A 144,179-nucleotide genomic window follows, 5' to 3' on the forward strand; every position below is an offset into this window, starting at 1 on the left:
GTAGCATAATGCAGCAAAGTTATGTTGAAAAACTTCAAATACTTGGCAAAAAGGATTCAACCGGAAATCTTAAGACAAAAGGTACACCAGCTATTCTAAATGTTGCTAGTGTTGCTCCAGCTATTCCCAAGTTATCCAGTAGACTAACACAATTAATGCTTAACAGAATAAGAGACAATGAACAGAAAATTTACATTTTTTTCTCAAGTTTCTACAACATTTTGTTCAGCATTAGAAATTAGATACAGAAAACCATTTTTTTATTAAAAATAAATTTTTTTTATTCAAACACAAGTTAGTTATATCTGAATAATACCAATTCTACTAAATCTCAAATTAGAATTGAATTGACCATTAATATGATTAAATCCATGTACTGTACATATATTGTCAATCTCAGTAAGCAGTTTAAATCAACTCAATCAAGTCACTGCAATGTTAAAAAGGGAGCTCCAGCTCTTGAAGAATGCTGTTTACATAGCACAATGCAAAAAGTCCTCATCTTTGAGGACCACAAGTCAAAATAAATTGAGACAAAGAGGCTTTACATTTCAGAATTTATTTTCTGTAGTTCTTAACAGCCCACCCAGAGTTTCAATAGTTGTGTTTAAAAAGAGAACAGTTGCATAATTTACAAAGTAAAACACATACAGCCTGTACACATACATTAATCATTCATGCGCATTGTACATGAATCATTCTATACGACACCAACCCCAGGAAAAATATCCTGCACGTTAATCATGTTAAGTATTTACAGTGCAGTTAGTCATATTCTTCCAAAGAACATTTCACTAGGCAGAAACATAGGAAAACAATTTTTAAGAAGAATAGTTAGCATGGCAAAAAATCTGTGCAAATATGCAATAATCTTCTCTGGAAATCTGATTAAAACAAACCTGCAGGGGGTACCAAACTGGAAGTTTCCATAGTATCTTTGCTTTTTAAAAAGAAGATGCACAGGTGTTGGGTTTCACAGGAAGAAGTTTAAATGTTTTAAAAAAGCTGTACAGGCTGGTGCGGAAAACTAATCACTGCTCAGAAATTCTTGACGCTGACCTTTCTCAGCTTTGGGATACTCGATTGCTAAATAAGTGCTGTGGTACAAACAGCACTGAAATGCTCCTCTGCAAGAGAACCCATGTTGGGCGAGGTTGGAATTCTGAAATTTATTTATTTTTAAAACGTACAGAGGAGGCCCTTTAAGATATGGAATACACAACCGAAAACTGAATCTATACGAAGAACATGGAAAAGCAGCATAAAAGGCGAGTAGATAACTTCTTAAGAGAGCCAACACATGCACGATGGGCAACAGATTCTAGGATCTTAATGGCTTTCAGCTCTTGTGGGTCAATCCTGAAGAGCAAACAAGAGTGCTTTAGGCCAGCAACGAACTACTCAAGCTCAGAAAGCAAACAAGTTTGAAAATACCAGTCAACATGGCGATTTTCACAATACATTCAATCATTCTACTGTTGCCAGTGATTTTTCATATTAATAAAAAATATACATTTCACAAATTATTCATACACTGGAAAATTTTAAGTGACCACTGATTTTGAATTTCCACTGTTTCCTTCTCTCAAACTTGGCATTGAATTAAGTCACAACTCTTACCTTCTCTGTCTAGAACTGAGTTTCTCATAGGCATCAAACAACAATCAAGCTCTTACTAATGAAGACCAAAAATACTGAAGGACTACATCTTTGTGTATGAAACAAATGTATTTTGCTTTATGCCTTACGATTCACACAGGACTGTCAGCAAGAATTGTAAGTTTGCCAGTGACAAGCGCACAATCCCATTGTTCACATATACTAACACTAGAATCCACATGTTCGTGCATTTCCCACAGTCTGAACATTATTCCAGTTGGGGGTCACTTGTACCATAATTAAGTTTGCAGCATTTTCTGCAATAAAAGCTCGTGAGGTTTTTGCCTGTCAATGGAGCAAATATACTATAAAAAATTGTCTTTTTCTTAGGAAGTCCCACAGAATTAAGGATGACTGGTATTCATTCCTGTTCTGTGGGTTCTGTGGTTGCCAGGGCAATATGGGAGCTGCAGACTCTGCCACAGATGGGGCAATAGGTGGGTGGTTTGACAGTGGGTGCACTCCTCCCACTGCTTATGCTAGGCTTCTGTGTGCTCCAGACAAATGGACCCGAGGTTCTTGATTCCACCTCTATGAACCTTCTCCTTTCTGAGTGGTTGTGGGCTGCGGATTCCCACAAGTCTCTGGATGTTACACTTTTTCCGAGAAGAATACTTTTGCTCTATTCACCCAGTAATCTCTTGCCACGATAGAGCTTGGGATAGAGTGCCTGCTTTGGGAATCTGGTGTCAGACATGTGAACAACATGGCCTGCTCAACAGAGCACATTGAACGCAATTAGGGCCTCAGTGTTAGGGATGTTGGTCTGAGAGAGGATGCTGGCATTGGCTCCCTTGTCCTGCCAATGGACTTGGAGGATTTTGCAGAGGTCGTTGGTGGTATCTCTCCACCCACGTTCCTGCAGCACCCATGGAGAGACTTGTGGCTTCTCTACCACAAAACACAAGAGCTAAGACTGACCAGGGGATCCAGGAGCTAGTTCACCACAAACACAAGTTGTTCTTGGATTGGAAACTCCACCATGGCTCAGGGAAAAAGAAACAGCTCTACAGGCACCTGAAAGCAGAGGGCGAACAGAAAACCCACGACTGAAAGCACAGAGGTGAGTGGAAACCCACTGATAAACATGAAGTGCGCAGGGTTTTCAGTGATATCAAGGCCATCGATAGCCCAAACACTCAAGGACAGAGAGGCAGTCAGCACCTGCTGGAAGGAACACTTCAAAGAACTCCTCAACTGTGACTTTGCCTTTAACGTGAATACCTTGACTCCATCCCATAGCAACCTATCCAGTCCAGCCTGACTGTCACCCAGGTCAACAAGAAATCCAAAAGACCATATCCCAACGGAGAATCAATAAGGCCCTGGAAAGAGATGGCATCCCTGCTGAAGTTTTAAAATATGGAGCATAGGAACTTTAATCAAATTCACAACCTCATCTCCAACACCTGGGAAGAGGAGAACATGCTACTGGACCTCAGGTATGGCATGACCACCTTCAAGAATGCAACATATCCTACTGTGGTAACCACAGAGATCTCCCCATTGTCTGGAACTGGGTCCTCCTCAAACAGTGCCTCCTCCCAGTGACCAAAGAGCTGCATCCTGAATTGCAGTATGGATTTTGTCTACCTTGAGGCATCAGGGACACAACCTTCACCTCAAGATAACTCCAAGAGGAATGCAGGGAGCAGCATCTACTGTGGCTTTCTTTGGTGTCACAAAGAATGTCCCATCATTTTCAAGTTAGAAACCATGAAGAAATAATTTTCAAAATCTAGTCTTGGCAAAAAACAAACACCAGCCAATATACTCTTGCAAAGTACAGGGAATAATTTTTCATTTGTTTTATTTTCAATTCAAAGTTATTAACTTAATTAAAAATATTGCCTGATTCATACTAACTCTTTAAAAAAAAACATTTAAAAATCAAACAAATGCCAGTATATTGGATTTCAAAGTCAGCGCAAAGGCTTCCAAACACTTTGTGACAGCAGGTTATGAAACCATCCCTGAATAAAATGAAATTTAATTTTTTTTTTAAATGTCATTTTTACAAGTTGCTTTGAAATCACATCCGTTCTTCCCCTCACCTGCACGCACAATAACAGTAATTCCCTACATTTCTGCTAAACAATACTAATTTTGGTATTTGAAGACTGAATGTGTCCAGATTTGAACTTGCCGAAGTCAACTCTGGGGATAGCAGGCTCTTCTTGGCAACACCAATCTTAAAACAGCTGGATCATCAACTCTCTTGACTTGCCAATTCCAATCCATTTAACTGTAAACACAATGAGTATTGTTGAATTTCAGAACACATCAGCTCTGCTCAAGTAACATTGCGACTTGGAGGCAATCTTAAATATCAAAAAGATTGGATAATTTATGGCATCCATTCCAATCTCAGGATACCTTACATATCTTTAGAATTAAGTGATCTCTGAAGCTTTGTAACTACACTGACACATGTAACCAATATAACTCATAAGAAACTATTCTCCCCATACTGCAATGTTTTTCTGGAGAAATGGCTCGGTTTGATAGTGTTCCTGTTTTCTCCACTCTTTATATCAACTTATTTTGTCAATATTCCACTGGATATTTATTAGTAAAACAGTGTCAACCATTGAGTTGGAAGTAAAACAGTTTACTGTGGAGCAGACAGTCAAATTTCTTAGAATAAACTGAATTAGCAGTGCTGTTTGGGGCATTGATATTGACGATGAATTCTTCTTTCAGAAGAGTCACAAATCTTTTTTCTCCACCTGAGCAATGGCCTTGATTTAATGCTTAAAAGGTGGCACTTCCAGTAGTGAAGCATTCTTGGTACTAGACAGCTGAGATTACATGCTCAGATGTCTGCAGAGGTTTAAATCCTGACCCCCAAGGTCAGTGTGCAATCACCAAAATAAGGCTGAGATCATGCAGTGAAAAGGCCAGTTTACTAACAAGGTGTTGGCTGTGGAGCCAAGGGAAAGGAGAGCAGCAAATTCAAAACGGCATAAACTGGTGTGATCAAGTAGACACACACCACCAGCTCCCAGTGAATAAAATGCATGCAAGCCTGTAGAAAGCAATGAATAAAAAAAAGGCTGCAAGCCTAAAATATTCAATGTTTCCAAGGGCAAGGGGAGGCACTAGGATAATTTTGACTTTCTAAAAGTGGAAAGATGTAAGAAAACCAATCTAAAAGATGGGCCATTCAGTAATAAGAACAAGAAGAGTGGCTAAAGGTATTGCTTGTTTAAAGTGACTGATTTTGCTACAAGTTTAGTAAATTACTTTCCAAGTTGACAGATATCAAAATAGTGACAGGCTTGTTTATCGTTGACAGGATAACATTAACCCTGGACATCGTTAACACACTTGGTGCAGATTCTGCTTAGGTAAGGAAAGATCACTTGATGAACTCATTGTTTCTGATTCAAGTTCTGTAGGTGTATAAATACATTAACAAATAAAGGAATGAAGATTGCTTTCATTGTATTTCAATGCACAAAGGAGGAAGAGGAAGGAAGCAGAATGAAAACAGTGATCAAAGTCCTTGCAAAGAGCACATGGAAAACGTACATTTGGAAAATATGATCCTGCTGTAATGTCAGTAAGATCTAAAGAGAACGGAGCAAATAACTGCAGATTTTGGAAATTCTAAACAAAAATAGAAAATGCTGGAAACACTCAGTTCAGGAAGTATCTGTGGGGAGAGTAAAAGAGTCAACTTTTCAGGCTGAAATCAGAACTGGAAAAGTGAGAAAAGCAGCATATTTTAAGCTGTGATAAGAGGGAAGATTGGATAGTACAGAAAGAATGTTTGTGATAGGACACAGATCAAAGTTGTCAAGGTCAGAATTACTTTTAATTACTTTAAAAATCAGCAGAGAGACAAAACAGAAAAAAAATCAAAACATCTGTAGAAAAAAAAAGGGGGTTAACTGAAAGTATAGGATAAGATATCTTCATTAGTCACACACACATCAAAACACAGTGAAATGCATCTTTAGCGTAGAGTGTTCTGGGGGCAGGCCACAAGTTTCGCCACACTTCTGGCGCCAACATAGATTACATTCACTATAAAGTATTACATCAAATATAAAGTCCCTGCTGTAGCAATGTGCTTGGTCAGGTAAGGTGCTGTCCTCAAGCTTACTTTGGACCTTGTTAGATCAATACAAGAGCCCAAGAAGTCTGAATGAGAGTGGAACAGAGAATTAAAGTGACAGGAGACTGGAAACCGAGGGTTGCCCTTGCAGATTGAACAAAGGTATTATACAAAGCTTCATCCAACTGGCATTTGGTTTTTCCAGTGCAGATGACTAAATTGGAAGAAGCGCATCTCCTGAGGTTTCATGGGTAAGTGGTGTTATAGAGGGGGGATGGTGCAGGGAGATGGAAGCTTGAACTACGGAGTCATGGAGAGAATGGTCCCTCTGGATTTCTGAAAGCCGTGGAATGTGTTTGGCAATGGAATCATGTTGAAGGTTGTGAAAATTATGGAGGATGATCTATTGAAGGTAGCGGCTGGTAAGGTGGAAGGCAATAATAAGGGGAACCCTATGCTAATTGTGGTTGGGAAGAATGGGGTGAGAGAAGTGCAAGAAATAAAGCATAGATGGTTTGGAGCAATGTCAATTATAGTAGAGGGAAGTCATGTTAAAGGAAGACATCTGAAAGATGTTGGTGTGGAAATTCTTATTATCAGAGCAGATATAATAGAGACCATAGAATCAAAGAGCACGGAAACAGGCCATTTAGTCCAACTCATCCATGACATCTGCAGGCACCCTTCTGTATTAACCCCATCGCCCAGCACTTGGTCTGTAACCCCCTGTGCCCGAGTGATTCATGTGTTCATCCAGACACTTCTTAAATGCTGTCAGTGTCCTAGTATCAACCACTCTCTCAGACAGAACATTCCAGGTAGCTGCCACTCTCTGGGTGAAGGTGGTCCCCCTGATATCTCCTCTGAATCTCTTTCCCCTTGTCCTCAAGTTTTATCTCCACATAATATTGGGAATTTTTTCTACAGTTTACCCTTTCTACACCTTCCATCATTTTATATACACGTACCTCAATCATGTCCCCTCTAAACTTCCTCCACTCCAGAAAGAACAGACCTAGCCTCTCCAGTCTCTCCTCATAACTGACCTGCTCCATCCCAGGCAACATTCTGGTGAATCTTCTCTGCACCCTCTTTAGCACTATTTCCCACACAGTGACCAGAACTGTATGCAGTACTCCAGCTGAGGTCTGACCAATGTTTTATAAAAGTTGGAGCCTACCCTACCTGAGTTTTCAATGCCTGGATTAATGATGGCCAGTATCCCATATACCTTCAGAACCACATTATCAAGCTGCATTGCCAGCTTCGAGGATCTATGGACTTGTGCTCCAAGGTCTCTCAGTACACCCCAAGACCCTACCATTCATGATATACGTCTTAGCCCCATTAGTACCAAAATGCATCACCTCACATTTGACTGGATTAAATTCCATCTGTCATTCTTCAGCCCATTTCACTAACGTATCAGTATCTCTCTGCAGCCAAGACTACCTTCCACGCTATTAACTCTGCCAACCTTTGTGTCATCTGCAAACTTACTGATCGTCTTCCACATCCTAGCCATTTCTGTATATTGGAAACAGCAGGAGTCCAAGCACTGATCTTTGTGGAACACCACTAGTCTCAGGCATCCAATCGCAAGAACAACCCTTGGCAAACTGGATCCCATGGGACCAAACCTTGGAACCAGTGTTTCACACAGGACCTTGTCAAAGGCTTTACTAAAGTCCATGTAAATCACATCTAATGCTCTGCCCTCGTATAAAAATACACTTTGTTATCTCTTCAAAGAATTCAAGCAAATGCATCAGACAGGAATGTACAATGTAGAAACTGGGAGAATGGAATGGATTCCTTGGAGGAAGTAGAGTTGGAGGAGACTTAGTCAAAATAGTTTTGGAAGTCATAGATTTATAATGGATACTGCTTGGTAAACTGTCCCCAAGATGTCAAGAAAGGGAAGAGTCAGATATGGACCATGTGAAAGTGAGAGCAGGGTGGAAATTAGCAATTAAGATAACGAAGTATGAGTTCTGCCAGAGTGCAGGAAGCAGGACCAACATAGTCATGAAGTAATGAAAAAGAATTGAGTTAAAGGCTTGAGTGGGTCTAAAACAATGTATTCAATGAAGAGACAAGAATAGCTTGGATCCATGCAAATTCCCTTAACTCTGTGAGTTAGAAAAAGTGAGCATTGAAGGAGAAGTTGTTCAATGTAAGAATGAATTCAGCAGTGAAGGAGGCTGGTGGTGGAGAATGAGTTCTATTCAAGGCCCTCAGACCAACCTGGCATGGTATGGAGGTGTAGAGGGAATGAGTCTAGTGGGACCTGGAAACTGTCTTTGTGGTGGAGAGAATCAGAGATGCCACAGATGTTAGTGGGAAGGGACTGGATAAAGGGAGAAAGATAAATTCTAAGAAAAGGTTGAAACAACGGGTGTGTCTGGACAGTTCTGCATGAGGATCTTGGGGAGCAGATAAAAGTGGCAGAGCGGGGCTGGAGGATCATGAGGCTGGAGGCTGTGGTGGGAAGATCTGAAGAAATGAGGTCAGGACTGCTTGGGAGACAATGGCCTGATATCCATGTGGTGGGGTCATGATCCAGTGCTATGCATGAGGAATTTGTCTGAGAGCTGACATTCAGTTTCTGCAAGGTAGTTTGCCAAACCACACCAGCACTGCTCTTGTCAGCAGGTTTGATCACATTGGGGTTGGTCCTCACTGAACTGAATGCTGCAAGTTCGGCGAGGGGTATGTTAGAGTAGGAATGTGTTGTTACAGTAGGGCAGTGGAAATATTGTGATAGTCACGTCAGCAGTTAGCGATGAGCAAGTATCGAGAGTGTGTTAGGCTGTAAGGAGGGGTCCAGTTGAATCAGGTATTTTGGAAATGGACGAAAGGGTCCAGAGTCTTACGTGAGTCTCTTGGCTTAAAAACTGGGTATGCATTTAGGCTAGTGGAAGAATAATTCAACAACGTGCTGGGCTCAGAATTCATTAAGATCAGGCTGCAGGGAATAAAGCTGAGGCATCTGTTGATGGTCAATGCCCCATTTGATGACTCCTTATCATGAAAGGTCATTGACCCAAAATGCCACCGTTGCTCCATTCCCAGATGCCGTCCAAGCTGCTGAGCATTCATTCCAGTGTGCCCTGCTCTTATACCAGATCTGGTCAGTTCTGACACAAACTGGAGAGGATGGTTATTTAAAATTGTTGAATTCAATATTGAGCCCCAAGAAGATGTAGCTTGCCCAGATGGAAAATGAGATATTGCTCCTTGATCTTACGTGGGGCTTCATTGAACAGACCTGAAATAATGTGATTGGTTGTTGGGTGCAAGTCCAACAAAACTGTCAAGATTTCCAACTGAAGAATTTCAGAGCACTCCTTAAATCTAGTATGAATTTTAATACTCCCCAAGATCCTCTTCAAGTTCACTTTCCTTCGATCCTATCCCTTCTCCCAATCTCACCCCTTGCCACGTTTTCAGTATGCCTTCTGATCTTCTCCTCTCTGTTATCAACCAATCAGTCCTCAGCAGAGGCCTCGGCTTCATCCCCCTTTGTGGCTTTCCTGTCTTCTATTGGAGTTACAGTGGGAGACTGGGACAACTCCTCCGGCTGTACCTCCTAATGCATGAATTCAAATTTCAGTCCCACAGTACTTCAGGTGAAGGCATTATAATGAAGTAAAGCAATGATTAAGTACTTCAATGCACATCTAACTATTTTGTATAAAAAGTACTGAAATCGAATTCTTGAATGAAACACCTCAATGCATAACATTTTTCAATGATGAGAGGTGTTAACCTCTGGCAATGGCAGCACTTACCAGGCACCCCAAGATGTCCCTCAATAAATCGGACATAGCTCTTGGCATTTGCAGGCAGATCTTCAAACGTCCTGGCTTTTGCTATACTGGTGTTCCAGCCGGGCAGAGAGACATACTGAACTTCCACCTTGTTCAAGACCTCTTGGTTAGCTGGGAGATAATTGTCACACTTATTGTTAAGGGAAAACATGCTTTGCAATATATAAATTTTATATGAAAGTATATATATTTTAACTTTAAAAAGTTGGACACTTAAAACTTTCTAAAACATTCCTGGAAAAGTTGTACAAGTCATCATAACAACAAATGTCTCATGCCTCTGTGTAAACAATAGCAAGATAACATCATTAAGATCCATCTGCAACAATATATATCGTCTCATTTTTCTTCTTTTCCCCCTACCATTGAATATACACCTTTCACAAAGAAAGTGGAATGAAAGTTTCAGAAGTCCAGTTCTGCAACATTGAGAGACAAACAGTAAAACAACTTGGCACTGCAGCTTCCTTCACTCCATCTGAGCAGCCTATTACTGGCTTAGCACCTTCTGCAGATGGCAAACTGGAGGAATGACAATGCATGTCCAAGTTAGAATAACGTGTGATTTGGAGGGGAACATGCTGTTAGTGGTGTTTTTGTGTGCTTGGAGAGCCCATCCTCCTTGATGATTAGACCTGCAGATTTGGGGACGTATTAAGAGTAGTTTTGGTGAATAACTGTATTGCATTTTGTTCCTAGGCACTCACAGCAGCCTCTGTGTATTGGTGGTGGAGTGAGTGAGAAGTTAGGCTGGTGGATGGGGTTCCAATCAAGTAGGCTGCCTCATGGTGTCAAGCTTCTTGTTGGCACCACACTCATCCAGGCCAGAGGAAAGATATTCCATGTTCCTGACCTATACCTTGCAGATGGTGCAAAGACTTTAGGTTGTCAGGAGGAAAGCCTCTGACCCACTCTTGTAGCCACAGTATTTATGTAGCTGGCCCACTTGAATTTCTAGTCAATGGTGACCCCAGGATATTAATGGCAGTTAATGTAATTCAATTGAATGTTAAGAGTAGGTGATTAAACTCACTCTTGGAGATGGTCATTGCTTCGCACTTTTGTAGCGTGAATGTCACTTGCCACCTATCAGCTCATGCCCAAACATAGTCTATAGTTTGTTGTAGGCAGACATGGCTGCTTCACTTACTGAGGAGTTGTGAATGGACTAGAGCATTGTGTAATCTTCAGCAAACACAACCAATATTTATGATGAATGGAAGGTCAAAATTGTACACAGGTGCCCTGGAAGAACGCCAAAGCTGATGTCCCGAGGCTAAGATAACCTACTCCCAACAACTATCTTCCTGCGTGTGTCCCCTTTGATACCCATTGAGTTCAGTTTTATCAGGGCTCCTTAATGTCATAATATCAGGGCAGCATTTAACCATTTAAGGGCAGTTTCTCTCATTTCATCTCTGGGATTCAGTTTTTGGTCCACGTTTGGACCAAGACTATGATGAGGGAGGAGCCAAGTGGCCCTGACAAAAATAAATGGGCAAATGGTGAGCAAGTTATTGGAGAAGTGCCACACAGTAGTTCCGAGAGACCAATCAGAAAGGTTCTTAAAGACCTTTCTGCCTCACAACTTTTGGAAAAGAACTAGATCTTTTGCAACCAGAGTGTTTTATTAAACACAGAAGCAGGCTTTAAACCATGTATCTGTGTCATGACCAAGACCACGCATTTCCAACAGTACTTGTCTCTGCCCCTGACTCCGCTCACCTGCAGCTTCATGCCACAACTATCTACTGTCTCCAGGTTTGACTACTCCAGCGCAACCCTGGACAGTCTCCCTTATTCTTCAATAGATCTGGGCACTAGGGTTTTGGATGACGTCAAGTCTTCCAGGATATTCAACTTGATGTGTGGGTTGGCATCATTTTTGTTTGATGATGTCCCTAGAATTTTTTTTTACTACACCAAAGGTGCAGTATAGGTAACAAGCTGCTGTTGTTCATAGACGGTTAAGGAAAAGAGCAGGAGAAACAGTGGTTAAGGAGGGAATTTCAAGCAGGGGAGTTGGGTTGATTGAATCATTTTTTTTTCCCAAAGAGACGGCAAAAAGATGATGGACCAAATAGATGTTTCTATACTGCATCATTCCACAAGGCCTTAGAGTCATAAATCATACAGCACAGAAAAAGGCCCTTCACACCACTCCCCTTCACCATATCCACATATTAATCCCATTTACCATCACTGGGTCCATAGGTTTCCATGCCTCGGTGATTCAAGTGCTCTTCTAGATACGTCTTAATCATCATGAGAGTACCTGCTTCCACCACCCCCTCAGGCAGTGTGTTCTAGATTCCAACCACCCTCCAACCCATTACTCTAAACTTACGTCCTCTAGTTTTAGACATCTCTGCTGTGGAGAAAAGTTTCCCACTATCTACCCTAGCCTTGTAGAGTTCTTCCCTTTTACACTTGCACTTAGTGTTTTGGGTTTACTCAGAACACCAAAATATTTAACCATTATAACTAAAGACAATTATATTTTAAATCATGCAATAATTATATTTACTTACCTGGAAAGTGGGGTATTACTTTTTCATCAACCTTATAAGCCACTCCAACTTTAATCTCTGTGAATACATCCAGGATGTCCAGTTTGGTAAGTGCTAAGCTACACAAAAAGGAAATCAGAAAACAGTTAAATTTTACTTAGGCAAATTAATTCTTATTTAAATAGGTCAGCAGGCTTACTTTCACCATGTCAAAATCTGTTTGAAAAAGCAATGCTTCAAAATAATTACTTATGTCAATTCTAAAATTATTACAATTTTGATCTTTAAACTCAGTCAACAGGAAGAAAAAAATCCAATGAAATTACTTACGCAGTAAACCCATTTATCATGTGAGCATACTTCAGCAAAACGAGATCTAGCCAGCCACACCTCCTCTTTCTGCCTGTGGTGACACCCACTTCTGACCCGCGTGACTGCAGCAATTCACCAATATCCTATAATATGATAGATTTATAGATGGAGCACGTTAGTGACAATTCCAACGCACAGCATTTGATAAAATGCATTTCTGACACTGGATTAATTCCATATTGCCCTTAAACTGAGCATAAGAAAATAAAGAGGTCAATGCTATAAGGGAGACCTAACATTGTGTAAAATTCATGGAGGGTATGTAAAATACCAAACAAAGCACCAACTGTTTCAAAAAAAAAGGGTCCCCCACTTAATAAAGAAATGAGGCAAAATTTTCTGAGCTTTCATCAAAGGGCCTTGGAAGCAGTGTCTTTTGATATTTTTCAGGCAGAAGTAAATAAATCCTTGATACACAAGGGGGTGGAAGGTTACCAGGGGTAGATAGGAACGTGGAGTTGAGTTACATTCAGTCATGACCTTATTAAATGGTGGAGCAGGTTCGAGGAGCCAAGTGCACTTTCCCTGTTCCTGGTTCTTTTGTATGCATGTCTGTGTGTATGTAGCGTATCCTTAGGAATATAGTATAGGTATGGAGAAAGGTAACTGTACAACGGTCTTAGTCTTGATGAGGTTTCCTCTAACGATTTAGATTCTATGTGTGTGGGACCATATGCCGTTATTCTGCTGAAGAAAGATCTAATTTCTGTAATCACTGTCTCAATCACAATGCAGTGGATGGTTGTAAGTATGTAGTGTGCAGGTATACAGGTATTCTCCATTCTTTGTGTTAAATGTCATTTCCAGAATTAGCATGTAACTGACGTGGATTAATTCATGGTCACACTTTAAGAGTAATTAAAAAAAAGATATTGATTCCTAGTTTGAACAAAGCAACTTTTGGCATGAAACAAGATCTTGATGCCATTAGTTATAATCACCAAATTGACTGGTCCACCTAACCAGCAGATGGCCCAGGAACATACTAAGTCGAGGTAGCAGGAAAGATTCTAAGCTCTTTTCCTGGTATCACTGGGTTGGCAGGAAGAGGACATGAGCTGCCTTTTTCACAAGTGCTATGTTGGCACACGTTTACATTCCACCAACCTAAGAGTGTACAAAAATGTAGTTGTTGGAGAATGACCAAGGTTCTGACAAGCAGTCTGCCAAGAATGGTGACGCACTGTGAATATCCTCTGTCCTCAGTGGAAGGAAAATAATATTAAGACTATGGAGAGACAGCATGGGGTGGAGGAGAGGGGAGTCATCAGTCACTGGTTGTCATGCAAGTCAAAAAAACTTTAACAAGTTACAAACAAGCCATCTGATTTCCATGATAAAGGAATCAGAACAAAAAATGATTCATGTACATCAAACACAAACTGGTTTGGGAAGAAGAAAGTGATGAGTTTTGGCAGGCCACACGATCTGCCTGAAGACTTACATTGTTTTGTTCTGTAGGGAAAGCACCAATGCCAACCCTTGTTGTGTAGGCTTTCACCACTCCATACACTTCCCCAACATTCTGAGGAGGGATTCCCAGCCCTGTGCACACACCACCCACTGTGCAGTTTGATGAAGTCACAAAAGGGTAAGTACCTTTGGCAGGAAGGAAAATGTTGAAATAGTGCAATTATATACAGTACACTAAAATAAAGGCTACACATGCCGCAAGTGTAAACATTATGAATTTTCACATGCATGAGGATATGTGATTGCTTTCACTAAACAAAATCAAACACATATCATAGGTAATGCTGTGGGTGTGAAAAACATGGTATCATATGCAAGTTCATTCTTTCTGGTTTATGGAATTTTCCAATCACAGATTGTTCCCTTGTCATTCACTAAGAGGAACTTTCTCCATGGTACCTACTTAGCAGATAGCCCTTGGAAGCAATCTTTCTGGCATAGATTTGTCCTTCTAAATAGACCAAAGTTAATAAGGCGGAAGGCAATAACTTTCAATTCACGAACTTGCTGCCAGCATTAAGCTTTGCTGTTGGTTAAATAGCTTCCTCATCTCAAATCATGCCCCCATCCCTCTCCCCCTCGCCAATAGTCTCAGGTCTCTGGCCACCGGAGCTCTCCATTTTCTGAATCAGCTATTGCGTGGTAGGTGATTGAGATTTAGGGACAGATTCTCGGCTTCATACCAACTCAGAACTGCATTGAGCTGCCCAAGCCCCCTTCAATTTGGCCCCAAACAACCCACAGATAAAGCCATCTTTCATTGGTTTATGTTAGCTTTGAACATAAGTCCCAGTGGTTGAAGGCCAAGGATACCTTTCTTAAGATGCATTTGTGCCCCTGCCCCCTCTGCTTGTTGGATTAGTGCCTGCCAATCACAAAGCTGAAACACAGAAGTGCCAAGTGTGATATCACGCCAATGAAAAGACCCATGCCAGGAATGGTTAACCACGCACAGAAATGCTGGTGCGAAGCAATTTCCAGAGTGGCAGGTTTCATTAGCTCTTAACTACAAGAGGAATGGTTTAATTATAAGGCAGACAAAGTTGGCCCAGAACCAAATTAAGATAACTTACAGTGCTCTAGAGGCACTCCTGAATTCAGAAATGATATTTATAAGACTCTGCATTCTGTCATGGAACCAGTTTATATCAAGGTCATTCCACCAGGAGGAAAGGATTGAAAGAAGAGGAAAACATTTAATAAATCATCCTTAACCACAAGATGATAACGTAAACATATGTAAATTATTATTTACCACTACACTCACACTACAAAATTTTCTTAGAGCTTTTAAACAAAATTTCTCAAAAAATGTGTCCTGTGACAAGGCTGTTATGTAATCCATGCTATTGCGCAGGGAGTGGAAGGTCAACAAAGATAGCTATATTGGTTTGGCAATGATGCAGATATATATCACACGATGACCAGACGGGAAGTGAAATTTCATATCACAGAACATAGAGCTCTTTTATCAGGAAATGTACTTGACAAAATTTAATTGGAACTTACCAAAATCGATATCCAGCAAGGCTGCATTTGCTCCTTCAACCAAAATCTTCTTTTCTGGACCATGTAAGGCTTCGTACATGAAATAGACACCATCCCTTACCATAGGTTTGAGTCTCTCTACGTAGCCCTGCAGTTAAAAAATCAAACTTCAGTAAGTGCCTCAAAAATGAATGATTACTGGTATTCAACACTTCCAATAGGCTCTTTGTGCCTTATTGAGAAAGTACAATACTTCACATTTTTGTGTTTGTTCTACCTTATGCTCTTCACATGCAACTCTGGGCTCCAAGCTATTTCAGCTTCTGACTGTTGTAAGTGATGTGATTGATGCCTCTTCTGCTCAGTGGCAGAACCCAATGAACAATCCATCATCTCTACACTTGCCTCACATTAGTTCTCCCTGCCACAGTATTACTGCCTTACCCTACTGAGGACACCCTTCCCATCTATTAACTGGGAACAAACTAATTTTTCTCCAAGCATCAACAAGGGTGTAAAGTGGCAAAGGGATGGTAGAGGCTTTAAAGGATTCAAAGTTGGTTTACCAGATTGGATCAGGTGACAAAGATTCACTAACATGCCCATGAATGTTGTGGTAACCCTGTGCCCAACTTCATCTCACCAGGGGTGCGCAGTCCTCCACTCCACCTCTCCAGAGATGGGTCAACAATTCCACTATCACTTCTCATCAGGGATGCAATAAACACCACATCTTTCTCCAGAGTCCTGCCAACCACAAACCTCACCCCCACCACAAATCTCTTACCAGGGTACACAGATTAAATGGCAGTAGGAGGACTGTGAAAGGAAGAGCTCCAACAGAATGAATGCTATTTTCTTGTTGAATACTTTCTATACAGGCTAAGTTTATCTTTCAAAGCCTCAACCCAGAGATAGGTCCAAAATGGACAATGGTGTCACAATTCCTTTTCTAACCAGCTGCACAAGACAATGAAAGCAACATTCCATTCAAATTTCTGCAGCCAAACTGGATTCCATCAAGTCAGAAACTTAGATGGGAAATAAAAACAACAAATACTGTAAATACTTAAGAGGTCAGGGTTGATCTCTGTTTAGGGAAGCAGAGTTAAAGTTTCAGGTTGATAACCTTAAAACATAACTGGAACACATTGGAGAGCTGTTATCAGTAAGAATGAGGAAAGAACAAAAAGGGCAATCTGTGATAGAAGAGATTAAATAAAAAATAGTATGACGATGCAAGACAAAAGGGATTGAAAATAGTAGCAATAATCCTGAAATTCCTGTGGCAACGAACCTGTACTCATTATTTCCCTACTTGCTAGATCTGTACTTACACAATGGAGATCTTCAAGCAGTAACTTAGCCCACGATGCTGATTCTAACCTAAACAAAACTTAACACGTGGCAAGGCATGAAGAAGTCCTGCCACAGAAGAGCTTTCGCAGCAACTAAGCATACCCACAGCCCCAGAGCTGAAATGACTATCCAAACTATTACAATTGAAGGTTTGAATGTGTGACATTCACAAATGTTCAAGGACTTGCAAAAATTGTTAAAAATTAACCACACTATTAAAAATTAAAACACAAGAAAATACAAGAACAAATAAATACATTTAAGTAAACTAAATTAAGTCAAAACATGTACATTGCCTGAAACTAGCCTGTTTCCATCACTGCTGCTCCTCTCCAGTGAACCTAGCACTGGCTTATGGGCAAATTACCCGGCATTAATTACTGGGAAACTGCAGGAAGTTGCCGCTCCAGGGTCAGAGCACAGTCAGGAAATCGCCAGCATCAGCTGCGAGGTTTGGATTTGTATTGGTTTATTATCGTCACTTGTACCAAGGTACAGTGAAAAACTTGCCTTGCATACCATTCGTACAGATCAATTCATCACACAGTGCATTGAGATAGTACAGGGTAAAAACAATAACAGAATACAGAGTAAATTGTCACAGCTATAGACAATAAAGTGCAAGGTCATAACAAGATAGATTGAGAGTCCATCTCATCACATAAGGGAACAGTTCAATAGTCTTATAACAGTGGGATAGAAGCTGTCCTTGACCCTGTTGGTACGTGCCCTCAGGCTCCTGTATCTTCTGCCTAGTGGTAGAGGAGAGAGAATGACCTGGGTGAGTGGGGTCTTTGATTATGCTTGTTGCTTCACCAAGGCAGTGAGAGGTATAGACAAGAGTCCATGGGGGGGGGTGGTTGGTGGGAAGGCTGGTTTCCTTGATGTGCTGGGCTGTGTCCATAACTCTCTGCAGTTTCTTGCAGTCCTAGGCAGAGCAGTTGCCGTACCAAGCCATGATGCATCCAGATAGGATGCTTTCTATGGTGCATCAATAGAAGCTGGTGAGTGTCAAAGGGGACATGCCAAATTTCTTTAGCCTCCTGAGAAAGTAGAGGTGCTGGTGAGCTTTCTTGGCCATGGCATCTATGTGGTTGAACCAGGACAGGCTATTGGTAATGTTCACTCCTAGAAACTTGAAGCTCTCAACCCTCTCGACCTCAGCACTATTGATGTAGACAGGTACATGAACACTGCCCCCTTTCCTGAAGTCAATGACCAGCTCTTTTGTTTTGTTGACATTGAAAGGTTGTTGTTATAACACCATGTCACTAAGCTCTCTATCTCCTTCCTGTACCCTGACTCATCGTTATTTGAGATACGGCCTACTGCAAACTTGTAGATGGAGTTAGAGCAGAATCTGGCCACGCAGTTATGAGTATATAGGGAGTAGAGGGCTGAGAACGCAGCCTTGTGGGGCACAAGTGTTGAGAATAAACATGCTGGAGGTGTTGCTGCCTATCCTCACTGATTGCGATCTGTTAGTCAGAAAGTCAAGGATTCAGTTGCAGAGGGAGGTGTTGAGTCCCAGGTCTCGGAGTTTGGTGACAAGTTTACTTGGACTTATAGCATTGAAGGCAGAGCTGCAATCAATAAACAATAGTCTAATGTAAGTGTCTTTACTGTCTAGATGCTCCAGAGACAAGTGTAGGACCAGGGAGATGGCGTCTACTGTAGACCTGTTTCGTAGGCAAATTACAGTGGGTCGAGGTTTTCCAGGAGGCTGGAGTTAATGCGTGCCATGACCAGCCTCTCAAAGCACTTCATGATGGTGGATGTCAGAGCCACTGGTCTGTAGTCATTGAGGCATGTTACCTTGTTTTTCTTAGTTATGGGATGATAGTGGTCTTCTTAAAACAGGTGGGAACCTCAGATTGAAGCAGGGAGAGGTTAAATATGTCTGCAAATACCCCTGCCAGCTGATCAGCACAAAATCTGAGCACATGGCCAGGGACACCATCCGGGCCAGATGCTTTCCTCAGGTTCACTCTCCGGAAGACTGATCTTACATCCTCGACAGTGACCATGGGTTCAGTTGCATTGGAGGCTGTCAGGGTGGGTGGTGACAATCCACTCCCCTTCTGTTCAAATTGCACATAGAATGAGTTAAGCTTGTCAGGAAGGGATGCACTGTTGTTGACTATGCTGCCCGACTTCATTTTGTAGCCCATTGTCGCATGTAAGGCCTGCCACAACTGACGGCTGGTCTGGTGCTCCATTTTGAACCAGTATTGTCTCTTGGCATTCTTGATAGCTTTCTGGAGGTCGAAGCTCTATTTCTTGTAAAGGTCAAGGTCACCTGATTGGAATGCAGCAGTCCTCGACTTCAGTAAGGAGTGGATTTCCCGTTCATCCATGGTTTCTGGTCTGGAAACACCCATGTTGTCCTCTTTGGTACACAGTCCTCAACACACTTGCTGATAAAGGACGTGATGGTGGTGACATACTTATCAAGGCTGGCAGCTGAGTCTTTGAACATGGACTAGTCCACACTGACTCAAAGCAGTTGCTTAGAAGCTCATCTATTTCCCCAGACCAGCGCTGCACAACTCTCTGTACTGGATCCTCCCGTTTCAGTTTCTGTTTGTATGCAGGGAGGAGGAGCACAGCCTGGTGTCAAATTTACCAAAGTGAGGGCGAGGGGTGGCTCGGAAGGCATCGTTGATCGTTGTATAGCAATGGTCAAGGGTGATAAGGCCCCTGGTGGGACAGGAGACGTGCTGGTAGTACTTTGGTAACACACTCTTGAGGTTGGCCTGGTTGAAGTCACCTGCATGACTTCCCCACTCGCTAACACTTGAGCAGGAGTTCCAAGTTTCCTGGTAGTTCTGAAGACAAATGCGGACATTTCCGTAAGTTACTGCCAGCACTTCTCAAGAACATCATGCCAGACAAACAAGGAAACAGTGGGTGAAATTTGTTGAACTCAACGTTGAATCCAAAGGATTGCAAAGTGCCAAGTCAAAAGATAAGGCGCAGTTCCTCAAACTTGTGTTGAGCTTCAATGGAAACAAGGACAGAATGGGATTGCAGCAGAGAATTAAAGCATTAAGCAACCTGAAGCTTGGAGCCACATTTGCGGAGTGAACAGAGGAATGCTGTAAAACAGTCACCCCATCTGCGATTGTTGCCCAGGTATGAATTTCATACACAGTTTGAAGGTGAATACCCAAGGTCCAAAACCAGTGTCTTCAACTTAAGTAAGGGCAATTACAGTGGTATGAAGGTGGAGATGTTTAGAGTGGACTGGCTAAATAAGTTAAGAGAAGAGTCAGTAGATGAGCAGCTGTAGATATTTAAATGGTTAGTTCATGACGTTCAGCAGAAATTTATCCCAATTAGAAAGAGTGATTCCATTGCAAGAGAAACCTTCTGTGGTTGACAAAGGAGGTCAAAGATAACATTAAATCGAAAAGTAGGGCGTACAAAGTAGCAAAGGCTAATGGTAAACCAGAGTACTGGGAATTTTACAGGAACCAGCAGTGAAGGACTAAAAAGCTCCCAAGAGAGGAGAAAATTAATTTTGAGATGAAACTTGCAATGTAATATCAAACCAAACAGTAAAAGTTTCTTTGGGTACAGAAAAAAAAGAGCATCAGTAAGGTTTAGTCAAGAGGAAGGAGGAAACATATTTAAGGTTTAGGAAGCAAAGATCAGATAGGGTTCTTGAGAGTTATAGGGTAGCCAGGAAGGAACTTAGGAGAGCTAGAAGGGGACATGAGAAGGCCTCAGCAAGGAGGGTTAAGGAAAACCCTAAGGCGCCCTACATGTATGTTAGGAACAAGAGGATGACTAGGGTGAGGATAGCACTGCTCAGGGATAAGGGGGGGAAAATGATTCTGGAGGCGAAGGAGGTAGGGGAGGTCCTGAACGAATATTTTGCTTCACCAGTGAGAGGGATTTAGACGAATGTGAAGTTGGAGCATATCGAAGTTAAGAAAGAAGCAGTGTTGGAGCTACTAAAAAGGATTAGGATAGATAACACCTTAGGGTCAGAGAGGATATTCCCCAGGTTACTATGGGAAGCGCGGGAAGAGATTGCTGGAGCGTTAATGATGATCTTTGAATCCTCCCTGGCTATAGAAGTGGTACCGGAGGACTGAATGATGGCAAACGTTGTTCCATTGTTCAAGAAAGGTAAAAGGGATAATCCTGGGAGTTATAGACCAGCGAGTCTTACATCAATGGTGGGCAAACTATTGGAGAGGATTCTTCGGGACAGGATTTAATGAGCATCTAGAGAAACATAGTCTTATTAGGGATAGTCAACATGGCTTTTTGAAGGGCAGGCCATGCCTCACGAGCCTAATAGAGTTTTTTGAGGCAGTGACAAGAATTAGTGCAGTTGATATATATGGATTTTAGCAAGGCGTTTAACAAGGTTCCCCATGGTAGGCGCATCCAGAAAGTCATGAGGTATGAGATTCATGGAAAAGTGGTTGTGTGAATTTGAAATTGGCTTGCCCACAGAAGGCAGAGGATGGTTGTAGAAGGGGAGTATTCGACCTGAAGGTCAGTGACTAGTGGTGTTCCGCAGAGATCTGTTCTGGGACCCCTGCTCCTTGTGATTTTTATGAATGACTTGGATGAAGAAGTGGAAAGGTGGGATAAGTTTGCAAATGACACAAAGGTTGGTGGTGTAGTAGATAGTGCAGAAGGTTGTTGTAGGTTGCAACTGGATAAAGACAGGATGCAGAGCTGGGTGGAGAAGTGGCAGATGGAGTTCAATCCAGACAAGTGTGAAGTGATACACTTTGGAAGATTGAACTTGAAGGCAGAGTACATGGTTAATGTCAGGATTCTTAGCAGTGTGGAGGAGTAGAGGGATCTTGGAGTCCAAACACATAGATCCCTCAAAGTTGCCGCACCATAAGAAGGCTGGTCTCCATTAGCCGGGGGATTGTTCTGGTCACCACATTATAGGAACGACATGGAAGCTTTGGATAGGGTGCAGAGGAGATTTACAAGGATGCTGCCTGGATTGGAGAACATGTCTTATGAGGAGAAGTTGAGTGAGTTGGAGCTTTTCTCCTTGGAGTGACGGAGGATGAGAGGTGACTTGATAAAGATGTATCAGATTATGACAGGCATAGACAGCCAGCATCTTTTCCCCAGGGCGGTAATGGCCAATACTAGAGGTCACCAGTTTAAGGTGCATGGAGGAAAAGTTCAGGGGAGATGTCAGAGGTAGGTTTTTTTGTTTACACAGAAAGTGGTGGGTGCCTGGAATGCACTGCTGGGGGTGGTGGTAGTGCTGATACAATAGGATCATTTAAGAGACTATTAGATAGGCACATGGATGAAAGAAAAATAGAGAGTTATGGGAGGTGAAGTAGACAGGGAGATAGACTGAATGTGGATAAGGTTTATATAGGTCGGCACAACATTTTGGGCAGAAGGGCCCGTACTGTGTTGTACTGTTCTATGTTCTATAAGAGTGGGACCTCTAGAGAATGAGGCTGGGGAATTAATATCAGGAAACAAGTAATTGGCAGATATGTTAAACTAATTTTTTGCATCAGTCTTCACCGTGGTAAACACTGCAAATTTCCTGATGATAACAGATGCGCTAGTTTCAAATCGTACAGAAGAACGAGTAAAAATTCCAATCAGGAAGGACATATTTACAGGACTAATAGCAGACAAGTCGCTAAGACCAAGGATTTTAAAGGAAGTAGTGACAGATAGTGGACTCATTGGTTGAAGTTTATCAAAACTACTGAATTCTAAGTGGGTAAAAGTGGACTGAAAGTAAATGCAACATCCTAATTCAAGAGAGAAGTGATATTATATGGGTGTATAAAATCATGAGGGCCATAGATAGGGGGAATGCACTCAATTCCCCAACCCCTGGGAAAAAGACTAAGAACAAGAGGACATAGGTTTAGGGGAGAGATTTAATAGGAAACCGAGGGGCAACATATTCACCCAGAGGGTGGTCCATATATAGAATGGACTGCCAGAAGTAGTGGTTGAGGCATGTACATTAACACCGTTTCAAAGACACTTGGACTGGTACATGGATGGGAAAGGTTTAGAGGAATATGGGCCAAGCAACGGAAAATGGGACTAGCTTAGATGGAAATCTTGGTTGGCATAGACCAGTTGGGCTGAGAGGCCTGTTTCTGTGCAGCAAGCAGTTAAGGTGGCAGTGGAGCTGCAGTTTAGAGATTGGTAAACTTTGTCATAATTGTACAGGATGTTGATGAGACCACACCCGGATTACTGCACACAGTTTTGGTCTCAGTAGGAACTTGTGGAACAGTAGAAAACAGCATGAAGACAATCCTCACAATTAAATGGAAAAAAGTGATAAGGAAACAAAATATATTGCACATATCTCAGGAGGAGGCTGGTAGAGCTGGGATCTATGCAAATTGCCAACACAAAAACCATTTTTGTTTTTAGAGAATGCAAGTAGATCATAGGAATAGTAGAACAAGTTCAGGCAGGTGGAAAAGACTGGCTTGGCTCTGTTCAAAGAGGCAGAAGAGGCCCCATGACGACCCTGGTGGAGAAGGACTCGAGGACATCAAACCTTCTTACCTCCGATTAATTTGGAAAAACAATGTCACATTCACAGAGTTGACTTCAGCTTCAAAGGGTGCAGTATAGGTAGCTACATCCTGAACATTCTTTGTTTGGAAACTATGTCATTATACATTAGATGTGAAACTTAGAAAGAAGTCTGCAACAAAACAATAGATACTCGTGGAATAAAAGTTCATTGTTCAAAGCGTGCAACCATTTGATCAGAAATCAATACCTCTGATTCATGTTGTTTTTGATAAAACTTATGCAATGATACAATTACATGGAGACACAAGAGACTGCAGATGCTGGAATCTGGAGCAAAAAACAAAGTGCTGGAGGAACTCAATGGGTCGATCAGCATCTGTGGGGGGGAGGGGTAGAGGAATTGTCAATGTCTCAGGTCGAGACCCTGCATCAGGACTGAGTATGAAAATAACAAGTATAAATAGGAGAGGGGGAGAAGTGAGGCAGGGGCCAGTAGGTGATCGGTGGACCAAGGAGGGGTGAAATTGGGAGACAGATGGAAACATAAAGGCAGGTGGAGCCAGATTTTTGGGGGTGGGGGGGGGGCGAATGAAGGTGGAAACAACTGTTGGAGAGCAAGAAGCAGGAACACAAAGGCTACCAGTGCTGGATTCTGATGAGTAAGGAAGGTGATAATGGGAACCAGTAGGGGAGAGATGAAAGGCAGATGGAACCAAATGGGGGAGGAGATCTGGTGGGCGAAACATGTGGGTGGTAGGTGGATTGAACCAGGTGGGGGTGGGGGGGGGGGGGGTTCCACTTAGCCAATGAAAAGACAGGCTTAGCTAGGGTCCATGCCAGTGCCCATAGCTACATGTTTGATTTGTAGGAAGTGAGGAGTCAAAAGAGAAGTTGTTCAGGGTAAGAAATATGTTCTGCCAGGCAGATGAGAGTGTTGGTGGAGGGGAACTGGTTGGATCTTTGTTGCAGAAAGAAGCGGAGTGCTTTAAGGCTTTTCTGATGGGGGATGGAGACTGGACATCCATAGTGAAGATGAGGTGGTGGGGGCCAAGGAATTGGAAATTGCCAAAATGGTGGAGGGTATGTGATGTGTCCCAGATGTAGGTGGGAAAGGACTGGGCAAGGGGAGACAGGAGAGAGACAAGATGCCAGTAAGGCAAGAGCAGGGAGAAACGATGGGCCCACCAATACAGACTTGTTTGTGGATCCTGAGCAAGAGATAGAAACAGGGAGCGTGGAGCTGGGGCACTATCAGGTTGGAGGCTGTGGAGGGGAGATCTCCTGACGTGATGAGATCTGTGACAGTCTGGGAGGTAATGGGCTGGTGTTTGTCGGTGGGGTCATGGTCCAGGGGTAGGTATGAAGAAGTATCCAAGAAATACCACCTGGCTTCTGCAAGGTAGAGGGCAGACTGCCAGACAACAATGGCACCACCCTTGTCTGTGGGTTCGATGACTTGGTTGGGATTGGTGCAAAGTGTGTGGAGTGCATGCACTATAATAAGACCTGTGCAAGTTTTGAAGATAATCTATTTATCCCCATTGTCATGCTTGCTGGATTGCAGACAAGCTTTAACACAGAAATTAGAATTAAGCCTCATTACAAAATATTTATCTTGCAAATCATAAGTCCAAACATTATCCAATAGCTGAGGGAAACTGTTCTCACCAAGTACAGCTCCATGTCAGTTTGAGCCTCCTGTCATAAACAATCATATGTAATACACTATTTAATGTATTTATTTTAACAGTCCCACTAATCAACCCAGGAGCAGTCATTCACATTGTTGCCCAACAGCCTTTTGAACGAGGACCTGTCATAGAGTGTGGGGAAGAAAGCAACTTACAGGATTTTCTCAGCTGCACTAAAATTTTAGATGAGATTTACGATGTCCTTTTTCATTTCTCCTAAAATCTTTTTTGGATTTTGATCAACAGTAAGCCATTGGTCTTGAATTTTGCCAGTGACAACCATATAAACACACATAAACAATATAAAATAAAGCCAAGTTCCCATCAGCTTACCTTGAGCTTCTCTAGTTCCCCATCTATATCAACATCCAGAGTAGGGTACATTGACATGTGCTGATTTGCCAACACTTTAAACCTGAGGAAAATACATATATTTTTAAAAAAATGCTTAGTCATACAATCCAATGAATTAAACACACAGAAGCCTGTGGATGAAACAGGTCCACAATAGAATTGGTTTAAAGACATGCCTGCTTTTTAACAGAGATGAGCATGACCTGCAAGTGACTCCATTTTGTGACTAGAAAAAGGCCTCATTGCTGGACTGCACATATTTAATCCTTCAAATATTTGATGGGATGGAAAAAGAGACTCTACAGTTGTTCAGAGCATGATTTAAGTAACTCAGAATTTCTGGGAAACCTTTAAATTAAATACATCAAGGAAAACCAAAATTAGGAACTCTTAGGAAGACAATATGGATCATCATCTGATGATTTCCCAAGACTTTGCACTAAAGTCAATAGAAAATAAAAGAACATCTTGGTAGTAAAAAGAATTTCCATATTAGGGTATCATAAAGAGGCAATGGTATTGCATTTTAAGAAACAGCATCAGTAAAGCTGGTATGCAACACAAAAATATCCACAGCAGGGTCGTGTAGTTAGGGCACATTGGTAGAGGATCCAGGTTTATGGATGGATAGTGTAAGCCAATTTTTCTGTGTGCTTGAATGACAGAGTTGAAAATGACTTGGAGCTCAGCCTCCTAATGTGTGCGGACACTATAATAAGCATCGTCTATATGCTGCAGCTCAATGACTGAGTGACCCCGGTTCTGGAGTGAACCTGTCGAGGGAGGCGTTTCCCAGTTATCCTGCAATTATTACAAAACCTCTCTGTTCTACCTGAAATTTCCAAAGGTTTTTGATTTGAGCCTTCCTCTCAAGATTTGGTCCCATTGCACAGAGTCTGCAAGTGTGCGTATGATGCAGTTCTTGGAATGACTAATTGGTTATTAAACTCAGTCAAACTGTGAAACGCTCAACCAGCTAAATATTGTAAACAGCAAATTTTGATACACATGCTGAAAATTATTAAAAATGCCATTTGTACAATTTTGCAAATCAGTAGTTTTCCCAATTTTCACTTTCTGATACCAGATATTAAGCTATTGCTACATCTAAACATTATGCTGCTATTAATAAACCATTAACTTTCAATACATCCAGTTTAAGTACTGATGGTTATAGATACAATGTGCTGTACCAATTGGGTAAAAAGGGCAAAACAAAGCTTGAGTACCTGAAGTAAAAGATTGGCCAATTTAACAAATTTAAACCTCCACACAAAGGATAGCTTCCATTCGCAAGGGGAAAAGATTTCACGTAGCAAAGTACCACAGATAGTTTGCATTCAGAGTTCCCCAGAGATGCACACTGTGAAGCACTCATTCTAAGCAGTAGGTTACTCAGTGCAATCTGGCAGGAAACCCAAGAAAATGCTAGAAAACAGCAATAAGCACAGAAACACAGGTTTCACAAAGTTACTTCGTGAAACCTGGTATAAATCCTCTGTAATAGAACATAGAACAATTACAGCACAATTCAGGCCCTTCGGCCCACAAAGCTGTGCCGAACATGTCCCTACCCTAGAAATTACTAGGCTTACCCATAGCCCTCTATTTTACTCAGCTCCATACACCAATCTAACAGTTTCTCGAAAAACCCTATTGTATCAGCCTCTACCACCATTTCCGGCAGCCCATTCCACGCTCTCACCACTCTCTGAGTAAGAAACTTACCCCTGACATCTCCTCTATACCTACTCCCCAGCACCTTAAACCTATGTCCTCTTGTGGCCACCAATTCAGCCCCGGGGGAAAAGCCTCTATCTACCCTATCAATACCTCTCATCATCTTATACACCTCTATCGGGTCCCCCCTCATCCTCCGTCTCTCCAAGAAGAAAAGGCAGATTTTCCTCAACCTGCTTTCATAAGGCATGCTCCGCATCCCAGGCAGCATCCTTGTAAATCTCCTCTGCACCCTTTCTATGGCTTCCACATCTTTCCTGTAGTGAGGCGACCAGAACTGAGCACAGTACTCCAAGTGGGGTCTGACCAGGGACCTATATAGCTGCAACAATACCTCACGGCTCCTAAATTCAATTCCCCGATTGATGAAGGGCAATACACCATATGCCTTCTTAACCAGAGTCAACCTGCACCACCGCTTTGAGCGTCCTATGGACTCGGACCCCAAGATCCCTCTGATCCTCCACACTGCCAAGAGTCCTACCAGTAAGACTATATTCTGCCAACATATCTGACCAACTAAAATGAACCACTTCACACTTATCTGGGTTGAACTGCATCTGCCACTTAAGTCATTAAATGGTGATGCTCCCAGTTTGATCACTGGTCTCTGCTAGGGCCTCTAAAGATAGATAAAATCAGTTCTGCATTCCATCATGGTTCACCCATCTGAGTCTTTCTTGTTTCCTATTTTCTTTGTAAATGAGTCTCTGTTATTCTTTCTGAAACTCTGCAGATGGATCTGTTACGCCAGACATTGATTACCCTGTTCATATCTATTCCACATAGTGATCAAAACCTTTGAGATAGTGGTCCTGAATTTCCCTCACCTGCTTTAATCAGTGACTCCTTTTCTTATAACTTAATTATATACTGCAGACTTAAATGTATCTAATTGCATATCCCCATTATCATCTCTCAGTTTTTACTTTTCAAGTAGAAAAATCAAGCACGTTTAGTATTTGTTCACAATTCAATTTCAGATGTTGGCAACCAGCTGAATCTCTCTGATATGCTTGAACGTCTCCTGGGTATCATAAATGACTGGATCTGGATATCAATGACAGTGAGATTTGCCCAGATTCTTTTTGAAAATTGGCATATTGTTAACTCATTCATTATCAACACCTCTCCAATCTCCCATTCAATAAATATCCAGCTTTTCTTTGATTTTTTTTCCCCCTCAGACCTGATGACATTAATTCTACTGCTGATTAGGAAAAGCATGTTCTTGGTAAATTGGTTTATTATTGTCACATGGACCAAGGTACAGTGAAAAGCTTGTCTTGCATACCATTCATACAGATCAATTCATTACAACAGTGCATTGAGGTAGTACAAGGTAAAATAACAGAATGCAGAATAAAGTGTTACAGTTATAGAGAAAGTGCAGTGCAGGCAAACAATAAGGCACAAGATCATAACAAGGTAGATTGTGAAGTCAAAAGTCCACCTTATCGTACTAGGAGATCGTTCAATAGTCTTATAACAGTGGGATAGAAACTGTCCCTGAGCCAGGTGGTACATGTTCTTATTCCCTCATTTGTGAATAATAGTTGAGACTACCCATATTTCTTTTCCCAAATTCCACTAACTCCTAGCTGTGAGAAGCTAGCATTCTAGCTAGCATAGTAAGGGCAGGGGCAGAGGCAGGGTTAGCCTCATTTGCAATGCACCCAAACTGCGAAAAGCGGTTTTGGTACTACCTAGAATCATTCGTGAGCCTCAGTTGCACATGTGATCTGATAGGTGCCTGCCAGGCATAAATGGGATTGGATCCCAGAATTTGTCACTACCTTTAGGAAAGGTGATGATTTAAAACAAAGCCGGAAACATCAAAGGGCTGATGGCTAGAAAAGGCATTTAATTAAATATGAAAGTAACCAGGTGAATCAGAAAGTATACAGTTTAGTAATGCAATAGAACATACCAAGGTGGAGATTTTGTTGATTATGCTATAAACAATGTTCACACTTCAGATGATAAAAATGAACAAAAAAAATTGATTAACGTATAAATATAAATCAAGAAATTCAGAGATTATTGAAACTCCAGTACTGCTGATCCACAGAGGAAAAAAAGGTGCAGTGTTCCTGCAGAAGACAGTAGATTGAGAGATTGAGTGGAGGAAGGGGGAAGATATCTGTAATATCCACAATATTTCATGTGTTTTCATTTACGTCATTTATATTTACGCAAGCACACATGAACAGTTAGGCAAAAAAAGGTAGAACAGCAGAAGTTATGAGGTAAAAGGACTAGGAACTCAATGTTTCAAAATTAATTCAAGAGACAAAGCTTAACAGGATAAAATTACTTTACTCAGAAGAATAATAATTTAGATGTAGTCCAAATTCACAGGGATGTTGCTGGGACTGGAGGGATTATAAGGAGAGACTGGATAGGCTGCGATTGTTTCCCCTGGAGCAAAGGAGGCTGAGGAGTGACTTTATAGAGAACCTTATAAAATTATGAGGGGCATAAATATGATCGATTGTCACAGTCTTTTTCCCAAGGTAGGGGAGTCTGAAACTAGAGGGCATAGGTTTAAGGTGAGAGGGAAAGTTTTAAAGGGAACATGAGAGGCAATTCCGCTCCCCCCCCCTCCCACACACACACAGTATATGGGTATATGGAATGAGCGGATACAATTACAATGTTTAAAAGATATTTGGACAGGCACATGGATAGGAAAGATTTAGAGGGATGTGAGCCAAATGCAGGCAAATGGGACTTGCTCAGGAAGACACCCGGGTCAGCATGAACTAAATGGGCTGACTGGCCTGTTTCTGTGCTTTATAACATTCTGACTGGATGAATGGGTCTATTTACATCCAACTTTCTTGCAAAGATGACTTCAGTTACAAAAATCAAAACAGATATGCCAGAAACATCCAGCAAGTCAGACTACAACTGTGAAGCAAAATGGAAGGTTGAGGTTTTCAGAGCCATGATCTCTCATCCAAATGCCATGTGTCAACTCTGCCCTTCCCACAGATTCTACCAGGCCTGCTGAATAACTGCATTGTGTTCAGCATTTACAGAGGAAGAAGAGGAGATCATGTAGAAATCCAAAGAAAAGTTATTGAATCAGACAGGTTATTGCCAAAATTAATACTTGCAAAGTAAGATGAATGAAGAAAATAATAAAGGGTGGTCCACAGTCAGTTTCCATCCCGACGTTTTAAGAGGAAGCAGTTGAAATAGGTTAACTTGCAGGTTGAGTTTGTAGTGAGGAAGGCAAATGCAATGTTAGCATATATTTCAAGAGGACTAGAATATGAAAGCAAGGATGTAATGCTGAGGCTTTATAAGGCACTGGTCAGACCACATTTGGAGTTATGTGAGCAGTTTTGGGCCCCATATCTAAGAAGGATGTGCTGGCATTGGAGAGGGTCCAGAGCAAGTTTACAAGAATGATTCCGGGAATGAAAGGGTTAACACACAAGGAGCATTTGATGGCTCTGGGACTGTACTTGCTGGAATTTAGAAGGATTGGGGGGATCTCATTGAAACCTACCAAATATTGAAAGGCCTGGATAGAGTGGATGTGGAGAGGATGTTTCCAGTAGTGGGAGAGTCTAGGACCAGAGGGCACAGCCTCAAAATAGAAGGATGTCCCTTTAGAACAGATGAGGAGGAATTTCTTTAGCCAGAGGGTGGGGAATCTGTGAAATTCATCGCCGCAGATGGCCGTGGAGGCCAAGTCATTGGGTATATTTAAAGCAGAGGTTGACAGGTTCTTGATTAGTAAGGGCATCAAAGGTTATGGGGAGAAGGAAGGAGAATGGGGTTAAGAGGGAAAAATAAATCAGCCATGATCGAATGGCAGAGCAAACTCGAAGAGCCAAATGGCCTAATACTGCTCCTATATCTTATGGTCTTAACACTGTAGAGCCCCAAATCATTCTCCTCCGAATTCCTGATACAGGAACTATTCTTCTCGATTGTAAAGTTGCACACATTGGTTTGCTTCTGAAGAAAGGCGAATGGGGGAAATCAATGAATTCCAGACTCGTTAGCTTAATAGCTGACGTCAGGACATTCATGAAGTCTTTGACTGAACACCTTGACATTTTCAAACTGCAGAAGGGGCCAAAGTGAATTTATGAAGGGCAGTCGTCCCTGGTGAATTTGATGAGGTGGCTAAACTGGACCAGATGTTAGTGTACTTTAATGAACTTCCAGAAGACAATTAATAGTGTCTTATAAAAACCATTATCTGAAAATTTTAATTCGAATTGCAAGCTTATTTAATTAACGGACTGGGAAATTGGCTGTGTGATAGAAGATAAGAGCAGTGATAATTTGCAGGTACTCTGTTATCAGTATGTGATAAGGTGGCTTTCTATCAATGAGTAAATATAGGCAGTATTATTAGCAGTGTGGATGAAGTACTATATTAATAATTAAGTGAATGGGCAAACTGTGATAAATGGATTTTAATAAAGACAAATACAGGGTCTTCCAATTTGGAATAAAAGAAGAAAACAGAGCACTTTCAAAACAGGTGAAAAAAACAGTAGTTGTTAGGTGTAAAGAGACTTAGGAGCCCTTGTATGTAGATCATTAAAATGTCATGGACACCTCAAGAAAATAATCCAGGTAGTTTATGGAATGCTGGTCTTTATAGATAAGATACCTTTATTAGTCACATGTAGATTGAAACACACAGTGAAATGCATCTTTGTGTAGAGTGTTCTGGGGGCAGCCCGCAAGTGTCACTATGCTTCCAGTGCCAACACAGCATGCCCACAACTTCCTAACCTGTACGTCTTTGGAATGTGGGAGGAAACCGGAGCACCTGGAGAAACCCACACAGACACAGGAAGAAGGTACAAACTCCTTACAGACAGTGGCCGGAATCGAACCCAGGTCGCTGGCGCTGTAATAGCATTACGCTAACTGCTACACTACCATGCCTGTCAGGAGTGCAAGGAGGAAGAAAATAGGCTACAAACCTGGTGTACACTGAGCAGTTCCAGGTTACCACAGCTTAGTAAAGCTATATTGTGGTTTTAGAAAGCATAACTTGCTAGGATGAATTATGAATTACAGAAACATGGGTGGCATTCCCTAGAATTTAGATTAAATTTTACTCAAATTCTTAAAATTAAAAAATGATAAGGTGGATAAAGAAAAATAATTTCCATTGGTTGGGGAGTCCAGGTCTAAAACTCAAGAGCCTTGCCTTACTGGAAGGAAGTTGAGAAACTATTCTATCTGAAGAAGGTGAGAGAAAATTGAAATGTTTCAAACAATAATTGATACCAGGTTAACAATAAATTGAAAATCTGAGACTGATTGATTTGAGTAGGTAAATTTGCTTCCTGAAGGTTTCATTTTGTTCAATATATTCACTGATATCTTCTGTCAAATATTGAAATAGCATCTGTATCACACAACAATAAACACATAACAGGGAACATTAGTAGAGCTGGTCAACAAGAAACCAAAAAATTAATTTGTACTTGCAAAACAACATATTAAATGCCTCAGTGCCTGCAGTCAATTAGTTTCAGACTGCTAAGAGTTACAGGGAAAAGTATTTCATACCAAAATATTCTCAACACTAGAGATGAATAACTAATGATCAATGATTTTCAAGTATTAATAGGCAGTGCAGCAGTGTAGATACTACAGCTGCAGCCTGACATTTCTGGCGACCAGAGTTCAATCCTGACCTTTGGTGCTGTCTGTGTGGATTTTGCATGTTCTCCCTGTGACTGCTTGGATTTCCTCTGGATGCTCTGGTTTCCACCCACCTCCCAAAATGTATGTTGGTCAGATAATGTTCACCGTAAATTGCCCCTCTTGTGTAGGTGAGTGGTCGAATCTAGGGGGTAGGAAATGTAGGGAGAATAAAATAAAAGGGATTATGTGTAAATGGGTACTTAATGCACTCAGATGGCTGCAGGGCCCATAACTGTATCACTAGGACTACAGCATTGTAACAAAATATTGATGCCGACAAACTGAAATAAAACTTCTGATGAAAGTCATTGACCCGAAATGTAAATTTTCTCCACATCTGCTGCCTAACCTACTGAGATTTACAGGATTTGGGTGTTGATTCTGGATTTCCAGCATCTGCAGTTTTGAGCTTCTGTACAGTATTGAAGCATGTGATGTCCAATGAATTGCACTTCAGAGTATCAACTTACTCCATTAATTGTATTTTTAAATTTATTTCTCCAAATTGAATTTAATTCAAAATCTTAGATTTTTCAGTGTTTAGATAACTTAAGATTCATAGGGGAAAAAAGCATGGTGCTCAAGCAATTTTAAAATCATTATTAATTATCATCATTGTCAATAATAAATTATTATGGATTGGAAAGGTTTAGAGGGATATGGGCCAAACGCAGGCAAATGGGACCAGCTTAGAAGGGCATCTAGGTCAGCATGGAGTTGGGCCAAAGGACCTGTTTCTATCCTATGACTATCACATTGTGGTGAATTGGTACACAATATCATTCTAGCAGAAAGCCACTGGAATTGACTGAACCTTTCGATCTTACACCCAAGCATAAAAATAAACTGCTGGAGGAACTCAGCAGGTCAAGCAGCATCTGTGGAGGCAAAGGGATAGTTGACGTTTCAGGTCAATGACAGCTTTCATCACTGTGCTGATGATTACGGGTGAACTGATTAGGCAGTAATCAGCCAAACTGGATTTGCCTTGGTTAATTACCAAGGCAATTTTCCATATTGTTAGGTAGATGCAAGTGTTGCAACTGTACTGAATAGCTTGGTCAGAGAAGCGATCCGTTCTGAAGTTCAACTCTTCAGTACTAGTGCTGAGATGTTGTCTAGTCCCAAGTCTTAGCTCTCAGCTGTTTCTTGGTATCACGTGGAGCAATCAAATCAAATTGGCCGGAGACTGGCTGCTGTGATGATGGAAGCCAAGATAGATCATCTGTTTGGCACTTCCACATGAGCATGGTTATGGTTCAGTCCTTTTTTGAAAAAAACAAAATGCACTTATGCTGGGCCCTGGCATCACTGAGAATGGGGATGTCCTTGGAGTCTCCTCCCATTAGTTGCAATTATTCACTAAATATGTTGTGTGTCTTGCAATTAATTTTTAAGTCAAAGGTTTTAGGAAAACTTCTCATTCTCTTTATTTGGACAAAAGCACTACTTGGCATTCAGGTATGATCTTTTCAAAGTCTGTATGGTTTAAGTATTCTGCGAAATGATCCATAATTGTTCAAGTTGTTTTTGCAGATTTGCTAATTGATTCCTCACCCCGGTTTCAGTTGCTCCAGTGGGCTAAACTCTCACTGAAATCCACCATGTCCTGGTTCATCCATTCAATTTGGCCACATGCCGAGATCAAGTCTCATTAATAGTGGTCAATTTTACCGCAACATCACAAACAGGAAGAAACAAGCCCTGGACAATCTGTATTTGTCAATTTCTCTCAGTGGTCACCTCCTCCCAATTGTTTTGTTGAAAATTAGCTGAACAATTTTCTTTGAATTCCATAAGGCTGTAAATTTGCAAAAAGGCTAAACTGCAAACAGTTATCAACACCTACAACTCTGCTGCTTAATGCATTAAGCACATGTAGCCAATTAGGAATCCAGATGTGGCTACTTGCATTTCTGATTAGTAACAGACACTGCCACTAACAATGTGACCTTAATGCTCATCTGCACACATTATGGTAAATAGCAAGATGAAAAGCATAGGAGGCAAGTGGTTTTATGTATTGAATGCTATTCATGCTATCATTTAAAATATTATACATCATGGATGAAAATGCCAGGCTTTCACAACCAGGAAAACAGCAGCCATGTAAAGCACAAAGCTCTCACTGAGGGTGGCTTGAGCAATCAGAAAACTAGTGGAGAGAAAGTCCAAGCAGCAACTGAAGGAAGGGACAAGCTTAAATACCTTTCAGAAAAGTCATCAAAGTCAGTCAGGAGGTCACATATCCTGAGCCCACTCCGAGCTGCTTTTGAAGAATACACTGGACCAATTCCCTTCTTTGTGGTGCCCAAGCTGTAAAGTAAAAAAGAAATAAGTTCTATTTTGTTTGATTAATCAAGCAATATACCTAGTTAGGAAGTTTCGCAAATAATACTTATTCCTCTATGTAACTCTGTCACCATCACAACACATAATAGTATGGTTGAAATTAAAACAGGACCTGATGCTATGATATGATTTTATAATGGTTTAAAACTATGACTGTCAACAGTGAGAAACAGACTAGTTTTCCAACATCATAAACTACTTGTGATTAGTGGTCCTTATTAATAAGCTGCCTAGTGTTGGAACTAACGTCAATCATTATAGTCAACAACAAGGGGTTCAGCAGTATATTGGTTAAGTAAGCTGGAAAAGAATAGTTATGCTACTGATCTAAAGATGCAAGTTTAAATCCCACTACCTCTGCTGGGAAATTTAATTCAAGTAATTAGATAAATCTGAATAAATCTGATGGAAACTGCCTCTCATTTGGCTGCACAGCTCGCCCAGGTCTGGAGATTTCTCTATGGTAACAAGCTCAGCTGAGCAGTGCATCAACACATGGAGCAGGTGTTGCCAGTCCCCAGCAATGGCCTGCACTCACCGTGCTGGCTAGAGTGCAACCCTGAGCCCCACATCTCAGCATCTCACTGGACCTGGCCTGCTCAGCAGCAGCCTCTTCATACCAAACTGTGAGTGGTTCATTGCTGTGACAGCATCAGCAGAGGGCAAAGGTTCACGCCAAGTTCCTGGCACAGCAGCATTGACTCTCTCGATATACAACCCTTTAATAACCCCTTTTAGCCCCTATTCCATTAGCACTTTTATTCCTGGGAGTGCATCCTGAGTGCTAAAGGCAGCATCGGTAGGGCATTAGAGAGAATTATGACTAGACACCTGGAAATCATAATGTAATATTAGGCAGATTCAAACTTGTTTTATAAAAGGAAAAGGATGTATGAAAACTTATGTAACAGTGAAGGTAAGGGGATACCAGTGGATGGGGTGGATCTGGATTTTCTGAGGGCACTTAAAGGCACTGAAAAGGATGTTGTGTAAATACTGTTGTAGATGACATATGGGTAGGAAGAGAAGTTTGGTTAAAGAACAAAGCAAGAGGGTTAAATAAATCTTTTTCAGGACAGAAGGCTTTATTACTGGGTTCCAGGGGTATACGTACAGAGCCCTGTTCCAAAAACAATCATATGTGTACTGCACCTTCATTCAATGAAAGATTACAATAAAAACTAAATACCCTGTCTTTTCTTCTCACATATTAAGTAAACACAACAAGGTAGAGAAATCAAGAAAATGCAGAAAGGTTTAAAATCAGTCAATCGATCAGCTATTTCAAATTAATAAACAGAACACTGGCTGGGAAGATTTATCTCGTTGTAATTATATTCCTCCCTTTCTGAGTTATATAAAAACAAAGCAGAACTTGATAGCTGAAAATGGAAATCATTCCAATAATTACAATTATTATGCCACAGTAGATCAGCTAATCTAATAATCATATAGTCAAAACCCTGTTTTTTATGCAATTGACAAACAAATGAAAAACAATTTTTAAAATTAAAAATATTTTCCTAATTACCCACAGAATTTACAGTGAAAACCAAGAACTTTCTTTTCCTGTAATTTGCTCTGCACTTAACACAGATTTTTAGATCAGCTAACGTTCACTATGGTTTAAGCTTTTGCAGTTTAAAAAAATGAAATCAGCCAGGGTTAGAATAAATGCTTGATGTATGACATAAACAGTTAAAAGATCACTAACAGTACAGTATTCCTGCTACCAAATGGCTCCTAACACTTCTTGGTGTTACCAAGAACCCGTCCAAGCTCCAAGAAGATGAACTGCATCCTTCAGTGGTGCAACATTCTGTATACCCAAACATAATCAAAGACTTTCCCTACAATTTATTAAATTCCATTTTAGAAACTATTGTATAAAATTTACATGGACAAAAAACAGAAGCCTTACTTTTTTCCAGCTTGTTGTTGCCTCTGTTGTTCTTGAGCACCATCAGCAGCTTGGTGGAAATCAAATACTAAAAACAAAGGGATAAATAATTGATAATGCTGCACTAATTTGGTTAATTGAAGTAGCACATAAATTATTCGAGGTCTTACTGTGATAACTATCAGCAGCCTGACAAATCAGAATCAAAGTAGTTCTTGCAAATGCTTAACAAGTGGGAGATAAAGAAAAGTCAATTTTCTAGTCAATTGTGGAAGTTGGCATACTGTCACCATTCACACCATATTATGTGCAAGGAAATAGAACTTAACTGTCCATCAATGTTATCAGTATATATTTGTCATAGCATGCTTGTGTCATACTCATCAAAACATCAAGCTATCTTTGGCACTTCCAACCATGTAATTCACTTCAATCAATCTGTCTCTTGCAATTTGCTAGAGATTACTTCAATCAACTTCTCTGAGTGATTTTCCAGCCTGGTGAACTAATTTTAATAAGATTCACAACAACTACAATCTGGCTACATAGCAGGATAGATCTAACTATTCAGAGTGATAGAGTTATGCAGCACAGAAACAGGCTCTTCGGCCCAACTAGTCCACGCTGACCGAGGTGTCATCCTGAGCTAGTCCGATTTGCCTACATTTGGCCCATATCCCTCTAAACTTTCCTATCCATGTACCTGTGCAAATGTCTTTTAAGCACTGTAATTGTACTACCACTTCCTTTGCCAGCTTCACCACCCTGTGTGGAAAAACTTGCCTCTCAGGTCCCCCATAAATTTTCCCCCTCTCACCTTAGTTTTCGACTCCCTACCCTCGGATAAAGACTGTAACAATCTATTTTATCTGTGTCCCAATCCATCTTATCTATTTGTTAAAAGAGTAGGATGAATTAACTGAAACATGATATTCATTTAACAGGGACAGAAGTAAAAGCCCTGCAACAGCAACTGATAAACTTTATAAGAATAAAAAAAAACATTCTAATTCTAATATAAAGTACAATGGACATTGGCCTCTTAGTAATTCTATCAATTTATTACAGTTGTTTGGTCTGGGCCAGTTAGGACCTAGGCCAAAACTATTTTCACCATCAGGAGGAACCTATGCACCTCTCCCACTCACCACTTGGGTCAACCATGATAAATCAAGGGAAAAAAATCAATATTGACTAAAAGGAAAATTTCCTAGCACAGTTAAAAAAGGAACTAGTTAAACTAACATCCGATCAATATGTGCATACAATAACCAACAGAGCTTTATTTAAATAGAGTTCAATGTAACAAAGGTAAACAGAAAAATAAAGCTATTTTATTAATTCAGTTGCTAAAGTAACAATTTAGTAGTGATTTGCCTTACCAATATGAGCTCTGTCTGAAATGATCAATCTGTTCTCCCAACCTTCAAGACCTGAAGATGAACATAAAATTATACTACTTCTAAATATAGCACAAAGGATTAATTGCTAATGTCTACAAACACAATGATGATTTTGGATGCAGGAGAAATATTGGTCAGGATGTGGAGTGCTCTCTGCTGTTCCCTGAGATGGTGTTGACAGAAGTTGACAAGGCTACTTAAAAAAAAGCATATGGGATCCTGGATATGGCTAGTACATGCAAAGAGTATACAAGTATGGAAATTATAAAACACTGTTAAGCCTCAAGCTGAAGTATGGCATTAAGTTCTGAAAACTGCACTTTAGGAAGACTATAGGGAGTAGATTTACCAGAATGGTGCTAAAAACAAGGGATCATGTGGATAGACTGGAGAATCGGGAGTAAGAAGCCTAGGAGCAGAGTTGATATGTTCAAAACCACAAATAGTGCAGTATGGAGTACAGCAGTACAATAGGGAAGGCTGCTGCCGCATAGTTCCAGCAACTGGCATTCAATTCTAACCTCTAGTGCTGCCTGTGAGTAGTTTTTGACTGCATGGGGTACTCCTGTCCCGCCCCCCCCCCCCCCCCCCCCCCCAACTTCCCACAAGATGTACTGGTAGGTTAACTGGCTAGTGTAAATTACTCCTCGTGTAGGTGGGTGGTAGGAGAACTGAGGGAGTTAATAGACACGCGAGGGAGAATATGTTAGAGGGGAAATAATTAGGGGAAGGGGGTTGATGGGATTTCTTAAAAGCTGGCACAAACTTGAAAGACTGAATGGCATATTATGTTGAAAGGAAATATATACGAAATGTTTCAGGTAGAGACAAAAGGAGAAAATTCTATCAAATCACTTTATAGCTCGGTTACAAAATCAGCCTGAAATCCACTGTACTAACCTTTTCCTTTCTTCGCATTTTTTGCAGCTTCTTCAAATAGACCTGGTAGATGAACAACTACTCCATTACCTAAAGGACATAAACAGTTAGCCAGTAAAAAAAAGTGCACTTCTTAGAAATAAATTACATACTTGTTATCCATTCACAAAATTGAATGCAGACAAAAGGTTGTAGTTGTTGGGAGATCAATCATCTGAGCCCTCAGACATTACTGCAGCCCAGCCATCTTCAGCTGCTTCATCAAATGACCTTCCTTCCATCAGTCAGACAGAACCGAGGATGCTTCATTGATGATTGCATAGTGTCCAAGTCCAATCAAAACTTCTGAACAAATGAAGTACATGCCTACATACAGCAAAATCTATTCATTGTTCTGGCATGGATGATTGGTGACATAACACTCATGCTGCCGAGGTAGCCAGCAATGATCACCTCCGACAAGAGACAGTCGAACCACTAATCCTTGACATTCAATGGCATGACCATCATCAAGACCCCAACATCAACATCCTGGTGGGGGGGGGGGGGATGTAGTGGTCGCCACTGAACAGAAACTCAATTGGATCATCCAACGTGGCTGCAAAAGCAAGACTAAGACTGGGTGTCCTGCAGTGAGCAGCTCACCTCTTGATACCCCAAAACCTTCTCACCATCAACATCAACAAGGCACACAAATCAGAAGTGTGATGAAATACACTGGGTGCATGCTGCACCAACAAACCCAAGCTGCTCAACACTATCCAGGACTTGACTGGCACCCTATCAACACCCTAAACATTAATCCCCTCTACCACCAATGCACTAGGGCTGCAGTATGTACTAAAATTCAACTATCAGCCTAGGCTACTCTGACAGCACTTCCAAAACCCAGGACTTTATGACTCTGTAAAACTTTGGTTAGGCTACAGCTGGGGCACTGTGTGCAGTTCTGGTCGCCACACTATAGGAAGGGCACGAGTGCACCAAGAAAGATGCAGTGGAGATTTACTTGGACGTTGCCTGGGATGGAATGTTTCAGTCATGAAGAGAGACTGTACAGGCTGGGATTGTTTCTCTTGGAACAGAGGAGGCCGAGGAGGGAGCTGATAGAGGTAATCAAAATCATGGGGCATAGACAGGGTGGATAGTGAGAAACATTTCCCCAGAACAGAGACAACTAAAACCAGAGGGATAGCTTTAAAGGTGAGGCGTATCCAAGGAAACATTTTATCCCACCCAGAGGATGTTTGCAATCTGCTTGCAACCAAGCAGGTGGTCGAGGCAGGTACTCTCACAACATTTAAAAAGTACCTGGACAGGCACTTGAATCACTAAGGCATAGAAGGCTACTGATCCAGTACTGGTAAATGAGATTAGTGTAGATGAGTAATTCATGGTTAGCATGGACCTGGTGGGCTGAAGGAGGTGTTTCTGTGCTGTATGACTCTAGAACTTGGGCTTCAGGTACATAGGAACACCACCAACTCCACGTCCCCTCCAAGCTGCACACCATCCTAATTTGTAAGTATACTGCCAGTCCTTTTCATCAATGGATCTAAATCTTGGAACTCCCTCCCCAACAGTACTGGGGGAAGCAGCTACATCACAATGAGCAATAAATACTGACCTTGCCAGCAACTCCCAAATCATAATAATATTAAAAAAATAAAATGAAAAGAAAGAAAATGAGCTCTGTGTAAATTAACATTGTTGAATCAAAACACGTATTCAACTACCTGTCTCTAGTTATTGATTAGCTTTTCCTTGAGAAACACTTCTATTAGTTCTGGATAAGTTCCCACAGAGGACAAAGCTCATCTTGTCAAGGGGGATTGGCCTGTGGCAATCACGTAGAGAGTGCAGTGTCCAGATATATTGGTGTAAATTATTGCCTTCTCAATTTGACTAAGTAGGCAGCAATAAACAAAAAAAAATTGCTTATTTACTTTTCCATAACTTTGCGCATCAGACCTGGAACATAGGAGATTGAGGGGTGACCTTATAGAAGTTTATAAATTTGAGGGGCATAGATAGGGTGGTCTTTTGCCTAAAGGGCACAGGTTTATGGTGAGAGGGGGAAAATTTAAAGGAGATCTGATGGACAATTTTTTTCCAGAGGGTGGTAGTTATATGGAACAAGCTGCCTGAGGAAGTGGTAGCGGCAGGTACAATTACAATGTTTAAAAGGCATTGGGACAAAAAGGCATGGACAAGTTGGGCCAAATAGCCTGTTTCTGTACTATACAACTCTATGACTACCTAAAAATACTTACATTACTGCAAGAAAGAAAAGTAATTGAGGCTCAAGGGTGAATTCTCAAGCAGTACTTGATGGCTTGAACTAGAACATTTCTCTTTTTAAACTGAGCTCATCTCACCTGTACATCCGGTACCACCTTTTAAATATTTTATTATTCCAGTCATTAAATAAACACTTTGCATTAAGAAACAATACAAGCAGCTCATTCACACAAATATTACAGGAGACAAATAAAGGACATGCAGTCAGGAGCATTAAACTCTATTAAATCAAAAATGCATACTCAAGGTAATGATGGCCACGAAATGTCATACTATCATAATCTCCAGTTGGAACTTACTGCAATAACCTTTATAAACACATTCTCCACAGTCAATTGTAGAATAAAAGTTTTTCTTTAAGATAGGAAGACTACACACCTGCAGAAGCTCCAGGCTGCTCACACAATATTCAAATAACTAAAGCATTATCAGCTTAATGAGGCTTACAATCTAAATCTTTTATACACATGGGATGTATAAAGGCCATTATTCAACTTGGATTTCAACAGAAAGCAATATTGTGCAGGTTTGTGAAAAAAAAGTATTTAATGACAACTTTGCAGTTTGTTTTAAAAACAGGAATCCTTCTGTATAGACCTTTCAGAAAGGGAGAGCAGACAACATAATACTGCTGCATACTGATTTCCCCACTGATTTTGGTATTGATGGCAACAATTTCAGATGATAAATTAAAGATCATTGCACACATACATTACCCCGTGTGCCACATGTATTTTCAAAGTGCTGGATAAAAGATCTGCTTTGACAGCCTGAGAGCTATTTATTAGGATTAATGAAATATTTGTACAATCTAATTACTAAACATCGACTACCACAGTTTGAAAACAGCAGCATACATGCAACCGTCTTGCTGTTGGCTGCAGTTAGAAATCAAATTGTCTGACCCCATAGTACGATACAGCACAGAAGATCAATGGGTTGTCATGCCTTTGATGGCTCTTAGAAAGAGAATTTCATTTAGATTTGCGATGTTCCAGTAACAACCTATTACTCTTCCTTCTTACAAACTCACTTCTACTCGATGAGAATGTGGGAAGCTGGAAATCCATAAATGTCAGTTTGTATGGCTCACTCTCCCAAATCCAGTTCTAAAGCCTCCATTCCACCTTGTCCAAATGCCTCACTTCAGCAGAAATGTAAAACTTTCAGTGCACTACTAATTCTGACAGCAAGTACTTAAATTACAGCCCTGATATTACGTCATATTACTCTTAAAAACATCTACAGAATAATTTTAAACTTGGACTGAAAGAACAAATCCAAAATTTCCTCCATAGCAATTCTGTACTCCCCAAGTAGATTCAATTTAAAAAAGTGATTGTGTTGTCTCTGCATGATACAGGATACAAACGAGAGAAAGGAAACGACTGTGCTGTACTGTTCTGTGTGTTCTAACTGAATAGTAATTACATAGAACATAACAGCACAGTACAGGCCCTTTGGCCCACAATGTTGTGCTGACATTTTATCCTACTCTAAGATCTATCTAACCCTTCCCTCCCACATAGCCCCCCATTTCTCTATCATTCACGTGTCTATCTAAGAGTCTCTTAAATGTCCCTTATGTATCTGCCCCCACAACTTCTGCCGGCAGTGCGTTCCACGTACCCACCACTCTCTGTGTAAAGAACTTACCCCTGACATCCCCCTTATACCTTCCTCCAATCACCTTAAAATTATGTCCCCTCATGTTAGCCATTGTCACCCTGGGAAAAAGTCTCTGACTGTCCACTCGATCTATGCCTCTTATCACCTTGTACACCTCTATCAAGTCACCTCTCATCCCCCTCCTCTCCAAAGAGAAAAGTCTTAGCTTGCTCAACCCATCCTCATAAGACATGATCTTCAATCTAGGCAACATCCTGGTAAATCTCCTCTGCACCCTCTCTAAAGCTTCCACATCCTTTCTATAATGAGGCGACCAGAACTGAACACAATACTCCAAACGTGGTCTGACCAGAGTTCTATAGAGCTGCAACATCACCTCGCAGCTCTTGAACTCAATACCCTGACTAATGAAGGCCAACACACCATACATCTTCTTAACAACCCTATCGTCCTGTGCGGCAACCTTGAGGGATCTATGGACGTAGACCCCAAGATCCCTCTGTTCCTCCATTAACCTTGTATTCTGCCTTCAAGTTTGATCTCCCAAAGTGTATCACTTCACACTTATCCAGGTTGAACTCCATCTGCCACTTCTCAGCCCAGCTCCACACTCTATCAATATCCTATTGTAATCTACAGCAACCTTCTACACTATTCACAATACCACCAACCTTTGTATCATCAGCAAACTTACTAACCCACCCTTCCACATCCTCATCCAAGTCATTTATAAAAATCACAAAGAGCAGGGGTCCCAGAACAGATCCCTGCAGAACACCACTGGTCACCGACCTCCAGTCAGAATACGCTCCATCTACCACAACCCTCTGTCTTCTATGGGCAAGCCAATTCTGAATCCATACAGCCAAGTTTCCCTGGATCCCATGCCTCCTGACTTTCTGAATAAGCCTTCCATGAGGAACCTTATCAAACGCCTTACTAAAATCCATGTACATCACATCCACTCCTCTACCTTCATCGATGTTGTCACATCCTCAAAGAATTCAGTCAGGGTTGTGAGGCATGACCTGCCCCTCACAAAGCTATGGGGACTGTCCCTAGTCAGCCTATGCTTCTCCAAGTGCCCATAAATCTTGTCTCCAAAAATCTTTTCCAGTAATTTGCCCACCACTGAAGTAAGACTCACTGGTCTGTAATTCCCAGGGTTATCCCTACTTCCCTTCTTAAACAAAGGAACAACATTTGCCACCTTCCAATCATCTGGCACTACTCCTGTGGCCAGTGAGGAAGCAATTCTGTTACTGTTACTAGTTCTGCTGAGTATATCCAACATTTTGTGTTTTTATGACTGTGTGCAGTTTCTGGTGGATGACCAGAGAGCAGAAGGGAAATTATCTAAGGTTCAAAAAAGGTCTCAACTACCTGCCAAAAAGCTAGTGTCCACAAACTACTGAGCAACAGCTACAAACTACCGAGTGGAACATGTAACCAATAGAGGCCTTAAATTCCTTTTAGTCAAGGGAAATTCTGCTACAGGTCACAGAAAAACTTCAGATTTTCCCCTGATGATACATAAAAGTCCATCTCTTCAGCAGTGCCTAATAAAGAAACTCCCAAAACAAAACGGAAAATGATGAGCAATTTGGGTTTGGTTCACTATAGTCTCATATACTGCAAGCAAAACAAAAATGAAAACTTACCAATGAATGCAATGACATTGGGATTGATGATTCCACTGGGTAAAAGATGGAAGTCATATTCAACAGAATCCACTACCACAGTGTGGCCAGCATTGTTTCCTCCCTGTGTGTGACAAAAAGCCTTATATGAAACAAGAATATTTATATATTCCACCCACCTTTTCTTTCTTGCAACCTTCTTGACTTGGCAGCTTGGGTGAGAAGGCCAAGTTTGAAGATATGATGTGGGTTTCTTTCTCCTCAGTATTAGAAAGCTCACCACACACAACAGTACAAACAGTTGGACTAGCAAAATGACAGAATAAACAAATGGGAGATCTCCAGTGTGAGCAATTAAAGGATTCAAACTATTGAGATTTCCTTCATTGTAGGAAAGGGAAGTGTGTAGCTGGCCATCCAGAGCAGCTAGGTTATGGTCTGTGCTCAGTCAGTTGGTTGTATTATATATGTCTTCAACATATTGAAGTCTTCACAGCAGTATCATTTGCATTAGGAGATACAAAGACTAATGATTGAAAAACGTTTCAAGAAGTTGATTTTCAAAAGGAACATAATGAGAGGTTTTAGAGTACAAATGCAGGGGTGGGGGGGGCTGCTGTATGAACTTAGGATAGCGTGACAGGAAGCATGAATGTTTAGTAAAGAAAACTTGTTGCAAGGCACCACTACATTTAGTTTCATCAATGTGTCAGCAGGAAGGGAAGAAAGTCACCCTACCCCCAACTTTCAGCAACAACTTACTGGAATGAGAAGGCGTTGGATGAGGGATAGCCCAGATGGAACTTGGCTTTGTTACATCTCTAATCAACTCGCTTGCTGATGCAAGTTATTTATGTTCTCAGTGAAAATTGGCCTGGTCTCGCCAAAATCTTCCCTAGTTATTCCTAATGAGTACCAACAGGAAAAATAGGACCCAAAATTTGTTGGGAATAGTTAATTAAGAACTCTGACTCTGGCTACTGGCTTACCAGTTGAAAAGTAAATGAGATAATACTAAACATTTTCAGCATAGAGTAATATTAATTATTTCTTTAAAATGATCTATCACCCTTTGCTCTTCTGTGTACAACCCTTGACAATGTTAACCACATTATCTTCTCCAAGGCTTTTCCACTGCCATTCTACTGAGCAGGGCTGCGTACCTCTAGCCCCATTCTTATCCCTCAATCATAGCCCAATAGACACCTGTGATTAATTCTATTTCCACTCCTGCACCATTACTACTTGTGTTCCCCCAAGAAGGTATCCTCACCTTTTCTTATTTCTTGTTACTTCTTGGAGCAATATATAAAAACAAAAATTCTGTGTACACAGACCTCTCAGTTCTACCTCACCCCAATCACCTCTTGACCCTTCCACAGTTTCTAAAACGTCAGATTATTCCAATATCGAACAAGCAAAAATTCTGTCCAAATGAACACAGGGAAGACCGAAGCCATCACCACTGTTCTCTATCGCCAACTATGTGCCCTGGACACAAACTCTATCCCTTCCCCTAGCAAATCAAAGAATTATCACAACTTTGATGCCTTATTTGGTCCAGAGTTTCAGACCCACATATCCAAACCATCATATTTCAAACTCTAACATTATTTGACTCAGTTCATATGCTGCTGAAACTGGCCAGCCACCCTCAGTCTTCCCTACATAAACGTTTTGCTGACCTTGACCCAACCTGCATGGCTCAGTTCAACTGTTCCTTACATTGGTTCCCAGTTTAACAATGCCTTGATCTTAAGAATCTTATCATAGTCTCACCCCTCCCTGGCTTGTTAACAATGCTTGCCTCCAAATGTGGTATGTGTGGATTGGTTTGTAGCTTGTATATATTAGCTGTAGATAGGGTTGCTAGTGTCCTACTGCAAAATTATATGCATCATGTTTCAATTCACTTGAGCAATTTGCCACACCTAATAAATCTTTCCTTGACGCTCCTGGTCTGAATAACATCATACTCAACGAGAGGAGGAGTACAAGGGCAAAAAAACAAACTGCTGGGGAACTCAAGGAGTCACGCAGCATCTGCGGGAGAAAAAGAATTGTTGATGTTTCAGGTAAGACCCTGCATCAGGACTGAGAGTGGAGAGGGAAGATATAGCCAGTATAAAGAGGAACAGAGGAGGGGTGAGATGGGGGCCCATCAGGTGGACTGAGGAAGCGTGGAGCTGGGGTACTGAGGAAGGTGCGTGATAGGTGAAAGCAGACATATGATAGGTTTATTATCATTGACATATGTCGTGAAATTTGTTTTGCAGCAGTAGCACAGTGCAAGACAAAGACATAAACATTACTGTAAGTACATAAGAATTACTATAAGTCATAAAAATTAGCACAAGGAAAAGAATAGGGCAGATAGAGTCAGATGTGGGGGTGAAGGTGGAGACAGCTGCTGGGGGGGTGATAAGAGGGAACACAAAGGCTACTAGTGCTGGAATCTGATAAGTAAGGAAGGTGACAATGGGAACCATTAGGGGGAGAGGTGAAGGACAAGTCGAACCAGATGGGGGCAGTTGATCTGGTTGGCGAAGTACAGGGGCAGTAGGTGGATGGAGCCAGGAGGGGGGAGGGGGTGAAAATGGGTGATTGGGGAGGCTGGAGTGGGGATATGGGAAAGGGAACAATAATAGGACTGGAGACAGATCGGAAGGGGAGAGAGAGGGGGGAAAACACAGGAAGCAAGGGTTATCTGAAATTGGAAAATTGAACATAGGAGTTCATTGTACAACAGGTAGGAGTACATAAACCCCCCCCCCCCCCCAATACACTATAGGCCCTCCCCGGGTTATGAACGCTCGACTTACAGACACCAGTTCATACAAACAAGCCACAACAATTGAGGACTGGGTTGAGTGGAGCAGAACTGGTAATGCTGACAGACTCACTCGCTGAGTCAGTGAGGCTGATGGCCACTCTTCCCATGCCTGCCTACTCTCCCATCACAGCTGTGTCTGTGATCCTCTCCCACACACTGTTTTTTGTTCATTTCCAACTTACAAAAAATTAAAGTTACAAACAGCTCTCAGGAACAGAACTGCTTATACACTGACGGTAAGCAAGGATGGTAATCTGTTCAGAGTTTGCATTGTGTCAGTGGGATGGTGAGTCCATGACTTAAAGAAAACATGGCAAAACAGAAGGAAGGATAAATCTCTCAATACTGAAGGGGCAGCACATGTTAAATGGGGCTCAAGATGAGATGGCAGAAATGCACAGACAAGTACAACAGAAAAATTGGTAAATACAATGGAAACAATTGGCATTTAACAGTGTCAAAAGGGACTGGATGTATTCTTCAAAGCCAAGTTACAGGTGAAATTGCCAAATGACAAAATGCAGTGATCCTTGATCAAAAGAAAGCTTACCATTCATGGAAATGGTCTTGTACACTTATGTGACTCCAGTTAACTTCTTAAACAAATCGTGCACTTAATGTCCCATTTGACAAGGTGGTCAAAAAAATTAAAGACAGACTTCAACCTTGAAGTATTCCAAAGCTACAAATTGGGTGCATGAAATTGGATGCCACAGGAGACCCAGTTAAATGTTGTAATTTTGGAACAGGAAAGAGCACGAAGGGGTAGGGTGGATTAGCTGATAATATGGTGGGTAAGATTGACACTGCAATGGAAATAGCACTGGATTACTTGGAAGAGTTTTGGTCAGTTCAAAATCAATTCAACAGCAATATGCTATGTTACAGGGGTAACAGTGACAGTGTTAACTGTGCCTCCTTCACTCAGATCTCATCACAAAAGCCAAAAGTAGTTTCAGCGGGAATCCAACAAGTTACATATCTGCAAGGAGGAGAAGTCTCTATAACTAGTTGACCTGTATATGTTTATCTGCTAACCCACACACTAATCTGTCGATCAACACTCAGTACAGGAGTGTCCAAATTACAACATCTTGCTGGGTCTCTTCTGGCATCTAATTTCATGCACCAAATTTGTAGCTTTGAAATACTTCAAACAGTGCTGGGTTGAAGTGTGTCTTAATTTTTTGACCACATTGTCAAAAGGAATGTCACGATTGGAGAAGACAAAAGAGCCCACTGTCGAGTGAAATCACATAACCTTGCTTGGTTTGTCCAATCGAAACAGTCTGGTGCTAAAATTGCAACAAAACGCAATGCCTTCTATATTTTCAGAAGCACGCAGAATATTGCAAACAATGACAGCTGCAATCCATCTATGTCTCACAGGGAAGGAAACAATTATGCAGAGAAAGCTTAGCGAGATGACTGGAATACAACGGAAGTAAATGAAGGTGTGGAAGAATGAAAGCCAAGCAGTATTTATACCAGATGTTGACAGAAGACTGCAGTGAATTTCAAACTATTTAGAAACATGGTTATGATGTATATTGGTACTGCAGCACATTGTTCAGTGATAGGGCAAGGCACCCATAGACACAATTTTAGCAAGCCCTGCAGACCTGGAACAATGCCTTACCGTGCACGTACTCAGGAAAAGGAGCGGGAATGTTTGGAAAGATGTGGTGTGTAATTGCTCAACATGACAGGGAGACGTGTCTACAATTATTGCAGACTGCACCCAGAAAATGGATCAAAGTTCTTGGAGGCAAGTATACTCTGTTTAAGCACCACCCCAGTGTGATGATGACAAGGGGCAACCAGACAGGTTTTCTCTTCACTTGCTCCAGCACAGTGAAATAGGGATAAACACCACCAAAAAATGCATCACAGAATGAGTTGGGTGCCTGGATAGTTCAAAAGAGGACACTATGAAATTCTCAACGAGTGCAGCTTCAGAAAAGCAGAATAAATTGAAACAATGAGAAGTGCTGCAAAGGCAGACAAATCTGACACATTATAAGATTATAAGAGAAAGGAGCAAGCCATCTGGTCCTTTGAGAATGCTCTGCTATTCATCAAGATCATGGCTGATTTTCTACCTCAGCACTATTTGCTTCCATTATCCCTATATCCCTTGATTCCTTTTAATATTCAAGAAAACTATTGATCTCAGTTTTGAGTAAACTCAACCAGTGACCATCTGCAGCCCTTCAGGGTAAAGAATTCTAAAGATTCACCAGTCCCTTAACTGAAGAAATTTCTCCTCGGCTTAGTCCTAAACAGCCTACATTTTATTCTGTGATCCAAGAATCAAGATGCAGATCTAACTGTACCATGCACAGATAAGTTCCTAAGTGTAACTAGATGTACAAGTTCATGCCTTGTGTCAATTTAGTGTGCACGTTTTTAATGTAAATGTGTTTCTCTATTTGCACAGTGTAGGAGGAGTGTGATATATGTACATTGGCTTGTCACTCATGTGCAAATGTTACTTTCGGGTGAGTGGGTTTAGGAACAGGTCATTAACTATTGCAATATTGCATGTACAATGCTTCAGTTCAGTAGAAGGTCAACTCCCACAACAAATGGAACTTTCACAATCAAACTGAATATGTGATGCTCACTGTACAAGGTGAATCCAATATATTAAATATAGTAAATTCAAAATTACTCCAACCACGTCATGCCTCTGGCTGCCAAGGTGCTGAACTCTGGATTTTCTTCCCCAATCCACCGTTCCTCTTTTCTCCATTGGCATTCCTTAAAACCTACCTTTTTCACCAAACTTTTAAGCTCATTATGTTTCCATTGGTCTATATTTATTATTACATAATAGCTAGTGATTTCAGTTCATCAAGTCTATGCTGGCTCATAGAGCAATCTATTTACCCCACTAATTTCTTAAGGAGCATCTAGACAAGCACTTGAATTGCCACAAGGCATGGAAGGCTATAGACCAAATGTGGGTAAATGGGATAAGTACAATGGTTGGGAAGGACACAGTGAAAGGCTTGTTTCTGTGCTCTATGATTGATTCGCATCAATTCCACCCCACCCAAGTTGCTATCACACACCTGCACAGTAAGGGCAATTTACCAATACTAATTAACGAAACAACCCATACATCTTTGGGGGAAAACACGCACAGTCACAGGGAGAACATGCAAACTCCACACGGACAGCACTGGAGGTCAGGTTTGAATCCAGGTCTCTACATCAGTGAGGCAGCAGCTCTACCAGCTGCCCTAATGTGCCACTCTAAAACTTAACCTCAGAACAAATTCAAGAAGGGAAAGGGTAGGGGATGGATAGGCAGGAGGGATTAAATTTAAAAAGTGGTATGATGATGCAAGACAAAAGCAGCAATAGCCTTGAAGTTCCTGGGAGGGGCGATGACTTTCAAAAATTTAAAAATAAGCCACAGTATTAAAACTTAAAACAAAAAAAATATATTTAAGCAAACTAAATTATTTCAAAATATGTATACAGGCAACCCGTGTTATGGCTGTTCAGCTAACAGAAATTCGCCGTCACAGAATTCACAAATCACTACCCAGGAATTTGAGATGGGGAATAAAAAGTAAATAAATGGACACAAAATTTATTTTCTTTCAACTTGCATTTGCAGATGATGATGCTTCACGTTACAGAAAAAACATCGCAAAATGGACCGTTTTCTAACAATGGAAACTCTCCGTAAGGTGGGGGTTGCCTGTATTACCTGAAACTGGCCTTGTTTCCTTCACTGCTGCTTCTCTCCAGTGAACCTAGCACTGGCTTATGGGCAAATTACCCATCACTGGGAAACTGCAGGAAGCTGCCGCTTCAGGGTCCAGGGTCAGAGCACAGTCAGGAAATTGCCAGCATCAGCTATGAGGAAGTTAATGACTTCCCCCACTTGCTAACACTTGAGCAGGAGTTCCAAGCTTCCTGGTGGTTATGAAGATAACTGCCAGCACTACTCAAGAACATCTGAGCCATTATCATTCCAGACAAAAAAGGGGGACAGTGGGAATGACCTGAAATCGTTGAACTCAGTGTTGTGTCCAGAAGATTGTAAAGTGACAGGTGAAAAGATAAGATGCAAGTTTATATTGAGCTTCAATGGAATACCATAGGAGCCAAGGACAGAGTAGGAGTGTGGCAGAGAATTTCAGTGTCAAGCTTGGGGCTACACTTTTGATGAGTGAAATGAGAAATTCTGCAAAACAGTCATCTAATCTGTGATTGTTCATCCCTTTTTAGCGGAGCCTGTACAATGAGCTGTAAACATTGTCAACTTAAACTGCTTAACCTGTTCAGGGCCTGGCTGATGAGAATGTGTCGTAAGGAGGATTGTTAGTGGGTGGTGGGGGGGTGTGGGTGGAGTTCTGGGGGTGAATAAAGAGTCAGTCAGGGTGTTGTGGAGAGAACAGTCCAATCAGAATGCTTTTTCTTTCTTTTTCAATCTTGTTATTAGTTTCCAAATTAATACAGATTAATATATAACATCGATGATTGTACATGTAATACAAAGAAATCAAGAGAACAATCATGGCATAAATAATCATAAAGAATAAAAAAAATCTTTAGATCTCACGATCTCTTAGTAGATGAATATAATATGAAAGGAAGGAAAGAAAAAGATTTGTGTATATAAAGAAAAAATCCCCAAATCAATAAAAATTGTAAATAATATAACAAACCAAACTAAAAAGAAAATTTCAAAAGAAAGAAAAACTGGACTGAAATTTCTCAGTAGAAACAGTGCAATATTATGTCTTCAACTCCGTTCCTCTAAATTGAAAAATTATTGGAAAGGGATCTATATCATATGAAAATATTGAATAAATGGACTCAAATATCTTCAAATTTAAGCGAAGGATCAACAGTACCACTCCTAATATTTTCCAAGTTTAAACATGATATAGTTGAGAGAACCATTGAAAATAGTAGGGGGTATTGGATCCTTCCATTTAAGCAAATGGATCGTTGGCTATTAATGAGGCAGAAGCAATCATACGGTAAGCGGAAACAAATAAATGGCCAGACTCTACCTTGGTAATCCAAAAATTGCAGTGATAGGGTGAGGTTGTAAATCAATATTCAATACAGTTGAGATAATGTTAAAAATCTTTCCAATATTTTTCCAAAGAGGACAGGACCAAAACATGTGTCAGAGAAGCCACATTCAATTTACATCTGTCACATATAGGATGTATATGGTGATGAAAATGGGCTAGCTTATCTTTTGACACAGCATGCTGAAATGAGAGGCAAAGATTTGTTTGGCAGTGACATCTCTCAGTCCTTTGTCTAGAAGGAAACATTAGAACCAAAGTTCCAGAGATGGAAGAAGTGGACTGAAAGGAACTGTTTTAACGTCACATAGGAAAAGGGTGGTATGACTGGATATCATACCACCCTTCTCTTTGGGGAGGAGGAGGATGAGAGAAGACATGGTAAAGGTGTACAAAATATTAAGAGGAATAGATAGAGTGGACAGCCAGCATTTCTTTCCCAGGGCACCAATGCTCAATACAAGAGGGCATGGCTTTAAAGTAATGGGTGGGAAGTTCAAGGGAGATATCAGAGGAAGGTTTTTTTTTAACCCAGAGAGTGGTTGGGACATGGAATGCACTGCCTGGGGTGGTGGTGGAGGCAGGTACACTGGTCAAATTCAAGAGATTACTAGATAAGCATATGGAGGAATTTAAAATAGAGGGATATGTGGGAGGAAGGGGTTAGATAGTCTTAGGCGAGGTTTAAAGGTCAGCACAACATTGTGGGCCGAAGGGCCTGTATTGTGCTGTACTGTTCTATCTTCTATTGTGGATGTTGCTCCATAAGTCAAAGAGCATGAAAACAAACCCTTCAGTCCACCAAGTTGGCATCAGCCATCAAGTACCAATTTACAGCAATTCCACATTGATCCCATTTCATTCTCCCCATCAACTCTCCCCAGATTCTACCACTCAACCTACATACTAGGGGCAACTTGCAGTGGCCAATTAACCTGCAGACCACATGTCTTTGGGACGTGGGAGGAAACAAGAGCACACAGGGAAAACCTGCTAATTTGCAGGGAGAATGAGCAAACTCCACACAGACAACTCCAGAAGCCAGAACTGAACCTGAGTCACGGGAACTGTGATGCAGCAACTTTACAAGCTGTACTAGTGGACCATCCATCTTCTCGTTTAGCTCAGTATCATTTTTTTTTAATTTGAATTACACTCCTGGAAAGAACCTTACAGCATTTTTACTTACATTAACAATGCAACACAAATTGAAACTGAAATTGTTGTTAAGGCTATCAAAGACTGAAATCCTACTGATGTGCCATTTAATCCCAGTGCAGTCCGGTTTCTCGTACTTTTCCATGGTTCTAGTAAACATTATGGTGAGTTAGAGAAGTTTCATGCTACATGCAGTTGATGGGTGAGAACACACATTTTAAATACTGTCCTTCAAACCTCTCACGCCTGCAGAAAATATTTGAACTATGACTATTTTGATCTGCAGGGATAGGATCAATTTGAGATGACAAATTCAGCGCATTACATTTGACGTGCATGGGGCATAGCATTAGCCGTTTAAAGGCTCTCTTCTCTCACTATGCACGGCTGGTCACACCATAGATTGTAGAACAACTAGGCTGCAAGTCAGAACTCTTTGGCACTGAACCGTACAGTATAAATACAGTATGGATACTGATGAAAACAAACCTGCTACATATTAAAACTAATTTAGTAATGCCCAACAATGAAGAGTAAGAAATTCCACTGCTCAACACTTTTCCACATCAAAACTGAACGGCTATGTATTAATTCAACAACCAACGCCTATGCACACTGTCAGTAATCACAATATCCTACACCCCGCCTTGTTTTTCTCCAGTTACGTGAATGGATCGAGATGAGATATTTTCAGCCCTCAGCAGAGTACATGACACAGCACTTCATTAAACAAAAACAGCACAAGACACCTTTTGATCCTGTTCCATGTGTAAGTCATGACGCACATAAATTTGCAGCTGATCATATGGAGGGAAAAGGATTTTAAAATCATACCATGAATGTTTTCAGCATTTATGTCAGTAAATCACTGTCAGTAATCACAATATCCTACACCCCGCCTTGTTTTTCTCCAGTTACGTGAATGGATCGAGATGAGATATTTTCAGCCCTCAGCAGAGTACATGACACAGCACTTCATTAACAAAAAACAGCACAAGACACCTTTTGATCCTGTTCCATGTGTAAGTCATGACGCACATAAATTTGCAGCTGATCGTATGGAGGGAAAAGGATTTTAAAATCATACCATGAATGTTTTCAGCATTTATGGAAATATGACAGACATTGCATCACAAAACTAAACTGCACGTATCGGTATGGCTTGAGTGTCATCTAGTACAAGCCAAGCTCAGCCACCTATCAACAACTAAGCATAAAGATAAGCCTGAACTTTATTAAGCAGGACCAGGAAGATCATCTGGGGGTTGGGGAAGGGGAGAGAAGGGTTGGTGGGGGGGCCCCCATTGTGCATTTCTTTTCTTAAATAAAATGTTACCTCATGGAATTAGCACAACCCAAGGGAATGGATTGCTATTCAGAGCCCAGGAATCCACTGCTGTTACTGGGATTTTATACGGGTTTAATGGGCTGCATGTGAAATTTTTGTACTATGTCCACTTAAATTGCAAAATCCTCAGAAGCATATGTGGATTAGAGATTCTATCCTTCCAAATCTGGGGGCCTGGCTGGGATAATGATCAATTTTTAAAAAAAATTTTATTTACAGCATAGTAACAGGCCCTTTCAGCCTAACGAGTCTGCACCGCCCATTTTAAACCAAATTAACCTACCGTACGTCTTGGAATGTGGGAGGAAACCAGAGCACCCGGAGGAACCCACGCAGACACGGGAGAACGTACAAACTCCTTACAGACAGTGATGGGAATCGAACCCCGATCGCTGGCGCTGTAATAGCGTCACGCTAACCACTATGATACCGTGCCGCCCCTAACACTCTGCCCTCAATCAAAAACCACACAAAAAATTATCTTTTGCCTCGTATTTATTAACTGTTTTGAGTTTGCAGAATGAAAACTGGCTGCCATGTGTGTCTGCTTATCATAGCCAGAGCTAGGAAGGAAAATCCCTGAGTTGCAAGCCATTTATAAATGCAATTTTTGCCTTACTGTCAGTTATGGGTATGAGTTATAAAAGAAAAGCAAAATTGGTGGATTAAAATTATTCCAGAATGTTACATTAATAACAGTGGCTATTCACATTTATTCTGCAGAGGTTTGTTGCCAGTATTATGTTCAGTAATAACCTTTTTTGTTTTATTCATTCCAAGGACATGGTTAGCCCTGATGAGGACAGCAATTAATGCTTATCCCTAACTGCCCTTCATAATGCAGCATTGAGCCATATTCTTCAGCCGTATTCTGACATCACTTCCACAAAATTTCTGCAGTCACAAGATGGAAACAGAACTCAGAACAGCCAAGACATTCTGTCTACATAGAGAGAAACTATATTTGAGAAATGTGAAGCTGGAATCTTGAAAAAGCATAGCAAACAAGACTGTGAATGGACAAAGGAAGGGATAAAACATTTGCTTAAGTTTCTTTGTAGGGAGGGCCCAAATGATAATCTAAAACACATCTGAGAGCCTCTCGCATGAATGGGAAGTCCTTACTGTTGTCATTTCAACCCTTCATCGAGTCCAAATGTCAGCACCAACTTCTTTTAATTTCCCAGTAGATATTTCGGGAAAATGTGGAGAATGAGCTTGTTCCAGGTTCGGCAACTCCATACATTTGAATGGAGACAATGGTTCTGCCTGGAAGATGACGAGATCAGAGGGCTTTGAGCCCTTACTACTTTGGTGTTTCTTCCAAGTGTGTTCGACATGGAATTTACATAGGCTAAATGTAGGAAAATTCTTCAAGAATGTCAAATGGAATTCAAATGCAGCATAGCTGTGGTGGATTTTAGTCACTTGCTTTAGATAATGGCCTGAAGTTTCTTGCCAAAGTAACAATACTTGTTGCTGACCTCCATCAGTAATCTTAATGTTGTGCAGTGCATCTTTTCCAAAATTGTTTGCTGTCAGCTGCAAGTTCAAAAGGAACTCTTCTTCCAGCAACTGCATATGAATCTAACTGCCTGAACAGCCAAATACATGGCCGAATTCTTTCAGACAGCACATTGAGAATTGAAATGAAACTGTTTTTGGACTATATTTTAAGGGCAGCAAATAAAGATGAGAACATACAAGATTGAAGTGGAGACTGAAATATTAAACAATCCTTAAAAAAATTAAACATATTTTGAAATAAGATTTGAAGGAATTAAATCTACATACAAGATGCTAGATTTTGAGAGCTTGAAAGGCTGTTAAACAGTAATTCTCTCTCATTCTAGTTTGCTGTTAAAATTTCACTTGCAACTAAGCAATAAACCCAAGGTATTTTACAGCAAGATTAGATCATAAACATGTGATATTCCTGAAGAAGGCTGCAAAATCCTAGACTTGTCAAGAGCAGGGGATCACTGATAACAAACTGGTTTTTGATGTTTACTTCATACACCCAGGTAGCTGATGCAATGGTGCAATGATGTTGAACAATGCCAGATTCACTATCATTACCACTGCAAATTATGAAGCAGTGAAATAATCAATCAGTAAAACCAACTGAATAACACTTACCAGTTGCAAACTGAAGTATATATGTAAGCAGGTTTAGAAGGGTTTGACAATGGTTATCATTACCCAGCATTGAAAACTTAGCAGACAATATTCCTATCAGCAAAATATTGTCTGGTAAGAGCAAACCCCAGATTAGAGCCTATGGTGGCTCAACCTTGCACATGGAATGCTTTTACCAGCATTTCTGGACCAGAAACCAAAGACAGCAAATTTTTTTCAGCCTTGCTTACATCCTTGGAAGGCAAGGAGTGAGGCCAATTTAAGCACCAATGATCCCCCAGGAACTTCAAGGAACTGTTAAAATCTATGCACTATATAAAAAAAATACATTCTATGTTGAGAGGCTCAGAATTGGACGACGGCACTAGTATTAAAGCTGACGGACTAATATTAAAGCAGACAATTATATTATTTTGGAATACGTGTGCAAAAGCATTTCTTTTACCCTTTTAAGAAGATAATCCTTAGCACAATAAAACAGGGGAACAGTTTTCTGAATATACTGGTCAATGCCATTCCAACATACGTAAGTACTTCTAGTCTTCTAATCAACAATGAATAACCAAAAATGGAAGTTTAATGCGATTCTATAGCTTCAGGTCCACTTGCACTATAACTAGGAGATGGCCATGCTTCCATCCAAGCCATGATATCTCTGAAAAAAAATCTCAATGGGGGTCAGTGTAGCTGTACCAAAGCATGTACCAATTTGAAGTCAGCAACAAGATTGGGGTCAAAGCATAGTTCAATGTGATCCCTGTGTGTGAGCTTGGTGTGTTGAAGCAACTAAAACCTGTAACTTATACAGTGCGTAAAAGTCAACTTAACCAATGGCATGTCTTTTCAACTATAAATCACAGGATCCAATCATGCACATGCTGCAGATCCACTCATATTCTGTTGCTAAGTTTAGCCATCTATTAATGCCTCTCCTTTTTTGCAAACTTGTTGGTATGAAATCTACAGGAAATTTCATAACATATTTACACTGAAAGTATTCAGGCCCACAAATGTCATTTGCTTCTGCAGTTAATCTGAAATATTTGAGATAATTAAACACTTTGTTTGTGAGGGAACAACAACAAAAATAGAAGTGTAATAATAACTTTCACAGAGTAGAAACCTCACAAACATGCATTGTTGAAAATCCAACAATATTTTAAAAATGTGTAAAATTGGCAAATATGGAACACATCAAGGGTCTCAGACCTAAAATGTTAACTTTGTTTCTCTTTCATGGATGTTGTCTGACCTGCTGAATGCTTTCTGCATTTTGTTTTTTCTTCCAATTTTCCTATATCTGCAGTTCTTTTAAAATTTTAATTTAAATATGGAATTTTATGGTCCTTCCTATATAGTACAATTAATTGGTATCCCACCATAATTCTACAGGACAGATGGTACCATCCCTGCTAGTATCCCCTCCAGTAGAGAAGTTAAGAGCTTCTATGCAACTGCTTTGAATCATTGGACTAGTCCATGTTCAAAGACTCAGCTGCCAGCCTTGATGAGTACGTCACCACCCTCACGGACTTTTATCAGTAAGTGTGTTGATGACTGTATACCAAATAGGCATTCCCAAACCGGAAACCATGGATGAACCAGAAGATTCACTCCTTACTGAAGTCGAGGACTGCTGCATTCCAATCAGGTGACCCTGACCTTTACAAGAAATCGAGATACGATCTCCAAAAAGCTATCAGAAATGCCAAGAGACAATACCGGTCAAAATGGAGTCCCAGACCAGCCGTCAGTTGTGGCAGGGCTTACAGGCTACAAAACAAAGTTGGGCAGCATAGTCAACAACAGCGTATCCCTTCCTGATGAGCTTAACGCATTCTATGCGAGTTTTGAACAGAAGGGGAGTGGATTGTCACTAACCACCCCCAACAGCCTTCAATGCACCTGAACCCGTGGTCACCGTCGAGGATGCAAGATCAGTCTTCCAGAGTGGACCAGAAGAAAGCATCTGGCCCGGATGGTGTCCCTGGCTGTGTGCTCAGATATTGTGCTGATCAGCTGGCAGGGGTATTTGCAGACATATTTAACCTCCCCCTGCTTCAATCTGAGGTTCCCACCTGTTTTAAGACCACTATCATCCCGGTACTTAAAAAAACAAGGTAACATGCCTTAATGACTACCGACCGGTGGCTCTGACATCCACCATCATGAAGTGCTTCGAGAGGCTGGTCATGGCACACATTAACTCCAGCCTCCCAGACAATCTTGACCCACTGCAATTCACCTATTGCCAAAACAGGTCTACAGTGGATGCCATCTCCCTGCCCTACACTCAGCTCTAGAGCGTCTGGACAGTAAAGACACCAACGTTAGACTATTATTTATTGACTACAGGTCCGCCTTCAATACTATAATTCCAAGCAAACATTGCCGAACTCCAAGAACTGGGACTCAACACCTCCTTCTGCAACTGGATCCTTGACTTTCTGACCAACAGACCGCAATCAGTGAGGATAGGCAGCAACACCTCCATCACAATCATTCTCAACAGTGGTGCCCCACAAGGTTGCGTCCTCAGCCCTCTACTCTACTCCCTATATACTCATGACTGTGTGACCAGATACTGCTCCAACTCCATCTACAAGTTTGCAGATGATACCATCATAGTAGGCCTAATCTCAAATAACTATTAGTTGGAGTACAGGAAGGAGATAGAGAGCTTAGTGACATGGTGTCATGACAACAATCTTTCCCTCATTGTCAACAAAACAAAAGAGCTGGTCATTGACTTCATGAAAGGGGGCAGTGTACATGCACCTGTCTACATCAATGGTGCTGAGGTCAAAAAGGTTGAGAGCTTTAAGTTCCTGGGAGTGAACATCACCAATAGCCTGTCCTGGTTCAACCACATAGATGCCATGGCCAAGAAAGCTCACCAGCACCTCTACTTCCTCAGGAGCATAAAGAAATTTGGCACGTCCCCTTTGACTCTCACCAACTTTTATCGATGCACCATAGAAAGCATCCTGTCTGGATGCATCACAGCTTGATATGGCAACCGCTCTGCCCAGGACCGCAAGAAACTGCAGAGTTATGGACACAGCCCAGCACATCACGGAAACCAGCCTCCCCTCCTTGGACTCCATATCTCTCGTTGCCTTAGTGAAGCAGCCAGCATAGTCAAAGACCCCACCCACCCGGGTCATTCTCTTCTCTCCTCTCCCATCAGGCAGAAGATACAGGAGCCTGAGGGCACATACCACCAGGCTCAAGGACAGCTTCTATCCCACTGTTATAAGACTATTGAACTATTCCCTTATACGATGAGATGGACTCTTGACCTCACAATCTACTTTGTAATGGCCTTGCACCTTATTGTCCACCTACCTGCAATGCACTTCCCTGCAGCTGTGACATTTTACTCTGTATTCTGTTATTGCTTTTACCCTGTACTACCTCAATGCACTGTGTAATGAGTTGATCTGTATGAATGGCATGCAAGACAAGTTTTTCACTGTACCTCGATACAAGTGACAATAATAAAACAATACCAATTAAATTAAGGTATTTAAAATTAAGGGTCTTAATAAGGTAGATACTAAGAAACTATTTCCTCTCATGGAGGAACAATTGATATTGGTGAAAATCAAAAGCAAACCACAGATGTTGCAAATCTTAAGTAAAACAGAAAATGTTGGAAGCACTCAACAGATCAGACAGCATCTGTGGAAAGAGCTCATGTTTTAGGTGGAAGGCCCCTTGTCAGAACCGGGAAAGAGAGAAAACAAGCTAGTTTTTTGGGACACATGACCCATTTCCATGTTGTTGAATTTGTGGAACTTGCTACATATTACCAGGTAGCACTAAGTGGATGGATACAAAGGATAGTAAAAGGCACACTGCTCCAAGGCGGCTGTCTCAAGACACTATCGTACGAGTTATACACACATTTGTGCACACCACTGCTGGAACTAATGTTTTGACCAAATTAGAATCAGAAAAGGGCAGCCCCTCTCAAGTAGTCATTGGCCAAGTCTAAATAGTTGACTAAGATGTAGAACATTCACAGGAGGATTTGGCAGTATTCATATTATTGAAATAGGAATAGATCTGACAACATGAAAGCTTTACTATTCAATATAGTCATGGATGGCTGTGAACCTTAAGTCGGAAATCTGTTGTGCCTCAAGTCCTTTTAGTGTCTAAACATATATTGACCTCAGTTCCAAATTTACCGAAAGACTAAGCATCAATAGCCTGAATCAGGAATATCTGAATAGGCTTGAGTAAAGTTGATAATCATATTTGTATCTGTATTGAAAGTTGATGACTTTCAACAGATGACTGTTCTGATGAAAGGTCATTAGCCTGAAAACTTGAATTTGTTTTTCTCTCCTCAGAGATTACCTCATTGTTTCCAACTTTTTCTGTTTTTCTTACTATAATACAGGCCATCATCTGGTCCATTAGATCCATGCTGGCTTCCAACAAAGCAACTGCACCAGTTCTTTTTCCTGAAACTTGTTCTCACTCACATACCCATTAATTCCCCTACACATTAACTAATGCCCATTTCTATCATGGGCATTTACAATGGTAGAAAACACACGGCACACAATATGGGTCAACGTCCTTGACATACATATCCACTTTAGAACCTTCCCTTTCCCACCAGTCCCGAAATGTGTTGGAGCCTTCCAAATGGTGATCACCCTTCTTGGAATTCATGTCTGAATCCTGCACCTAAGATTTCCATTACTGCCACAGTATCAAAACAATCCCGATCAAACCCACTAACGATATCTCACAACTGATCATGACACAGATCCTCCAGTCTTTCTTGCCCATCGAGCTCCTTGCATCATTTAACGGATGACTATATCATCTTTCCCCAACACCTCTCCACTGCCATCAACTAGATGGAACTACATTCCCCAGGTTTGATTCTTACTTGTCCAGTCATTGCCACAGAATCACCAGTCTCTTCCTGCACCTGCACTGTTAATTTCAGGTCTCCCCAAGACCCCTTCCTATTATCCTATTTGCTGAATCTTGGCAACCTAATGCACGTGTCCTCAGTGACCACATGTGCATTAAAAACCATCCCCTGCTCCCCCAGCATCAATGTTATCAGGCTATTTGACTGACGCCCAGGACTTGGTGATTGAAATCTTCCCCCAGTTAAATACTGGGAAGGTCAAAGTCATTGTCTTTGTTCTCCATCTCATCCAAGCCATCTCCAAGGCTGCCGTTTCCCACTTAAACTTTTCTAACACTACCCTGTGTCAGTTTATCTGCTAAAAAATCTCATCTATGAACTGTGGGCTGATCTCATTCTATTGTCTGCAAATAACATGATCTAAAACATTGCTGATCATATCCTAACTTGGTCTGTTCTGTTCACCCACCACTGCTGTGTATGCTCATATACACTGGCTGTCAGTTAAGCAATTCCATGATTTTAAAATCCCTCTATGCACTTCTTCAATTTTCACTTCTTGAGCATTCCCAATTTTAAATGCTCCATTCAGCTTCAGCTTCCTCTGCTCTGGAATCCAAATCCATACTTGCTCTGGAAATACTTCCCACAATTCTGCTCTTCTAAACCTCTATTCTCTGATGTTGTTCAAGACCACCCTCTTTATCCAAGTCTGTGATCATCTGCCCAAGTATTTGCTTTTGTTGCCTGCCATCATCTTTTTTTGCTTCGTTAATACTTCTGTGAAAGACCTTGAGTGTTTTAGGCACATTGAAGGATCAAAATCCACCATTACCCTCCCTTCCCCCCACTTCCAATGCAGAACCACAGTGTTCCTCTTTCATCTAAAGTTGGTATAGTGAATTTACTTAGAGTCTATCAGTGCTTTCATCCAGCAATTACAAGCAACATATTGAATTTATCAGAACAGTTGCTGCAAATGTTGACTTGAACATGACTTGACAGAACCTCACCTACCCACTATCCATAACATGATTGGGCGTCGCTTCTTTTTCAACATAACTGCTCCTGTTGGAGCTGCTGTTTACCATTTGGGTCTGCTACCTTCTGCTGGCCTGGGGCCATTGTCCTGAATCATTTAGCTGACCATGTTGGCAGCTCCCTTGTTTATGCACCACTGCAGGGGATTTTGTGATTTTTTTTCCCCCTGAAGTGTTACCCACCATTTTATTAGCTAACTGAGGAGAAGCCTTTAAAGTGATTAAAGCAACTTTGTTCTACACATGGCCATTTCATCAAAGAATGCACAAAAATATTGGACTATTGGACAGGATGCAGAGTTGGGCGAAAAGTGGCAGATGAAGTTCAATTCAGAAAAGTGTGAAGTGATACACTTTGGAAGGAAGAACTTGAAGGCAGAGTACAACGTTAATGGCAGGATTCTCAGCAGGGTGGAGGAACAGAGGGATCTTGGGGTCCAAGTCCACAGATCCCTCAAAGTTGCTATGCAAGTGAATAGGGTGGTTAAAAAGCTGTACAGTGTGTTGGCCTTCATTAGTTGGGGGATTGAGTTCAAGAGCCGCGAGGTCATATTGCAGCTCTATAAACCTCTGGTTAGACCACACTAAGACTACTGTGTTCAATTCTGGTCACCTATAAGGATGTATTAGTATTGGTTTATTATTGTCACTTGTACTGAGGTACAGTGAATGTGGGAGCTTTAGAGAGGGTGCAGAGGAGATTTACCAGGATGCTGCCTGGATCAGAGAACATGTCTTAGGAGGAAAGATTGAGCGAGCTAGGGCTTTTCTCTTTGGAGCAATGCAGGATGAGAGGCCACTTGATAGAAGTGTATAAGATTATGAGGGGCATAGATAGAGTGGACAGCCAGCACCTTTTCCCCAGTATCGCAATGGCCAATACCAGAGGGCATCAATTTAAGGTCAGAGGTAGTTTTTTTTAAAAAAAACAGAGAGAGTGGTGGGTGCCTGGAATGCACTGCTGGGGGTGGTGGTAGAGGCTGATACAATAGGGACATTTAAAAGACTCTTAGATAGGCACATGGAAGACAGTAAAATGAAGGGTTATGGGCTGTGTAGGATGGAAGGGATAGATTGATATATAAAGATCGGCACAACATAGTGGGCTGAAGGGCCCGTACTGTGCTGTACTGTTCTACGTTTAGACCCTGTGAGTGACAGAATTGATATCACATGCCTAACACCAAGATCAGTTTGCCCAAGTTTCGTTTACTAATCAAAATGCAATTGGGTAAAACCAGATTCCCAATGATTCACAAGTGGCCAGCACATTGGATAATGTTACACTTGCTCACTATTATACTGCAACTAAATCCATTACTTGATTTGAATAGGGGGAGCAGAAGTTCATCCAAATGAGTGATTTAAAATCCTCACATATACCCGACTACTTGGCTGTAAATGATGAAACCTTGAGTATTTGTATGTTGTTCTGAATTGCCCACTCCTGTTTTTAATGATTACACGACTTTGTTTGCTGTCCTTTGGTATCTTCAACTGACAAAAACCTGCTAAGTGCTGAAATTGATATCATACCCCAGGGGATTTTTGGATGAAGGAGAAAAAAGTTCCAGACTTCCACACGCATGTGAAAAATCAAGAAAAAAATTCAGATGCTGGAAACCTAAAATAAAAACAAACCGTCTTCGACCTGAAACAGTTAACGTTGTTTCTCTTCCCATAGATGCAGCCTGATGAGTACTTCCAGAATTTTCTGGTTTTACTTCCACACTCCTTTATATGGAAAAAATACTTCCTCATTTCATGCCTAAATATCCTAATATTAATTTTAAGATTGCACCATAATATTAGCATATATGCTTGCACCATGTGAATGAGAGTATCGATATCACACAACCAACCAATGTCAACTGTAACATGGGGGGACTTCCCACAGAAGTACCTCTGGCTTCCTCACTCACATTATTGGCAGAGCCCTTAACCACATCTCATCTATTTCTCTCAACTTTGCTTTAACCCAGAGCAACAATAGTGTTCTCCATGTCCTCATTTTCCACCCCACCAGCCTCAAGATTAAACAAATTATTCTTCACATTTCCACTAATTTCAAAAAGATTTCTCATCAAACAAGTTACTTTCAACATTTTGAAAGGACCATTCCCTTCATCACTCCTTGCCTACCAATCACTTCCTAATGCCACTTTCCCCATTGCCCACTAGAGATGCCACTATTTTACATAAGGGGTCTCATCCGGTGCCCTGTTGTTCCCTTTTTACACAAGCACCTCACGTATTCTTAAACTTTCAATGATGAAATGGATGTGGGAAACACTATCCTGGAACTTATTGTAAAACTCTGATAATCCACTATCCGTCGTCATCTTTTTGGGTTTTCTTTCCTGTGCTCCATTTAAACACACCAGGGCTCTGGTTTCCCACAGTCCCTTTAAACTTGCTAGGCCCTGGTTTTCCCACACTCCCTTTAAACTCACTGAGTTCGTTGGAAAATGTATTATTTGCAACTCCTAAAAAGATGTGACTTTAAAATTTATCGGGCTATTAAAATGTGTTGGGCTATTGAAGTATTATCCAGTGGTATAGAAAATTTGCCAATCTGGCACCAATGAAGTCGTGTCAGTACTGGATTTTCCGGGACTTTTTTGCAGTAACATTTTGATACTAATACCCTGAACAACTTAAGTGATAAATTATGATTATATTGGTCTTCTGCTCACGTGCCAATCTGCCAAAGCACAAACATTGAAACGCAACTTTTACAGCATTCCTCACTTCAAGAGAACAAATTAAATAACATCCAATAATTCTGCTCTTGGGACCCACTGCACATAAAGTTGAAGCCTGAAATAATTCAAAAATGTCAAAGCATGCAACCAACACATGTTGATTGTGTGACATGGGTGACAGGTGCATAATATTCCTGCCTGCAGCAAGGCAAAGTGGTAGAATGATGAACTTACCTCCAATGCAATCCTGGTGCGGACCTTCAGTATTTGCACAGAAATGGAGAGAAAGGCACTCCTCTGAAAGGCACTGCAATAGGGATGGGTCTACAATAGGCAGGAAAATCTGGTGTTACCTAGAGACCAGGGGCCAACACACAGTCTCATGTGGCTGGAGGTCTTCCATGTAGCAATGTAACCGAAGAAGAAAATGTAACCACAATACTATACAGAAACCAGAAAGCAAAACATCCTTGATCCAAAGGATTTGCTACATATCACAAGGAGTTTTAAGTTCTGAGAAAAATAGAGGTGGGATCCAAGATCTTTCTTTAATCGATCATGCAAGCCTTTTCTCGAAGCAAATTAAATGAACGTGTGCAAATTAGAGATTAAGTTCCAGTAAAGCAAAACAGCCAGGGAATTTTGGCTCATTAACAAAAGCTACATATGCAAGCAGCAGACAGACTTCTTTATTAAAAAAAGCAGACAATTCACTGCGTAACCATGGGTTATCTCAAATGGAGTGAGTGTCAAGAAGTACCAGAACAATTATCAGAAATGAGGGGTTTCAGTTATGTTGACATGCTGAAGTAGTAGTGCGTGCTCTCCTCAGAGCAGGGAAGGTCAAAGAAAAATTTAAGAGGCACTAAAAATTATAACGGTTCTTCGATGTCACAAATGTTGGAAAACAAAGGTATACAAATGACGAAAGATCAGGAATACCTTTTTTTAATATAAGTGCCACATTACAATGATCAGGGAGGTATTATTTGAAAGAATGGTACGACATATTCAATAGCATGTTCCTCAAGGGAATTAGACATATACATACACACACACACACACATATATATACACACACACACACATATTCAAAAGAGAAATTTGCAGGATAATGAGAGATAAAACAATGATTACAGGAAAGCTCTTACAGAATGCCAGCATAATCACAGTAAACTAAATGACCACCTTTTCTGAGAACTATGCACTGCATACTTGAGTGGAATAAATAGGAGAAAGTGAGCCAAAAGAACTAAGCCACACCTTATCAATCACAATAGGAATTCAACTTGTGATCATAGTTATCATGTATAGGGTACATACAGATGACGGTTGTATACCTGATTTAAACCAGACAGCAACCTGCTATTTATAAAAGTATGAGTAGGCACTGCAAACAGTTCACATGTGCACAGAAAAAGGAAAATGTTCAGGTTATGAAGTCCACAGTTTGGAGTCAATATTCATAGTGACATTTCCATATTTCCCCCATCTTGACAATCCCTCCCCCCCCAAACAAAAACTGATCAACATTGTTAAAGCAAATCAAAGAATTTAAAGAATTCTGTGTAGGAAAGCAAAGGCAATGATTTTCCAGACTGGAAAAAAGCAGCTCAACTAATAGAAACCATGATCTTGAGTTTAACTCCCAGAAAAGGCAGAGAAATGATGGGCAGCAGCTCACCTGTTGGAAGGGAGCTGGAATGAAGCCACCAGAGATTCTCAAGACCTATCACATATGTGCAGCAGGAAGGAAATGCCATTTGAGGGAGGGGCCCAGGGCAGTGAATCACCAAAGTTTCCTAGTAGGGCTCAAGTAAATATTCCTACTCCTCTTTGGCTTCAAGAAATTCAAATACAAAGAATTCATCCTGCCATCATCAGGCTCAGACGATGCTTTAGGACGATACTACTGTTCTCATTGATGTTCTACATCAATGGTGCTGAGGTTGAGAGGGTTGACAGCTTCAAGTTCCTGGGGGTGAACATCACCAACAACCTGTCCTGGACAAACCACGTGGATGCCATGGCCAAGAAAGCTCACCAGCGCCTCTACTTCCTCAGGAGGCTAAAGAAATTTGGTTGGTCCCCTTTGACTCTCACCAACTTTTACCGATGCACCATAGAAAGCATCCTATCAGGATGTATCACGTCTTGGTATGGCAACTGCTCTGCCCAAGACCGCAAGAAGCTGCAGAGAGTTGTGGACACAGCCCAGCGCATCACAGACACCAGTCTCCCCTCCTTGGACTCTCGTTGTCTTGGTGAAGCAGCCAGCATAATCAAAGACCCCACCCACCCAGGACATTCTCCCTTCTCTCCTCTTCCATCGGGTAGAAGATACAGGTGACCGAGGGCACGTACCACCAGACTTAAGGACAGCTTCTACCCCACTGTGATAAGACTATTGAACAGTTCCCTTATACAATGAGATGGACTATGACCTATGACCTCATGATCTACCTTGCACCTTATTGCACTGCACTCTCTCTGTAGCTGTGACACTTTACTCTGTACTGTTATTGTTTTTACCTGTACTACATCAATGCACTCTGTACTAACATGATGAAACTGCACTGTGTAATGAATTGACCTGTAAGATTGGTTTGTAAGACAAGTTTTTCACTGTACCTCGGTACAAGTGACAATAATAAGCCAATACCAATACCCTCACCACCCACAGTCATGCCTCAGGTTTCCAAAGTGGTTTCAAACAACTTCAGTGAACACGGTCCTCCTCTGTAATTCAATAATCCTTTCAAATCTAACCTCACGAAGGTGCCGAGATCCATTGACTAAGATGAGAAACCCTGGGCAGAGTGCTGGTTCAATATATCAAGCAGGAAATGAGCATCCGAAGCTTCCCTTGAAAGTCAGTGGAAGCCTTGCCTCTTGTACACCAGAGTGCTGGAATACAAATTAGTTCAAAGATAAGGCAAACTGCATTACCTATTAATCAAATCCTTTTACTAATCTATATTACAGTAAAGCACTGATAATCTGGTACACCAGGGACTTTGGTGATGCTGGATTACCACATTTTCCAAACTATTTGATGCTATTAATATTCCAGCACATTTTAATTCATTTTTAAAAAGACATTAGAGCATTGTATTAAATTTCCTAGTAATGCAGGCAAGTTTAAAGGGAGTACAGGAATCGGGGTGCCAGCAAGTCGGAAAGGAGAACAGGAACTGGGGTACCCAAGTTGCCAAAAACTAAAAATAAAACAGGGAATTAAAAAAAATAAAAGCATAAAATTTTGGAAATATTCAATGAGTTACAGAACATATGTGAAGAGAAACAGTTAATGTTTCAAGGCAATGACCTTTCATTACAATTGGATAAAGATAGAAATGGAACATCTTTCAAGTTGCAAACAAGGGGAAGGGGTAGAGAGAACAAAGGGAATGTTTGTGATAGGGTGGATACCAAGAGATATTAAATGACACAGAAGTAAGCAATGCTACCCACTGACAGAAAATGGTGAGGGTTTGTTAATCACAGCTGATCAGTCTGGAGAAGATATAAATAAAAGGGGAGTGCATGAGTACAGGGGATAGAGAGAAAGAACAACATTGGAACTGTGAGATACAAAATACTGAAGTTGTTGGAAATCTGAAATCAAGTGAATGTTGGAAACACCCAGACATCATCTGTGGAGAAGGAAAACCAAGTTTATATTACAGGTTGATGATCTATCATCACAGCCAGCCAGTTCTGACACACACTGAAATTATTGAATTCAATGTCAAGCCTTGAGGATTGTAACATGCCTTGTCATACTGCTGTTCCTTCAAGTTACTTTGGGTTTTGTTGGAACAATGTTAGATACCAACGATAGAGGTCAGCATGGAGGTGGGATGTAGAATTAACCTGACAAGCAAATGGACGCTCAAAGTCACCATAGCAGACCAAGCAGAAGCATTTTGAAAAATGGTCACTCAACATTCCTGTGCTCTCTCTCTCTCTCCAGCATAGAAGTGGCCACATCATGAGCACACAGTTCAAAACACTAAATTGCAAGAAGTGCAAGAGAACTGCTGCTTCACCTGGAAGGAGTAATTGGGTCTCTGGACAGCCAGAGGGGAAAAGGTAATAAAGGTAGATGTTGTATCTTCTGCATAAGTATGGGAAGGTGTGGGGGAGAATGGAAAATGTGAATAAGGCAATTGGGGAGGGATGGTCCCTTCAGATGCTGAAGAGAGGAGGAGGGACAGGTGTGCCTGGTAATTGGCAACAATTATGGGAGATGATCCACTGAACATGGAGGTTGGTGAATTGCTACTACCAAACATCTTCCTCTCCCTTTTCAGCATTCCAAAGGGTACATTCCCTCTGTGATTCCCTGGTTCACTCCTCCATTTCCACCACTGCCCATTCCCCTTCTCACACGCAACCAGACAAGATAGAAACACTCGTCCTTTCACCGCTTCCATTCTCGTTATCCAGGACACAAACACTCCTTCCAATTCACTTGCACTTCTTCCAATTTAGAGTACTATATTCAGCACACATGATGCAGTCTCCTCTATATTAGAGAAAACAAATTCAGATTGACTAACCTCCATTCAGTCATCTGTACTTTAATTCTCTATCCCACTCCCACACTGACCTTTCTATCTTTGGCTTTTTACGCTGCTACAATGAAGCCCAACAGAAATTCAAGAGATAACACACTATCTTCGATCAAGGTACGTTAATCTTCAAGATTGAATGCAACAATTTCAGATAACCAGCCTTTCCAGTTTGTGTCAGAACTTGCCAACTACGTTGGAAGATCATCAAACAGCAACTTTAACTCTGCTTTTCCCTCTCCACAGATGTTACCTAATCTGCTGAGCATTTCAGGGTTTTTTTTATTCAAGATTTCTAGCACTTGTAGTTTTTTTTTGCTTTTCAGAACTGAGAGATGTAATAGTCTGTATAGAAAATAATGGCTACTGTTTCACAAAAATGATGCCGTGTTTATTTAATTACTAATTAACAGGTAATTACTTTTTATAGTAAATAGGCAGCTTGCTCAATTGGATTATTTTTAAGGATGCCTGAAATTACAACACCTCTTTAAATAATACTTCATTAAGTAAAATCTCTCGAGGTTTTTTACAAGAGTATTAATAGAATTAGGGAATGAACCCTATCCTAGACTGAAATATTTTCAAGTGCATCTAGGGTTTCTTTCCAAGTGATAACTGAGAAGCAATTACTAGGCTATTTACTCAAGTGATCAAATTTTCATGGAACTGCAAGCCTAGATTTCAAGGAAAGTATTTTTGTACATCCTTGTTACCTTGACCACTTCAACAAAAGATGCACCAGTGTTGTCACAAACTGAGCTCAGATGGGCAAGAAGACAGCTCAGAGAAAAATTTGGTTGCTATCAATCGTGCTCCAGGGGAGCATGGCTGCAAAGTGTAAAAAAAAATTGCTAATTCCATCCTGGAGCTTTAAAGTTTTCTTTGAAAACTGGACATCAATTAAATTTGACAGTTTTACCCCCCACCAAGATTACTGGATAAGTAAAAATGTTTTGTGTATTTGAACTTGCATTTTCTAGTCCAGGTCAGTAGTAAAAGATTTAAAGGGAAGCTGGTAGGCCTGTGAGAGAGAATAAGTTAAAGAGTTACAGAGAAGTAACATGGAGGAGAAATGGGAATGAAGAGATTACTCCTTTGGGGGCTGTATGGGTCTGATGGTGATTCAAGCTAATGACAACCTATGGTGGCATTAAGGGAGATATTTTACACCAAGAGTCCAGACTCAGAGGGATAAAAGTGGAGCTGGTTGAAATTACTGAAATTGGGATGAGGTCAGAATATTAAAGAGCACTGAAAGTGAGACTGAGAATACTAAATTAGGGCTTTATGGGGATTGGGAGCAAACATAGGACAGCAAAATAATGATTGGTAAATAGGACCTAGTGTAGAATGAGACAATGGTTTTGGAAGAGCTGAAGCTTTGAGGACAGCAAGCAGAAGAGGATAAAGTTAAAGTTGTTCAATGTGGAGGTGATAATAGAGTGAATGGATAGCTAAGAAGTGGACAATGTTGCAGAGGTTAGTATGGGTTGGAAGAAAACAGCAAGATTTTGCCTGTGATAACAAAAGGAAAGGGAAGGGAATTTATAAAGTGCGTATCGATATGAAAGCATAGGAGCCAACAATTTCTGTTCTCCATATGTTTCAAACTAGAGGAAATGACGTTTCAGTGAGAGCTCAGTGCCTCGCAAGTTGTCTACAATAAAGACAACTGGTGGAAAGGGCACGCTGAGTGTTGGTCCATAGAAAGCTGATATAAACATAGAACAGTACAGCACAGTACAGGCCCTTTGGCCCACAATGTTGTGATGACCTATATAAACCCACTCCACAATCAATCTAACCCTTCGCTCCAACACAGCCCATAACCCTCTATTTTCTTACATCCATATAAGTTTCTTAAATGTCCCCGTTGTATCAGCCTCTACCACCACCCCCAGCAGTGTGTTCCAAGCACCCACCACTCTCTGTGTAAAAAAAAAAACCTACCTCTGACATCTGCCCAGACATCAAACTGGTAGTGGCCATTGCTGCCCTGGGGAAAAGGTGTTGGCTGTTCACTCTATCTACACTTCTCGTAATCTTTTACGCCTCTATCAAGTGGCCTCTCATCCTGTGTCGCTCCAAAGAGAAAAGCCCTAGCTCACTCAACCTTTCTCATAAGACACGTTCTCTAATCCAGGCAGCATCCTGGTAAATCTCCTCTGCACCCTCTCTAAAGCTTCCACATCCTTCCTACAAAGAGGTGACCAGAACTGAACACAATATTCCAAGTGTGGTCTAACCAGAGTTTTATAGAGCTGCAACATTACCTCACAGCTCTTGAACTCAAGCCTCTGACTAATGAAGGCCAACACACCATAGCACCTTCTTAACCACCTATTAATTTGCACAGCAACTTTTAAGGATCCATGGACTTGGACCCCAAGATCCCTCTGATCCTCCACACTGCTAAGAATCCTGCCACTAATCTTGTACTCTGCCTTCAAGTTCGATCTTCCAAAGTGTATCACTTCACACTTGTCTGGATTGAACTCCATCTGCCACTTCTCCGCCCAACTCTGCATCCTGTCTATATCCCGTTGTAACCTATGACAACCTTCTGCACTATCCACAACACCTCCAACCTTTGTGTCATCTGCAAACTTACTAACCCATCCCCTCCACTTCCTCATCCAAGTCATTTATAAAAATCACAAAGAGCAGGGGTCCCAGAACAGATCCTGCAGACCACCACTAGCCACCAACCTCCAGGCAGAATACTCCTCCATCTGCTATCACCCTCTGCCTTCTGTGGGCAAGCCAATTCAGAATCCACACAGCCAAGTTTCCATGGATCCAATGCCTCATAACTTTCTGGATGAGCCTACCATGGGGAACCTTGTCAAATGCCTTACTAAAGTCCATATACATCACATTCACCACTCTACCTTCATCAGTTCGTTTTGTCACCTCCTCGAAAAACTCAATTAGGCTCGTGAGGCATGATCTGCCGCTCAAAAAGCCATGCTGACTATCCCTAATAAGACTATGATTCCAAATGCTTGTAAATCTCACTGCTATGAATCCTCTCCAAGAGCTTGCCCACCACAGATGTAAGAGTCACTGGTCTATAATTCCAGGATTTTCCCTATTACCTTTCTTGAATAAGGGAACAACATTTGCCATCCTCCAAGCCTCTGGTACCACTCCTGTGGCCAGGGAGGATGCAAATATCATCGTCAATGCCCCAGCTATCTCTTCCTTCTCTTCCTGTAGTAACTTGAGGTTATATCCCAACTGGTCCCAGGAACTTGCCTATCCTAATGTTTTTCAGGAAGCTCCAATACAGCCTCTTTCTTAACCTCAACATACTCCAGCACACAAGCATGTTCTATGCTGACCTCACATTCATCAAAGTATCTCTCCCTAGTGAACACTGAAGCAAGGTATTCGTTAAGGACCTCCCTCGGCTCCAGGCACATGTTTCGCCCAATATATGATTGCAGATAATTTCAGCAAATTATGACTGCATGGCCAGATTCTGCTCGCAGATGATACCATCGTAGTGGGCCATATCTCAAATAACTATGAATTGAAGTACAGGAAGGAGATGGAGAGCTTAGTGGCAATGGTGTCATGACAATAACCTTTCCCTCAATGTCAGCAAAACAAAAGAGCAGGTCATTGACTTCAGGAAGTGGGACAATTCACATACACTTGTCAATTTCAGCAGTGCTGAGGTCGAGAGCTTTAAGTTCCTGGGAGTGAACATCACCAATAGCCTGTCCTGGTCCAACCATGTAGATGCCACAGCCAAGAAAGCTCACCAGCGCCTCTACTTCCTCAGGAGGCTAAAGAAATTTGGCATGTCCTCCTTAACACTCGCCATATCTGGATGCATCACGGCTTGGTATAGCAACTGCTCTGCCTGGGACCATAAGAAACTGCAGAGAGTTGTGGACACAGCCCAGCACGTCACAGAAACCAGCCTCCCCTCCATGGACTCTGTCTACACTTCTCGCTGCCTTGGTAAAGCAGCCAGCATAAACAAAGGCCCCACCCCACCTCAGACACTCTCTTTTCTCCTTTCTCCCATTGGGCAGAAGATACAAAAGCCTGAAAGCATATACCAGCAGGCTCAAGGACAGCTTCTATTCTGCTGTTACAAGACTCTTGCACAGTTCCCTAGTACGATAAAATGGACTCTTGACCTCACAATCTACCTCATTATGGCATTGCACCTTATTGTCTACCTGCACTTTCTCTGTAGCTGTGACACTTTACTCTGCATTCTGTATTGTTTTACCTTGTACTACCTCAATGGTATTGGTTTATTATTGTCACTTGTGCCGAGGTACAATGAAAAACTTGTCTCACATACCGATCGTACAGGTCAGTTCATTACGCAGTGCAGTTACATTGAGTTAGTATAGAATGCATTGAGGTAGTACAGGTTAAAAACCAGTGCACAGTGTAATGAATTGATCTGTATGAACAGTATGCAAGACAAGGTTTTCACTGTACCTCGGTACAAGTGACAATAATAAACCAGTTCCAAAGGGCAGCAACTAGATGAGGAAGAGGAAGATGGGAAAGATCCAGTTCAGGGGTAGAAAGAAGAAAAAAAACACTGGTGACAAACTGATGAGTCATCAGTGAAGAATATTACACCATGATTTCAGTATTAAGCAGTAGCTTTGACTTAATCAGTAACACAGCAGGGGGATTAGACAAACTATTTTTACAACAAACATTAAGCACGTGCGGCATGTGGGCACAGTATCCTGAAACCACAATGTTTGGTATTGTGAAATGGGATACGAATTGCAATAAAATATACTTGGAATATCTGGCATTTTAACAACATGGAAGAGACTTGCTGTTAATCCCCACCTCCTATTCAGAAGGAATTGTTTAAAAATACATCCATCCTTGGGGCACTGCAAAAACAGCAGCAGTTAAATAAACAAAGAAACAGCAATGACATTGTAACCTAAAAACACTTTCTTAACTCCATTAGTTTTGAGATTTTCCCATGTAACAAAGCTCCTTGCCACTGAATTCAAGTTGCTATTTCTCAAAACTTTTGCCCTGCAGGTTTCTAGCAACAGCATCTGCTAACAATGGGATAGGTTTCTGGAAGTAAAGAGCATTCAAATGCTCAATCTAGCATGCTCCTCCTTATAATTCAGGTACTTTCACAAATACAGACATTTATATTAATATTAGTGTGGCAGGTCCTATAAGCTGGCAGCTGCCTCATAGCTTCAATTTTGTGGCTTCAATCCTGACCTCCAGTGCTGTCTATATATCGGGTTTGCACTGCTTTCCCCATTTCCCCTGGGGACTGCGTATTCCTCCCACATGTAAAAGATGGGCAAAAAAGATTAGCATGGACATGTTGGGCTGAAGGGCCTGTTTCTGTGCTTGTTGTGTGCTAGCCACTGTAAATTATGCCATGTGTAGATGGATGGCAGGAGAATCAAGGTGAAGTGGACAATCGAGTGAGAGGGAATAATTCGGAAATAGGATGAAATGGATTACTTTGACAGCAGGCATAGACTCAATGGAATGAATGGCTTCTTTTTGCGCCGTGAGAAAATAAGAATAATTTAAGTTTGATTTCATAATAAATTAAGTCATACTTTACCTGAAAATTAGGGACATCTTTACCCTTTCAATTTCCAACTACAGAATCCAGCTGTCTCAACTTAAAGTAAGTTGTAGATATTAGCAACAGGTGAAATGTGACCTCCTCTGCTCCAGCACCACTTCTCTGCGATTTCAAATCCTGTCACCACCACGACCCTACCCCAGCTTCCCTGCTCTCTTAAATCACTAATCGTTTCACATTGCACGGAGATCAGCACCAATTATTGAGATGTCCTCAAAATTACATAATATCAACAGAAGGTTGTAGTCTATTTCTCCAAAGAGGGGAAAGGAAGAAATTAACTTTTCTACATTATGATTAAAAAAATGCTGGAATTCTGAAACAAAAAGAAAATGCTGGAAACACTCAGCAGGTCAGACAACATCTGTGGAAAAAGAAACAGAGTTAATGTTTCAGGTCACAAACCCTTTGTCAGAACTGGGAAAGAGAAAAAACAAGTTAGCTTTAAATTACTGAGAATGTGGGCAAAGATATAGAAAGGACAAAGGAAATATATCTGACAGACGAGGCCAGAATGGCCATGGTGATAAGTTACTGATGAAGCCATCTGGATGATGGATTAATGAAGTTAGAGCAAGAGAGAAAACAAAGCGACATTCATTGCGAAGGATGTGCATGAATGATGAGGACCACAGGAACTCCAGCCTTGCTCTGCCCTTGAGGTATAGAATTAGAATTGGTTTGTTATTGTCACTTATACTGAGGTACGGTGAAAAACTTGTCTTGCATACCATTCATACAGATCAATTCATTACACAGTGCATTGAGGTAGTACAAAGTACAATACAGAATGCAGAATAAAGTGTCACAGCTGTAGAGGAAGTGCAGAGCAGGTAGACAATAAGATGCAAGGTCATAACGAGGTAGATTGTGAGGTCAAGAGTCCATTTTATCATACTAGGGAACCATTCAATAGTCCTTATAACAGCAGCACAGCTGTCCCTGAGCCTGGTGGTACGTGCTTTCAGGCTTTTGTATCTTCTGCCCGATGGGAGAGGGGGAGGAGAGAGAATGTCCGGGGTGAGAGGGGTCTTTGATTATGCTGGCTGCTTTACCGAGGCAGCGGGAAGTGTCGACAGAGTCCACGGAGGGGAGGCTGGTTTCCATGATGCGCTGGGCTGTGTCCGCAACCCTCTGCAGTTTTTGTTTGCAATTCCGGGCAGAGCAGTTGCTATACCAAGCTGTGATGCATCCAGATAGGATGCTTTCTATCATGCATCAATAAAAATTGGTGTCAAAGGGGACATACCAAATTTCTTTAGCCTCCTGAGGAAGTAAGGCACTGTGAGCTTTCTTGGTCCTGGCATCTATGTGGTTGGAACCGGGACAGGCTATTGGTGATGGTCACTCCTAGGAACTTGAAGCCCTCAACCCTCTCGACCTCAGCACTGTTGATGTAGACAGGAGCATGTGCACCACCCCCCTTAAGTCTTTTGTTTTGCTAACATTTAGGGAAAGGTTGTTGTCATGACACCATGTCACTAAGCTCTTACAGCCTATTATGGTGGTATCATCTGCAAACTTGTAGATGGAATTAGAGCAGAATCTGGCCACGTAGTTATGAGTGTATAGGGAGTAGAGTAGGGGGCTGAAGACACAACCTTGCGAGGTGCCAGTGTTGAGAATAATCATGCCGGAGATGTTGCTGCCTATCCTCACTGATTATGGTCTGCTGGTCAGAAAGTCAAGGATCCAGATGCAGATGGAGGTTTGAGTCCCAGATCTTGGAGTTTGGTGATGAGTTTGCTTGGAATTATAGTATTGAAGGCAGAGCTGTAGTCAATAAACAATAGTCTAACATAGATGTCTTTACTGTCCTGATGCTTGGAATTATAGTATTGAAGGCAGAGCTGTAGTCGATAAACAATAGTCTAACATAGATGTCTTTACTGTCCTGATGCTCCAGAGCTGAGTGTAGGGCCAGGAAGATGGCACCCACTGTAAACCTGTTTCAGCAGTAGGCAAATTGCAGTGGGTTAAGGTTTTCCGGAAGGTTGGCGTTAACACGCGCCACGACCAGCCTCTCGAAGCACTTCATGATGGTGAATGTCAGAGCTACCAGTCAGTAGTCACTAAGGCACGTTATGTTATTTTTCTTAGTTACTGGGATGATAGTCTTTTTAAAACAGGTGGGAACCGCAGATTGAAGCAAGGAGAGGTTAAAAATGTCTGCAATACCCCCACCAGTTGATCTGCACAGGATCTAAGGACACTGCCAGGGACACCATCTGGACCAGATGCTTTCCATGGGTTCACTCTCCAGAAGACTGATCTTACGTCCTCAATGGTGACTATGGGTTCAAGTGCATTGGAAGCTATTGGGGTGGGTGGTGACATACCAATCCCCTTCTATTCAAATCGTGCATAGAATGCGTTAAGCTCATTGGGAAGGGATGAGCTGTTGCTGGCGATGCTGCCCAACTTTATTTTGTAGCCTGTTATAGCACGTAAACCCTGCCACAATTGATGGCTGGTCTGGAATTCAATTTTGGATTGGTATTGTCTCTCGGCATCTCTGATAGCTTACAGAGGGTGTATTTTGATTTTTGTAAAGGTCAGGGTCGCCTGATTCGAATGCTGCTGTCCTACACCTCAGTAGGGGGTGGATGTCCCGGCTCATCCATGGTTACCTGTTTGGGAACACCCAGATTGTCCTCTTTGGTACACAGTCCTCAACACACTTACTGATAAATCCATGAGGGTGGTGATATACTCATCTAGGCTGGCAGCTGAGCCTTTGAACATGGACCAGTCTACCAACTCAAAGCAGTCATGTAGAAGCTCATGTATTTCCTCAGACTGTAACATAGCTGATCTATGTTACAGTTCATAGAACTATTGAAGACTACAGTGCAAAAGGATGCTAGATGCCATAAAGAGTCTGCATCCACGCTCAAAGAGTAATCTAGTTAGTTCAACTCATTGCTTCCCCCACCCCTCTTTTCCCATATTTTTTCATCTTTCAAATATTTATCTAATTCTCTTTAAAATTTATTTTCACTTCACCACAAAGTTCATTCCAAACATTAACCCAGTCAACGCACAAGTATTTTTCCCTATCTTGCCTCTGTTCTTTTGTCAATTTTAAGTTATTCACTTTCTTGCACGTGATGCAAAACATGAAACTTAAGGCAGGATACAAAACTTAATGCAGAGTAGCAAACATAGAGGACCTTGTTCTCATCCTTCTAGCCCAGAATAGTAGTATACTAACCTGAGCAGCTTGTTCTGCATCCACTGTAAAATGCAGCATTTGTTAACAACTGGGTGTCTACAAAACCAAATTATAACCTTGGATATAATGAATGTGATTTCTTTTTTGCCTCAGAAGCACTCTTTTCATCACTAGATTTTAATGGATATGCTACAGAAAAATCCAACACAATGATTGGTTACATTCACAGGTTAACCCACTAAATAATTTATCACCAAAGAAGTATACAAAAAAGCAAACTGAAATTCAGCAGATTGTTAGCAGTAGTGTACTTTAACTGGAGAGTTAAACCGTTCACGTGACAAATCATTTGGTTTCAGTTGTATTGCTGAAATCCATTTGAATGGTGTCAATTGACAAAGTGTATGAAAATCCATCATACTTGGATTGGAGCCAATAAATAGACAGGTTGGAAGCAAGAGCAGGCCACTCCGTCCCTTAAGCTCTGCCATTCAATAAGGTCTTGGCTGATGAGACTTTATCCACATTCCTGTTTACCTGTGGTAACCTTCATCCTCTTGTTATCAAGAATCTATCTGCCTGTGCCTTAAAATAATTCAATGGGTCTGCTTCCGCCACCCTTAGGGAGAGTTACAAATTGGGACTCATGACACTCTGCCCTAAATGGATGGCTCCTTTTTTTTAAGAAAAGAGATTGCTAGTTCTAGAACTCTCACAAAAGGGAAAAGGAAATGAGGCCATAGACAGCACAGATTGTAAAAGAAATGTAAGGCAAGGGGGTAAGCGGTTTACAGGGGGATCTGAAGTAGAACATTTTACTGAGGGTGGTTGAAATCTGGAATGCACTGCCCAAGTGGCTGATGGAGGCAGATACCCCCACAACGTTTAAGTATCTAGATGAGTACTTAAATGGCCAAGACACAGACGGCTACAGACTGAGTACTGATGAATGGGATTAGCATACGTTGGTACCTGATAATCAATATGGATATGGTAAGGCCAGAGGGCCTGTGGAGAGGATATTTCATGGATCTCTCAGGATCTTGTGTTTCAATCCAGTTGTGTAAATCTTCTATACTCCAGCAGACCAAACTTAGCTTGTCCAAGCTTTTCCCAAAAGACAACCTACTCAAAGAGAATATGCAGCTCAGATAAGACTCATGATTTGTAAATGTGTTAAAATGAGAGAGGACAAGCTGGAATGTGGAATCAGTTTGCCCGATTAATTTATTCTGAGTCTAGCATGTAACTAAATACTTGTACAACACCAAAAAAAATCCAACATGAAAAACTAAAAAGGTCTTATAAACCTTGTTTGCACTGAAATATGCAACCTGGAATTCATAACACAGCTTCTTTTATTTTCTCAAGGGATGTGGCAGTTGCTGGCAAAGCCAGTATTTAGTGTCCAACCTGATTTCCCTCATAGGGGGTGGTGCTGAGCCCTTCTCAAAACATTGCATTCCTTTTGAAGGCAGTCCCACAATACCGTTGGGCAAACAGTTCTCTGACTTTGAGCCAGCAATGAAGAGCCTGCCAGTACATTTTATATCACTTCTGGTAGAACTTGGCGAAGGTATTGTTATCAGTGACTGAGGCTGCATGTTTAGGAGATTATGTCTTGCTGAGTAACTGCAGGTGATGGAAGAAAGTTAACATGTATGGTGGGAAAATGAGGTGCCAATCAAGCAAGCTGTTTTGCTCCACATTACATGTTGGGTTTCCCAAGTGCTGTTGGAGTTGTACTGATCCAGTAAAATGGAGAACTTTGCATTACACTCCTGGCAGGTTTACACATGGGGGAAGTCTTTAGGTCATACCCCATGGAATTAGCAAGCCCCAAACCTGTTCTTACAGTCACAGTGTTTATGTAGTTGGTCCAGTCATGTTTCTAGTGAATTATCACTTTATAGCTACTCCATATCCAACTCCTTTCCCCCTCCTACAGCCAGCAAGTTTATTTGGGGGACTTCTGGTAATTCTTCCTTACTCCTCCATCTCCTAGTCCCACCTATCCCAAACCAAACTCTACCACAGAACACAGGATTTAGGAGAACACCTCCAATTCAGTCTTCAAGCACGGTCCCAAGTTTCTAGTTGCATGTCACTTTGTTTCTCCATCCCAATCTCACCCTGACCTGTCCATCCTTGGTCTCCTACACTGTTCTAATGAAGTTCAACACAAGCTTGAGGAAGCATCACATCTTCCAACAAGGCTCGTCACACCTACTGGACTCAAGATTAAGTTCAACGAGTTTATACAGCAGCAATTCTATTTTAGACTTCCAGTATTCCCTTGGCAAGTTCCATAATGTTAATGATTCTACTTCTTTTCATTTACACCTCAGAGATGAAGTACTTGCCTCATTACTTCTTTTTCCTCAACACCATCACCACTTTGTCATTCAATCTGCTCTGCCTTCCATCCTGTCACAGATCTTTCCTTTAATTCCCTCCTCTTCTTCTCCCCATTACTCCATCTTAAGACTAGTTCCTCTCTTCAAAAAAAAAATTCCACTTCTGATGAAACATCATTGACTTGAATCATCAACTTTCCTCAGATGCCACCTGACCCAAGTAACTTCACTATTTTCTGTATTTATTCCATAACTCTATTCAATGTGGTCATCAGATAAGGCACAATTTCAACAAATTTGAAAAGTACTTGAAAGAGGAGAAAGATGCAGGGCTCTAGGGAGAGGGTTGGGTAGTGACACTGCTCTTCCAATGCCATGAGACCCGATAGGTCAAATGACCTCCTCATACTATAACTGCCCTATGAAGCAGGTTGGGAACATTTCAGTGCACGCACATCCCTTCTTGCTGACAGATTGCAACCCACTGATCTTGGTAAATTCCACTATTTGATTCTGCATGGAGTCCACAATTTGAGCACAAACGTGCTGAAATTCCCCAACACACAAAGCTGGAATAATCTACTTCATGGATCCTGGCCAAGTTCCACTAGTGGTTGCTCTGTGAGCCCATTCCATTTCAATGGAAATTTTTTACAGCCGAGAGGAAGGCAGACAAGAATGAGTTATAAGTGTAAGAACCATTCTGCATACACCAAGTTCCCACAAACCGGAAAATTATGTACGAGTTAATCTAATACTGTTGGTTTTGACTGTGGGAGGAATGCTGGACAGGAGACACTGTTCCTCTGAATAGTGCCCTTAGGATCTTTAATGTCCATCAGAGGCACACTACTTTAGTCCTGCCCTGGAATGTTACCCTAAATCACACACAAACATCAGACTAGGTTTCAAATCACAACCTTGCTGTCAAAAGAAAGAAAATTAAAATGAATTCTGATGGCATTTGTATTAAAATGTAGCCTGCAAATCTTTAGGTAAAGTGAGAAAGCTATAAACAGAGATAAATAAGTTGAGTGTTTTTATAAAGTTAATTCCAAGCTTCATCAAAGCTGAACAGAAATATTTACACTTTACATGTTTTTCTAAAGGTGGTTCATTTAATTCAGAGATCGTCCAAAAAGCAAGAATACCATCAGTGCATGCAAGAAGTCAGTATTTTAAACACAATTTTAGGTAACTAAATAGTTTTTGTGGAAAAGCAGAGACTCCTTTCTTAAAAAAGAATGTGCAAGTTCCTTTTGGCAAGATTTGTGAACGCCCTCTTTTGTCCCAGTGCCACCAACAGATTTCTAATGCTCAAGATTCTATTTAAATTAGTTTTGCCACCTCGAGATGACTGCATCTACGACAATGCAACTAAGTTATGGTCTTCTATGCTTTTTCAGTTATGAACTGCAGTTCTCAATCAATGGTACAGGCTCATCGGACAAGACAACATGTAGTGCTGTGGCTTAAATCTATCCCACCTGCTGGCTCAGATGGATGTTCAACTCCCACTCCATAAACCGTGGGCACAAGCTGGTCTGACATTTTAAACGCAGGATTGTATTGTTGTGGGAGAGGATGAATGAAGATCCTGTCTACCAGCATGTATGAAATACTTGACCCAGATATATATCCTTTGCAAATAATATTTTATGGGCACAGAGAGAAAACAACATTAAATGCTTGATTGGAAAGGAAGAAATGGGGAAGTTATGACGCAAATGTTCAACAGGAATTTACAGAACCATAAGATTAGTACACATTCAACAGTCAAGTAGAATGTACCGAGCATGCATTTCTGAACTCAAAAGGATGTATAGATCATTCAATGAACTTGGAGGGTTTTCTGAAAGTACACACCATGACAATGACAGGACAAGAGACCTCCGAAGAAATTGGAAGGAAAAAGACAGGACCATTACAATAGAAATATAACATGGTCCACATGACTGCTTCCCTCTTGGCCTTTTGAGGACAGGAATAGTCTCTTGAAGGGTACTTTGCCTTGCAAACATGTGCAATTAAGGCAGAACCTAAGAACACGTTTGACGTTGGACCCAAGTCCAATCACTACAACTGAAGTGCATGGACTAAAGTATAACATTCAAGACAAACTGTCAAAATAGAGTGGTTACACAGACACATTCCCTGTCCCTACACCTCCTCCCTCACCACCATTCATGGCCCTCGCTTCACCTGTGAATCCGAGGGTGTCACTTATTGCATCCGGTGCGGCCTTCTCTACATAGGCGAGACCCGACACAGGTTGGGTGACTGCTTCATCGAGCCACCCTTGTTCTGTCCGCCACAAAAGCAAGAGATCTCCTGGTGGCCACCCACTTCAATTCCACATCCCACTTCATACTGACGTGTCTATCCACAGCCTCCTCTACTGCCATGCTGAGGCCAGATGCAGGTTGGAGGAAACAACACCTCATATTCCACCTTGGGAGTCTCCAACCTGATGGCCTCAACATCGATTTCTCTAACTTCCAGTAACCCCTCCCCTCCCCCCCCTTGTCATCCCTCATTCCTTTGGCCCCCTCACCCCTTCTCTTTCCCCTCCCCCGCCCCTCATGACCTTCCCATCTATTCCTTACCTCCTTCCCTTTACTTCATGGTCTACTCCCCTCTTCTACCGGATTCCTCCTCCTTCAACCCTTTGCCTCTTCTACCTATCACCTCTCAGCTTCTTACATCACTCCCTTTCATCCCCCCTCCCCCACCCACCTACCTTCCCCCTCTCACCTGCCTGCGTGTGCTCCTCCCCCTCCTCAAACCTTCTTATTCTGGCTTCTGCCCTCTTCCGTTCCAGTCCTGATGAAGGGTCTTGACTTGAAACGTCAACTGTTTATTTCCCTCCATAGATGCTGCCTGACCTGCTGAGTTCCTCCTGCATTTTGTGTGTGCTAAAATAGAGTAGTTAGCTATTTCCAGCCACTAAATACGGCAATTGGAGTTAAGACTTCAGCATAGAAAAAGTTCTAACTCCCATCACCTGCACAATGACTACGGGTGGTGGGGAATTCCTGAACCAAATCCATACTTGCATCAAGTCAAGAAGAATGCAACAGATCACATATTCTTCTGTTCCAGAGGCTGATGACAGGAAATATGGAGTCTAACAAATCACACAAAGATCACATCCAAGCCTTTCAGTCAAGTTTACAATCTGCTTTTGTTCATACTTGATGGTATGAACATACTTCAGCAACACATGAACCATAAAATTTTAAATTCAGTTTTAAGCTACTTTAATGTGGTTATTTCCTATCATTTTGGATCACTATTTCCAAACATTATATATATAATTTACAGTATGGCATTGTGGCACAGCATTTAGTGTTGTTTCCTCACAGTCCCAGGGATCTGGGTTCAATCCTGACCTCGGATGCCATCTTAAGTCTGTATGTCATTCTTATGACTGCATGGGTTTCTGGTGAGTGTTCCAGTTTACCCACATTCTAAAGACATACTGGTAGGTTAACCGACCAATGCAAATTACCCCTTAGTGTCAAGAAAGGACATCAAAGAGGAAGTAAATGGTCATGAGAGAATAAGTTGTGGGCCACAGGAACTAAGGAGAAGTGGAATGGGACATGGGATAGCTCTACTGAATATCAGTGTGCACCTGATAGGCAGAATTGCTGCTTTCTACATTGCAATAACAAACTTTTGCCATAGCTATCCATACCAAAATACAAGCAAGCTGTTTCAATTACACTTAAATATTGAGGACCACACCTTGACAAGGTGAATCTTCCACCCTGATAGAATACTGCCCTGCAAAGAATAAGTTGACATAGAACATACATAACCAAAATAATAGATATAGCCATGAAACTTTTGTGGCTTTGCTCAATATTGGTCTGAAAAATAGTTTTAGCTATGTTTACTGTGACAAGTAACCTAGACCATACCACCACCAATGGAACAAATGCCACAGTCATTTAAGAAAGGGTAATAAATAGTAGGCATTACTATTACAACCGATATCCTGGCAACAAATCCCCTCTTGATTGTGAAACAAAATATTGTCATCAAACGAGAAGTGGTCTTGTTGTTAGTGTATATCATGCACGTGTGGCCCATTTACTACGCCTCTACAATAGCAAGTTACTGAGTCGTATTCTTGTTTATCTGGAGTTTGAAAAATGAATTGTGTCTGCAGAAACGTGGCATACATGTTTCTAGAGAAAATCCAAGGAAAGGGAAGGCCAAAATATACTCAACCTTATCCTGATGGCTACCTTTTATGTAGCTGCATAACAATGTAAATAGACCCTGGGTACAAAAATACCAAGTTGAGGTTCGATCTGTCCCCAGTGTTGCACAGGATAGGTCTGGCCTCATTGCCACAGTATGTTCCTTCCAGCTGGAATGTACTTTACCACCTGTATCTCAGAAAGCACTACACAGAAAGGACACCTTAGGCCACAAGTCAATCAGGCAATGATCTGCATGCATGCTGCAGGAAAAAGAGACAATGGATCCTACTGAATAGTTCCCTAACCAGCATATTAGTGATTTAGCAAAATCCCTCATTACCAAAACTTTCAAACAAGCACCATGACATTGCTTGGCTGGTGGTGAGTAGGCCCTTCTCATACAGCCAGAACCTCAGTCCTAGAGGCTGTGTCGGGAGTGAAAACATTACCACTCTATTTCTAAAATATGCATTTTCCAAGCAGGCCTGTAAAAAGATGCAGGGACTTTGTTGAGGTTCATCCCAAACAGCTGTGTAACAGTTGGCCATTCCTAGGGAATCAGACTTAGACAAATATCAACTGCTGCTGGAAGTTCATCAGCTCAATGAATGACTGCCCTTCGGTCTTTAAGCGCAATGAGTGGTTAATGACCAAATGCTAGGGACCAGCACACCCCGAAGTCCAGGACTATGTGCTGAGGGAATACTGAAGCTTGTTGATGCCATTGCTACCTGCTCTATGGGTAAAGCCCCATAGTTCAGGGCTCCTCCCGCCCTTTCATAGGGAGGGGCTGGAATCTGGGTAAAGAAACAGTTGGACCTGTTTGCTCAACAAATGTATGTAAAGGAAAATTAATGTCATGCAGATGTAACATAAATGGAATGAAACAGTTTGTACTAAAAAAAGGCACCATATTCTGTATTATTCATATTTTTGAAATTAGAAAATTACTGTTACACTTTAAAAACAACTCACATTAATGTAGCATTCTTACTTCCCTTTCACATTTTTCATAGCTAACAGAATACTTTTGAAATGTGGTCACTGCCATAATGCAGGAAATCAAAAAGGAATTTACATACACTAAGTTTTAACTAACAACATCAAAATGGTGAGGAAACCTGGTTTTAAACAAAACAATCAAGGGATGAAATATTGGTCAGGGCTCCAGGAACAACTTCACAACAGTGACATGGGATCTCTTGCGCCCATCTGAGAAAGCATATTACCTGTGTCACTAAATTACGACAACTGTAACAAAGTCTCAGTAATTTTATGACAATGTACTGTTTTATATGTTTATGCTTTAAAATAGAGTTCATAGGCTACAGCAGTATAACACAAAATTAGTCCACAAATCAATACTCTCTCCATTTACTCTCCACATCCTGATCAAAATGGAATTTAAACAGCTTACACATTTGGTTACAACTACAGTAGTGTTTTATAAATATGACTGGATCACTACCTGTAATGTATAAATTGGTAATAAGTCTGTCAGATCAGAAAAACTGAATACATAATTCAGAGGGAGAACTGGGCTTCAATTCACAATGCACAGTACCTGTATTGGAAGAAAAAGAGGGAGCTATTCAATTGCATTGGGGTTCACTTACCAGGGTACTGACAAGTAAAACAACTAAGGCTTGAAACTAAAATGTCAGAGGTGGTGGTAAAGAGTTCAGGAGATGGGGAAGTTTAGGAAGTTAAAGATGGGACAAAACTATTGTACATAGTAGCGATATGGGAATGATAACCAGACTATGACTGGAAGCAATAGAACATACAAACATGGACTACAACTGCAATAGTCAATTTGAGGGAAAATTGGTGAAAAGACCAAAATTGAAGTTCATCTGAATGCACACTCTATTTGTAATGAGATGAATGAAGTGATAGCACAAAAGGAATGAAGTGATAGCACAAAAAGAAATGAATTATTATCTGATAGCCATTACAAAGACATGTTTTCATAACGAAATAAGGGTATTTCACAATTCATAAAGACAGGCAGAAAAGTAAGTGGGTGGGATTGCTCTGTTGATAAAGGACACAATCAATACTGTGGTGGAAAATGACTTTGAATTGCAAGATTAAAATGGAGAATAAGTTTGGGTGAAAGGAGGAAACTGCAAGAGAAGGCAGGCACTAATGATAGCTTACAGATTCCCAACTAACTATACTACTAACTGAATTAATCATAGACAACTTTAATTTCTACGTGGATTAGACAAATTTAATGGCAAAGGTAGTCACAAAGATGAATTCATGGAGTGTACTTGGGACAGTATCTTAGAACACTTTGTTGTAGAAACAGTCAGGCAACAGCTGACTTTAATCCCAATTCTTTGCATATGATCAGATCTAAAGATCTCAAAGTAAATGATCTGAGTGGTCATAAAATGGCAAAATCTCATTCAGTTTGAATGAAAAACCTGAAACCCTAAACGAAAGGCCCAAACTTAAATACACGCAATTCTAGATAATCAGGGCAGAGCTGCGTAAAAGAGACTAGGAAAACAAATTAAAAATAGATGGCAGTTAAATAATGGGAAATATTTAAAGAAATAATTCATAATTCTCAACTTTATTCGACTGAGAATAAAGCCTGTACAAGAAGGATGATCCATTCATATGCAGCTAAAGGAATTTAAAGATGGTATCAAAGTGAAAGACAAAGCAAATAATGTGAACATCAGCAGCAGTCCAGAAGATTAGGAAAACTTAAGAAACCAGCAAAGGAGATCAAGAAAAAAAGAGGAAAAATCAGAATAAATTAGCAAGAATTATAAAAACAGAAAGGAAGAGGTTCTGTACATTTGTCACAGAGGGTAGCTAAAGCGAATGCAAGGGTGAGGTCAAACTCAGACTAGAAGAACAGCACCTCATATTCCACCTGGGCAGTCTACAACCTGACAGCATGTACACCAAATTCCCCAATTTCAAATAACCCCTCTGTCCCTGTCTCTCTCCCCTTCTGATCTACACAGACCACCTCACACACACCCTTCTTTCCAAACCACCCTGCCCCAGCTCGCAGTTCCATTTCCCTCTCCCACCTACTCCATCTGCCCATCACCCCCACTGTTCCCACCATACCTCCCTGACCTGGTTCCTCTTCATCTTCCTTACTTATCAGATGCCACCATCAGCAGCCCTTGGTTGCTTCCACCTATCACCTCCCAGCCTCTGTCACCATCTCCACCCTTCCCTCCCCCACCCGATTCCGTCTGCCAATCGACCCTCATCACCTGGATCCAACTATCACTTGCCAGCTCTTGCCCCACCCCTTCCCCTCACCTCATTATACTGGCTACATCCCCTCTACACTCAGTCCAGATGAAGGGTCTTGTCCCGAAACATCAACTGTCCACTTCCCTCTACAGATGGTGCCTTGACTCACTGAGTTCTTTCAGCAGTTCGTTTTTAGCTAAAGTAAATGTCCCAAACAAGATGTGACTGGGAAATTCATTATAGGAAATGAAGAAATGAACAAATATCTCGTATCCATCTTCACAGCAGATGACACTAAAAGCATCCCAATAAATGGGAAATTACAAAGGACAATGGTGGGTGGAACAACTGTCACTGGATTAAAAAGTACCATGTAAACTAATGGGGCTAACAGCTGGTTAAGTCCCCTGGACCTGATGGACTGCATCTTAGTGTATTTGTTAAAAAATAAAAGTAACATTTATTTTCAACATACCCCAGATTCTGGAACTGTTCCAGCAGATTGGAAAATTGTAAGGGTAATGCCCCATTCAAGAAAGGAAGAAGGTGGCAGGAAACTACAGGCCAATTAAATGAACATCTGTCTTTGGGAAAATGGTGGAATCAGTTATCAATGAAGTAGCACCAAAACATTTGGATAATTATAAAATAAAGTTAATTTCAGTTTATGAAAGAAAAAAATGTTTTAAAAATTTATCAGAACCCTTGGAGGATGTAAACAGCTGTGGATAAAGGGAATAAAGTGGATTTGGATTTTATAAAGACACTCAATAAAAAAATGACATCAAAAAATACCATGCAAGAGCACATAGAACAGGGAGCAATATCAGTGGATTAGCTAACTAACAGAAATTGAAAGCCAGTATAAATGGGTCAATTTGAAATTGACAAACTAATGGGGGAACACAGGAATGAGTACTCAACTATTTACAACTTATATTCGTGACTTAGATGGAGGAGCAAGTGTACTACACATAAGTATATGGAAAAGCTAGCACAAGTTGGTCACAAAGATTTTTAATGGGTTATGAATAGGTTAAGTAAGTGGGTAAAAATCTGGAGTGATGGAAGAGCAGAATACACTTCAAATGATGTAAGTACAGAATGCTGTTTACAGGGGGATCCGGCTGTCCTCGCACATGGAACACAAAGTTAGCATGGGGGTACAATAAGTAATTAGCAAGGCAGCTGGAACAGGGAAGGCAGCTAATTACAAAAGGGATGTTGCATAATATTTGGGAAATTTTACTACAACTGTATGGGGTATTGTTAAACCCACACCTGGAGTATTGTACATAATATTGGCTTCCTTACTTAAGAGAATATATATTAGCACTGGAGACAGTTCAAGAACAGTTCATCTGGTTGATTCTTGTGATGGAACATGAATAGGTGAGATAATTAGGATCTTATTGGAGCTGAGAGCATTCTGAAGCATACAATTCTGAGGGGGCTGAGCCGACATTTCCCCTCATGGGAAAAAGCTGAATTTGGAAGCACTGTTCTGGAATAAGAGGTTTCCCATTTAAGATGGAGATGAGGAATAATTATTTCCTGGAGGGTCATGAACTTTTGGAATTCTCTATCCAAAAAGCTGTGGAGGCAGAGTCATTGAATATATTCTCGGCTATGATTGATAAACAGTTGGACTGTGGAAGAGTCGTGGGTTAGGTGAAACAAACAGAAAAGTGTTGAGGCCAAGAACAGATCTCCCATTTCATTGAGTCCTGATGAAGGATCTCGACCCGAAATGTCGACTGTTTTTCTCCATTGATGCTGCCCGACCTGTTGAGATCCTCTAGCATTTTTTGTGTTGTTCCAGATTCCAGCATCTGCAGAATCTCGTCTCTCTCACTTCTGCTGTTGACTTTTTATTTGTACCTCTACCAGCTTCTGCACATCTACTGCCTTTATCTGCAGAGTGTTTCTGCGACAGGAAAATGAACAAGGGTCTGCTCTGTTCCAGAAATAAAGATTCTTGCCTCTCAAGCATCTCCCTCAATTTCCCTTCTATCTCACAAACAAACAACTCAACCAAATGATGGAGCATCCTTGACAAGTTTGCATAGTTCCAACTCAAAGGCCACCTATCAGATCTGTTTGGGAGCTAGCTTTGCAAAAGTCTAGCAATAGAAAGTCCATATCATACCTCATCCTGGATATGAAACCTTCAAAGCTACACTGATAAATACTGGCATCCTCATTTGTGTCAGCAGAATCTGCAAGGATGAACCCCAAACCTGCGAGTGATTGGTGGCCCCTGAGAAGGGTATGGGAATTGTTGATTCATGGAATGTGGGGATTAGTGATAAAATAGCTGTGCAAAATAACATACACATTTTAATTAAACTGAACAGGAGGTTAAGTTATATCTTGATGGTCCATAAGACTCAAGTACTTATTCCAAAAGCAATTCAAATTTTTATTCGCTAATTTGCTTTCTATTGCTCAGTTCCTGCATCTACAGGTCAATACAAGTTAAAGAGTGACTACAGCCACAATCAACATCTTGCCAAAGTCGTTCATGGAATCTATCACTAGGTGACAAGAACAGGTTTCTCAGAATCACTCTAGGAATTTAGCCCTAGGTTACCTTCAGTTACCGAAGTGAATAATCAAGATTTTCACTGTAGCACAGCCGCAGAATAGAAAATAGTGCAAGAGGTCACAAGGGATAAAGAAGACTTGGGTAATAGCAAAAGATAAAGAGCGAGGACATATTAACTGTTTTGAGATCCTGACATAATTAGAAAATAATTCCGACTGGGGCCTAAATTTTAATACAGCAAAGAAGAAAGGAAGAAATAAGCCCCAATGCAGATTTGTGTTTTACACAGCTTTTGTGAACTGTTATCAGAACATTTTTTGGAATGGAATAAGGCCCAACTTTATGCTGCACTATTACACAGGATGGAAATATTTCACAAATAAATATGCGCCTGGACAAGTTTCAGTAAAAACATTAAGGCAATCAGCTTTTATTTAAACTGACTTACTGATGCAGCCTTAGAATATAAATGAGTAAACATTTAAAATGGATGACTGGATACCAAAGTACAACCAACAACTTTCACATGAAAGTAGCAGGCCATATCCTTTAAAATACAAAGCAAGCACTTATTGGCAATTTTGCTGGCAAAATTGACAAATTGCAATCTTGAAAGTAATTACTAGCATTTTGTAGAACACTAAAACCTGACTGATTTAAAGTTTTAATTATTGGGCCACCATTAAAAACACATACAAACATTTAACTCCAATAATCAGTAATTGGATTATTGTCACATGTACTGAAGTATAGTGAAAAACTTGTCTTGTATACCATTCGTACAGTTCATATTCAACCCACATATTTTAACACACATTTAACCAACAACATTCCAGCTTCTTATGGTTTGAGGATCAGAGAACTCCAGGTATTTTGAAGCCACAGCTAATATTTATAATTCAGTTTGATAAGCTGGTCTCAGGTGACACTGTCATTTGGAGACTAGTGTCTACAGTGGGACTATGATGTCTAAACTACTAAGTGGGGGATGTGGCTAATCTTACCTTTCCTTTAAAGCAACTTCTCAAATACTCTTGCAGAGAAGCGTGTTAGAATAGGCACACATGCAGGTCTAACAGAGAAGCTCTGCTGTGCATAAACTATGACTATAAGCTTATGAGAAAGGTAAAATTATGAAAATCAGGGAAAAAAGATAGCCACTCCAGTACCCAAGGTATAGATTCTAGCAAATCAATGGCTCAAAACACAACAACTGAGTACTTGGTCTCTCCAGCAAAAGGAGCAAGAAGCAATATTACTGTGGACCAACAGTGATTTACATTATCCAGCCACTAAGAATGCAGAGATTGTGGGAAATCATAATGTGTTGAAATATCTTATAACTTTATGCCCAAACAGGTAAGCATGTGTACTCTCACACTTCTACCTTTAGATAAAATCAAAGCTAAATGGACGTGTTTTTGTCGATAAGGCACCTGAGGAAAAGGGGTTCTGGCCTCTTTTTTGAGCAATAACCAATGTCGAAAAGAGTCAGAGAGTTACTGTAGTGAAAAGCTATATTTAAATTTTACAAAAACACCAATGCCAGAATTGCCAATCTTATGAAGGGAGTGATCTGTAAATGGAACATGCTTCCACTCTCCATCAAATGATCCCTGAAGACAAGGAACAATTTCGACTACTCTGCCATCAACTTGGTAATGTATTTAAACATTCGTTTTTAAAAAGACTATCTTCTACTCAAGCACTGATGCTTTCCTTTGGTTTGTGTTATGCCTGTTATCACCCAACTCAGAATATCCATTCCAAGTATCTGACTAATCTGATTCTGAAGTATATGAGTAACTTTGCACTGTGGACTAGTACTTACAGGGAATAGAAGAATCCACTTGGGGTTGGGATGTATGTCAATTTACTAATACCACAGTTTATAAAGATTCAATCCCCAATGAACGTCAGTAAATCACGATGTTCAAAAGAATTAGTACATGTAACAAATTGCATGCTATTTTTAAATGCAAGGTTATGGAAAACAACAGGGAAGTGGGACTAATTTTTGACAGCTCTTTCAAAAGAGCCAGCTACATGGGTCAAATGACCTTGCTTGATTTGCTGAAAACAGCAGAGCCACACCACCCTGTCCCCTCATGTACAAGTCTTACACAATATCAAGGTGGTGACATTTTTCTAAACAAGGGCAGAGGTATTACCTGTGCACAGAATCTGAACAATGAAAATAGGCAATTCTACAGCACCAGCAGTCATGTCTACCGTTAAACTGTTTCATGTAGCAGTTCCAGCAAGCTAAATGCAACACAACTCAAAATGTAGTGACAGGTGACTTGATCCGTCACCTGTTCCTGCAGCCAAAGCGTATTTCACCATCAAGGTTACCTTGAAAGAGGGAGAAGATAATTGGCCCCACTTTCAGTAACCATTTCAGAACATGTGAATATCAGTGCCTTGTTGGAAGAAGACTTGAATTGACCATTTGTTCTGTGGAGTTTTGGGAGCTCTATTTTGTGCTTGAAGAAAAATATTTTCTTCAAGATAAAAAGATAAAAAGATCAACAGTTGCTGAGTGACAGCATATATTAAACTTCAGAATAGCTGTTGTTTATTTTGTTGACAGTTTTGACTAGTTGCTATGGGTCAAAAGAAACATAGCATTATCCGCCTAGGTTTTACTTCTTTCGCCTACTATAAAGTAACACTACCAGGCTGATCTCTTTTGTGTTTAGTGTACTAGCCTGTGATTTAACAAAGGAATCAATCTCAATTCAGAAAATGTGTTGCGTGTCTTCTTAAATATAACCAGGTCAGGAAAATAAGCGCTTCTGAAGCATAACTTGCAGTGCAGATTAATTCCAAAACAGCAACTAATGCAGCTCACTTCAAGATGAATTCACTTGAAACAAAGATGACTCTAAAATCCACACTACTCCATCCATTATTCTCACCAGATTCACCAAGTGAAGTCACACACAGGATCAGTCAAGGTGCTCTTGAGGGATATTAACAAATGAGATACAGTAACTCCGATGGTTATACAAATTTTCACAGGCTGCATGTGATAGAAGTTTTAGCCAGGTAAGTGCCAGTACATGATGATGTTAAATGGAGTTAATAAGTGTAAGGAATCATTCACTATTTTTAAATATGGTGGTATTGCCTCAATTCAACAAGAGCCAGAAAAGTTTGTCCGTGAATTATTCTAGCATCCTCACAAGTCCAACAGTGCCTCCCGAACTTATAACTCCACCACCAAGAAAGGACAAGGACAGGTTCCTCTCAAAAGTCACACACCATCCTGACTTGGAAATATATCGCTGATCCTTCATCGCCACTGGGTCTAAGTTCTGGAACTCCCTAACCAACAGCCTTGTGGGACCATTTACTCCACAGGGATTGCAGTTCAAGGAAGAGGCTCACCATGATCTTCTCAAGGGCAATTAGAGATGGGCAACAAATGCTGATCTTGCCAGCAATGCCCAGATGCTAAAACATTGAATAAACATTAAAAAAAAATCTGGCTGGCTGATTCGAAACCAATTTACTGTTTAATTCCTATAGTATCCTTTATTGGTATAGCATATTCCAGCACCAAATTCTGTGCTTAAAGGTTGCTATGTCAAGTCCTGGTGATACTTTTCCCCCACTTTGAAAGCCAAATGCATCATTCACTTTGAAGTCATACACATTCACTAACATCTAACCCTCCCTTGGAAACACCCATTAATACTTCATACTTGATTAATTACTTTTAAACACACAGTTGTGCAAGAAAAACCAGGAAAGCCTAGAAACAAAATTGAACATGACCAAACAAATAAACTAATTCTGGGGGTGCTGAATGAGGTGACAATAGTGGTCAGATACCACAAGCATTCCCTGCTCTTCTATAATCAATCCAACTGAATCTTTTGCACAAGCTTCATGTCTCACCCAAATGACCACCTACTGTAAAGTGACTCATTACTGCTGGAGAGAGTGGACCTATAATTTTAAAATTTTGAACCTTTTTTTGTTCAATTATACTGCACTTTTTGGATGGAGTACTGTATGCAATTCTGGTCACTACACTGTGGAAAGGATATGATCACACTTGAGAGGATGCAAATGAGGTTCACCAGGATGTTACCTGGGATGGAGTTATGAGGAGAGACTGGAAAGATTGGAATAGTTTTCCTTGAAGCAGAGAACAATGAGAGGAAGCCTGAAAGAATATACAAAAGTATAAGGGGCATTGATGGGACAGATAGTGAGAAGCTTTTCCCCGTAGCAGATGTATAAAACCAGGGGGCATGGATTTAAAGTAAAGGGTAGGTGGTTTCAGGGAAATCTGAGGAAGAGCTTTTTCACCCAGGTGGTGGTAGAACCTAGAACTCACTGCCTGAGGGGGTGGTGAAGGCAGATACTCTCACAACACTTTAGTAGTGTCTGAAGGGAGCACCAGAATCACCAGGGCGTAGAGGACATGGCCAAGACATGGAAATTGGTATCGATGGGTATGTGATGATTGATGGGCCAAAGGGCCTATTTCTATGTGGCATGACTGTTCTTCATACAAGTATGGATTTGATGGGCCAAATGGCCTTTCTGTATGAATTTCATTGTATAGCTCAATATCAGTTTGTTTCATATTGATCTTTTCAAGCTCTTTGGGATCCACTGCAACATTCTGCCCATCGGCCAAAAGATACAAAAGCCTGAAAGCACGTACCACCAGGCTCAAGGACAGTTTCTATCCTGCTGTTATAAGACTATTGATGTACAAGACCTAGTGCGATAAAATGGACTCTTGACCTCATAATCTACCTCGTTATGACCTTGCACATTATTGTCTATCTACACTGCGCTCTCTCTGGAGCTACGACACTTTACTCTGCATTCTGTATTGTACTACCTCTATGCACTGTGTAACAAATTTATCTGTATGAATGGTATGCAAGACAAGTTTTTCCACTATACAAGTGACAATAATAAACCAACTACAAAACATTAAATTGAATATACATGCATATTTTTTGAGGCAGGCAATTATTTTCCATGTAATCCTGGTAATAGTCTTCAATTGGGGGGGGTGAAGGGGGAAAGGGGGGGGAGAAAAACAATAAACCATTTTACGAGGGTGAGAAAATACCATTTCCTTTCATCTCTGCCGCTTTCACAGAAAACAAACAGCAACTTTTTTTCTTTAATGGGAGAATTCAGTCCTTTACTAATTCTCTTGCAAGCAATGTTACTGCCGCGCCTTGGAAAGTGTGAGAGGGCAGTGTTGAAGGCAGAAAGGAAGTGGTTCTGTTACTCACAGACCAGTAACCAGTGACATGTGGCTGCCTTCCCAAAATACTTGTCCCACCAAGGACATTATAAACCCAAATGAAGAAACACGGGCAAGGTTTGCAAACAACATCTTTCACTGATCTATGCTTTAAGCAACAAATTAATAAGGTGGATCTCCCGTTGAAAAAAAAGAAGCACATGGGGGAGGAGGAGAGAGGGGGGGGGGGAGGAGGAGAGAGGGGGGGGGGAGGAGGAGAGAGGGGGGGGGGGAGGAGGAGAGAGGGGGGGGGGGAGGAGGAGAGAGGGGGGGGGGAGGAGGAGAGAGGGGGGGGGGAGGAGGGGAGAGAGGGGGGGGGGGAGGAGGAGAGAGGGGGGTGGGAGGAGGAAGAGAGGGGGGGGGAGGAGGAGAGAGGGGGGGGGGAGGAGGAGAGAGGGGGGGGGAGGAGGAGAGAGGGGGGGGGGAGGAGGAGAGAGGGGGGGGGGAGGAGGAGAGAGGGGGGGGGGAGGAGGAGAGAGGGGGGGGGAGGAGGAGAGAGGGGGGGGGAGGAGGAGAGAGGGGGGGGGAGGAGGAGAGAGGGGGGGGGGAGGAGGAGAGGGGGGGGGGAGGAGGAGAGGGGGGGGGGAGGAGAGAGGGGGGGGAGGAGGAGAGAGGGGGGGGGAGGAGGAGAGAGGGGGGGGAGGAGGAGGGAGAGGGGGGAGGAGGAGGAGGGGGGAGGAGGAGGAGGAGGGGGGGGGGGAGGAGGAGAGAGGGGGGGGAGGAGGAGAGAGGGGGGGGAGGAGGAGAGAGGGGGGGGGAGGAGGAGAGGGGGGGGGAGGAGGGAGAGGGGGGGGGCGGAGGGGAGGGGGGGCGGAGGGGAGGGAGGGGGCGGAGGGGAGGGAGGGGGGGCGGAGGGGAGGGAGGGGGCGGAGGGGAGGGAGGGGGGGCGCGGAGGGGAGGGGGGGGCGGAGGAGGAGGGGGGGGGGGCGGAGGGGAGGGGGGGGTGCGGAGGGAGGGAGGGGGGGGGCGGAGGGGGAGAGGAGGGGGGGGCGAGGGAGGGGGAGAGGGAGGGGGGCGGAGGAGAGGGAGGGGGGGCGGAGAGGGAGGGGGGGCGGAGGAGAGGAGGGGGGGGGGCGGAGGAGAGGGAGGGGGGGGCGGAGGAGAGGGAGGGGGGGCGGAGGAGAGGGAGGGGGGGAGGAGGGGGAGGGGGGGAGGAGGGGGAGGGGGGGAGGGGGGGAGGAGGGGGAGGGGGGGGAGGGGGGGAGGAGAGGGAGGGGGGGAGGGGGGGAGGAGAGGGAGGGGGGGAGGAGAGGGAGGGGGGGAGGAGAGGGAGGGGGGGAGGAGAGGGAGGGGGGGAGGAGAGGGAGGGGGGGAGGAGAGGGAGGGATGGGGGGATGAGGGGGGGAGGGGGGAGAGGAGAGGGTGGGAGGGGGGAGGGGGAGGGAGAGGAGGGGGGGGGAGAGGAGGGGGGGGGAGAGGAGGGAGGGGGAGGAAGCGAGGGGGTGGATGGCGGGAGGGTTACCATTCCCTCCAATTTGCTTTGCTTCATTCCGGCCGCAATGGGCCCTGGGAAGTGGCCACAGGACTACCCCCGGCCCAGCCATGTCTCTTACCTCCCCCCCTCCTCTCCCCGCGAGCCTAGGCCAAAACCGGGGGTCGCTGGCAGAGCCGGCGGGGGCTGACGGCCCATGTTGAGGCGGCAGGCCCCGGCTTCGACACCACTCCCCGGCGCCGCCGGCCTCGCTTACCTGGCACCTGCACACCATGTCGGCATCCTGCGCCAGCAGATCCACCACCTTGCCTTTGCCCTCATCACCCCACTGCGCGCCCAGCACCACCGTCACCCTGTTGCCGGGCTCGGCCGCCTTCAGCCGCCGCCGGGGGAGGAGGAGCCTGTCACCCGGATCCGAGCCGCAGCACGGCCCTCCGTTCGGCTCCGACTCCACGCCGGCCGCGCTGCCGTTCTCCGTCATGATGCCCCGGTGTGCGAGCCTGTGTGTCGAGCAGCCGGCGGCAGCTTGGCTCCTCCCTCCGTGTACCAGCCTCCGCCTTTCCCGCTCTCAGCCCGCCGAGGGCCAGCCCTCTCCTCCCCACCACGCCTCAGCCAGCCGAGCGCCAGCCTCGCCCCGCCTCAGCCCGCCGAGCGCCAGCCCCGCCCCGTCCCGCCGAGCGCCAGCCCCGCCCCGCCTCAGCCCGCCGAGCGCCAGCCCTCTCCTCCCCGCCTCGCCTCAGCCCGCTACTTTGAGGGATGGAAGGAGAACCCGCCTTTCCGCTCCCCAGGGATCTTCCTGTGCGGTACCTTCCTCGTGCTCTCCTTGAGATCTTGCCATGCGGAGCGTGTCCCCGAGGACCCGTCCTACCATCTCCCTGGTACATTGGCTTTGTGAAGGGAAGATCTTGCCTCACAAGCCTGATAGGGTTCTATGAGGCAGTGACCAGGAAGCTTGATGATGGTAGTGCAGTGGATGTGGTCTCCATGGATTTTAGTAAGGCATTTGATAAGGTTCCACATGGTAGGCTTTTTCAGAAAGTCAGAGGCCAAAGGATCCAGGGAGGCTTGGCCCTGTTGGATTCAAAATGGCTACCTGTAGAAAGCAGAGGGTTGTGGTGGAGGGAGTGCATTCAGATTGGAGGGCTGTGACTAGTGGTGTCCCACAGGGATCGGTTCTGGGACCTCTACTTTTTGTGATATTTATTAATGACTTAGATGAGGGGGTGGAAGGCTGGGTTAGCAAGTTTGCAGATGACACAAAGATCGGTAGTGTTGTGGATAGTGTGGAGGGCTGTCGAAGCTTGCAGAGGGATATTGATAGGATGCAGAGCTGGGCTGACAAGTGGCAGATGGAGTTCAATGCAGAGAAGTGTGAGGTCGTACACTTTGGAAGGACAAACTCCAAGGCAAGAGTACGAGGTAAATAGCAGGATTCTGGGCAGGGTAGAGGAGCAGAGGGATCTAGGGGTTCATATCCACAGATCACATGAAAGTTGCCTCGCAGGTGGATAGGGTAGTTAAGAAAATTTATGGGATGTTAGCTTTCATAATTCGTGGGATCGAGTTTAAGAGCCGCTGCGTGATGATGCAGCTTTACAAAACTCTGGTTAGGCCACACTCAGAGTACTGTCCAGTTCTGGTCGCCTCATTATAGGAAGGATGTGGAAGCGTTGGAAAGGGTGCAAAAGAAGATTTACCAGGATGCTGCCTGGATTAGAGAGTATGGATTATGAGGAGAGACTAAAGGAGCTAGAGCTGTTTCTCATTGGAGAGGAGGAGGATGAGGGGAGACATGATAGAGGTATACAAGATATTGAGAGGAACAGATAGAGTGGACAGCCAGTGCCTCTTTCCCAGGGGCGCCATTGCTCAAAACAAGAGGACATGGCTTTAAGGCATTGGGTGGGAAGTTCAAGGGTGATGTCAGAGGGAGGTTTTTTCACCCAGAGAGTGGTTGGTGCATGGAATGCGCTGCTTGGGGTGGTGGTGGAGGCTGATACATTGGACAAGTTGAAGAGATTGTTAGATAAGCATATGGAGGAATTTAAGATGGAGGGATATGTGGGAGGAAGGAGTTAGATAGTCTTAGGTGTGGTTTGAAGGGCGGCACAACATGGTGGGCCAAAGGGCCTGTATTGTGCCATATTGTTCTATGGTTCTATTACTGTCCGCAGTCGCTCTCAACGCCTCCTGAAATTTTCCTGTCCGAAGCCCGCCTTGTTGCTCCCTGGGATCTTGTACCGGTCTCTTCCTCTCATACCTTGCTATGTGTGTTGTACCCTACACATTCTGGGATCTTACTCTGCCATGCCTGCCTCCCCTGGATCTGGCTGTCTGAAAAGCACCTTAGCATGTCTCTGGGATCTGTGTCCAATGCTTCATTGCTCCCATGGGATCTAACTGTGCCCATCTTCCTGGCCGCTCCTCTTGAGATCCATCTGTGCCCTCCTGCCTTGCCTGTCCAATGCGATGTTGTTGTATTTCACCCCCATCTTCCTCACTGCTCCTGGTGGATTTTGTCTTGTGAGCCACAGAAAACTTTTCTCAGTGGATCTTGTTGTGCTCTACCTGCTTTTCTGCACTTGGTGGGATTTTGCTATATCCAGCAAGAATCCCTGGTCCTTGTTGGGTCTTGCTCTGTGCAGCATCCACCCTCCTAGAATCTTGCTGTGCACAAACACTCACCACTCCCTGGAATCTTGCTCTGGAACCAATCCACTTTTTATTTTATTTGTTGGGATCCAGGCATCACTGGCAAGGCCAGAATTCATTGCCCTCGAGAAGGTAGTGATAAGAAGCTGACTGAATTGCTGCGGTTCTTCTGTTAAAGGTACTTTCACATCACTGTTGGAGGAGGAGTTCCAGGGTTTAGACCTATTGATGATGAAGAAATGGCCATATATTTTCCAATTTAAGAAGTGGTGGTATTCTTACGGACCTGAAGCCCTTGAACTTCTTGGGGGTAGAGGTCATGGGTTTGGGAGCTTCTTTCAGGATAGCATAGAACTGCAGTGCAATTTGCAGATGGCACACTGTGTTCTGGTAGTGGGGAGAGTGAAGGTAAAGGATCGCAGATGGGATACCAATCAAGCAGGCTGCCTTGTCTGAGCTGGGGTTGAGCTGTTGGATCTGCATTCACCCCAGCCTCTGACCTGCTATTTTTATGCCTTTTCCATTTGGTCAACACTGCCACCACCTGCTCCCAGGTTGTTGATGGTGAGGTATCCAATGGTGATGGTAAATGGTAAAACCACTGAATGTCAAGCATAGGTGGTAAGACTCTTACTTCTTCAGGATGGTGATTTCCTGACGCTTCTGGCATGAATAGTATTTGCCACTTATCGGCCCTTGTCTGTGTCCTGCTGCATTCAGGCAAGAAGTGCTTCATTGGCTGAGGGATTGAACATTGTGCAATCAGCAGTGAACCACTCCACTTCTGACCTTATGATGGAATGAAGGTCATTGATAAAACAGTTGAAAATATTGGGCCTAGGACACTGGTGTGAGAAACTCATGCAATGATTATGAAATTGCTTGGCTCTGTCTATTGCATACCACTTTTTAGCTGTTTAGCACACATATAGTTCTGTTGGCACCTCATTTATAGTTATGTCTGGTGTTGCTCCCAGAATAGCCTTCTGCACTCCTCATTGAAGCAGGGTTGATGCTCTGGCTTCATTATAATGGTGGAATGAGGGATATGTTGGGCCATGAGGTTATAGGTCGTGATGGTGTACATTTCTGTTGCTGTTAATGGTCCATAATGCCTCATGGAACTGCCAGTTCTGTTCTGAGCCTCTACTATTCAGCACAAATGTAATGCCATACAACGTGATGGAGGTCATCCTTGGTATGAAGATGGGATTTACTATCTCCTCAATAACTGCAGTGGTCAATCCTTCCAATACCATCATGGATATGTATCTGCTTCAGATAGATTGAAGATGTGATCAAGAAGGTTTCTCCCTTGTGTTGGCTTGCTCACTACCTGCCTCAGACCCAATCTGTCAGCTACATCCTTCCGGTCTTGGCCAGATTGGTCACTGATGGTGCTACCAAGTCGCTTCTTGGTAATAGACACTGAAGTCCCCATCAGACATTCTGTGCCCTTGCAACTTTCAATGCTTGCCCCAAGTGTTGTTCAATATAGAGCAGCACACATTCATCAGCTGAGGGAGGATGGTAGGTGGTAATCAGGTGGAGATTTCCTTGTTTGACCTGATGCCATGAGTCTTCATGGGATATACAATCTACGTTGAAGTTTCCCCACTCTGTCCCATCTGTAAACCGCTGTGCCATAACCTCTGGTAGATCTGTCCTATCAGTGGGACGACACATATGCAGAGATTGTGATGGAGAAGACTGGCACATTGACTGTAAGGCATGATTCTGTGACAGTGCCTGTATCACACTGTTGTTTGACTGGTATGCTTTATGCTCTCCGAATTTAGACATCAGCCCACAAATGTTTCTGAGGAGGACTTTGCAAAGTCAACTGGGCTGGAACAACATTGCTCCATCTAAATTTGGTGCCAAGGTCAATGCTGAGTGGTCAGTCTAGTTTTATTCCTGGCAGGAAGTGGATGGTTGCTGAAAACATAGTCACTAATGATGTGCTGATTAACATAGATAGAGGAGAAGCACAGAGATTGAAGTTTCTGGAGCAGTTTATAGAATTGCAGAGAGCAGTAGGATTTGAAACGAAGAATAACAATTTTTATGTTTTTCAGGGAGCATGGGTGATAAGTTTGAGTTTGGACAGGAGCATGGGCATGAGTTTGAGTTTGGACAGGAACAGGAGATTGTTGGGTAAGTTCAAGTTATAGATGGTGAAAGGATGGGTGATTGGCCAGGAGAGCATTGGAACAGTGAAGTCTTGAGGAAACAAGAGCTGTGGATTAGGGTGTCAGCAGAAGATGAACTGGGGCAAGGCCATCAATCCCATAATCATAGAATTAAGAGGCAGTGTTATAGAATTGTTAAATGGACTGGTGATGAGATAGGTATGTGTCGTTATAAGTGTAAAATAAAGTGGAGCTGAGTGTCAACTGGATACAAGGTGCTACAGGAAAGGTATAGAAAGGAAGAAGAGGAGGAATGGCTGTATTGATTGAGAAGAATATTGCAGTACTGGAGAGAGAAGTGACCAAGGACGGAATCTATCTGCTTAGAGTTAAGAACCAATTGAAGTATGATTACACTTCTGGGGCCATTCTAGAGGCTGCCAACTAATAAAAGAACAAGGACTGCAACCTTTCTTTACAAGATCCACTCCTGCCCAAATACATCAGTGAATACCTCCGTCTAATACATCTGTAATTACATACCTCTGAAGCCCAGTTTCTAATTTTTGTGGATAGACAGTCCCTCTGTACCTTCATCCAATACCAGAATAATACAAAAGCACTCTGCTTCTTCCTGGAACACAGGTCCAACCAGTTCCTCTCCACTCATTTGCCCGGCTGAACTCATTCTCACATTGAATAACTTCAACTCCACTCACTTTTTCCAGATCAAAGGTGTAGCAATGGGAAATAGCATGGTCCCATGTTTGTCTCTGTATGGGATACATGGAACAGTCTTTGTTTCAGTCCTACTCACGCTCACTCCCTCAATTCTTTTTCAGGTACATCAATGACTTTTCTATAAGACTTAGGATAGCTATAGAAAAGGAGAAGGAGCAACAAACAATCTGCTGGAGGAACTCAGTGGGTCAAGCAGCATCTGTAGGGGGGAAATAAATTGTTAACATTTTGGGTCAAAACCCTGCATCAGGACTGAAAAGAGAAGGAGCAATCCAGAAGACCAATTTCAATGGAAAGAGAGAGCGGATCTGGCCTAGGCCATTTGGAACCAATCATTGACTGGCAAAAGTTGCAGAACAATGGATTGCCCTTAAGGAAGAGATGATTCAAGTTCAACTTAGACATCTCCATGAGGAGCAACAGAAGAACTCCTGGGTGATGGAAGAGATGCAGAGGAAGGTAAAATGGAAAAAAAAAAGCTGTTTATGACAAGTCTCTGTAAATACCAGTGAGAACCAGACTGATTACAAAATGACTGATTACAAAAGAAAGGGGAAGTGAAAACTAAAATAATGAAGGCAAAGAGAAGCATATGTGAAAAGATTAGCTGCCAACTTAAATGGAAATCCAAAGATGTTCTGTAGGCATGTAAATAGTAAAATGATAGTACATGGAGCCCTATTAAGGACAAAAATGGGATCATGTGCATGGATGCTAAGGTCACTGTAACGGTACTAAATGAGGACTTTGGATCTGTCTGCACCAGGGAGGAGAGTGCTTCCAAAATAATAGTCAAGGAGGAGATAGTTGAAACACTGGACATATTAAAAATTGATAGCACAGAGGTCAAAGAAAAGTTGGCCGAACTTCAAATGGATAAGTCACTAGGACTGGATGGGATGAATCCTGGGATTTTGAGGGAGGTATGGGAGGAAATTGTGGGAATGACATATGTCAGTGATAATAAACCTGATTCTGATTCAGATTCTGAATGATGACCACAATCTATAATCTTTGGATATAGGGGAGGTGCCAGAGGGTTACAGAGAGGTGAATGTCAATCTCTTGTTCAAAAAAAGGAGTAAGGTTAAGCCTAGCAACTGAAAGCTAGACGGATTAACGTCAGTGGTGGGAAAGCTTTTAGAAACATTGATATGGGACAGGATTAATAGTCACAGAGGAAATTGGATTAATTAAGGGAAGTCGATATGGACTTGTTAAGGGGAAAGCATGCTTCACCAATTTGATAGATATGTAATGGATAGAGTTGGTGAAGGTAAAGCAGTTAATACGTACATATTAACAGTGGGAGAGTCTAGGACCAGAGGGCACAGCCTCAGAATGGAAGGGTGTCCCTTTAGAACTGAGATGAGGAGGAATTTCTTTAGCCAGAGGGTGGTGAATCTGTGGAATTCATTGCCACAAATGGCTGTGGAGGCCAAGTCATTGGGTATATTTAAAGTGGAGGTTGATAGGTTCTTGATTAGTAAGGGCGTCAAGGGTTATGGGGAGAAGGCAGGAGAATGGGGTTGAGAGGGAAAAATAAATCAGCCATGATCGAATGGTGGAGCAGACTCGATGGACCGAATGGCCTAATTCTGCTCCTATGTCTTATGGTCGATATGGACCTCCTTAAGACTTGTAAGTGAATTTGGCATAAAAGGGGCATTGATAGCATGGATACGAAGATGCCTCTGTAACAGACAACATAGGGACGTGGTCAATGGTTGTTTTTCAGACTGGGGAAAGGTGATTAATGGTGTTCCCCAAGGATCGGTATTAGGGCCGTTGTTTTTTTTATCCACATTAATGATCTGGTTTTGAGGCTACAACTCACATGTTCTATATTTGCAAATGACACAAAACTTAGCAGTATTGTGTATAGCAAAGAGGGTACTGATAAATTGTGGCAGGATACAAACAGGCTGGTAGAATAGGCAGATAAGTGGCAAATGGAGCTTGATGCAGAGAAATGTGAGGTGATGCATTTTGGTAAAAAGCATGAGGAAAGGCAATGTAGAATAAACAATACTGTTCTAAAAGAGGTGCAGAATCATGCAGCATATACGTAGCTGGCAATGCAAGTAGAAGGCATGAATGTGGTTAGAATGTGGTTAAGAAGGCATATGGGATATTGGCCGTCATGAGTCAAGGCATTGAATACAAGGGCAGGCAGGTTATGCTCCAACTTTAGTCAGACCTCAGCTGGAGAACTGTGTGCAGTTCTGGTCACCACACTGTAGGAAAGATGTGATAGTGCTGGAAAGGGTGCGGAGGAGATTCACCAGGATGTTGCTTGGGATGGAACAGTTCGGTTATGAGGAAAGACTGGAGGGCCTTGGTATGTTTCCCCTAGAGCAGAGGAAGTTAAGAGGGGACATGATTAAGGTACATAAAATTATGAAGGGTATAGATTGGGTAGACTGCAGGAAACTTTTCCTTGTATCAGAGGTCGATAAAACAAGAAGGCATTGATTTAAGGGGTAAAAGATTTAGAGTGGATCTGAAGGGGACTTTTCACACCCAGAGAGTGGTGAGTCCCTGGAATGCACTGCCCTAGGGAGTTGTGCAAACAGAGTTACTGACAGCATTTAAGAAGTGTGTAGAAGAGCATTTGAATCATCTGGGCATGGAAGGCAATGGGGCAAGTGCTGGGCAATGGGATTGTTGCAGCTGTATAGGTCCCTGGTCAGACCCCACTTGGAGTATTGTGCTCAGTTCTGGTCACCTCACTACAGGAAAGATGTGGAAGCCATAGAGAGGGTGCAGAGGAGATTTACAAGGATGCTGCCTGGAATGCGGAGCATGCCTTATGAAAGCAGGTCGAGGGAACTCGACCTTTTCTCCTTGGACAGACGGAGCATGAGGGGAGACCTGATTGAGGTGTATAAGATGATAAGAGGTATTGATAGGGTAGATAGTCAGAGACTTTTCCCCAGGGCTGAATTGGTGGCCATAAGAGGACATAGGTTTAAGGTGCTGGGGAGTAGATATAGAGGAGATGTCAGGGGTAAGTTTTTTACTCAGAGAGTGGTGAGTGCGTGGAATGAGCTGCCGGAAACGGTGGTGGAGGCTGATATGATAGGGTCTTTCAAGACACTGTTAGATAGCTATATGGAGCTGAGTAAAATAGAGGGCTATGGGTAAGCCTAGTAATTTCTAGGGTAGAGACGTGTTCAGCACAGCTTTGTTGGCCGAAGGGCCTGAATTGTGCTGTAATTGTTCTATGTTCTAATATGGATGGGTGTCCAGAAGTCAGCATGGACATGGTGGGCTGAATGTTTCCATGCTGTGTTACTCTATGGATCTTTGGACAGATTGAGAAAGTTGTGAATAGTCTATGCCTTATTAAAGAGGTTATCTACTAAGCCCTAGTGTGTAAAAACAGGGAAGCAGTGCCAAACTTTTATAAAACATTGCTTCGGCCTCACTTGTGTTCAATTCTTGTCACTCATTATACGAAAGATGCAAAGGCAGTAGAGGGGGTCCACTAAAGATTTATGCAAATGGTTCCTGTGATGAGAAGCTACACGGGAACCAGCTACCGGAGAATCTATTTCTTCTCTCCCGACACACAACAGTACAGTAATGTTTTATAGTTTTTAAACACGAACAACAATAGATGATTAATTACAATTTCAATGGCTATAATTACCTACTTTAACATTTTGAGTGTAGACTTTTGCAAAATTACATATGTACAATGGGAAGAACATCCCAACTGGCAGAATCCCTTTGAGTATTCAGATACCAGTGGCTGATCCAAGGGATTCTGAGCACAAAACATCAAACACCTAAAATACACCTCTTTTGTTACAGTGTACAGGGATGGCACCCTGAATATACAAACAGTAGAATATTAAAAGACAATCAGACATGTCCTGAACTGTGTATTGAGCGGCAGGGATATGTCTTTAATAATGTGTTAAGACAGGAGATGGCCACTTAATGCCTTTCCTGATCTCATCATGAAGGTTTCAATGACAGCCAATTAACATGAACATTCATTTATTGTCTTTCCCTGCATAGCTATCATGGTACAGAATCAGAGTGCCGCATACCCGATGACTGGTCTTAATAGCATTTAAGTATCAGTGGGAGTTAAATTGTGAACAGTTCTTTTTTGAAGATTTGTTTTTATTTTAATTAATGCCTGCTATCCACATAGTTCCATAACTTTTGGATAGTCTAAGAGAGCAGGAGCAGCAGAGGTTCACCAGATCGATTCATGAGATGAGATGGGAGTGAAGGGTGCACTTTGTTCTTCGAGAAAAGAATAAACAGAATATGGACCTGTACCCAATTGCATTGAGAAGAATGAGAGGTGATCTTATTGAAGTGTACTGAATTCTTATGAGCTTGACAGAATAGATCTAGGGACGGTGCTTCTTCATCTGAGGGGTCTGGAAACAGGGAGCACAATCTCAAAATAAGTGATTGGCCACCTAGGACAGAGGTGAGAAAAAATTCCTTCAGCTAAACATAGAACATAGAACATTACAGCACAGTACAGGCCCTTCAGCCCACGATGTTGTGCCGACGTTTTATCCTGCTCTAATATCTATCTAACCCTTCTCTTCCACATAACCCTCCATTTCTCTATCACTCATGTGTCTATCTAAGAGTCTCTTAAATGTTCCTAATGTATCTGCCTCCACCACCTTTGCTGGCAGTGCGTTCCACACACCCACAAAAAAACTTACCTCTGACATCCCCCTTCTACCTTCCTCCAATCACCTTAAAATTATGCCTCCTTGTGTTAGCCATTTTCGCCCTGGGAAAAAGACGGTGGCTGATCTTTGGAATCCTTTACCAAAGAGGGCTGTGGAGGCTGAGAAATGAGTATATGCAATGCCGAGATCTAAGACTTTCAGACAATAGGGAAATCAAAAAATATTGCATTAGTGCAGGAAAGGGACACTGAGAAGAGTGATCAAACTCGATTTTATTGAACAGAGCAGCAGACACAAAGGGTCACGTGGCTTCCTTCTGCTTCTGTTTCTGAAGTTTTTATGGAGGGTAACACCACCTAGTTGGCAGATTTAGCCAATGCAAACAAAGTGGCCGTTACACACCAGCCACCCATACAGTCTTGATAACACAAGCTCTTGGTCCAATTGAAAAGGAGGTTGTGGATGAAAGGAGACCAGACCGGGAAAAAGACTGCTACATGGACAGTATAAATGTACCACCGACACGTGCACACAGAGACACGCGCACACAGCCACCTGAACGAACACACACACACACACACACACACACACACACACAGTGCCACCTGAACACACACACACTCTCACACACAGTGCCACCTGAACACACACACACTCACACACACACACTCACACACACACACACACACACACACACACACACACACACACACACACACACAGCCACCTGAACGCACAGACATGCACATAAAGGACATCGACAGGTGTGCTCTGATCAGACACACGATCTTGCCCACACTCCTTCCTTTCAACCTCTCTGACTCCGAGCCTTCCCTCCCACTTCCACTTCCTTTCCTTACCAATTCCCCTGCTCTGACCCAACTACTCTTCAACTGCCAACTTGCTCAATCCCTCAAGAGTAAGGCCACCCCTGAGCACTGCTACCCTTTCAGAAGCACTCCCTTGTTCCCGACAGCACTCTTGCCCAACACCCATCCCAGTACCTGTGGTCTGTAGGCCTGTGGCATAACTCAGACTTGGAGTATTGTGTTCAATTCTGGTTGCCTCATTATAGGAAGCTTTAGAGAGGGTGCAGAGGAGATTTACCAGAATGTTGCCTGGAATGGAGAGCATGTCTTATGAGGATAGGTTGAGCGATCTAGGGCTTTTCTCTTTGAAGCAAAGGAGGATGAAAGGTGACTTGATAGAGGTGTACAAGATGATAAGAGGCATAGATCAAGCGGACAGTCAGAGACTTTTTCCCAGGGTAAAAATGGCTAACATGAGGGGGCGTAATTTTAAGGTGATTGGAGGAAGGTATAAGGGGGCTGACAGAGGTAAGCTTTTTACACAGAGAGTGGTGGGTGTGTGGAACGCACTGCTGGCAGAAGTTGTGGGGCAGATACACTAAGGACATTTAAGAGACTTAGGTAGGCACGTGAATGATAGAGAAATGGAGTGCTATGTGGGAGGGAAGGGTTAGATAGATATTAGAGCAGGATAAAATGTTGGCACAATGTCATGGGCCAAAGGGCCTGTACTGTGCTGTAATGTTCTATAAAATGGGATCCTTCTTCAGAACCCTAAGCAGAATCATTTGCAGCTTGCCCACTGTAGCCTGATATGGGCAGATCATGGTCTCCCGACACTCTGGGCGAGCTGACACATCTCAATGAGCGATTTCCTGCCCATGGAGGTGGATTCATTCTGAGGGAGCACAAACATCTGATGCTGCAGCCCTGAATAGTTCAGCATGTACAGCTGCAAACCAGTTATAGAATCTAAAACATCTGTAAACTGTGCTCCAACAACCGATATCGCTATAAACTGCTCCAACAGCACACACTGCTTCAAACTGTGCTCCAACAACCCACTCCGCTGTAAACTGTGGTCCAACAACCCACTCCGCTGTAAACTGTGCTCCAACAACCCACTCCGCTGTAAACTGTGCTCCAACAACCCACTCTGCTGTAAACTGTGCTCCAACAACCCACACCGCTGTAAACTGTGCTCCAGCAACCCACTCCGCTGTAAACTGTGCTCCAGCAACCCACTCCGCTGTAAACTGTGCTCCAACAACCCACACAGCTGTAAACTGTGCTCCAGCAACACACTGTGAAAACTGTGCTTTAACAACCCACACTGTGCAACAATGACCCACACCTCCGTAAACGTAGAGTCCAAAACTGATATGCTGCATTCTAATATCCCATTTGACTCCACATTCTGATCTAAACTTCCAAGCTGCACAAGCTGTTCTCTAAGGTAAAACCTGGTAATGTAAACTCATGATCTGCCAGGCAGGAGTGATCCCTGTGGCATTGACTACAACAGTCACCTCAAGGCACTGGAAAGGTACCATCATCTGCATAACATTTTCCAAATCCATTGGAAGTATAAACAAATCAACATCAGTATCCTCTCCAAGGCCAACATAACAGCTTTGAGGCCCTAAGTATGTCAAGATGGCTCCATTGGGCAGGACACAACGTTTGCATACACAACATCAAGCAGACACACTCTTCTGAACTCTGCCATGCAAGAAGTTGTGAGGCTGACAGAGGAAAAGTTTCAAGGATGTCTTCACAGAGTCCTTGGAAAAAAATATAGCCTCTGTACTGACTCTGGGAGTCCCTGGCCCATGGCCACTCAATGTGGGAATGGAACATTCAGGATGCAGCTGAGAACCTTGAGTGCTTTTGCTGGGAGCAGACAGATATTCAGCATAAAAGGTGGAAGGCCACACTTCCTCAGAAACCATCCCTCCACCAGACCTGTACAATTTAAGATCATGAGGGGCATAGAAAGGGTGAATGCACACAGTATTTTTCCCAGGGAAAGGGAACCAAAAACTAGATGGCATCGGTTTAAGGTCAGAGAGGGGAAAGATTTAAAAGGGACCTGAGGGTCAACTTCTTTACATACAGGGTGGTGCGAAAAAGAAACTAGTTGACACAGGTACAATAACAACACATAAAAGACACTTAGATAAGTACATGGAAAGGTTTAGAGGGATATGGGCCAAATGCAGGTAATGGGACCTTAGATGGGAACCTTGGTTGGCATAGACAAGTTGGAATAAAGGACCTGTTTCCGTGCTGTATCACTTTATGACTCTGTGACTCTAATTTGTAAAAGAGTCTGTGGTTCCCACATTGACATAAAGGACTGGCTTGGGAGCAAGTCAGTGTCCACAGTTTGAAATCATCAAGGAAGAAGAAATAAACACACAGTGCAGCAAGCTGAGCTCTCAAGTCCCACACTGCTCCAAAATACACTGCAAAATCCAACTGGGCTGCAAACTGGGCTCTGAAATCTCACACAGCTTTAAGCTGCTAAAAAAAAAATCCCACAAAGCTCTAAATTGGGCTTTAATATCCCACACTATTTTGAACCGTACTCTGAAATCCCACAATGGTCCAACGTGGGCTTTGAAATCCCACACTGTTTGAAACAGTTTGAAACAGCCCACTCTAAATCCTGCCAGACTCCAAACTGCATTCTAAAATCCCATACTATCCCGCACTATGCTCAAAAATCCCACACTGACCCACAATGTGCTTTGCAAACCCACACAGCACAAAACCCTGCTGTAAAATCCACAGTGCTCTGACCTGTGCTGTGATATTACTTGCTGCTGTAAACTCTGCTCTAAAATCCCGTATTTGTCCAAACAATGCTTTTATATACCACCCTGCACAATTCTCTACCCTAAAATCCTAAATGGCTCCAAACTGTTCTTCAAAATCCCACACTACTCCTAATTATGCTTTTATATCCCATGTTATGTTGCTAAAACCCACACTACTCCCAAGCTCTTCTCTAAAAGCCCTCTGTACTGTAGTCCGTGCTTTATTGCATCAGGAGCACAAAGAAGCCCAGCATAAATGACAGAAGGATATTTCATTAACTTCCTTATACCAGACCCATCAGGAGCCTCCTGTACCATTTGCAGAAGAGTCTCTGGTTCCCACCTTGGCCTCATCAGTCACTCCAGATACAAAAGAAGTGGATTAGAGGCAAATCATCCTCCAACCTGGGAGTCAGCCGCAAAAGAAGTAAACCCACAACGCTGCAAGCTGTGTCATAAATTTCACATGGTCTTAAACTGTGCTCTAAATCCCACACTACCTCAAACTGTGCTCTAAATCCCTCACTACCTCAAACTGTGCTCTAAATCCCTCACTACCTCAAACTGTGCTCTAAATCCCACACTACCTCAAACTGTGCTCTAAATCCCACACTACCTTAAACTGTGCTCTAAATCCCTCACTACCTCAAACTGTGCTCTAAATCCCACACTACCTCAAACTGTGCTCTAAATCTCTCACTACCTCAAACTGTGCTCTAAATCCCTCACTACCTCAAACTGTGCTCTAAATCCCTCACTACCTCAAACTGTGCTCTAAATCCCTCACTACCTCAAACTGTGCTCTAAATCCCACACTACCTCAAACTGTGCTCTAAATCCCACACTCCCTCAAATTGTGCTCTAAATCCCCACAAAACTTAAAACTGTGCTTTAAGTTCTTGCACTACTCCAAACTGTGCTCTTAAACCTGACACTATCCCAAACAGTGCTCTAAGGGCCCAGAGGACACAAGAGAAATGTAAACTGTCCATTTCCCTCCATAGATGTTGCCTGACCCATTGAGTTCCTCCAGCTTTTTGTGTGTTGACTAAAGGCCCACTCTGGTCTAACCTGTGCTCTTAAATCCCACACTGCCCCAAACTATGCTCTAAAATCCCAGGTTATTCCACACTGCTCTAAAATTCCACACAACTTCAGATTGTGCTCTAAGATATTACACCAATTCCAAAACATGTTCTAAATCACATGCTGTTCCAAACTAAAATTCCATGATTTTTCAACCTGTGCTTTAAATTTTCATAATATTCTAAGCTGTGCTCCGTTAAATCCCACACTGCTCCAAAATGTATTCTAAAATTCCATAATGTTCCAAACTCTGTTTGAAACTCCCACACTGTTACAAATTATGCTCTAAATCCTACTTGGCTCCAAAATGTGTTGTAAAAGTCAACACTGCTCCAACCTGTGTTTTGGTATCCCAGATTGATCCAAATGCTGTTCAAAGATCAAACACTGTTCCAAACTATTCTTTAAAGTCCCATGTTGCACTAACGTGCTCCAAAATGTTACACAGAGCAAAACTGTGCTCTCTCACGTACCCCGAACTGCACACTAAAATTCCACACAACCCCAAAATGTGTTCTAAGATCCCACACCAACTGGTATTGGTATTGGTTTATTATTGTCACTTGTACTGAGGTACAGTGAAAAACTTGTCTTATATACCATTCATACAGATCAATTCATTACACAGTGCATTGAGGTAGTACAGGGTAAAAACAATAACAGAATACAGAGTAAAGTGTCACAGCTACAGGGAAGTACATTGCAGGTAGACAATAAGTTGCAAGGTCAAACAAGGTAGATTGTGAGGTCAAGAGTCCACCTCATCGTATAAGGGAACCGTTCAATAGTCTTATCACAGTGGGATAGAAGCTGTCCTTGAGCCTAGTGGTATGTGCCCTCAAGGCTCCTGTATCTTGATGGAAGAGGAGAGAAGAGAGAATGACCCATGTGGGTGGGGTCTTTGGTTATCCTGGCTGCTTCACTAAAGCAGCAAGAGGTATAGACAGAGTCCATGGAGGGGAGGTTGTTTTCTGTGATGCGCTGGGTTGTGTCCACAACTCTCTGCAGTTTCTTGGAGTCCCGGGCAGAGCAGTTGCCATACCAAGCCGTGATGCATCCAGATAGGATGCTTTCTATGGTGCATCAATAAAAATTGGTGAGTGTCAAAGGGAACATACCAAATTTCTTTAGCCTCCTGAGGAAGTAGAGGTGCTGATGAGCTTTCTTGACTGTAACGTCTATGTGGTTGGACCAGGACAGGCTATTGGTGATGTTCATTCCTAGGAACTTGAAGAGCTCAACCCTCTCAACCTCAGCACCAACTGCACTCTCACACAACCCCACAAGACCTATTGAATAGTGAAGCTGGCACAAAGAACCACCTTCTTCTATTTCTTTTGTTCCTATATATTGAATCATCATATGGTAAGCTCTACAATAAGATGGTTATCATTTTTTCCAGAAAGCAATACTGTTAAGTGAGGACAAGACAACTCTTACCATACTTCCTTAAGTCATAAATGGAAGCTATTTTGGGCTATCCAGTCTATGCCAATTCACAGAGCAATCCCATTCAACCACTAATTTTTTTACCCACCTATTTTCCCACATTCCCATTTACAACTCCTCTCTCACCTACACCAGGGGCAATTAATTTCCCAACACCCACACATCTTTGAGATGTGGGAAGAAACTGGAGCACCTGGGGGAAAACGCATAGAGTCACAGGAGAAAATGCAAACTCCATACAGAGGTCTGTTTCCGTGCTGTATAACTCTATGACTCTAATGTGAAACACTACAAATAATAACACAAGAAAATGTTAAAAAACTGACTGAATAATTGTATGATGATCAATTATACAGCAGGAAATGCCACATACATCCATAAAGGGCCCCACTTTAATATCGTAATCCCTTTTAAGACTTCTTCCTATCACGTTTAAACCTATGCCCTCTCTTTTTTGATACATCTACCATGGGAAAAAGATTTTGACTGTCACAGAGAGAAAATGCAATCTCCACACAGAGAGCACTGGAGGTCAGGATTGAACCTGTGTTGCTGGAGCTGTGAGGCAGCACTCTCCCAGCTGTGCCACTGTAAAGAAATGGCTGCTGACGATACAAATAATTTGTGTGAAAATCAAACTGTTTATTAGCTGAGCCTTTTCATTGGATTGCTGCCTCTAATTTATCAGCATGCATACCATTTAGTATTAAATGTGCCATGTAACAACAATTTGTATAGCATCTTTAACACACCAACATTTCTCAAAGCACTGTCATCAAACTAAACCACGTAAGACAATGAACATAAGCTTTCAGGAGAAGGTAGGTGTTAAGGAGTTACTTAAAAGGAGGAAAGAGGTAGAGAGGTTCAGAGACTCTAAGTGGTTCTCTCTGATTTGGCCTGAATCTATCTGAGTGGGGCAAAACTAACCGTGATTCGCAGAACAGCACAACTGACTCTACTAAATAATACTATAAGTCATAGAGTCTTACAGCATGGAAACGGGCCCTTCGGCCCAACGGGTCCATGCCAACCAATATTCCCATCTAAGCTAGTCTCATTTGCCTGTGTTTGGCCCATATCCCTCTAAACCTTTCCTATCCGTGTATCTGTCCAAGTACCTTTCAAATGTAGTTAATGTACTTGCCTCAACCACTTCCTCTGGCAGCTCGTTCCATTTACTGACCACCCTCTGGGTGAAAAAGTTGCCCCTCAGGTTTCTATTAAATCTCTCCCCTCTCACCTTAAACCTATGACCTCTAGTTCTTGATTCCCCAACAATGGGGAAAAAAAAACTGTGCGCATTGACCCTATCTATGCTCATCATGATTTTATACACCTCTAGAAGATCACTCCTCATTCTCCTACACTCCATTGAAAAAGCCCCAATCTGTTCAACCTCTCTCCATAACTCAGTCATTCAAGTCCTGGCAACATACTCATAAATCTCCTCTGTACTCTTTCCAGCTTAATGGCATCTTTCCTATAGCAGGGCGACCGAAACTGAATACAATATTCCAAATGCGGCCTCACCAACATCTTGTACAACTGCAACACAACATCCCGACTCCTGTACTCAGTGCCCTGACTGATGAAGGCAAACGTGCAAAAGCCTTCTTCACCACCCTGTCTACCTGCAATTCCACTTCCAGGGAATCATGTAGCTGTACTCCCAATTCAATATGAAATGCTACAAATAATTCAATAGCAAACACAGGTAATAACATAAGAACATTTTAAAAAACTACTGAAGAATTATAATGATATGGGATTATACAATAGGAAATGCTATAAGCTCCCATAAAGGACCCTCTTTAATATAGTAATCCCTTTCAAAGCTCCTTCCCCTCACCTTAAAACTATGCCCTCCTGTATTTCATACCCATACCATGGGAAAAAGATTTTGACTTATGACTCTCATGATCTTATATACTTCTATCTGCTCACCCCTCAGCCTCTTTTGCTCCAGGGAAAACAAGTGCAGCCTATCCAATCTTTCACCATAACTAAAGTCCTCCAATCCAGGCAATGTCCTGGTAAATCTCCTCTGCACTCGCTCCAGCACAATCACATCCTTCCTTCAGTGTGGTGACCAGAAATACGTACAATATTCCAAGTGTGGCCTAAGGAGTGTTTTGTAAAATCGCAACATAATGTCCCAACTCTTATATTCTGTGCCCCGACCTTTGAAGGCAAGTATGCCATATGCCTTCTTCACCACCTTATCCACCTGTGTTGCTACTTCCAAGGATCTATGGACCTGCCCCCCTAGGTCTCTCGGTTCATCAACATTCCTTAGTGCTCCACCATTTACTGTATATGTCCTACCCCTACCTGCCTTCCCAAAATGCATCACCTCACACCTTTTGGGACTTAATTCCATCTACTAATGCTCCGGTCAATTTTCCAACCAATCCATATCCAATATAGCCTAAGATAACCTTTCTCGTTATCTACAGCATACTTGATAGAGGTGTACAAGATGATAAGAGGCATAGATCGAGTGGACAGTTAAAGACTTTTTCCCATGGTGACAATGGCTAACATGAGGGGACATAATTTTAAGGTGATTGGAGGAGGATATAAGGGGGGTGTCAGGGGTAAGTTTTTTTACACAGAGAGTGGTGGGTGCGTGGAACGCACTGCCAGCAGAGGTTGTGGGGGCAGATGCATTAGGGACATTTAAGAGAAACTTAGATAGACACTTGAATGATAGAAAAATAGGGGGCTATATGTGAGGGAAGGGTTAGATAGATCTTAGAGCAGGATAAAATGTCGGCACAACATTGTGGGCCGAGGGGCCTGTACTGTGCTGTAGTGTTCTATGTTCTATAACAATTTTCATGCCATCCATAAACTTACTAATCATACCTCTGATATTCACATCCAAGTCGTGACTAGACTATATATCACAAACAACAGAGTCCTAACACCGATCCCTACGGTACACCACTGGTCACATAGTTCCAATCAGAAAACACTCTTCCACCCCTACCCTCTGCCTCTGATCACTATGCTGACTATTCCCAATTAGTCTCTGCCTTTCCGAATGAATATAAATCCTGTTCCTTAGATTTTCCTCAGTAATGTCCCTACCATTGACGTAAGGTTCACCTGCCTGTATTTCCCTGGCTTATCTCTGCTGTCCTTCTTAAATAAAGGAACAACATTGGCTATCCTCCAGTTTTCTGGTACCTCGTCTGTGGCTAACAAAGATATGAAGATCTCCGTCATGGTCCCAGCAATCTCCTCCCTGTTTCCCTTAACATTCTGGGATAGATCTCACCTGGCCCTGGGGATTTATCCACCTTTATGTGTTCCAATACCTTGAACACCTCCATATTCTTAACACTTACGTGGTCCAGACAATCCTGAACTCATTATCCTCCATGTCCTTCTCTTGGGTGAATACAAATGGGGAGTATTCGTTTTGGACTTTGCCCACGTCTCCTGGCTCCTCACATAGATTACCCCTTTGGTCCCTAAGGGGACCTACTTGAAGCTAATATACATAAAATGACTTTGTATTTTCCTTAGTCTTGGCTGCCAAGGATGTTTAATGACCTCTTTTTGCTCTCCTAATTTAGAACGTAAAACATAGAACAGTACAGCCTTTCAGCCCACCATATTTGTGTCGACCATGATGTCAAAGTAAACTAATCCCATCTGGCTGTACATGATCCACAAACTCCACTCCCTGTCTATTCATGTGTCTGTCTAAATGCCTCTTAAGTATTGCTGTCGTATCTGCTTCCACCCCCTCCCCTGGCAGCACGTTCCAGGCACCTACCACTCTCTGTGTAAAATAACTGGCCTCACGCATCTCCTTTAAATTTTCCCCCTCTCACCTTAAACCTATATCCTCTAGTATTTGACATTTACACCTGGGAAAAAGACTCTGTCTATCTACCCTATCTATACCTCCCATAATATTACATACTTCTATCAGGGCACCCCTCAACCTCCAACAGTCCAAGTTTCTCCAGCCTCTCCTGAAAGCTAATACACTCCAATCCAGGCAACATTCTGGTGAACCTCTTCTGCATCCTCTCCAAAGCCTCCCAACCCTTCCTATTGTGTGGTGACCAGAAGTGCACACAATGCTCCAAATGTGGTCCAACCAAAGTTTTATACAGCTGCAACATGACTTCCCAACTTTTATACTCAATGCCCCAACCAATGAAGACAGTCTTGCCATACGCCTCTTTATCATTCTATTGCCGCTTGCAAGGAGTTATGGACGCACCCCAAAGTCCCTCTGTGAATCAGTGCTCCCAAGGGTCCTGCCACTTACTGTATACTTTCCTCCTGCATCCCAAAATGCATCGCCTCACACTTGTCTGGATTAAGCTCCATCTGCCATTTCTCTGCAGAATTTCCAATTGATTTATATCCTACTGTATCCTTTGACAGCCTTTCTCGCTACCCACAACGCCAGAAAATTTTGTGTTGTCTGCAAACTTACTAATCAGACCACCTACATTTTCATCCAAATCTAGGTTTGTTAGATTTAAGCACAGCTTCTTGGCAAGTTGCCTTGGTTTACTCCCTAACCACTTTTGATCATGTAAAAGAATCATGCATACAATTGATTAACACAAACTCCTCTCTTTGTGATCGTCCCTTCCTTGCAGAGTTTATTTCTATCACATCCGTGTATCTTAGCCCAACTACACCTCATCCTCAATTTTCACGGAAAACCTGCTGTGATGCAAAAAACTCTGAATTTACGAGCACCAGGAGAGTTGTTTTTATTCTGTGGAAACAAAGCGCTCCGGCTGCAGAATGCAGTCTCTGTGAAGAAAACAGAAAAATGCAAGCCTTCTCCTTGGTTTAATCTTGCTTGTTATAGAAAACAACTTTTCTTGCAGGTTTTTCTTCTTACAATCTGTGTTTTAATTGCATGCTGGGATAGGAATTTTGGCCAATTTTAGATGGAGCGTTGGTCCATCAAGGGTTAAATGCACATCCTGCTGCAGGGATCTGCCTACAGCATGTAGCTCAGAGTTTATGGCCTTGTCAGCTGAAGACCAGCAATGAAGATATTATAAAAGTGATTGATTACTTAACTTTGTAGTTTATATTACGTGTACAATACTTGAAATGTTTTGACAAGAGATGCCAGATATTTTATTTTCATACAGCTGAATTGAAGGTCCAAGGTAACCTTTCAAGTTCAGATCCCACCACCTGTGTTTTCATGTAAAGCACAGAAGCAAACCAAAGATCTTGTTTTAATTGGGCTGTGGTGGTGTAATGGATTAGCATCCAGAAGTCCAGAGAGATAAATTCAAACCCAACCATGGTAGCTGTGGAATGTAAATTCAAGTAATTAAGAGCCAGGCATCAGTAATAATGATCATGAAACAACAGGACTGGTGCACAAAGAATGTTGTTCACTGATGTCCTCCAAGAACTGGAATCTGCTGTTCCAATGCAGATTTCTGAATCACTCTGACAATGTGTAACTCACAGCCGTGCCTGATCTGACACTGCCCAGCAAGCTTGTCAGTTCAAGGCCAATTTGGAATAGACAATACACGCTGACATTCACATCGAGGCACAAATCAATTTTAAAATATCATAGATCAAGTGGCTTACGCTTCCAGCACTAAGCCAACAGTTCCAGTTGTCCTTCAGTCATCATTGGGGTCAGCCCCAGAAAGCAGGTTCAAACCTGTCTTCTCAGCTCTAAAACGGGAGGATCCAGTACAGAAAGTCGTGCAGTGCTGGTCTGAGGAAATAGATGAGCTTCTAAGTGACTGCTTTGAGTAGTGGACTGATCCATATTCAAAGACTCAGCTGCCAGCCTAGTTGAGTATATTGCCACCATCACGGATTTATCAGCAAGTGTGTTGAGGACTGTGTACCAAAGAGGGACAATACGGGTGTTCCCAAACCAGAAACCATGGATGACTGCAGCTTTCAAATCAGGTGAACCTGACCTTTACAAGGAATCGAGATACTACCTCCGTAAAAGCTTTATAGATGCCAAGAGACAATACCAGTCCAAAATAGAGTCCCAGACCAGCCATCAGTTGTGGCAGGGCTTACGTGCTACAATGGGCTACAAAACGAAGTCGGGCAACATAATCAACAACAGCGTATCCCTTCCTGATGAGCTTAACACATTCTATGTGAGTTTTGAACAGAAGGGGAGTGGATTGTCACCACCCACCCTGACAGCCTCCAATGCACCTGAACCCGTGGTCACTGTCAAGGATGTAAGATCAGTCTTCCGGAGAGTGAACCCATGGAAAGCATCTGGCCTGGATGGTGTCCCTGGCCAAGTGCTCAGATCTTGTGCTGATCAGCTGGCGGGAGTATTTGCAGACATATTTAACCTCCCCCTGCTTCAATCTCAGGTCCCCACCTGTTTTAAGAAGGGCACTATCATCCTGGTACCTAAGAAAAACAAGGTAACATACCTTAATGACTACTGACCAGTGGCTCTGACATCCACCATCATGAAGTGCTTCGAGAAGCTGGTCATGGCCCGCATTAACTCCAGCCTCCCGGAAAATCTCGACCCACTGCAATTTGCCTACCGCCGAAACAGGTCTACGGTGGATGTCATCTCCCTGGCCCTACACTCATCTCTGGAGCATCTGGACAGTAAAGACACCTACGTTAGACTATTGTTTATTGACTACAGCTCCACCTTCAATACCATAATTCCAAGCAAACTCATCACCAAACTCCGAGACCAAGGACTCAACACCTCCCTCTGCAACTGGACCTTTGACTTTCTGACCAACAGACTGCAATCAGTGAGGATAGGCAGCAACACCTCCAGCACGATTATTCTCAACACTGGTGCCCCATAAGGCTGCGTCCTCAGCCCTCTACTCTACTCCCTATATGCTCATGACTCCATGGTCAGATTCTGCTCTAACTCCATCTACAAGTTGCAGATGATACCACCGTAGTGAGCCGTATCTTAAATAACGATGAGTCAGAGTATAGGAAGGAGATAGAGAGCTTAGTGGAATGGTTTCATGACAACAACCTTTCCCTCAATGTCAGCAAAACAAAAGAGCTGGTCATTGACTTCAGGAAAGGGGGTAGTGTACATGCACCTGTCTACATCAATGGTGCTGAGGTTGAGAAGGTTGAGGGCTTTAGGTTCCTGGGAGTGAACATCACCAATAGCCTGCCCTGGTCCAACCACGTAGATGCCACGGCCAAGAAAGCTCACCAGCGCCTCTACTTCCTCAGGAAGCTAAAGAAATTTGGTATGTCCCCTTTGACACTCACCAACTTTTATTGATGCACCATAGAAAGCATCCTATCTGGATGTATCACGGCTTGGTACGGCAACTGCTCTGCCCGGGACCACAAGAAACTGCAGAGAGTTCTAGACACAGCCCAGCACATCATGGAAACCAGCCTCCCCTCCATGGACTCTGTCTATACCTCTCGCTGCCTTGGTGAAGCAGCCAACGTAATCAAAGATCCTGCCCATTCGGGACATTCTCTCTTCTCCCCTTTCCCATCAGGCAGAGATACAGGAGCCTGAGGACACATACCACCAGGCTCAATGACAACTTCTACCCCGCTGTTATAAGAGTATTGAATGGTTCCCTTATACTATGAGATGGACTCTTGACCTCACAATCTATCTTGTTATGACCTTGCACTTTATTGTCTACCTGCACTGCACTTTCCTGTAGCTGTGACATTTTACTCTGTATTCTGTTATTGTTTTTACCCTGTACTACCTCAATGCACTGAGTAATGAATTGATCTGTATGAACAGTATGTAATACAAGTTTTTCACTGTACCTCAGTACAAGTGACGATAATAAACCAATTCCAATATTGATGTACAGGTTCTCCCCAGGTCATGAACACCGACTTATCAACAGCCCATGCATACCAACGAATGTTTGGGAGACTGGCGGGATGGATGGGGATGGATTTGCTGGATGCTGCGGGGCTGCAGGTATCTTCTTCTGGGTGGGAACGGGGCATTTCCACATGTCTTCTCTCCCACCCACCCCCCTCTCCCCCACAAAAGAAGCCACAACAATCAAACACCAGAGGACATGCTTTTAAGGTTAGAAGAGGGAAGTTTAAAGGTGACGTGAGGGGCAAGTTTTTTACGCAGAGACTAGTAGGTGCCAGGAATGGGTTACCAGGGGTAGTACTGGAAGGAGACAGTTTGGTGGGGTTTAAGAGGCTTTTAGATGGACATGAATATGAAGGGAATGGAGGGATATGGATGAAACACAGGAAGAGGACATTTACTATAAATTGGCATCAAGATCGGCACAACATCACGGGCTAAATGGCCTGTCCAGTGCTGTACTGTTCTATGTTCTAATCAGGGGCAGGATCCAGAGCCAGAAGTGCTGAGCAGACTCACTCGCTCACTCACTGAGTCAGTGAGGCCAGCTGGCAGCTGCTCTTTCCATGCCTGCTCACTCTTCCACCACAGCTGTTTCTGTGATCCTCTCCCACACACTGTTTTTGTTCACTTCTGACTTACAAACAGTTCTGGTTACCAATATTTCTCAGGAACAGAACCCTGTTGTAAACACTTTGAAAGGGAGAATAAAACTACACCTGTGCAAATCCCCACTGCATCTGGCAACCCTGTGATCTCTGTCTCGGAGGCCAATGTCAGAACATCCTTCAAGAGGGTGAACCCTCACAAGGCGTCAGGTCCTGATGGTGTACCTGGCAGGGGACTGAAAATCTGTGCCGTCCAACTGGCTGGAGTGTCCAAGGACATCTTCACCTCTCACTGCTGCAGTTGGAGGTTCCCACCTGCTTCAAAGCGGCATCAATCATACCAGTGCTCTAGAAGAGCAGGGTGAGCTGCCTCAGCAACTATCGCCCGGTAGCACTCACATCTTCTGTGATGAAGTGCTTTGAGAGGTTGGTTATTGCTAGAATTAACTCCTGCCTGAACAAGGACCTGGACCCGCTGCAATTTGCTGACTACCACAACAGGTCTACAGAGGACACAATCTCACTGGCTCTTCACTCGGCTTTGGAGCACCTAGACAACAGCAAAACATACATCAGGCTGCTGTTTATCGATTACAGCTCGATGTTCAACACCATCATCCCCTCAGTACTAATCAACAAGCTTCAAAACCTGGGCCTCCGTACCTCCCTCTGCAACTGTGACTGTGTGGGTTTCCTCCGGGTGCTCTGGTTTCCTCCCACGTTCCAAAGATGTACAGGTTAGGAAGTTGTGGGCATGCTATGTTGGCACCGGAAGCGTGGCGACACTTGCGGGCTGCCCCCACAACACTCTACACAAAAAGATGCATTTCACTGTGTGTTTCGATGTACGTGTGACTAATAATGATATCTTAATAAAGAAATCTTGTCAGGAAACCACAGTCGGTGCAGATCAGGAGTAACATCTCCTCGCTGGCAATCAACACAGGCACACCTCAAGGCTGCGTGCCTAGCCCACTGCTCTGCTCTCTCTACACTCTACTGTGTGGCTAGGCACAGCTCAAACGCCATCTATAAATTCGCCAATGACACCACTGTTGTTGGCAGAATCTCAGATGGCAATGGGGAGGTGTGCAGGAATGAGATAGATCAGCTGGTTGAGTGGTGTTGCAACAATAACCTCGCACTCATTGTCAGCAAGACCAAGGAATTGATTGTGGACTTCAGGAAGGGGAAGTCGGGAGAACACACACCAGTCTTCATTGAGGAGTCAAGGGTGGAAAGGGTGAGCAGCTTCAGGTTCCTGAGCGTCAACATCTCAGAGGATCGCTATTGGGCCCAACACATTGATGCAATCACGAAGAAGGCACGCCAGTGGCTCCATTTCATTAGGAGTTTGGGGAGATTTTGTATGTCACCAAAGACTGCAAATTTCTACAGATGCATGGTGGAGAGCATTCTGACTGCTTGCATCACCGCCTGGTATGGAGGCTCTAATGTGCAGGATCAAAAGAGGTTGCAGAGGGTTGTAGACTCAGCCAGCTCCATCACGGGCACAACCCTCCCCTCTGTCGAGGACATCTTCAAGAGGTGGCGCCTCAAGAAGGCAGCATCCGTCACTAAGGTCCCTCACCACCTGGAACATACCGTCTCCACGTTATTACCATCAGGGAGGAGGTACAGGAGCCTTAAGACCCACACTCAACATTTCAGGAACAGCTTCTTCCCCTCCGCCATCAGATTTCTGAACTGTCCGTGAAACCACGAACACTACCTTGTTATTCCTCTTTTGCACTATTTATTTATTTTGGTAACTTGTAGAAATTTTTATGTCTTTATGTCTTGCACTGTACTGCTGCTGCAAAACAGCAAATTTCATACCATATGTCAGTGATAATAAACCTGATTCTGATTCTGGTTTTCTAACTCATGGACTGCCTGTAATCAGGAATGAAAATAATAAGAGGGGCCAGTAGAGGGCACCAGGCACCACTTTTCCACCCCCAGCTTTCTCCAGGTCAGTCTACCTGAGACCAAAATATTGCAATAAAATGTAGGGAAAAATAATCATTCCCCTCTATAATAAAGGGTCTCAAAATATTGCGGACTCAGTTTAGTATCTGTCAAGAACTGGGCACTTTCGTTATGAACCAAGCTGATATTGAGGCCGAGTCAATATTTGTCACAAACGTTTTGCAAGTGCATGACCCTTAAAAGTCATTAGTCGAGGAAATCCATGGCCAAGCAGCCTCTGTAAATGGAAGAACCATTTTATGATCTTTTTGTCTCCCATGTGATCTTTGCAGTGAAGCAAAATGCTGCAGATGCTGAAAGTCAGCAGTAAATAAAGGGATCGAGTTTAAGAGCTACGAGGTAATGATGCAACTCTATAAAACTCTGGTTAGACCACACTTGGAGTACTGTGTCCAGTTCTGGTCGCCTCATTATAGGAAGGATGTGGAAGCGTTGGAAAGGGCGCAGAGGAGATTTACCAGGATGCTGCCTGGTTTAGAGGGTAGGCATTATGAGGAGAGATTAAGGGAGCTAGGGCTTTACTCTTTGGAGAGAAGGAGGATGAGAGGAGACATGATAGAGGTTTACAAAATATTAAGAGGAATAGACAGAGTGGACAGCCAGCGCCTCTTTCCCAGGGCATCAATGCTCAATACAAGAGGCCATGGCTTTAAAGTAATGGGTGGGAAGTTGAAGGGAGATATCAGGGGAAGGTTTTTTCACCCAGAGAGTGGTTGGGGCATGGAATGTGCTGCCTGGGGTGGTGGTGGAGGCAGGTACACTGGTCAAATTCAAGAGATTACTAGATAAGCATATGGAGGAACTTAAAATAGAGGGATATGTGGGAGGAAGGGTTTAAATAGTATTAGGCAAGGTTTAAAGGTTGGCACAACATTGTGGGCCGAAGGGCCTGTATTGTGCTGTCCTATTCTATGTTCTATGTAAATTCAGTCCCTCAAGCCCCAACCCCCTGCCATTCCATTCGATCAACACCTCCATCTACCTCTTACCCACTCCTTCCTAAGATCAGTTAGAATGGGCAACGTTGCCCTTCCCAATGATGCCCACATTAAAGAAATGAACATATAAAACGACTGTTTTCCTTCCTTGGTTTTGTAATACTATTGTAATACGCTTGCCAAACAAAAAATATAAATCCTCGTGTTAACTTGTCACCAAACTCCGAGACCTAGCACTCAACGCCTCCCTCTGTAACTGGATCCTTGACTTTCTAACAAACAGACCGCAATCAGTGAGGATAGGCAGCAACTCCTCCAGCACGATTATTCTCAACACTGGTGCACCTCAAGACTGTGTCCTCAGCCCTCTACTCTACTCCCCATACACTCATGACTGTGTGGCCAGATTCTGCTCTAACTCCATCTACAAGTTTGCAGATGATACCACCGTTGTAGGCCGTATCTCAAACAGTGATGAATCGGAGTACAGGAAGGAGATAGAGAGCTTAGTGGAATGGTGTCATGACAACAACCTTTCCCTCAATGTCAACAAAACTAAAGAGCTGGTCATTGACTTCAGGAAAGGGGGCGGTGTACATACACCTGTTTACATCAATGGTGCTGAGGTCGAGAGGGTTGAAAGCTTCAAGTTCCTGGGAGCGAACATCACCAACAACCTGTCCTGGACAAACTATGTGGATGCCATGGCCAAGAGAGCTCACCAGTGCCTCTACTTCCTCAGGAGGCTAAAGAAATTTGGTTTGTCCCCTTTGACTCTCACCAACTTTTACTGATGCACCATAGAAAGCATCCTATCTGGATGTATCACAGCTTGGTACGGCAACTGCTCTGCCCAAGATCGCAAGAAGCTGCAGAGAGTTGTGGGCACAGCCCAGCGCATCACAGACACCAGTCTCCCCTCCTTGGACTCTGTCTTTACCTCTCGTTGTCTTGGTGTAGCAGCCAGCATAATCAAAGACCCCAACCACCCGGGACATTCTCTCTTCTTTCCTCTTCCATCAGGCAGAAGATACAGGAGCCTGAGGGCACGTATCACCAGACTTAAGGACAGCTTCTACCCCACTGTGATAAGACTATTGAACAGTTCCCTTATACAATGAGATGGACTATGACCTATGACCTCATGACCTCACGATCTACCTTGTTGTGACCTTGCACGTTATTGCACTGCACTTTCTCTGTAGCTGTGACACTTTACTCTGTACTGTTATTGTTTTTTTACCTCTACTACATCAATGCACTCTGTACTAACTTGATGTAACTGCACTGTTTAATGAATTGACCTGTAAGACCAGTTTGTAAGACAAATTTTTCACTGTACCTCGGTACAAGTGACAATAATAAACCAACACCAATACCAATAAGATTTTGCCAATGTGTTACCTGGTTCATATTTCCCACTTCTAGATTAATAAATGTGTGTCTGCATTGTGGTTATGTTTCTATGTTTCTCCTTCTCACACAGTTCCTCAAGGATGATTTGCTTCCACTCCAGTTTTGGGGGGTTCTGAGGTAGTGAATGAGGCAGTCTCTTCCACTGAAGAGAGACATGTGATCACTTGTGAGATGGTGCACTCCTTCCACTCCTTCTGTCTGCAGCTGATGCATGGCCTCAAGGTTCTCAATACCACCCCGAATGCCCCTTCTCCACTTTGAGCTGTTATGGAAGTGTTGTGCATATCCTTGAATCCTCTTCTCTGTTATAAATTAGCTTATTGATCATACACCTTGAGGTGCATCAGTGATCTTGTGGTTACCTTTCACCTAACTGATGTGTACAATGTTGTTGTCAGGTTTTAATTGGGAGTGAGTCTGACCAGTTGTTTACATCATTAGTTAATTTCTATCTTGTATAGTATCTTCAGGAAGGTGCACATTGACTAAGCATGCTGTGAGAGAACATTGCGCCTTTATTTCAAGCAACTTTTAAAAACAGTAGAGTGTGATTTGAAGAAGCTGCAAGATAAGGTTCTCCCTGTTCACAAACAAGATTTTTCCAAGGACACAAGATACACTTTCTGTTTTATCCACTGTCAGATTCTCTGTGAAATGTCTGCAGAGTAAGAACATCTCTAGGTGCCAAGAAGCTCAGATTCCTTCCCCAACACCAAAACACTTCAATGAAAATTGGTGATAAATTGAACTAATTGAGTTAGGATGGTGGATGAATAGTTTGTGAGTTGGTGCACTCCTTCTGCCGTTTACATGGGCCTTCTGTGTTTTCTGGACGCATGGACTCATGATTCTCAACATCATCCTGAACACTCCTTCTCTACCTTCAGTGCATCTTGATAGTCTCTCCTCGAGATGGAGCTCAGAGTACAGGCTGTCCCCGCGTAACAAACAGGTTCTGTCTTTACAGATGTCCATGAGTTGATTTTGTCTGCAAATTGGAAAATACACAAAAATTACTTGATATGGTAACCATACCTGTACAGTACTTCAAAGAATGGCATCAAAAACACAAAAGACTGATAAGAGAGAAAAATTACTAAAAGTGGAGAGCGAGAGGAAACTAGTTCTGCTGTTTGTATGAACAAACACATGTCTGTCCATTGGACTTTTGAATTTAATAATATTATGGGAGCTCATTCATATGTAGAGGTGTCCATAAGTCAGGTGTTTGTAACCCGGGGACGGCCTGTATACATTTCAGGAGTAACCCTCAGTTGGCAAACTGGACCTCATTGCCGTGGACATTGGCTTGGGAGAGAACTCTGGTTCTCTCATCCCACTAATGTTTTGGAGGATATTGCAGAGACATCATTGTTAGTACCTTTCCAGTTCCTTGAGGACCTGCTGAGGCTAGTCCAGGTCCCAGAGGCATAAAGGAGGCCAAGGATCACTGCTGCCTTGTAGACCATGAGTTTTGTGCCAGGTTTCAAGTTTTGATCTTCAAACACTTCTTTCCTCAATCAATCAAAGACTGCACTGGTGCATTGAAGGTGATGGTAAATCTCGTCAATGAAATTGGCCTTTACTGGGGTAGATTGTTTGTCCTGTGCTTTCTGATCATTTTGACCAATGTCCCTTTCAAGGTATTTGACCCAGGTGCTTTATACCTTCGAGCCTAAGCAAAGGAGACAAGTTGGATCCTGGTGCAAACACAGCATTATTCACACACTCACTCACACAGTTAATCATGCAATACTTAACTGTTACGGACTCAGTGAAAGTCCCTTTAGGATAGAGAGTGTGTGTGTATGTGTGTGTGGGGCGTGCTTACGTCAATAGAAGATAAAGGACGTAATGACGTTGTTGAAGAAGTCAGAAGAAGGAGAGAGAGAGAGAAGGGAGAGAGACACCAGCCTGCTTGTTTTCTCTATCGATGGATGAGAAACAATAACTGTGTTTGCCACAGAAATCCATGTATGGAAGTTGGAAGTAATCTGGTGGAGTTCACTTTGTTGCTGACCTGTAGAGGGAAACAGGTATTTGTGTGTGAACGACCACGATTCGGATGCTTTTCGGGGTGAGGAAGTCACTACCAAGTAAACACTGAAGTGTCGTTTGGGTTCCATCGTGGAACATTTGGATTTCATATGTACTCTCTCTATGTTTCTCTACGTCTACGTCTTATCTTCAGACAACGGTGGTTGTTGAAGAAGCCCTTGCTCATGTTTCACCTTATGGCTTGCGGAACTGAACTTTAAGAACCATTCCGGAACTGGGAGTTTTGGACTTTGCCACACCCACACACACACGAAGAGTTTAGTTTTGGGGATAACGTTCAAGGTTTAACATTTTTGAATTCTAACATACTAACATTTTTACTTTTATTTTACGTATTATCATTAGTGATTAATAAAATAGTTGTTAACACTGAATCATGACTCAGTGTGTTTCTTTTGTTGCTGGTTCGTGACATAACATAGACACCAACCGTCTGCCCCAAGTCCCAAGACTATCTGTTACGCTTGGGGCTGGTCACAGGCATCTTCTCTGGGCTTCCGGAGTCCAGGGTTCTCTGCTCTACACAAAGATTGATCTCCTGCTCAGGTGGTGCCTGTTCCAGCTCTGCTCCCTTGGTTGGGGCCCTCAAAGTAGGCCTTTGCTGGCTGTGGTCCTCGCTGGCTTCACTGTTGAGGTTGTTCACTGATGACCACCAGGGCGGAGTTATCACTGCCCTGGCTTGCTGATGGGGTTAATTATACCTTTTGTGGCCTTCTAGAAGCTTCTCTCAGCTTGAACAAATTGGATGGCAAGGTGGAGGGGGGGCATCTGCCAGTCACTTCAAAGGATAATGAGTTTGGGAGAAGCTTTCCTTGAATGCTACCCTCCAAATTAGAGCTTCAAGTTCCTAGGAGTGAACATCACCAATAGCCTGTCCTGGGCCAACCACATAGATGCCACGGCCAAGAAAGCTCACCAGCAACTCTACTTCCTCAGGAGGCTAAAGAAATTTGGCATATCCCCTTTGACACTCACCAACTTTTATCGCTACACCCTAGAAAGCATCCTGTCTGGATGCACCACGGCTTGGTATGGCAACTGCTCTGCCCAGGACTGCAAGAAACTGCAGCGAGTTGTGGACACAGCCCAGAACATCACAGAAACCTGCCTCCCCTTCATGGACTCTTGTTGACGCCTCTTGCTGCCTTGGTGAAGCAGCCAGCAGGATCAAAGACCCCACCCACCCAGGTCATTCTCTCTTCTCCCCTTTCCCATCAGGCAGAAGATATAGAAGCCTGAGGGCACATACCACCAGGCTCAAGGACAGCTTCTATCCCACAGTGATAAGATTATTGAATGGTTCCCTTATACTATGAGATGGACTCTTGACCTCACAATCTATCTTGTTATGACCTTGCACCCTATTGTCTACCTGCAATGCGCTTCTCTGTAGTTGCGACACTTTACTCTCTATTCTGTTATTGTTTTTATCCTGTACTACCTCAATGCACTGTGTAATGAATTGATCTGTACAAACGGAATGCAAGACAAGTTTTTCACTGTACCTCGGTACAAGAGACAATAATAAACCAATACCAAATAAGGTAGAAGCAGGAAACTGAAGCTCCATTTAATCTGTTTCTCCATTGTGTCCCTTTCCCTGGACCGATTCTTTTGTTAAATATTCATTCACTGATCAAAGGACCTGCATGTGGTCAGTAACACCAATTCTTGCCATTGTATCACTAACCTGCGTGCTCGGACTGAGTGTCTGGCCTAGCTAGTTTTGTGGATTTGGATCTTCCACCAGTCCAAGATCAGCTTGGCCAACCTTCCCGTGAATCCCAGCTCCCTGTTTTGGGGAGCTGCTTGACCATAGTCCCTCCTCTTGGTCCAATCAAGCATTTGTCTTTCCTGGGGATAACATTGGTATCTCGGACATACATTCAACTAGCTAAACCTATCATTTTAAATAATAATCAAAAGTTCAATTTACAACAAAAAGTTAGCAACATATTGTTGTACACAGAGTACAGAGTCAGTGACAAGATAACACAACAATGCATTATCACATACAAGTTGAATATTGAATACAAAGCTCATATTATCGAAGCATTCAGTAACAGAGGTAACTGTGGTACCCTTTTTTTGTTGTGCCCTGAGAGTTCCTTAGGTGTTTGCTTGTGGAACGGAGCAGGGTCTCAATCTGAAACGTCAACTGTTCATCTCCCTCCTTAGATGCTGCCTGACCTGCTGAGTCCTTCCAGCATTTTGTGTGTTGCTCCGGACTGCAGCATCGGCAGAATCTCTTGTGTCTCCAATTACTTTTATCTGTCAGATCAATTTTCTCTTCCATCCGCCAGTTCCGACTGCCAGGATGGTGAGGTACACTGACGATATAACAATAATTACGATGGCCAAGTGTGAGAAGAAGCGGACCCACAGATGAATTTGTAGGTTTGAGCCCTAGTTCCGGAAATCATCCCACCCGTTGGTGCCTTTGATTTCTTTTATCTTATCCTTCAGATTTTTAGTGTGTTGGATGACTTGTGCAACGGTTTTATGGGTGCTCACTAACCATGTTCAGACCTGATTTATCTCCTCTGGCAGGAGTTCTATTCCTGTGTCATACTGTTCAAAGTATTCTCCCAGGGTCTGCTTAAGTTCCTCACTTGCATTCATGAAGGATATCAACCAGTTTGTCCAGGTCGATCCTAGCAGGGATGTGAGGCCTATTACAGAAGGTGGTATATCAATGCCCCACAATGGTAGGGCAAAGCCCCACAATGGTAGCCTTTGCATGTCAATGCCCCACAATGGTAGTTCTTAAGTGAGGTGGTGATTCAGTATTCTCCCTCTTCCTTATACGCGACCCTCCTGATATCAGTGATCAGGCTTTGGGTCTCTATAGTTCAATAGAAGAATGAGGGGCCACCTTATAAACTGCTTAAAATTAAGAGAGGCATAGACAAGGTGGATGGTAACAGTCTTTCCCCCAGGGTAGGGGAGTCATAAGCTAGGGGACATAGGTTTAGGGTGAGAGGGGAAAGATTTAAAAGGGACCTGCGGGGCAATTTTTTTCACGCAGAGGGTGGTGAGTGTATGGAATGAGCCGCCAGAGGAAGTGGTTAAGGCAGGTACAATAGTATCATTTAAGAAACACTTGGATAGGTACATGGAGGGGCAGGGTTTGGAGGGAAATGGGCCGAACGCAGGAAATTGGGACTAGCTGGGTGGACTACGTGGTCAGTATGGACTGGTTGGGCCAAAAGGCCTGTATCCGTGCTGTACTGCTCCATTGCTCTATGACTCTATGACTAATTTAAGCCAGTGCCTGTCCAGAAGCCACACAAGGTGTGCTCATTCAGGTTAGTGGCATACAGACATATGGCAGTTTTGTCCGTCTGCTGACATTTGTCCAGAGTGGTCCCTATGAACTTCCCCTCTTTCTCAGCTGCGTAGTGGAGGATGCCATCATACCCCTTCTATCTACCTTCCTGGATAACATCAACGTTTTCTACCTTTTTACCCAATCCTGATTGGGGGGGGGGGGGGATCAAGAATCCCCAACACCACGCCCAGGGCTTCACCACCGGTTTCTTGGCAGCTCTCATTAAACCAGACCTTGGTTGTCTGCCTCAGCTGACAGCTAGAGATGTTGGTGTGTTTCTTTCTCAGGAAAAGATGCTCTAACTGCTCATCGCTGATCCAGGACAGAACCCATCCCTGGCTACTGAGGTCCTCCCTCAACTGCGCAATCACCCACTGTCCATAGGTACTGCACAGGGGTGGTTTCAGCTACCTGCTGTCATCTAGGACCTTCCCTTGGGTGATTTGATTTATGGTCTGGCATGCCCATCTAACATCACCACCAACAGCCTGGTTCCCAGTTAATTCTCCCATGGCATCCTGCAAGTTGTCCTTATTGACTCCCTCTAAGGCCTGCTTAACTGGTTGGGTTAAATTCCTGAGTTTGTTGTCCAGGTTCACCAGATCAAGGCTATTAACTGGGAAGACCCCTGGCCCATACACCATGGCCAGGTCATTAATCAAGTCCCTCCTCTTGCTGGTTGTCAGTTTTGACCTCGCCTTACCCTCGTACCTCCCTGTTCTCCGTTCTAGTACTCTACGGGTCAGATGCAGGTATAACTTCTTTAATTGGGTTGGGCACCACTCTGGTAACTGGATTCCCATCATGTCCACCACCACAGGTACCAATTCCTGGCAGATGTTTGTTGTAAAGGGTCTTGCCTGCATTTTTCAGAACCAGTCTGCTTCACGGTCCTGGGGTACTTCTGGGACAAGTTGGGAGAGGTGTGTTCACTGCTAGTTTTGGTCCATTCCTAATCTCATAACTCATGATTTCGTCTCCCTGTGCCCCTTTGCCCTAACTCCGGCCCTTTCTGTGGGACAGTGGATAGGAACCTTACTTTTGAACACCAATTTGTGGAGAATCCCCACCAATCATCCATGATCCCTGCACTCATGTAACAGAGAGTGGAACTCCCACTGGGCTTTTTGTACACTGTGACTTGGTAGTTACAATCAAAAATTATTGTTTCCTCTGGATGAACCATTATCACACTCCGCCACATCAGGCGGGTCAAACCACAAATATCCAGGCTATCTATGCATTACACACCAGATAAATGCAAAGTATTTGTAAATGTATACATTAACAAAAAAAAAGAAATTCATCGCCGTACCCCTGGTCTTTCCTATATGTGTGTCCTGGGGAAATGTCAAGGTGTTTTCTGTTAAGTATCTTGTCTTAATATCTGCTTTTACCTCTTAATACTGCATTTTTTTAAAGTCCGTTTCCCCCACTGTTGTTTTTTTATTGATCATAGAATATAGAACAGTAGAACACAGGAACAGGCCCTTCTGCCCATGATGTCCGTGCCGACCATGATGCCAAATTAAAGTCAAAGTCGAGTTTATTGTCAAATGCATGAGTACATGTATGCACAGGTGTAATGAAAATCTTACCTGCAGCAGAATCATAGGCACACAGGTCCAGATAAGCAATGTTCACAAGAAAGACATGTTAAACATAAATAAAAACCTCACCAACAACTTATAAAACTGCAGCATAATGTCCCAACTCCTATACTCAATGCCCTGACTGAGGAAGGCCAACATGCTAAACACCTTTTTCACCACCCTGTCTACCTGTGATGCTGCTCTCAATGAACTATGCACTTGTATGCCTGTGTCCCTCTCTTCCATCACACTCCCTAGTGCACTACCATTCATAGTATAAATCCTACGCTGGTTTGACTTTCCAAAATGCACCACCTCACACTTACCTGTATTGAAATCCATTTGCCACTCCTCGGCCCGCTTCCCTAACTGATCAAGATCCCCCTGTAATCTACCATAACCTTCTTCACTATCAACAATACCTCCTAATTTTGTGTCATCTGCAAACTTACTGATCAAGCCTTGTGCATTTGCATCCAAACCATTTATATAAATAAAGAATAACAAGGGTTCCCAACACTGACCCTTGCAGCACATCACTAGTCATGGGCCTCCATTCTGAGAAACAACCTTCAACCACCACCCTCTGCTTCCTATCTCCGAGCCAATTCTGAATCCACCTAATTAGCTCTCCCTGAATTCCATGGGACCTAACCTTCCAGACCAGCCTACCATGCAGGACCTTGTTGAAGGCCTTGCTAAAGTCCAAAAACGACAATATCCACTGCCCTACCCTCATCTACCCTTTTGGTTACCTCTTCAAAAAAAAATCTAAAAGATTCATCAAGCTTGACTTTCCACACACAAAGACATGCTGACTCTTCTTAATCAGCCTCTCTGTCTATCCAAATGCTGGTAGATCCTGTCCCTTAGCATTCCCTCCAGTAACTTCCCCACTACTGATGTCAGGCTGACCGGCCTGTAGTTCCCTGGCTTGTCCTTGCTACTGTTGGATAAAGGTTGCTTGTGTTTCTCCTTGCAGTTTTAGCTTTCTTTACGCTCCTATATGTTTGTATAATCACCTGGTCGCAAACTTTTAGTAACTTGTAGTATATTTGCGTCCATATTTCTGCAAAGCTGAAGTGTGAATAAGTCACTGCTCACAGGTTTCTTATCTGGGACCAGTCTGACCAGTTTTGCAATATAAAAGGGGAGCGTGTACTCACATTCCTTTCTTACTGTCACACCTCTGCCTTGCTCGCTGGTACAGGATAACCCCACTGACCTATACTATGATAAACACCTAATAAAATGACTGTAACCATAAGAATTGCCCCTCATTTTTGACTTCCGAAGAACTTTCTGGACAATATCATCTCCAGATCTAACACTACACTTCTTAAACAATGGAACGACATCAGCCACCTCCCAGTCTTCCGGAAGTTCACCAGTGGCTAACGATGAAGCAAATATCTCCACAGAGGCCTCCGCAATTTCTTCTCTACCTCCCACAGAGTCCAAGGATGCACTCGGTCAGGCCCTGGGGATTTATCCACCTTAATGTGCTGTAAAACTGAAAATACCTAATCCCTGGTAATATGAATTTCCTCCAAAACATCTCCACTTATTTCCCTTTTTTGAACAACCAGGATTTTCTCCTCAGTAAACACACCCAGTTAAAAATTCCTCCAATCTCCTATGGCCCGAGACATAGGCAGCCCTGCTGATCTATCAGAGGACATAATCTCTCACTGGCCACCCTTTTACTCTTAATATAGCTATAGAATGTCTTGGGATTTTCCTTAACCTTACCTGCCAGGTCCATTTCATACCCTCTCTTTGCCTTCCTGATTTCCCTCTTAAGTGTATTCTTAATCTTTTTATAGTCATCAAGGGATTCACTCGTCCCTGACCTCCTAAACCCAATGTATGCTTCCTTTTTTTCTTGACCAGAGCCTCAATATCTCCCGTCAGCCAGGGTTCCCTAAACTTGCCAGGTTTACCCTTCACCCTAACAGGAACACGCTGCTCCTGGACTCTTGATATCACACTCTTAAAAGCCTCCCACTTACCATTCGTTCCTTTCCCTTCAAACAGACACGCCCAATCGACCTCTGCTAGATCCTGCCTAATTCCCCCAAAATTAGCTCTGCTCCGGTTAGGGACCCTAACCTATGGACCTGTCCTATCCTTTCCCATCACTGTCTTCAGACTAATAGAATTATGGTCACTGGACCCAAAGTACTCCATGACTGGCACTTCAGTTACTTGCCCTGCCTCGTTCCCTAAGAGAAGGTCCAGTATTGCACCGTCCCTAGTAGGGCCCTCTAAAAAACTACTCAGGAAACTTTCCTGGACACATTTCACAAATTCCACCGTTCATGCCCTTAACACCCTTCTGCCTGTACCTGATCCATATCCATCAATTCTCTGCATAAGCATGTGCCTGTCTAAAAGTTTCTTGAATGCCACTATCATATCTGTTTCCACTACCACATTGGCAGCATGTTCCAGGCACCGACCACACTGTGTGTAAAAAAGTTGCTCCACACATCCCCTTTAAACTTTATCCCTCTCACCTTAAAGCTATGCCCTCTCGTATTTGATATTTCTACTCCGGGATAAAAGATATTCTTGGAGTTAAAAAAAATTCTCCCACCCTTTGTAAGGCAGGGTCCAATACAGGCAATTTGCAAATCAGTCCACAAACCCTCATTTACATTTTACCAGACACATGCTGAATTTCAAGCACAGTACCCTCTCAAGAGCTGATTGTTGACTTCAGGAAGGGCAAGGAGGACGAACATGCGTCAGTCTACATTAGGGAATCGGTGGTGGAGAGAGTCAGCAGCTTTAAATTCCTGGGTGTTAACATATCAGATGACCTGTCCTGGCCCCAGCACATAGATGCAATCACAAGGAAGGTGCGGCAGTGTCTTTACTTTCTTAGGAGGTTACCTAGTTGTCACCAAACCATCTAACAAACTTCTACAGATGTTCTGTTGAAAGTATCCTGACTGGTTGCATCATGGTCTGGTACAGCAATTCGAATGCTCAGGAACATAAGGAACTGCAGAGAGTAGCGGACTCTGCCCAGTACATCACAGGCACATCCCTCCCCGCCATCGATAGATCTACAGGAGGCGCCGCCTCACGAAGGCAACATCTATCATCAAAGATCCCCACCATCCAGGCCATGCCATCTTCTCGCAGCTACCATCAGGCAGGTGGTATGGAAGCCTGAAGTCCCACACCACCAGGTTCAAGAATAGCTACTTCCCTTCAACCGAGTGTCGCCATGCTTCCGGCGCCAACATAGCATGCCCACAACTTCCTAACCTGTATGTCTTTTGGAATGTGGGAGGAAACCGGAGCACCCGGAGGAAACCCACGCAGTCACGGGGAGAACGTACAAACTCCTTACAGACAGCGGCTGGAATTGAACCCAGGTCGCTGGCGCTGTAAAGCATTACACTAACTGCTACACTACCGCTACACCCTTCTCCATTCCCCACCCTGAGAGCTCCCACATCTTGCCTGATACCACCTCCAACTATGATCTGCCCATCAACCCAACAACCAGTCCTGCAACCTGCAACACAGTATGCACAATACTCAATTATCCTACCCAAGTGAGGTCGAATTTTTAGTCTAAGACTTGGATGGTGGAACAAAACATCTGTCTTGGTTAGCGTTGGGTAAATAAAAGTCCTCAATTTTCATATCTTTCATATTGTCGTCTTATTGCAAACACCTCAAAAGCAGTAAAACATTTCTTAAGTGTGGTTACTGCTGCCCTGCCAGGAGGCAGACACCAATTGCATATAGGTGGGGGCCACAGATGTCACTGAATGACCAAGCAACTTGGTTGCTATTTGACTGAGCAAGGAATTCGACCAAGACACAAGGAGATCTCCTGGACCTCAAAACAAATTACTAAGTCGTCTGTCACCTCCCTCTCATTTGAAGTGCGTCAAGGCAGCACACTGTCAGTACTGTGTGTTAACCACAGTATATATTGCACGACAGACAAGGAATAGAAGGATGGATCTTGGACAAGGTGACAGGATCCCCTTTGTGACTTTAGTCTGGGCAATTTCAGCACTCTTGCGGGTGCGGACACCTGACTGGAGAACTTCAATCATCTAAGTATAGGAAAGATTGGTGTGGGTTTAGGGGATGAAAATCAGATTCAAGGAATTTGGAGGGAAAAGGAGATTGAGGCGGGAAGCAGATTGGAATGAGAACGGGGTTGGGTGGATGGTGAATGAGATTTTGAAAGACTGGAGAGCACTATGAGAAAGGGAACAATATCACAGGGTAGGAAAGGATTTGGGGAATTTGGAGATAACACAGGGTGGGTTTTATGGAAAGAGATGAGCTCAGGGAGAACATCAGGAGCCATCACAAATAAATGAGAGAGATACAGCAGGGTTAATCCAGCAGTGTTGCTGACAGTACTTGGGATCCACACCAATAGGGAGCTAGATGTGCTGGGCACTGATAAAATCTCAAGTTTGACTCGATGGGAAAGATTAACAGAGGGAAGCAATTAGCAGAATAAATTAGCAATGTGAGGAGAAACCTGTCATTATTTCAGCAGTAATTTGATGTAATGAGTTTGTTCTGGATGAATAATGTGCTCAGTTTCGTACTTGTTTCCTTCTGTAATATTGTAGCACACCTTATGTTGTGCTTACTAGGACATGTAGCAACTCGTCTGCTGTTAGACTTGATTTGAAAAAGGCAAGTCTGAAAGTACTACAAATGGAACACTAGTCTCGAGATGATTAGTTGAAAAAAGACTGTCCAGAGCATTTTAGCAAAGTAAGTTGTCTGATTTAATTCAAGTACAAATATGAAGGGGGTCACATTTAGTAACAAGGATAATGTCACACATTTACTGTGAAGGACTCAACTGATATTTTCCTTGCAAATATTAGTTTTCAATCCCTCTGTCCACAAATAAATACAAATACATACGTGATCCAGTAGTCAAAGTAGTGGAACAAAAATACAATGGCAGGAGCTATCAAAGAGGCTAATATGCTGCCGCATGGTTTACAGAGTAACATGAGTCATGGGTGACTTGTATTAACCAGAACTCTGCCCTGGGGTCATTATACATGTCCCTCAGTAGTATAAATCCCATGCAGAAGATAAAGACCAGGTGTACACCTGGGCTGGATGCTTCCAATTCTAAGCTGTTGGAACCAGCAGGAGGTTAGCATGGTGGCTGGGATTGAGGCAACTATGGCAAGTCCAGCATTTATTGCCCTTAGCCACCTTCTTCCACTGCTGCACTCCATCTTGTGAAGGTAGAGTTCCAGCAACAATGAAGGATGGTGATATATCTCCAGGGTTTGTAACTTGGAGGTCAACCTGCATGTGGTGGTGTTCCAACATACCAGTTGCTCTTGTCCTCTTTGATGACGGGTGTCATAAATTTGGGAGACATTTTCAGAGTGGCTTGGGTGAGTAACTGCAGTGCATTTTGTAAATGATACACACTATAGCCACCGTGCGCCAGTGGCGGGAGGGATTGAATGCTTAGAGTCGTGCATGGGGTGCCAGTCAAGCAATCTGCTCTGTCCAGAATGGCATTGAACTTCTGAGGTGTAGAAGTTCAATGTTATTTTGGATTCAAAATCCAAAATAAAGATACCAAAATTGTACACAGTACTACAGGTGCAAACCTCTATAATTGTAGTAAGATATCTTAACCTTTGACTCAGATCCTCCAGCGTTAAAGGCCAACATACCATTTGCCTTCCAGGTTGTCTGCTGAACTTACACGGAGACAAATTTCTGAAGACAACCAAAGTTGAGAAAGATGTTTCACAGTCCTTGTCAACTGAGTCAAAGGTTTTACCGGTGGTGAAAAAGGCCATGTATAGTGGTTGATGCTGCTTACTGTATTTCTTTGCAAGGTGTTGTGCAGTGAAGATCATGTCCACTGAGCATCCAGATGGATTATCCACAATGTGATTGGTTGAGGAGGATCCTGGTAATAACTTCACAACGTGTCAGACAACAGACAGACCCAGCTGTAGTTATTGCACTTGGGTTTGTCTCCTTTCCTGAAGACGGTCACAATTACAGTGCCTCAGATGTCTCTAGGTATGTTCTCTTCTTCTCAAATGTGGGAGATGAGGTTGTCAGTTTGTGCCTGTAATGAAAATATTTTAAAATTCGTTCCTTGTTCTTTCCTGATTCAGCAGCAAGAGGTATTCGCGAACAAAGGAGGCACTATACATGTGTTAAAAGTTATATAAAAGTATTAGGATTATGTATAGACTATTCACTAACCACTAAAATAAAAAAATACAAAAAGGAAGAAGAAGCAATACTTATTGACTAATCAATGAATCGATTTTTATAATGCTGGAGGGAACCTCAGGTGTCTGACAGCCTTTCACACAACCTTCTCTCTGTCTCTTAATGCCGGTTGCGACCCAGACTGAGGGAAGATTCCAATTTGCACCAAGAATTTTCCCCTCTTTGTACTCTTCAAAAACCTAACATAACTTTGACCCCTGTACTTTTCCATCCCCTCATGGTACCAGCCTGTATCTTCTTATCTCTTCATGACTTACAGCCTAGGTGCATAACTTAGAAACAGAGACAGCAGGTCTACAAGGAAAAAAACATTCTTCACCAGTATCTAACCTCAAGGATGTGCATCCATGCACATCTTCGAGATATTACCATATTCCAAACTGACACCATTTTGTCTTACAACCACCATCTTGTGTTATACACTGCCGGACATACTAAGGAGGAATCAGAATGACTTCTGGCTAATTTAACTCCTTCCTTACTGTGCCTGATATTCCTCCCAACCCAGTTTTAGTTAAACAACTACAACTGGGGATTGTATACTGAAAGAGCAGAAATGGTATCGGGCAAAGGAATTTCAACTTCATCAAATCTCTGCAACACATTTGGAAAAAGATCAGACCATTCAGCTTGTTGAATGAGTGCCATACTTCTATCAGATCCTGGCTGGTCAATACCTAGCATTATCCAATCCATATACCCTGCCCAACAAAGTCTATCAATCTCAATTCTGAAACTTACAAATGACCCAGTAGTAACACCTTCAGTTTTAAGGCACTAGATTTCTGTGGGAATTGTTTCTAGCAGGAATTTGGCTATAATTGTGGAATAACAATGTCTTTAACCATTTACTTATTTCTCTGGTTGAGATTCATCCAATTCCCCATGAAACTTCCAGGTGTGTATATCTTGGCTTCCAAGGTGATTGAAACATTTTAGCTCCTGACTTTAATACATATCAAAAAGACTTGTGATGGCACACTGCCAAGGAATTATCTTGCTAAAACTAATTTGAGCATTAAGTTTACCTAGTAAATCAAATCTTTAGCAATTGGTATGTGATTGTGAATTTCCCCAGAGAACTAATTTGTGCCTACGTTCTGATATGGGGAACAAACTCCACACTTGTACTTAATGTTCAAATATATAGAGCAATAAAGTTGAATAGCATGGAAACAGCAACCAAGGTGCCTACCTGAGCTTGTCTCATTTCCCTGCATTTGGCCCATATCCCTCCAAACCTTTCCTATCCTATGATCCTATGTTTCCTTTCCTACGTGGGTTTCCTCCCACATTCCAAAGACGTAAAGGTTAGGAAGTTGTGGGCATGCTCTGTTGGCGCCGGAAGCGTGGAGACACTTACAGGCTGCCCCCAGAACACTCTACGCAAAAGATGCATTTCACTGTGTGTTTCAATGTACATGTGACTAATAAACAAATTTTATCTTATCTTATCTTATGCATAGACCTGTCTAAATGTCTTTTAAATCTTGTACCCACCTCTACCACTTTCTCTGCAGCTTGATCCATATACCCACTACTCTCTGAGTGAAAAATCTGCCCCTCAGATACCCATTAAATCTTTCCCCTCTCACCTTAAACCTATGCCCCCTAGTTTTAGACTCCTCTACCCTGGGACAAAGACTGTGACCATTCAATTTATCTCCTCATGATTTTATATACATTTATAAGGTCATTGCTCAGCCTCCTACTCTCCAGACTGGTCCCTTCATCTTATCATTAACAACTCCTTATACAAACCAAAAAGCTTAATGGGACAGTAACTACTGCCATAAAACCAGTTCATCTTGTCCTATCACAGACATTCCTCCCCTACCTTCTCTCCTGCTGTAAACTAACTTGCATCTCTCTCTTTTCCAGTTCTGATAGAGGGTTACAGACCTGAAACTTTAGCTGTTTCTTTTTCTACAGATGCTGCCTGACTGCCTGAGTTTTCCCAGCATTTTCTGTCTTTGTTTCAGATTTCTAGAATTTGCAGTTCTTTTGGTTTTCAAATCTAACAGTTCACTGGGTGGGGAAGGAATCTCAGATATTTTTCAGTGGCTGTCGTGTTTCCAGTTTCCTAAAATCAGGTAAAGTTCACATCCATTACCTGAGTAGAAGGAATTGCACCTGGGCCAGATACAACTTCCATTCTTGAGAGCAGCCATATGCTACCTCATCTAAATCTATTCTGACACCAGCCCAGTGGTACCTGATCTGAATTTTGCTCTGTAATACCTCATCCAAATGCTCTGAGACCAGTGCTGAAGTAATAACTATCATTATAGTAAGACAGAGAGGGAGACCGACACATGTGCTGGTTCCTCTCAAAGCAGTCATCCTTATTTTTTGCCTCCTGAGATCCTCTGTTTGTTAAATTCTGGAAAGCCAGCACTATGGCTGCACAAGGAGACCTAACAAAATGAACTGCACAACTCAGTATACTACCCCTGACCTTCCCTCTGGCCTAAAATCAGTGTTGTGTTACCACACCCGCACTCTTCTCTCATAACAGCTCTGTGCTATCTCACTTAAACTCTGCTCTGAAACCAGGACTGTGCCACCTGAACTGAATTTGGTTCAGAGACCTGAATTATCTTTGGTGAACTCCACTCTGGGACCAGCCCTGTGCTACCCCATGTGACATTCTCTCTGCGGTCCATCCCTTGCTACCTCATCCAAACTGCACTCTGAGAACAGTACTGTTCTACCTTACCTGAATTCTGCTCCAGGGCCAGCTTTGAGTCCTTTCCTCTGTGCACCTGCTAATCTCTTACCATGGCAGAGCTTGGGACAGAGTGGCTGATTTGGGAGTCTGGTGTTGGGCATGTGAATAGCCTGCCCATTGGAGCTGACAGAGTGTATTTAGGGCCTCATTGTTGGGTGTGCTGGCCTGAGAGAGATGTTGACGCCAGGTCACATCCTTGTAGTGGATTTGGTAGATTTTGTGGAGACGGTGCTGGTGATACCTCTGAAGTGTTTTCAGATGCCCACAGTGAGTAGTCCATATCTCAGATGTGTACAGGAGGGAAGGGATTAATGCTGCCTTGTAGACCATGAGATTCTTCCTTGGTTTGAGATCGTGATCTTCAAATACCCTTTGCCTCAGTCAGCTAAAGGCTGTCCTGGTGATCAGAAAGGATGGAGTCATGGAGTTGTACAGCATGGAAACAGGCCATTTGGCCCACATGTCCATGCTGACCTGTGGTCACCCGTCTGTATTAATCCCATTTTCCAGCATTTGGCCAATAGCCTTCTATGCT

The 144,179-nt window shown here is 42.6% G+C and overlaps 1 protein-coding gene across 1 annotated transcript; it reads right to left on the reverse strand.

The window, feature by feature from the left end:
* Positions 1-255: 255 nt before the first annotated feature.
* Positions 256-99,192, reverse strand: adss2 (adenylosuccinate synthase 2). The gene is made up of 13 exons (XM_052012962.1): positions 98,743-99,192; positions 44,881-44,983; positions 39,311-39,379; positions 38,390-38,440; positions 37,029-37,095; positions 34,964-35,071; positions 25,301-25,382; positions 15,420-15,546; positions 13,882-14,036; positions 12,396-12,520; positions 12,087-12,184; positions 9,517-9,666; positions 256-3,904 (listed from the first exon to the last, which is right to left on the reverse strand). The coding sequence occupies exons 1-13, from the start codon at positions 98,965-98,967 to the stop codon at positions 3,852-3,854; spliced, it is 1,413 nt and encodes a 470-aa protein (XP_051868922.1). The 5' UTR covers positions 98,968-99,192; the 3' UTR covers positions 256-3,851.
* Positions 99,193-144,179: the final 44,987 nt, after the last annotated feature.

Source organism: Pristis pectinata, chromosome 3 (assembly GCF_009764475.1).
Source record: "Pristis pectinata isolate sPriPec2 chromosome 3, sPriPec2.1.pri, whole genome shotgun sequence".
Classification (NCBI taxonomy): Eukaryota; Metazoa; Chordata; class Chondrichthyes; order Rhinopristiformes; family Pristidae; genus Pristis; species Pristis pectinata.

What these genes read in the sequence shown, in the direction of transcription:
- adss2 (XM_052012962.1), bottom strand. Translation starts at nt 98,967, where the DNA reads ATGACGGAGAACGGCAGCGCGGCCGGCGTGGAGTCGGAGCCGAACGGA. An exon ending in CAATGTCATTGCATTCATTG is followed by an intron (nt 39,380 to 44,880) that starts GTAAGTTTTCAT and finishes TATGTCCTTTAG; the next exon opens with GTAATGGAGTAGTTGTTCAT. An exon ending in CTTGCTGGATATCGATTTTG is followed by an intron (nt 14,037 to 15,419) that starts GTAAGTTCCAAT and finishes TTCCTGCCAAAG; the next exon opens with GTACTTACCCTTTTGTGACT.